The following is a 124,129-nucleotide window of genomic DNA, read 5'->3' as shown; positions in this document are numbered from 1 at the left end:
GAATATTGAGATGTTACCTTACATATAAGATAAATAATCCGGTTTTTTTTTAAATAACCCTCTTGAGGTTTGCTGTTGAGCAATTACGTATTTGTGTGTGTGTGTTCGGGTTTAACGTCTTTTTCAACAATTTTTCAGTTATATAAACGACGGTGTCTACTTGTAGCAGTGAGCACAATGCCCAAATTTATAGTGCTGCTTCACTGGAATATCACGCCGTAGACACGTGACATGATACCCCACCCAGTCACATTATACTGACACCGGGCTGACCAGTCCTAGCACTATCCTCTTAATGCTGAGCGCCAAGCGAGGAAGCTACTAGTACCATTTTTTATGTCTTTGGTATGACGCGGCCAGGGATCGAACCCACGACCTCCCGCTCTCGAAGCAGACGCTCTACCACTAGGCTACCGAGGCGGTATTACGTATTTGTAGACATAAATTACGTATTTGTAGACATATTCTCAATGAATAAAACTAAAGTCTGAAAGTTCAAAATGAAAGTGACCTAGATCTTTTCTCAATATAATAAGCTATATAACACTAACGTTGAAGTCTTCCGTCCAGTCGCTCCCCGGACTCTCTGCTTAGGTGAAGAATAGACCGTACAGTGTATATCTGTCTGTATCTGTCTGTATCTGTATCTGTATGGTTACGTCGTAGAGACAATAACTGGCTTTAACACGATGGGGGAGTGCGCAGATTATTTAGTCACACAAATGTACAGAGTTCTTGAATGATTCGATTGAGTCTGAGTTCACTTGAGAGTCGTTTAGTTTGTTCCAGCCATACACAGTTCTCACGAAGAAAGATTTTTTTTATAGTTTTCTGTTTTGGCAAATATTGGTTAAAAGCACTTTTGATTGTTACACACTGATTTGTCCACAATGTTCACACTAATGTGGTCCTGAAAAGTTTTTGTTCTTATGGAACGCCTATAGCCCTGGGGTGTGAGATAATCCGGTATGTTGATTGCCGGCACTTGCCCTTCCACCACCTTATACATGCTGGAGCATAGATGTAATGCAGCCTGGATTTCTGGAGGTGTAGTTGTTGGTGATGAATCTGGCAGTTTTTCTCTGAATGCGTTCAAGTTTTTCATTATATATACGTTTGGCATAAGTCATTTTAACAACACACACGTTGAAGATGCGTTTCTCACTCTGCCATGTGCAGTTTTTAACCCTCTCCGGTCGATGTCCACAAAGGCATTGGACAGCCCGTCGTTGAAGTTGAAGCTGAAGTCAAAATATAAAGGAGCGCCATGTCTTTATACGAATTGGTATACCATAATTCACCAGCAACACAGGCTACTTCACATTTACAACAGTGAGTAGTTACTTCCCTAAACAGTCATACATTCGACTTTAAGTAATGAAAAACAGTTATTTTGACATTTTCTAGTTGTTGTGAAATTAGCTGAAATGGTGTGGAAAGCTCACTCAGTATTAGTCCAGCTCGTGACGTAATTATCACTCATTCCATTTCAGTCTGTGGACGGACCGTCAAGGGAGGTAATTAGAGTCAAGAATTGAGACTAACTCGGCAAATTTGAGACCATACAGCTTAACTCTGGTGACAGTGACTGTCTTGTCGCATATCCTAGACAGGGTTTGAAGGATTTCAATAAAACATCATAATAATGTGAATAGTAGTTGGGAAATGTTGCCCTGCAAGATCCAGTGAAATTGCTGCAGGAACACACGAGTTATAGCCCTATGTAGGCCTATTTATATAATGCTGACTATATAGGGCATATCTTTGCAAATCTAATGTCTTTTAAATGTCCATGTTTGCTATAGGATATTATGACCAAGCTTAATACATGTATAGCTTTCTTGGAAACTTATGTGTTGTATGTATTATGGTCACTGGGGTCAAGGACAAGCTAGCTGTTACAAAAAATAGAAACTTGTTTCTCATCATTAGTTTCAGAAAGGAGTAGGGTATTGCGTCCAGACTTTGAATTTAGGAAGCTTGCCTGGAGGCCATGGTTTTAGACGTTTTTTGGGTTTCTTGGGTCAAGGTCAAGATCATCGTTACTAAAAAAGGAAAGTGTTTTTCTCACGTTAACTTTAATTAGGAATGAGGTAAGCAAATCAAACTTGGTAAATAGGTAGCTTTTATAACGACAACATTTTTGTTGCTCATTTTTGGGAGCTAAAACCAAAGTCATTGTTACCATTTAAGTGCTTTTTGTAGGCAGAGAATGCTTCTTCAAGGGTAGAACCTTTATCCCGTTGGGCGGGGGATACCAAATCACCTAGTTTGCTTGTTAACCGAGTTATTGCCCTTTCATTATTCAACATTACTATACTGTAGTACAATTCTTGTTCACAGTATTCCTTAGCAACTAATAATTGGAATTCAGCCAAACTTCATAGGAAGCTTTACTATCAAATGGAGATGCGCATATTGTCTTCCTGTTCCGATCGGATGCTTTGATTATTCAACATAAGTATACTACAGTGCAATTATTGTCTGGAGTATTTCTAAGCAACCTATGGTTGGAAATTTGTATGGAAGCATAACTATTAAGAGGAGATGTGCTTATTGTCTTCGTGTTATTGTCGGATGAGTTTTTAATGAGCTATTGCTGTTTGATTATTCAACGTTATTATACTTTAGTACAATTTATTGTCCGGAGTATTTCTCAGCAACTAATTGTTGGAATTCATCGAAACTGATAGGAGGCTTCGCTCCCAGGAGGAGAAGCACATATTGTCTTCATAATCTAGCTGGTCGGATGATATTTTGAGTTATTGCCCTTTTAGTATTCAGCATAGTATACTACAATGCCATTCAATAGCTAGAATTCATTTAATTTAGCTTCAATTTCAATAGACCAAAATAAATTATATTTATAAAAGGGCATTTTCTTATTTCTGTCTTAACTGAGTCTTATTTCTACAACAAACGAATTTTCTGTTTATATCATTTCATTTCAATGATTCTTAACCACGTTATGACAGTTTTATGCGCGCTCGCACGCATGGGACAACATCACAAACAAAATCATGACAGAAGTCATAATGTTTTATGAAAAAAAGAAATGTAGTTCCTTGTGATTTTTAGCATTTCTTTTACATCTTAAAACGGTATTGTCATATGGTCTGGGTATTCGCATACCGGTGAATTAGAGAGCGGATAAAACGAACAATCCTTCGAAAGGTACTAGTAGACGCTAAAGCTAACATAAGAGTCGAATTTTATAGAAACATTTACCCATTCTTCACATCTCTTATATGATGAAATAAGCTTTTCCAGAAGCACCCATAGTCTTTAAGAAGGACTGTAATCTGTAAGACACACTTGTACACAAAAACACACACTGCAGACTTTTTTAGGAAGCAAATATGTGGTCAGTATGGTGTAAAACGCTGTGCTGTATGCCCATACATCATGGAAGAGGATTCATTCATGGACGTAAACGGAACGACATAATAACGTGCGCAACCAAATCAAGGCAGTGGAACTTTAATGTAGGGAAAACGCATGTTTGTTTTTTTTTCGTGTTATAACATCTGCCAAACTTCACTCGGGATACGTTGGTACCCTCACCCTACTGGGCTCGGGCACCAGCCAATCCCCTGGGATTCTGAAGATGTTATAACACGAAATGAACATGCGCTAACGCTATTCTAGCATGAAACGCGTAAAAACGAATAAATGAATACACTATCCCACAACGTCATTAAATTTTCATGAAATGCGCGGGAATGTCCGAGTTGTTTCTTTTCTTTTTTCACGTTGACGTCACTTACTTTTGAGTTATCCGTTTTTAGGGTTGTTTTACGACGGTTTAACAGCACGTGATCGTGAAAATCTCTCCCTTAACACACGTTTTCTTTCCCGGAAAGTGACAAGAACATCAGTTTTATGATAGAGAATGACCTTCGGCAGTTTCCGTGTGTTGTTTAATTCGATAGTCTTCGGACCTAACTGTAGTTCAACGAGTACATAAATTTCCGGAAAAAAACGAAGAATGCCGAATACGTAAATTGTTGATTGTCAGTATTTGTCCACTTCCTTAACTGTAGAGTTCGAACATAGGGAACGCGGTGTAATGCTTAAGTTTCTATAAACATCGCTAAAGGTCAAAACCTCCAGCTACAATTTTATTGATTACAATTTTGTAAAATATTGTCTTATTGAAATCAGTTGCTTAATCGATATGAAATATTTGTGAATATTGTACAGTAGAACCTCTTTAATGCGAACATGATTAGACCAGAAAAAAATGTTCGAATAAGAGAGGTTTTTGGATTAGAAAGGTAGGTTTCTAACTTTACTAGAAAAAAAATGCTGTTTGTGTATATCTGCATGTGAGCAGATTAATTAAACACGATTAAACTATAAGAAACATGTAGATTGCTCTAATGGGATGCCAATTTTCGTGTAAATTTTTCAATTTTAATTATAAACATTTATTTCAATATTACTACATCCACAGAAAATAGCTAAAAAGAGAATATTTTGTTTATCTGGTTACTCTACAAACCGATTTAGTACAACTTCCAGAGAATCAACAAGCTTCTATCACAACAATACGTGACAAATGTACATGACAAACAAATGGAGATCGTTTTTCACGAAAAACGTTTGTCTCCCGCCACTTGATGATAATATGCACAACTATGCTTCGCACTAAACACTAGTGAGGCTTGGTGAAATTCAGCCTGATTGTATATAGCAAGCAGTGCATGACAAATCAATGGCCATAACTTCCCTGAAAATCCCTTAACTGGATCATGCCAATAATATGCATAATATTTAAGACTTGGTACTGGATCACTGTAGACTGGTCCCCTGCGAACTTCGAAAAATAATTGGAAGCCATTTTGAATGGGAACCATTATGGGACTGGGAACCAGATTATGGATCACTGCTGTAGGCTGATCACTACCAAATAGAATGTAAGCCTCCGCAGGTCTAGTCACAAGTAGTCCAAATATAAATAGTACTAATCTTTTTTCCTTTCCTAGTGCATTTTCTCGGCAGCAACGTGCTTACTTTTACCCTACCGCGTTTCAGTATGTATCACTTTGCATTCTAATGAAATCGGCATGTTCCTGTCGCATGGTAGATAAAAATGGCGGCGTAAGAATTTAATGTGACGAAAAGAGAAATTGAAAGAAGCGAAAAGTAGTAAATTCAGCGGGTTGTATTTAACGAACTGTAGTTTTCTTATATAAAAGTTAACACCCCCTTTTCTTTTTGTTTTTCTAAAGTGGCGATCTAGTTCTTTATGGGAATATAAGTATCTGAAAATCTGATATGCTAGAAAATGTCGAGAAACCGTTATGAAGTGAGTGGATTTTATATGAAATAAAGAACAGCTGGATTTAGTGGTGTTCAGCCTGTAAGGTTTGGTGGAAATCCGCCCTATTATATAAGAGGAGTGGCTAAAACATCGTTAAGTTTGACGAATCAAGGGCCATTACTTTGCTGAAAAAAAAACTTCCCAGAACATGCCCATAACATGAACAATAATATTGGCTCGACAGTTTGGTGTATTTCATTCTGGCAGTATCCAAGTAGATGCCAAGTCAAAGTAAATTTATACGACAAATCAAGTGCCATAACCCCACTGAAAATCACTAAATCCAAACATGTCGATAATATGTATAACTAGGCTTAGCACTGGTTATTCCTGTTAGGTTTGATGGAAATCTGCCCAATAATAAATGAGAATTTAAGTGGCCAAAACTCATAATATTTGATGAATCAAGAGCCAAAACTACGCTGAAAATCACTGAGCCAGAAATGCCGACCATATCACAACTATTGGCTTAGCAACGATCACTAAATTGTAAAGTTTTGTGTAATTCCCTTTAGTGGTGTTGGAGGAGTTGCGTGGACAAACTTTGTGACATACAGGCTGACAGACGGACGGCACTAAATCAATTGGTCTTCTCAGCGACATGTGGGGGACATAATGATAAGCATCTATTACAAAAAAAAAATGGCAGTACTTACTGCAAATATATATATTCTCATAAATAAACTATATGCGTCATTCACATCTGTGTTACAAAGCAATCATCTGACATGACTTGTGATTACCAGGTGTTGAGAGCCTATTCTTTGTTTGTTGACGCATTTTTTCAAGAGCAATAATTTGACTTCTAATTGTCTAAAATGGACAAGGTTATTATCAGAATCATTGATAATCATGACTCGTGTTCGGATTAGAGGGGTAAATTTTGAAGTAATTTGATATTAAAAATCTCAAAAGTTTGTTCAGTTTCCGGAGTAGAGAGGTTTTGGATTGCAAGGGTATTTTAACAATAGAGAATGAATATGAATGTTTATTCGGTTTAGAAATATTTTCGGATGAGAGAGGTTCGGACTAGGGAGATTCCACTGTAATAAAATATGAATAATTTAAAGATCAACCCGCATTATTCCCTGCCAGCTTTCCGTAAAGCATTTAAATTTTAACTGAGGTAACCAGAAACTGAATCACGTGATCTTGCTTAAAAGCAGAAATAATCAATCAGCTTTCGTCACAGGATCGATTTGTTGCATGGACAAGCAGATGAGGAGTATATCTCACAACTCGCACTGTTGAGCAGAAAGGCAACGATGGTGTTCGGACGGATATCGTTACTTTGCATAGTAATTGTCGGTGCCTCGAAATTTGATGGACTCGGTGTTCATGTAGAAACTTTAGATAATTTGGTGTTCGGCGATAAAACTTTAATCAACGAGAAGTATCCTGTGAGAAGCGTGACGTCATGTGCTTTATTGTGTAGGAAATATGCCGAATGCATGTCCTTCACGGTGAACACGAATGTGGAAAAATGTCGAATTTATAGCTCTGCTGTGCATGTTACTCAGGACGGAACGGCGGGACACGGCTGGAAATATTATGTGTTTGGCGATGCAAGGTGTCGTTTGAAAGACGGGTTTATTTACAGTCGTATATATAAAATGTGTATACATTTGTCGACACAGGCATTTCTCTACGAATCTGGAAACATCTACTGCACGGAGAAAGGATCCCGTCTCGTATCAATAAATACTACCGAAAAGGTCAACGCCATTGCGAATATGTTGAACACGCTGACAAGCAGCGATTCCTTCTTAATAGGTCTTAGATACTCTGACGGGCACTGGAGATGGCAAGATGGAGCAGTGTTGGGACCGGAGGCAAACTGGGGAGACGGTCGGCCAAGAACAGGAAACGGTTATGAGTGTGCCCATGTGATAAAAAGTTGGGGATACAAATACGAAGATCATGCATGTTATGCGTACTTGAAGAGGGTAATTTGTGAATATATTTTACAATAGTATCTGTTACAAATACAGATTACTCTCTGGAAGGGAAGCCTGTTGTTGTGAACTGAACCGTTCAGTTCACAACAACAGGCTTCCCTTCCAGAGAGTGCATACTAATCAACAGTCACTCCAGAGATTTTGCGGACTGTTTATATTTTTTAGATGATGAAATTATAAGCTTTGTAATAATTATTTTGTTAGTGTTGATGTTAATTTTAATCTTACTGTATGTATACAGTCTCATTGAAAAACGCCGGTTAGATTTTGATGGAATAACAAAAAAAGATGAGCGGTAGTGAACAACTTAATTATACCCTGAATTATTATACATACACGTTCAATTTACACATTAGGACAATCTTGCTTCAGAAATGATTAAATTCTTTAATCGAAATAAACAAATATTAGAGTGACGCTGTGATCCCAAAGGACGAGAAAACGTAACACTGTCCAAGTACATGCAGGGAGACTTTACGAAGAGCCGCACGGCATGCGCAACTTGTGTGACGGAATTAAACCTATCAAACAAACACACATTCCATCTACAATGCTGTAGGATAAACACTCGCGGGAAAACTTACAATCTCTCAAAATTTTCCATTTCTTTATAATCCAATAATAAAGCGGAAAATAATGAAACTGTCTTAAGTCATTTTATACATGATTGTCTTTTCAAGTTAGATAAGTACTGAGACTAGAAGCAACGTTTGAAAAAGATTTTGTTAGTGTTCATGATATAGTACTCGTGCTCAAGACTTTGAAAAAACATCTACGGAAGCCTGTCAAAGTAGCTTGTGGAAATAGTACAAATGTAGCTAGTATCTCGTGTGTACGAAATAGGTAAGCCGTGCGCACAAGATATTAGTACATGTAGTATGCAATGCGAAAAACATAGAAGTATATATTGTATATTCCACATGTTATATTCAGGTATCCGTAGATAAGCAGTTGTTACTCAGCAAAAAGATATCAGTCTACTGTACTTCAACGTTAATTTAAATGCATTTGTCGAATAATCGGGTCTCCGAGACCGACTAGTTAAGGTCGGTGACTTCAAATCACTTGCCCCTCATCTTTGTGGGTTCGAGTCGTGCTCAGATCGACCACAGGTGTTTGAAGCTCTATCGAAGAATTATATGTGCAGGTTAGATCTTTTGAAGAGATCGTAGATCTGTACTATTTCATAGTATATTAGGTGGGTGGGATATGGTAATGCATATATTCATTGACAGATCTTCAAGCGCCTGTGGATCGGCAAATGAGGTAGCCATCTGGCTGTCTTTTGCAAATGGTCGATTGCTCTGTTCAAGTGTACGTCCGTGTCTTTAATAATGCCATGAGGGTCACCCGCGGTCTTCCACTAGCAATAAAGTTGGAAAGTAGGCGTGACTTAACCACCTCCCCAGAATGATATCACCGTGCCCTGTATTAATATTAATATTAATAATAACAGCGTGCAGTGTGAATATTTTACTTTGTTTTCTGAAAAAAAGTTTCATTTACCTTAGTTTGTTGACATACGTCTTCACTGGGCATTCACATGTTTGTAGTTTTAGTAACCCCACCCGTCCTTGCACATAGCATCCAAAAACGACTTCGGACGAACAGGATGGAAAATATTGAAATTACAATCGTCGTGATCTTATTCTAAATTTATGAAAATCTAAGTTATTAGTCTCACAAAGGATTATTCCATTATTTAAAGATTGCGCCCTCCACCCCGTCTAAATTTGGGTAAGAGCAAATAGTTGAAACAAAATAAAATAAAATAAATTGATAAAATGAATCATTTATTTAAAAATTCTTCTCTCTGACTTTGACACTTTGTTGGAATTATTATTCATTTTTTGTTTAGCAGGTGCTTTTGGAACCAAAATTTCGTTTTTCTCAATTCTTAATTTCAGTTTTTGTTGTTCGTCGACGGACAACTGTCTATACTTCTTTCGTCTTCTGACGAAAGATGGTTTAGGACCAGAAGGTGCATGTGGTGTAAATCCAGTTTGGTTCTCGGACATATTCATTCCAGAGTCAAACTGTTTTTGATCATGTGTGATTTCTGTGAAACCCGACAATTCGTGAGAGCCGTGACAACGTTGGATTCCATTCTCAATGTAGATGTCCTTGTCGTTCATTGCTTTTCCTTTAGATTCTTTCTGCATACCTAACATCAAAGCGGCTCTCATATTTATTTCTTCCATTTTGGATTTGAATATCCTTAGTTTCTCCTGTCTATGTATGTCTGTTTTGTGGGTTGTATCCGAGACAATATCAGCATATTCCGACTGTTTCATATGCTGTTTCTCACCTATGACATTGTGAAAATAAAAGACAGAAATAAAGAAAGAAGAAAGAAAAGAGGAGAGACGAGACGGTAAAGAGCTTGAGTGAAGGGGTTGTATAGAATGGCAGAAGAGTAAAGAAGTGTAAAAAAGTGAAAAAGCGGGTTGCGAAGAAGACTCGCGATTCAAGGAATGAGGTGATTGCTTGTGATCAAAGATATAAGAGGTTCGGATCATGATTAAAGAGACAAACGTGGTAGCTCGGATTAAAGAAAAGAGGACAGTGGCTTAGCAACAGAGAGAAAAGAGCGATGACTAGGGATTAAAGAGAAGAGGGCAGCTTAGCAAAAGAGGGGAAAGAGTGATGGCTCGGGAGAAGAGGGCAGTAGAGCTCTCGATATTAAGGGGGGCGGTGGCTCGGGATTTAGAGTGAACAGAGGGCTGTTTGATATACGAGGGTAAGGGCTTAGGATGAACGCAAAGAGGGTTGTGGCTCGCGATTAAAGAATGGTGGCTCGGGATTAAAATGAAGTGGGTGGTGACTCGGAATCTAAATGAAGAGTGGTGACTCGAAATGAAAGAGAACAGGGTGGTGACAAGGGATTAAGGTGATGCGAGATGTGCCGCGGAATTTAAGATAGCAGGGTAAAGGGCGTATGGTTGGGACTTAAGATAGGACAATGGTGACTCGGGTTTTATGAGCGAAGAGTGATTTGTCTGGATCAGATAGATCAAGGTCGTTGCTCGGGACTTAAAGAGATCAGGGTAGTAGCGCGGGATTAAAGTGGAGACAGGAAAACAATAGTAGCAAATAAAGTGCGTTTTGAAACAGAAGTAGAAAAGCGATATGTAGTGTGACAAATTAAAACGGTTAGGTCCAATTCTTATGTGTGTAAACTAAACTGAAGTGAGTGAAACTATGCAAAGACACACAACAATATTAAAAACATGATGGTAGGTTTAGTATAGAGATCACATTTTGTCTACAAGATTACAGAAGCAGTGAGAAGTGCAGAAAAGAAGACAAAACAAAGAAGATGTTTAGAAAATAGAAAGTAGAAACATTTCAGCGCACCTATTTCCGGGAGAAGTATACAGGTCCGATTCAGCTGCGTACGAAATTTAGCAACTGTCAGGCTTGTAGTTTGGAGGCATCCGGTAACAGGTGTTGTATTTTCATCCACTAGATGCTGTCCTAAGCGATCACTGTTATCCCTAAATTTAGTAATGACATTCTGTGAAATATTTTCCTCTGTTTCATATTTTTTAGCCATTGACGTCTTCCCTACTTGTACAGATGTATCAATAACGCCATGGTCAATGTTGTCCCTAGAACTGTAATTAGACATGTGAATCAAATGTTTTATAACGACAATAAATGATGCATCTTAACTTTTACATTAGTCTTTAGCCAGCTAAATTTCTAAAATGGACTGGTCCATCATTCATTTTGGGCAGTAGTATTTATTATTGGAAGGGATGTTCATTGTAAATTTACTGACTGAATAGCGAAATGTGCAGACCATGACCAGCCACACGGACGTTTTTTTTTTCTTCAGAAAATAACATGATCTAGTGGACTTAATCGAAGTTGACAAATTTGCAAATAAATGTACAAATGGCATTTATACATTTTTTCAGTTTCATGATATTGACATCTGCCATTCCTTTCTCAGTTTACCTATATTCGTTCTCGAAACATTTCGTCCGTATGACTAAACCCAACAAAGACAAAGTACCTGTTCGTTTGTCTGTCGGCAATAGATAGACTGTTTTGGTAGCTCTTCGGTCGTGGGATTCCACTGTCTATATAGACTTCCTTGCCTTTCGTATCCATTTCTAGATGTTCTCCTTGTGGACCTAATAGCAAAGTAGTTTTCCTATTTACTTTTTCCACTTTGACTTGGAATTCCCTGAGTTTCTCTTGTCTGTCTTTGTCTCTTTTGTAGATGGTGTCCGGGAGAAATTCGGAATATCCCGGCTGTTTCTTATCCTGCTTCTCACCTGTGACATTGCGAAAATATAACAGTGGGCTAAAGAAAGAAACAAGAGGGCCAAGATGCCCCTAGGTCGCTCACCTGAGAAACGCACCATAACAGTGTAAACATGTTTGACGTAGTGATTTCATGGAAACAAATATTCTGGCCAATTTTTATTAAAACTGGACCAAACTCTCTTGAGTTTAAACAAGTATTTTCTTAGATATGACCTTGTGACCTAGTTCTTGACCCCAGATGACCCATATTCAAACCTGACCTAGATTTTGTCAAGGCAATCATTCTGACAAAATTACATGAAGATCAATTGAAAAATACAGTCTATATCGCATACACAAGGTTTTTCTTTGATTTGACCTAGTGACCTACTTTTTGACCTCAGATGACCCATCTTCAATCTCGACATAGATTTCATCATGGCAATCATTCTGACCAAATTTCATGAAGATCAATTGAAAAATACAGCCTCTATCGCATACACAAGATTTTTCTATAATTTGACCGAGTGACCTAGTTTTTTACCTCAGATGACCCATATTCAAATTCAACTTAGATCTCATCAAGGCAATCATTCTGACTAAATTTCATGAAGATCAATTGAAAATACAGCCTCTAACACATACACAAGGTTTTTCTTTGATTTGACCTAGTGGCCTAGTTTTTGACCCTAGATGACCAATTTTTGAATCTGGCCTAGATTTTATCAAGATAATCTTTCTAACCAAAATTCATGAAGATCAATTGATAAATACAGCCTCTATCAAAATTCATGAAGATCAATTGATAAACACAGCCTCTATCGCATACACAATGTTTTTCTTTGATTTGACCTAGTGACCTAGTTTTTGATCTCAGATGACCCATTTTCGAATTTTACTTAGATTTCATCAAGTTAATCATTCTGACAAAATTTCATGAAAATCAGTTGAAAAATACAGCCTCTATCGCATACACAAGGTTTTTCTTTGATTTGACCTAGTGGCCTAGTTTTTGACCCTAGATGACCAATTTTTAAATCTGGCCTAGATTTTATCAAGATAATCATTCTAACCAAAATTCATGAAGATCAATTGATAAATACAGCCTCTATCAAAATTCATGAAGATCAATTGATAAACAGAGCCTCTATCAAAATTCATGAAGATCAATTGATAAACATGTCTTTGATTTGACCTAGTGTCCTAGTTTTTGAGTCCAGATGACCCATTTTCAAACTTGGCTTACATTTTATCAAGGTTATCATTCTGACCAAATTTCATGAAGATCAGTTGAAAAATATAGCCTCTATCGCATACACAAGCTAAATGTTGACAGACAGACGCCAGACAGACGGACGCCGGACATCGAGCGATCACAAAACCTCACCTGAGCATTGCTCAGGTGAACTAAAAAGGAGAAAGAAAGAAAAGAGGAGAGACGAGGAAAAGAAATGACCTCTCACGCACCTTTAGCAGCGGCTGAAGTGGTATTCTTTTGCAGTAACAAATGAATGTATTCAATGATCACAAATGACAAGCTGATATTCAGTATGAAAATTTAAAAGTTTTAGAAGTATAAATTGAAATTAAGTACGTGAAATAATACATAAATCACGGGAAAATGAAGAAAGAAACAAGATATAAGAGATAACACTTAGTCTAAAAAAAACTCATAGTATCGAGAAAGCTTGGGACAGTAAGCTTGGATAACAGGCAAACAAATATAAAATAACAGAAAAGTTGACCGCACCTATTTCTGGTAGAAGTATACAGGTCCGATTAAGTTGACTGCGAAATTTAGCAACTGTCAGACTTCTAGTTTGAAGATGTCCGGAAACAGGTGTTGTATCTCCCTCAACTAGATTCTGTCCTAAGTGGTCACAGTTATCCCCAAGTTTAGTAATGACATTCTGTAAAATCTTCCCCTCCATTTCATAAATTTTAGCCGCTGATGTCTTCCCTACTTGTACAGATGTAACAATAACGCCACGGTCAATGTTGTCCCTAGAACTGTAATTAGACATGTGAATCAAATGTATTTCATAGGAATTCAATGCAGCCTATTGTTATTACACACTTTGTACCATGTATGACAGTTCTGCAAACATCATTTTCAGTCTTTCAAACACATTTATAGAGTATTTACTGATGATCTAGATGTATGTCCACACAACACTGGTGCCCCCTTTTCCTGTCACTATACTATTACATGTTACTTTTTGAAATGTGAGACGGACTAAACTTTTACATATGTGAGTCATCGCGTGTGGCGGGGGTGGGGGAGAGGGGGGGGGGGGAATATGGACGAAACATAAAAAGAAACAACTTTTAGGTGAGTGAGGGGCGGAGAAGGGAAGAGGAGTGGGAAGGGTGTGTAAATCCCCTAAAATACTCAGATGTACAACATGAAATGCTGAAAAACTTTCTTACAAAGTGTTATGACTCCTGCTCACATATCTTTGAGATATGTGCGACACAAACTTTTAGGCTCTTAAGACATATTTTGGCAAAGAGAAGGGCCATAACTTTGGTTTTGCAGAGTAAAAGCCAAAACAAAAGCCCCGATTCCCAGCTTTACTTGCTGAAAAATATTAATCTTAAACGACTTCAACATACTGTCGTGACTCTAGCTCAAATACTTTTTTTTAAAGATAAATGCGACTCAAACGTTTTTGACCTTTATGTATATTTTACTATGTAAAGGGCCATATGTTTGATCAGGCCGAGTGAAGTTCCGAACAAAACTATAGTTGCACTGGTTCACATGCTCAATAGCAATTTTTAATGTTTTTTTTTTTATTTCTAGATCGGACACTTCTTGAGAAATATGCGACAGAAACTTTTAGGCCCGTTATATACATACTTTTGATTAAGTCAAGGGCCATAACACTGGTCCGACTAAGTGAAATCCCAATCAAAACCCTACAGGTGCCCAGCTTCACATGCTAAATGATAATCATAAATAGTTTCAGCATATTTTATGACTCTAGGTCAAATAATTTTTTAGATAAGTGCGACACAAAGTTGTATTTTTAGTAAGTCAAGGGTCATTGCTCTGGTCAGGCTGAGTGACATCCCAAACAAAAAGAGCACAACTTCTAATCACACGCTGAACATCAGTCCTATGTTTCATGACTTTAGGTCAAGTACTTTGAGATTGTGCGACATAATCTTTTAGGCACTTTATTCATATTTTAGGTTGTAAAGGACCATAACTCCGGTCTCAGTGAAATAGCAAACAAAACGATGTTTGAGGATTTAGTTTAAATACGTTTTGAGATATGTACGACAAAAATATCAGATGGACGGACGGTCGGACGGATGTACAAACATTGATAAATCTAATCTAAGTGCACCTCGACGAAACCTCACCCACATAAAAATGCGAGTGTTGCGGACACAAAAATTAACAGGGACCTATATCAAGGTGTAGTAATATAAACTTTTTAAATTAAATAATAAAGTATCATGGCGACTTTGTGGACTGAATAATGAAGTCGGCCAGTATTCGCAACAATTTGATATACAGTGTACATGCATTCAGCAGAACAATGCCTTTCTACTAGAATCATTAATAAAATATATATTCAGTATCGATTCATTTATATGGAACGCCTCAGCTGCCTCTTCATAGTTGTTAATGTTTTACCTGTTTGTTTGTGCGTCAGTCACCAATCTGTTGTTTTGACCGCTCTTGATTGGACCCAGAAGAGATGCCGTGAACATCGATGTTGGAGACAGCCTATTCACTGACCCCAACTCATCTTTCACTCTTTTTGACTTTTTTGTGTTCTTCTTCTTCTTGCTTTGTTGACTATAATTGCAATTATAGTTTCTCGGTTATGTTTGATATAGCTGAATGTAAATACGTTTTAGTTTTCTAAAGGTGACCTTGAAATCTTTCTTAATATTCTTAATATTTTTTCTTTCACCGAAAGAAAATAGCACTGACATATCTATCTATCTATCTATCTATCTATCTATCTATCTATCTATCCAAACAAAAACAAAACAAAAATATTATCAAAGACAATTTCGTAAAACTTTCTCCCCATGGTACTCCCATACTCAGTCTCCACTAAAGTTCGACCCCCGCCATTCCCTGATTTCGGACGACGGTCCATGGCGCCAAAATACGTCTTTAAATAAGGCCAAAATAGCGTCGTAATACATGTACATGTATACACGATAATTAATAAATATTTTGTTTTCAGTATCAGGATAATTTATCAACTTCACTTATATGGAACGCCTCAGTTGCCTGTAATGGGTGTTTATATTTTACCTGTTCGCTTGTGCGTCAGCCATTAATTGGTCGTTTTGGTCGCTCTTGACTGGACCTAGAACAGATGCCTTGAACATCGATGTTGGAGACAGTCTACTCACAGCCACCAGTTCTTCTTTTACTCTTTTTGAACCCTTTCCCTTCTTTTTCTTTTTTGCTGGTCGACTAAAATTTCAAGAGTTTAAAACATTATTTTGTCCAGTTGAAAAATATTAATTTTTTTATATTGTGGTTGAAAAATACTTTTCAGTTTGCACGGGGATGATCAAATTCCTTATCTTTCTTGAATAGGCATTTAACCCAAATCTGTTAGACATTTGATGATCGAGCTACACCGATGTATTTTAAGTATTTCCGGAAAAAAACTTTACTAGTTAATAGCTTAATATTTACAAACTAGATTAGTGTCATTCATAAAACATGAGTACAATCATGTTACTTTTGTTGGCCCAGTTAAACATGTACAAACTTAGTAAATAATTTTCGTAAAGGGGAATAGAACACTTTTTTATTATTGTAAGATGTTTTCATTGTTGCAAACAATGTCAAAGAATATCTTTAGAAATCAGCACCAAATTACACATTACATCTCATATTTATTTGTTTATTACATTTTTTTTTTCTCCACGGATTGCCTGGCCTGCGCTAATAGCAAACGATATTTTAGGTATAATCTCAACCCGGTTGTGCCACCATATCGTCCAACAATTAACAACTACACAAAACAAAATATTAAGCGTGTAATTTTGGGCAGAACTTTTACTTAACTTTTTATACCATCATATTTTAACATTAAGCAAATAAAATACGAATTATTCTAAGTATTATTTTTGCGTGGAATGGTTTTATACTTATCTAAAAAAACAAATGTTTATTGATTAATTTCGGGCAGAGATATTAAAAAAATTGCTTGCGCAGAAAACTCCGAAAATGCACTGATTGCCTGTAGCCTTGACGAGTTAGATCTGACAGTTGCACTGACTACTCTTGTATAGTTACTAATTTTGGTGGTGGTGGCGGCCCATATTAAGTACCTTTTGTTGGATTGAAGATCAGGCAGTGACGGGTCTGAAAGTTCAACTCTAAGATTCGTTGACAATTTAGATATTGAAGTTTCTGTCGTACATTCCTTCTGTGATCTAATCGCGGATCCCTCTGTAGAGGTTATGCAGAAACGACCTGTCACCTCATCTGCTATAACAGGCGTGTATGTTGCAGAGGGTTTACCGGCTTTTGGAATAAGGTGGACTCGTCTGGAAGATTTATCGGCATGCGGAACTTCCCGCCCACGTGAAGGTTTACCAGCATATGGAACAATGGGTATCTGTGTTCCATTCAAAACAGTTTTATAGAACTCTGTTTCGCTGTTCGGACGTGTTGGTGCCCCTGCACTGTATTCAACAGTCTCTGCAGATTTCCTGGAAAGTAGTGTGTTGTAAGGCTTATTTTTTCAACATCAAATAATTATGAACTTCAAGGGGCACTTCTCAGGATTTACGTCCAATATTTCGAAGTAGAAAGAAATTTCGTTTGCTTTTAACAATAACAAACATTATAAGCAATAAAAATCACCGAGTTCAGGACATCATTGATAAATCAATTAATTAAGAGCACAGTCAATAGAATATATAGAAACTCTGTCTATTGTATAAGTCATGTAATTCTACCTTCATGACTTTTGATCTCACTTTAATCATCATGGCTGACATTAATCTATACAAAGCGTGCGGTTGAAATCATTTGTACAAAGTAATTTTGATATACAACATGGACATGGCTTTGTACCGTATAGAGGAACAAATGAACGGACCAAAACAATATTTCGCCGGAAATTCGGGGATAAACAACTCGATAATTTTGTACAGTCCTGTTACCTTCTTGGAGATTGGGAAGTTTTAACGTCTTTTAGTCTAGTTGTATCATCAAAGTCAAGGACAAATCCATCCGAAGAACTTTCAAAAACGGGTGACGTATGCCTGTAAAAGATGAAAAGTTCCATTCACTGTCAAAGAGTTCCAATAATCATTAAAGAAGAAAATATCAATATTCATTAGTCAATGATTACTGAAAAGTTTTAATACTCGATAAAGAGTTTTAATAATCGTTAAAAACTTTCAGTAATTATTGAAAAGCCCTAATGATTACAATTATTAAAGAGTTCTTATAATCATTAAAGAAAAATCATTAGTCATAGTGTTTCAGTAATCATTAAAGAAAAGGCACGATGCTATGGCAACAACTCTGTCATAAAACGTCAAACTGGAACATTAAATATGCGTTTGTGCACTTGCGCTCAAATTTCAACCAGCGGTTTGGAGAAGAAATTTGAAAGTGGCCAATGACAAGTATAGAAGTATTAAATCGCGCAAAATAAAAAATATATGCAAATAGACCAATGAACCCTCATTCAAATCCCTCCAATAATATATTAGAATTATTCCGTGACAAGTTTTATTCAAGAACGACCACTCCGAAATAAATAATTCGGTAAAAACTGTCGTGCACTTAATATGCATGGCAGAGCTTTATTATAGTTTATACCAATCATTCCTGTGTTGTTTCATTGAAATGTTGACAGCGGTTGTTATCTGAATATGAACGTCTACAGACAAATAGATATAGTAAATTCAAAAGGTCGAACTAAGGGCAATACCTCGGTGAAAAAACTGCAACCGTCAAACTCGTGAAGGTGTTCACTATATAATAAATTGTTACCGATCATTCATATGAAGTTTCAGTCAAATCCAATCAACAGAATAGGCGATATAAGTCCGGCCGACTGCTATTCAAAAATGACTATAAGGGGCTATAACTCCACTCCTAATAATTCAGATAGGACTTATAGACGATATGCACAATAATACTTTTAAAATACTAAGCACTCTGCGAAGTTCCATTGAAATCCGGTACGGGGTTATGGAGATGAAGGGCAAACCAAGTAGATGCATACAGATGGACAGACTGATAGCCAAATCGCAAATGGTTTGAACAATATAATTAAATAACAATTTGTTATTAGAATATTTTTAAGCTATTCTCGGCTGCTGCAAATATCAAACGCATATTAAGCTTACTGCATTCAAATGACGGAGAAGCTCTTTAAGATCTTTCAAATTATACAAATCAAATTCAACTTATGGAAATGTAATTATAAATGTACATTATTAAATCTGGAATATCGCAGCTACAGGGGAATATATGATAAATAATAAATGAATACATGCAAATGAAACGGAACAGCATGGAAAACAATTTTATGATAAAACAAAATCTTGGGACAAATGTTGACGGCGGCCATGGTGACATGGGTAACAGATACCTGGAAGCATTGTGTTCTCGGCAGGGACGAAATAAATAATGGACGAGTCTTTGGGACATTTTAATACAAAATGAATGAACTGGAATTAGACTATTCATGTTAGATGTATTGTGTATATTGATATTGCGAGCTGATTTACTTGCGATGATGGATTAACACTAGTCAGCGCCATTATTTTTCAAACGCATGCAGAGATATTATATTTCATATTTTCATGAGTTTGCAAGTTTACCAAATACAACTGCAAAAAAAAAAAATACGTTGTATCGAAGTGCAACATGTGCAGTACTTATTTGTGCAATATTACCCTTGATTCCTGAGTAAGTCGAGAAGAGCGCATGGTGTTCTCACACGGGAACTGGCTCTTTCATTTATCTCCTGTATTTTTCCGGTCAGCGATATTTCGGTGGGGCTGGTAGGGTAAAAAGCTTGCAGAGCGTTATCGTCATCGTCTTCTACTAACGCCGTGACGGCTAACTCATCTTTGGTATCACTGCGGTTGAACATTGCAAAATAAAATTTATGTAATATTCTATATCGCTTTGTTTGTAATAAGAATATCAATTAATTTCTCTTGAAATGAGATCCATTCTGCAGAATTTTTCATCTGCTTAGAAAAGTAAAATACTTTTGCATTAATCTAAGACGAGTCAAATTATAGAGACATTTCTTTTCTTAAGAAAATAATTATGACCATTCGAAAGTTAAATTTTTTTTTTATTATTTCAAGCTGAGAACTTTTGTAAATACCTGTTGTCTTTATTGCGAGCTGACGATATCAGTTCTTTTTCAATGTCAGCTGTAGTATTAATGTGTGTAGAAGTCCCGTGATCACATCTTGCACCATTTTCGCAGTCGTCTTCGTCGCTCTCCATAAACAAATTATCGTTATGGGCGAACAGAAAAGGCGTGTTAGCCCTAGAATAGAGCAGATTATTTCAGTTGAAACGCAACAGTTATCCATGTCGCGTGGAAAACATGTACAAACAGCCAAATAACCAGACACATAAGTTTATTAAATAATTTATAATAATTGGCTTGAACCCTAGATATGTGCGGTTCTGGACTATAAGTGCTCTCTACCTGCACCAGTGTGCCTTTAAAAATCGTGCTAGATTTAACATAAAACTTGACGTAATTTACCTGCAATGTTTCAAAGCATTCATGGCTTCCGCAGAGATCGATAGTGTATCTGAACTTCGGTCAATAACACGTTGAAAGAAATTTTTAAATCTATTGTCATCCGCATTTGCGGTCTTGCTTTTAACTGGTCGCTCATCGTTTTCGGCTCCATCGATCACCCTTTCGACCATTTCGAACCTCGCCGACGTTTTCGGTGAAGCGCTGTGAAAGAAATTCTCTGACAAGTTTAAAAGAGTATCAATGGCATATTTACTCAAAATTGTGAAGATATTTAAAGCTACTCGCCCAAAGTTTGGGTGAAATGTTCCAACATGTTCATTTCCACCAAGTTTGGCAAAGAATGTTTATATGACACTGGAAAATGATAACGTGGGTGTAAATAAATGTTAGATATTGGTAAATATGCAAGAAGAATGTAAATTTTCTGCACGATTTCAAAAGCGTTGCAACGGTTTACTGCCTTCTGCACAATATTTTTGGTTATTTATGAGACTATTTTGCAAAAGTCTAAGGTCAATAGGTTTGTACCACTAGTCACTTTCAGAATACTCACTTTTTATGGATTTTTGAGAGAAATTATTTTTCGCCTAAAATGTGTGGCTTAGTCCCTTTAAGTAATGTTTGTTTTTGTCAGATACTTGTTCGGGTTATAATTTCCATAAACATCGCCCTGTGTTAAATTTGTACTCACTCGTACCTTTTGGCAGTGTTGCTGTTGTCCATGGGAATGTTATCACAGATTTCTGCTAACTGTTTGCCTAAACTAGATGAGTTATCAGTATTGACACCAGTCGTGTCAGAATTGACACCAATCGTGTCAGAATGTACAGGGCATCTTAAACTGGATGGATCCAAAGCTTCGTAAGTCTTGCTGCCTGGGTCAACTGGGCCCTGGTTTCCGTGTATGTACGGAGTCGCCGCTCCGGCTATGCTTCTCGTACGGGTTTCGTCAAGTTCCGTCTCAGTTTCAAACTTTGCGAAAGTTACCATCTTAGTCTTTTTGGTACCGCTAACAAAACAAAAGATAAGACTAGTTCTTATAAAAATGTTTAACCATTTCCCTGCTAAATTTCTTTAATGAACTTGTCCATCTTTCAATTTGGACAGTACCATTCACTGTTAAAAGGGTGCTGACCAAAACGATACTGACTGAGTGGCAAACAGGGCAGATCTTGATCAGACTACAAGGATATCATTTGAAGAATTCAATTCTGAAGTTTTTCAGCCTTTGTGGCCGTGATTTTAATAAAAAAGAAATCAGAATATTATTAACACTTTTCACAGATGGTCACCAAGGAAATCTTCTGTAATGTTATTTCAAAATCGCACCAGTAGTTTTCAACAATAACATTTTTTCTCAAAATCCCAGTTAAATTTATGCCGGGACACCGACAACCATGATTTTGACGAATCAAAGTACCTAGAGGGTCGTCTTAATGAAGGGTCATCAGAGGATCATTCAAGTAAACTTATTTTAAAATCGAGCAAACACTTCCTTAAAAGAAGATGTTAAAAGTCTCTATAAGACCCTATAAGGAAACGTTACCACACCCTGTTGTGTTTATGGTTTTGAAGAATCAGCATAATTAAAATTTTAACCTTTAGCCTGCTGGAGGCAAGTGATTCTGGACGTGTTACAAAATTAGACAGCACTAGATCCGTCCTACCTTCTTGGATACCTTATGTTAGTAACACATTGAAAAGACTAGATTATTTATGATGACCCCAGAAGTCAACACTTACGTCATATCATTTTGGTCGTCTTCATCAAAAGACGTGCTATCATTGCAGCAGAAGTCGTCATCCATATTAGCGGCTGTTCTCGACGCTGCACGTGCCTGTGCATAGATGTAGTTGATATCCATAGAATCGCCGGATGCAGAATGTATGATGGAGTGACCGTCTATAGCCTCGGAATCAGTGTCGTCTGCTTGACTTGGCACGCGCGGTGAGTGCGTGCTTTTTTGATAATCGGGATTTTGTGCTGTACTTAACCCGTGCAGTATTGGACTTCTTTGAGAACACTGACCTCTTTCCACGAGAAGCATACCTGCCATGTTGTTAGACGCCTCCGTTCTGTAAAATATTATCTCTTTTGTTATACAGTACTGACAAAGCAGAAATTATTTGATTAATCAGACATCGTTTCAGCTCATGCCGACAAGTCTGGCGTATAAATAATTTATCGTCCCGCTGCTGTTGAAATAAAGTTTTGCAGCGATGAAACGCATGGAATGAAAGCAATAGCTTATTTAAACTTTAACAAGTTCATTGTATGTAACCATTAGCAACCCCCGGATTCACTTAATCGGCAATGTGTAACCTTGCATGATATGCAAATACTAGTAAATGAGACAAATATTTGAAAATATCTGGTTGCTGGCTGGATGTTTAGACTACTTAAACTATATGTACAATAGACTGTTGAGATACGTTTAGGGCATATATACGGCAGATAAGTATGTGCATTTGCAACAAGTGTTAGAATATAATTTAAGAATTCTTAGCGTAGCCTAACTTAGTCTGTACCGGTTCTTCCCAGGAAAGACGGCTGCGCGTGTATCGGTGCTATACACCGGGCACGTCAAAGAACTAGACTGTCTATTCGCAAAGAGCTATAGGCTAAGTTAGCCGGACAAGTCTGTATCTAAAACGGATTTCATTCTATCTGTTCTGGGGGCTTTGTCTCACTCTGTCCCTCTGGTCAGATCGCTCTGTGTCTGTACTAGTAGAGGATGAATTTCGCGCCATGTGTGACTGCATTTGCTATATGTAAAGCGCCTTTGAACGTGTTTGTTTAAAATGATTTAAGACATATTTTGGTACCAGTGATCAATACTTACGCTCCGTCATAAGGATCTTCTTCGTCAGACGTCGAGCTATCATTGCAGCAGAAGTCATCATCCATATTGGCGGCTGTTCGAGACGCTGCACGAGCTTGGGCATAGATGTAGTTGATATCCATAGAATCGCCGGATACGGAAGGGAAGACACACTCATCATTTTCAGCTTCAGAATCAGTGTCGTCTGCTTTGCTTGACGCGTACTGTATGGGCGGTTTTTGAAGAACAGCAGCATCTTCTGCCGTACCTGACATGTGCGGTGTGGGGCTTCTTTGAGGAATTCGACTGCTTGTTTCCACAGAATGTTTTTCTGGCGTGTTGTTTTCCACATTCCTCCTGTAAAAATACATCGCATTTTAATACAGGAACGAAAAAGCAGGATCTATTTAATAAATGAAAAGGATCTCCAATACAACATCTCCTATACATACCAGTAAGAATGCTACTAGAAAATATGTAGCCGTCTATGGAAAAATCATCCCGTTCTTTATTTCTGTACAATTTCCCAAGACCTTATCTTAAGACTAGAATATTTATGCTGATCACAGTGATCATTACTCACCTTGTAACATCATCAGCTTCTTCATCAGAAGATGAGCTATCATTGCAGCAGAAGTCATCATCCATATTGGCGGCTGTTCGAGACGCAGCACGTGCATGGGCATAGATGTAGTTGATATCCATTGAATCACCGGATGCGGAAGGTAACACACTGTTATCGTCTTCTGCTACGAATTCAATGCCGTCTGCTTGGCTGCGCGACGAAGGCGCCCTTTGAGAATATTCAGTTTGCTCTGCTGAGTTTGACCGTTGCAGACTGGGCGTTCCTTGGAGGCGATCAAAACTGTCTTTTGCGCTGGCCAATTCAAGGGTATTACTTTTGTCCCTGCTTTCTGCAAATTGCTTTTCTGTCGTACTTTCTGCTGCGCCAACTCTGTAAAGAGCGCAGTGCTTGCTTTAAGATGTAAGTAAAAGGACGGTTCTACATGTAATCTGTTATAAGTCAATATGAGTGTGCAACCACCATTTATTGTATGATAAATGTTTGTAATTAAGTCACAATTAACATAGCATGAATGAAAGGGTAGTTCTTTTTTTTCTTTTTATTAAACTTTATTTCCTATTCGTACAAATCGAGAAGCCTAAATGTTTGTGGAAGTTCCGAACATTTAAACGAAAGGAATATCCATTTTGTTGAACACTTGCATTAGATATTGTGAAATGGTGTCCCCGTTAGCATTTGACCTCAAAGTGTGACCTTAACATTTCAGCTAGATGTCTAGGTAGTATATAAACTCATTATGTTGAACATTTGTGCCAGGTAACATTTAAAAACTCTTGATGAATGGCGGAATTATTGAGCATAAAGAAAACAGATCCTGTTAACCTTTATCCCCCAAGACGGACATGGGCCTTTGAACTATTGGTGTGGGAGCTGCACATGACACATTATCTCCTTACTGTAAACATTTTTGTCAAGTAAAATTAAAATTCCTTGACAGACGAAAAAGATGCGAACCAGGCACAAAACAGACACATTTAACCTTTGACCTGCAACAGCGACTTTGAACTAGGGTATGGGTTTTGCGCAGGACACACCGCCTTGTTCGAAAACATTTGTAGACTAGGTAACACAAGGTAAAACGCAGTCATACAGTCCGCGAAACCTGTGACAAATAGCGTACTGGTAATAACATACCTTGCCAAATCGTTACCCTCTTCAACAGAATACATGCTCTCAGTGCAGCAGAAGTCATCATCCATATTGGCGGCAGATCTCGAAATTGCACGTGCCTGGGCATAGATGTAGTTGACATCGACAGAACCACCCGATGCACAGTCATCATCTTCAGCTTCAGGTTTTGTGTCTGACACAGGCGTGGTGGGCATTCTATTGGAACTTTCACTTTTATCCCTAGTTTCTGCAGACAGCTTTTCTGTTGTCTTGCCAGTCACATACCTTCTGTAATAAAATCATCACTGATGTTACACCATAATGGATTTTAATTCAGAAAATTTCTTCGACACAATGTCTGTAAAACATAAGCCAAAGTGTTCCCATAGAACATTTTTAAACATTCTATACTAAAAATTGTATGAACACCTGACAATAAAAGTAACAAAGTTCACTCTTTCTTGTCGGGTACGATCTCATTTGATCCGTATTGCCCTTTTGTCCTAATACCAGTAACACAATTTGGCGGCAAACGTATTTTCAATATCGTATCCCAGTGATCGTTACATACCTCGTATTGTCGGGATCTTCTTCATCAGAAGACGTGCTATCATTGCAGCAGAAGTCATCATCCATATTGGCGGCAGATCTCGACGCTGCACGTGCCTGTGCATAGATGTAGTTGATATCCATAGAATCACCGGATGCAGAAGGAAACACACAGTCGTCATCTTTAGCTGCAGATCTTGTGTCTGACATGCGCGTCGTGGGCATTCTTTTGGAACTTTCATTTTTTTCCCTAGTTTCTGCAGATACATTTTCTGTTGCCTTGCCTGTCACGTGTCTTCTGTAAAAATAATCATCGCTGATGACTGATGTTATATAATAATGAATTTTAAATAAAAAAATCCCTTTGACACAAAATCTGTAATACCTCATAAGTATCTCTTTGGAACACTTTTAAACAGTCTTTTTCTAACAACTAAGTGTATACTCAGTTCCAAAAGAAAGTGTGCACTTTTTAAGTTTAAATATTTCAAAAAATTCCGACGTTTGTTTATTTTTTATACACTAACTCTCTAGGTATACTCAAATCTAAAATGCCACCAATTTGTTTACGAACTGATTTAAATTTTGGTACCAAACATTAAAAGTTTTCATGAAAATAACCGAGAAAAAATAACAGAAAACTAAGTGCACACTTTCTTTTGGAACTAAGTGTATGCGCTGACAATAAAAATTACTGATTTTAAAGGTCACACACTTTGTGGAAAAAGTTCATTCTTTCTTATCGGGTACTAACTACCAAACTAGTAATCATCATTCAGTTCTTATTTCCCTTTTGTACACATTTCTGAAAGACAAGTGGGTGGCAAGCATATTTTCATTCAAAACCGTATCTTGGTGATCATTACTTACCTTGCATCGTCGGGATCCTCTTCGTCAGAAGATGAGCTATCATTGCAGCAGAAGTCATCATCCATATTGGCGGCTGTTCGAGACGCTGCACGTGCTTGGGCATTGATGTGGCTGATATCTATAGAGTTACCGGATTTGGAAGGTAACACACAGTCATCATCTTTTGTGTCTGGCATAGGTGTTGTAGGCATTCTTTTGGAACTTTCACTTTTACCCCTAGTCTCTGCAGATACCTTTTCTGTTGTCTTGCCTGGCACGTATCTTCTGTAAAAAATCAATGCTGCTTTTATACAATGATAACAAAGCAGAATGCATTTCAAATCAGAAAATCCCTTCGATACATAAAAGTGACTTACTTAAAGAAAGATTTTAAACAATCTATGCTAATAATTGTATACACAAAATTATGATGCTTTTTGAGAAAGTACAGTCTTTTTACCGGGCACGACCAACTATACTGCTTTTCCTAATTCGACTCGTATTTTCATTTTGTACACATTGCAATAAGATAAGTGGGAGGCAAGCATCTTTTAAAAATCCGTTTCTTGGTGATCATTACTTACCTTGCATCGGCGGGATCCTCTTCATCAGAAGATGAGCTATCATTGCAGCAGAAGTCATCATCCATATTGGCGGCTGTTCGAGACGCTGCACGTGCCTGGGCATAGATGTAGTTGATATCCATAGAATCGCTCGATGCAGAAGGCAACACACAGTCATCATCCTCATTGTCTGAGGTGGCCATCTCTTCTTTCGTGGATTTAACACACTTGTCTTCAGCATCTCCAGGATTCGTCAGTGTTCTTTTGAACTGCACTGCTTTACTGTTGTACAGATTTATTTGAATGTGAACTTCTTTCATTTATCAAAAAGAAACATTTTGTAAGAAAGCAAGGTAACATTACGACATAGTTTCACATTAAAGAGTTATGTACATGACTTGTACTATTTTCTATAGATCTATTTTACTTTAAAGAACGATTATATATTAGTGCCATTCGCTAACCACGAACCTGTTCTAACAAACCAAAGCTCCAGATTATTATTTTGACGTGTGTTTATTTTTGCATGAGGTATACGTGCTACTATTGTAAGATACACAGTCACTGCAATTTCAGGTTGGATAATTCCGAGTTATGACAATGTTAATGTTGTTTTTTTTTTAGAAAAAAAGTCCGGTGTTATGGCCTTTGGTATGAGTTCAGTCTTGTTTCAAAAGCAAAAAGTATGCCAACTAGAATAAGTTCATTTAACTAGACTTGAAACAATACCTTGTTTCATCTTGTTCGTCCACTGCAGATGAGTGTTCGCTGTTGGTGTAGAAATCGTCTTCCATACTGGACGCTGTGCGAGATTCTAGACGTGCCTGTGCGATAAAATCGTTGATGTCCAGCGAATTTGCAGATAAAGATGGTAAGACAAAATTAACGACGACATCAGCGTCAGTGGCGTCATCAACGTCATCGTCCGGCTCGACACGTTGCCCAGGAGAAACAAATGGCGTGTCCATGCTAAAAAAACAATGCATTTTATTTTCTACTAGATGATGGCAATAGATCCCTTAAATACATTGTTGGAAAACTTTTTTAACAAAGATTTATTATGCGATAGAGATATTTAAACTTGTAAGAGCGAATTCTTGCAAAGTAGCATGTATATGTATCTTTATAAGCAATATTTTAAGGGGGTAATGTTCGAACCGGAAATGATGAATACAATCTACATTTTAAATATGCATGATCTTATGGGGGGGGGGGGGGTTCTGTTTTTTTTTTTTTTCATAGGTTTTGTTTCTTTGATTGGTTTTAATCAATTTCAGGTATACACTTATTTCAAAATTTCATCATAATCGTAACCTTGAAGCTAGAATGTTGACATGATTATGTGTGTTCATAGCAAACAAACATTAAATATGTAAACAGGTTAGAATACCTAGTAACATCGCTGCGAGAGACTCGAGGAGACCGAATGCTGTTCGACCTTGTGTTCGTCTCGTCGGCATTTGCTACATTAGAACAGGCAGTTCTTGTCTCATCTGTAAACGAAAACTGACAGTTTCACAGAAATATCTCTGATCTTCATACCTTTCACACATCTATATTACAAGTATCTCAAGAGATATAACTCATGAGCGATTAAGACTATCCTGCTACTCATAAACATTTTTTGACGAAGTTTGATCAACCCTGGATAAAGACTATTCAAGGGATGTGATTAATTCAGGGTAAGTAACTCCAGAGCCAAAGGGAAAACACGCCTGGTTATTCGACTTGTTCAGATATTATGCCCATAAATACTGTGACCAAGTTTGGTGAACATTGGATCAGCTTTAAAAAACCTATGTCAATTAATGACAGATACTGCAACTTACTTTTTTCCGCAAAGTACAAATTGGAATGAACGGCATATCGTTTTTCAGTCGACGATTTCGGCATGAAGTATTTAGTTTAGTTTATACTAATTTGTTTAAGCTCGATTGTGATGAAAACTTCAAGCTTATTGGAACCACTCTCGAGTCCGCTTCCTGGAAAACCAGTACTGGGTCATATGTGAGTCATGGTCATGACCCCGTGGCTCGAACCACGACCTTGGATGAGCGGCGACACCTTATCACTTATCTTAATGTGCATGGTAAAAAAAAATTGCAATGGCATAACGTACTGGCCTTACATACTTCTAACAGTATAATCAGTAATTATGATTACTGTTATCTAGATGTCATATTTGGACAAGGCGTGTTTTTTTCCGACCAAATCATAATTAATTAACATGGTTTAAATGCCCGTTATCTAATTTTTGATACGTTCGTCTCCATGTACTCATTAACATCTATCTACCGTACTTTTTCTACAGAAATCTTATTGTGATGTTACCCACCGATGAATATGGCCCATGTTCCATAATGTGTTTATTCTTTTGTTTATCTTGGATAAGGCGTTTTAATTAAGTGACCAAAAAGTCGCCATTATGACCTTAAATGTGTCGGTGCGACGTTAAAACCAACCAAAATAAAAATAAAAATTAAGTGACCAAATCATAGCTAGTTGCATATAATTTGCACGAATTTCACGATCAGAATAGCACTAATTTAAATATTGCACACAAACTTACGGCCAGGGCCATAAAGGGAGGTAATAAAAACATTGATTCAACAATACTTTCTTTCGTGTTAATCAGATATGCAAATCTCTGACAAATAAATGAGATTAAAAAATACTGAAAATAGCAATTAACAAGCATATAATATATTTTATATTCATAGCGATAAATGTAGTAGCCACGTTGTAACGTTATAACAAAGTCAGTATGGTCTTTAAATATATGGACTACAAAAAGGACATTTGATCAAAGGTTCTTTGAACAGTTCGTTTTGTATCACTATGTATTTTTATGAATTACAAGGGTGATTTTCAACAAAAATGCATCCTTATCATAAATGTATTAATGGTTACGATGTACATGTGCAATATGGAACAAAAGATGAAAGTAGGAAAATATTACACATGTATTGAAACCCTCAAAACCTACATATACTACACATCTTCAAACACTGCACTTACTTTGAAATGGGCCGTCTGATGGTTTTGGTTCAGGTGGGGGCGTGTTCATTCCATCTCCAGGGCTAAAAACAAAATTAGCTGGTAAAGAAAGTAGGCTGACATATATTGTATTTTAAGGTTTTTATATACTAACTTGCCCTTTTATGGAATTCAAATACAAAAAAAAAATGGATGTCTTCCTTGCACGTTACATTCCCTCCTAAGGCCAATGACAAAAAAAAAATGAACGTTATTGGCCATTGTGCTTTTCGTTCTCGGGTCATAACTTTTATACCCATATTTCGACTTTGACATAGCCAGATGAACAGATTTTTCTTCCTATCTCCAAGTTTAATTCAGGAAGGGATCAAATTTGTCATCTGATAAAATTTAACAGCCTTTCGAACAACTGGCCCCTGGGCGTCTTCTTATTTGCAAAGTCTTTGAAAGAGTAAATCGGCATAAAATAGACACGGACTCTATGATCCGATCGTACGAGCTTGACAATGAGCGGATCGCAACGACAGGTTATCATTCATTGCCCCACCTCACTATGGAAACAATTTATGCCACGTCTAAGAGCACACACAACGCGTGAAAATACGGTACAGATTGCATGCATTGTTTCATCGTAGGAAGCAATTTTTGCAAGATAGTACCTAACTGAAAATTTTTATTTCTTTTTTTTCGGCGACGCCGTCTAAATTCGTTTTCGTTACCTATGCCACATGACTTCAGTTTACAAATCAAACTACTTGTAACGCATTATATATAATTTATCAAGGGAAGATTTATGCTACACTTGCTGATTGGACGAGAGTGTCAATTTCTTTCACTCTGTTGATGTGCTACGTGAGTGAATGTAGACAAAGCGTTTATCCTAAACGACGCTGTTCACGTTTTAAAGCTAACTTGGCTCCAGTAATTTAGCAAGAATATGATATATCCAAAATGATAAGTAAGTTATAAATATGATAAAAACCTGTTCAAATACAATAAATAAAATCAAGAAAGAGCTGAATACGGTCTGCGTTATCACTGAATAAGGGTGTGTTATAAGAGTCTATAATGTAGAGAAGTGCTTATTAAAGATTTTCCTTGTTTACAATTGTCATCTGTATATGAAAGGTTTCTTGCTTTTGTGACTTATCAGATTGCATTTAAAATGAGTACTTGTTTGCTTTGATATATTATTATTATTATTTAACTGATTTATATATATGAAATAGTTTCTTTAGTATGGTATGCAAATATTGAACTCAGTGAAATCTGTTTTATTATATATATGCTATATAATGACTGAATCTCATACTCTGAAATGAAGGTACGCTGCATACACTTTATCTATATGATATGTACGGTCAAACTTTGCTTATGAAACAGAATATTGAAATAATTACAATTGTATGTTTGCTGACCTTCACTGTTTTATAGGTGGAAGTCATTGTCCAAGGTTCATGAATAGCGAATATGCATTGTTAAAGCGGGATCAGTTGACCTATTTTAGAAATAAATAAATTAATAAATAAAAAATCCTTTAATTGATTTTTTTTTCTCCTGTATTCTAATCAAACTTGATTTGTAGCATCTTTATTAGGCCCGCAGCCAACTTGTTCGCTGGGACATTTAACCCCTTTTAGGGTTGCTAGAGCTAAAACTAGAAATGCCTTTATACAGGTTCATGAACAGCTTGGTGGTCTTTGTCATACTTGGCTGGAGTATCATTATAAGGTCCTCTTCCAAATTTATTTATATGGACTTGGGCCCTTTAGGGACCACTATAGCTAAAAGTAGATATACCTTTCTCGCATTAACCACTAAAATGTAATGGATTTTTATCAAACTCGATGTGTGTAACAATTCGTAAGGTCTCTGCTATTTTGTTACAAATGGGGAAAGGGACCAATTTTAGCTAAAATATAAACACGTTTAATGACCTCTTCTCAGAACCGCTTCATGAATCTTCATCAAACTACTGCTCCTAATTATTTGTCTAAGGATAAACGAAACAAAAATTTCAACCGTTACGAACCTTTGCGAAAAATTAAAGAGAACATTTAAATTGTTAAAGTGTGGTATTTAGTTTTGCAATTTGAAAAATGTTAGATGAAAGATGAATGTTAGATGAAAAATTCATAAACTTCTTTCCTTATTACAATTCGCCGACCATCATTTTTAAAGATATTTCTTGTTTCACATAGTATTTAGTAAATAAAAGACAATTAGAAGTTGTTCGTTTGTGAATTGTTTATAAAAGAATAAAAAATATCTTTCTTTTTTTAATTTAACTTACCTTCTTCTCGTCGCCTCTGCGTCATGCGAGACTTGAGCGAGACATCTTTTGAATGAGATGAGGCTTGGTGATTCCGCTCTGTCGGGTCCGCCAAGAATTCGCTCAAACGTCTTGGTAAGCCTCTCTTCTAATTCATTTTCCTTTAATTGAAATAATATTTGAACAATGATGGTCATGTTACGCGTGATTAAAATAGTACCAACACCATTTATATAGTACTACGTTCGCAGAGCATATAATATGTTTTGCGAGTATGAACACAAGTTTTAGCAACAGAGATAGCCTCACAGGACAATAGGGTCCTTCCGGCTTACATTCATTAGTTTAAAAGTGTTTATGAAAAGTCTGAATGTCTGACCTAATATTTTCAAACTCCGTTCTAGTATTTAACAACAGTGAAATTTTACAATGCCATCTACTTGACGAATCGGACAAACGTCGGGAGGTTACAAAACGCATATTTCTGTCACTGACCAAATACTCAAGGGGGTGGGGCGGAGTGGAGATCATGTTTTCTTTTTTAACTCTGGTGCCCTTTTTTGAAAAATAGGAATAATTTGGTTAATATTACTACGGAATATTTGTGTACAATGGCAAGCAGTACTTAAAGATTCAACCACACAGAAGGAATGTGGCGAATCGGAATAAATTTAACGATCTTAGAACATGGTCAAAAGGTTCATTTGTGTGACACTGTTCAAAACCTGAGCCAGAATTTTCTGACAATTAGCTTTTTAATAAAGTTTCCATTATTTACACATAGAAAACAGTAACCATGACCCATGTGACGGTTATCGGGACCGAGCCAGGATTTCCTGACAAGATTTTAGTCTTTTCCATTGCTACCAGAACCAAGAGTTCTTCAAGGAATATTTTTAAACAAAATTGATGCAGGCCCACCGAAGGAATATTCCTATAACATTTTGTAGAAGGGGAGCGGTGGTCTAATGGTTAAGGTGTCGGCGGCTCTACCCGGGGGTCGTGGGTTCGAGCTCCGCTGAGGTCACGACCATGGCTTCTCATATGACACCATTACTGGTTTTTCCAGGAAGCGGACTCGAGAGTGGTTTAAATGAGCTTTAAGACCTAAAAAATCAGAATAAACTAAACTATAATACCTCATCTAAATTGATAATATGTAATTGAATATTTCAGGGAAATTCACATACCATGTGGGTATAGATGAGGAACAGCTGTGCTGTTTGAATGAAATCAATTTCGTAAAAAAAAAGAAACAGTGAGAAAAAGCATGGTAAATCTAATTGTATATATTTTGGTTGGTGTCCGCTTTAATAATAATAATAATAATATGTTATCAGTATAACAATAGTGATGATATAATACTAATGATAATAATTCTAAAAGTAGGGGCTTATTAAAAGCGATAGATTCTAAGACTAATAAAAACCCTATGAATTATCTTCATAAAATTAATGATAACTAATATACTATTAATGCTATCATCATTATTATCATTTACATCTACTATAATTTCTAAAAGTACTAGATATATAATACTCACCGAGATCGGCCCAGGATTTGGATGAACGCCTTCCCTCAGCAATAATAAGCCAAACATGTTGGCAATACTCAGTGAAATGCGCGGTTCTTTTCCTCCGTGGAATAGAACATTTCCTAATATTCTGTTATAACCAGAACAGTAGGTGAATGTTTCAAGAAACCAACTTAAAAATTGAATTGAAAACGCCAATTCAATTATGGCGATGTCAAGCGCCATCTTTGGTTGTCAAGAATGTTGTTGCTAGCATCAACCGAAACGAGGCTGGATAATCACAAATGCGACGTTATGACGTCCTTTTACGCAGTGACCTCCCTTTAAAGTAGGGGAAGTAATCACTGCGGGCAGGTTGGACGTCCTACGATAAATGGCAGTCATGTTTTAAAAAAAACGGAGATTTATCTTAAGGCGAAAATATTCTGAAAAAGAGCAAGACAGAAAAGCTATTGACAAACAGAATACAATAATTACCTCTTGCTCCATCTTTTCCGTAGCTACGTTTTTCCCCGAATTCTCTTTAATCAAGATTTAAATCATTAAGGAAGCCCGATGGTGGTTGAAAGCACTCGTTTTATATTCAAAAGCAAATTATATTGCAAATTAAAAAAGTTTCTATTTTGACTTTATTTGTTAGTGGGTTTAGCTTTCAGGATACCTTATATAGCATCAAAATTAACATTTTCATGCTCCAAAATTTTACACCGGGAAATTGAATTTATGATCATAAAATATATTCTTATTAAATATATCTTCAAAAATGCCATCCTTGAATAACATTAGAATGTTGGATACTTTGTATTTGGTTCTTGTGCCATAAAAGAAGACAATGGATCAAACAGCGCCAATTGCCCGACCGTGTTTATGCTAATGTTGACAGAGACTGACCGATGGACTATATCTTATATTGTGAAAATCATTTTGGAACTGTTAACTGATAGAATAATGTTGATTTATACTAACGTTGACAGTCGAAACATTTTAGAAAATTAGTTAAACGGTCAGCGTGTCATTTCATTTTTTGAACATTATTTACGGTCAACGTTACAAGATCTTGATTAACGTTAACGTCGTCGGTCAGATCATTTTTGTATTTATTTCATGCCAATTTACTTTTGATTGAGAAACGTGTTCTGCAATTTACTTTATTCGCTCTCGACACCATCTTTCCCAGCGGTCATCTACTGACGTGAGGATATCATTCTATGGAGTTTGATAGCCTGTGTCATTCACAGGAACCATTTTCAGCCTATAGGCCAACTGTGACATGGGCCCTACAGTAGGGGTCATCTACAGACCAACTGCAATTACTGTTTGGAAGTTGACAGCCTTCAACCCAGATGTTCTTCTGTCAAAGTATCTCTGAACTTTGTCATTTTGGCCCAAGGCTATACAGGTTGTCATACTGGCCCTACATTTCGGCCCCCAAGTAATAATGGTTATCAAATAATGGAGGCGACACTGGCTCCAGACAATGATGACTGATATTGACACCTGGATGTGATGGCAGTCAAATTGACTCCAATAACGGATAGCACAGTGGTTTGTGGTTTGCACACTGGCCTTCCAATCCCGAGGTCGGGGGTTCGATCCCCGGCAGCTACTCGGGAATTTTCAGAGGTGTACTGGTCAGGAACCCAGACAATCCTTGCGTGTATCAGTGCTATACACTGGGCACGTTAAAGAACCAGCTGTCTATTCGCAACGAGCTAGGCTAAGTTAGCCGGACAAGCCTGTATCGGATTTCTGATCTCTCTGTCGTGGGGGCTTTGTCTCACTCTGTCCCTCTGGTCAGATCGCTCTGTGTCTGTACTAGCAGAGGATGAATTATGCGCCCTGTGTGGCTGCATTTGAACTATGTAAAGCGCCTTTAAGCGTGAAATTGATCATGAAAAGGGCGCTATATAAATCTGGTATAATAATAACTGCCGTCGTATTGGTCCCAGGCAATGATGGCTGTAATATCGACCTCAGGCAATGATGGCTTAATATTGACCAAAGGCAATGATAGCATCATATTGGTACCAGACAGGAATGACAGTCATTTTTTGCCTGAAGAAATTGTCATCAAATTGGCCCAGGCAATTATGACCGTCATATTGGCACTAGGCAATAATTACTATCATGTTTGCTTCAGGCAATAATGTCAGTCATATTATCCCAAGGCAGTCATGTGACTCCTGAAAATAATGGCTGTAATATATGCACTAGGCAATAATGACCATCATGATGTCCACATACTGATTATAGGAAATAATGGCTCTTACATTGGCCCTTGGTAATGAAGGCTGTCATATTGATCCAGACAAAATATGGCTGTCATATTGACCTAAGGCAATAATGGTTGTTATATTTGCGCTATGCATCCTCAACTTTCTCAGCGACCCATTCTCTCAGTGGACCCCTTTTATATAAGTTAGTTTTATACATATGGGGAGCTCATTCTTTATATTTTGCCATGTGGGATGTAATGGATAGAATTTCAGGCCCCTATGGGGCTAATGACCGATTCCCTGGCACCTGTTTTTCAAAGGATACTACAAAAATACTAGAACTAAAACAACACACACCATAGTTTTCATTTTTTATTACAAAGCTGATACAAAAGTACCCTCAGAAAGACTGTATCTTAACAGTTGACTAAATCAAACAAAGTGCATGTTTCAATGTTTTCCTTTTAAGGACAAACATATAATAACTGTAAAACCTAATTCAGACCCAGCTGCAGAGAGACATTGCATTTATAAATGGTACTCAATTTTTAAGAAACGTCTGAGTGTTTCCTTTCTTCTACTACTGCTTAACTCATCAAAACCATAACATGTTTTAATGTAGTTCTTACTACAAAAGAACAACTTATCTAAAGTTAACTTAAAGTTATTCATTATTCTGCATGTATTTATAGCATAGCAGACTTTCTGAACTTTGAATACATCTAAAATTATGCAAATTAAAGGTGCAAAAGAAAGGTAATTCTTATTGGAAGTATTTGGCTCATGAAAAATAAGGATTTTTTCCCCAAAATTGTACACATATGATATTTCAAACATGTATTTTGCTCTCATTCAAATTAAGATTTCTGAACGTTTCATTTGTCCATGACAAATTAAGTAAAAAATTTCCCACAATTTTGTGACAAGTATCAAAAGAGATAAAAGGAACAAAAATCTTGTTACATAACAGGTGAATCAAACAGCAGCCTAAAATCAGCCAGTATTGAATATGTCATATCTATCACCCTTTCTTCACTGTTCTTCAAAAATCATGTATGATTAATTTTAGTCTGAGATTCCTACATGTCCTACATGTTATGGTGTCTCATCACCTGCAAAATTACCACAGTCCATAACCAATCCAAGTCCATAACCAGTCAGAGTCCAAAACTAGTTTGAAAGTTGCTAAAAGTCCATAACCAATCAGAGGGTTGCCAATCAGAATGCATAACCAATTAGGAAGTTGATAACGTCCATTTTAATCACTCAGAGAATTGCTTTAAGTTCATAACCAACAGGAATCCATAGCCAGTTAAGAGTCAACAACCGATCACAAGTTGTTGATTGTCCAAAACAAACCAGAAAGTTGTTAAAAGTCCATAACAAATCAGAAAGTTGTTAAAAGTCCATAACAAATCAGGAAAAAAATTGCTAAAAGATCATAACCAGTCATGGTCCATAACCAGTCCATATCCATTCAGAAAGTTGCTACGAAAAGATCAGGTGAAAACATCCTCAATTTTCATTTTTTTATCATCTTTTCTGGCTTTAAAAGCCAAATAAAAGTGACCAAGAATAACTTACACGACTTTTAAAGAACAAACAGTGTTTGAACATAAATATAGGAGGCAACTAGAAAATGCTTTTGTAAAAAAGCTCATGTCTCCCAAAATGCAAAGTCCTATAGGCAAGAAGTCAATAGGGGTCAGGAGCGAAAATCAAAGAGACACTGATGGTTGGCTGCAATAGGGATCATCTACTTGGCATGTCCAGTCATCTTGCTAAATTTCAACACTCTTGGCCTAGTGGTTCTCAAGTCACTGTTCAGGCTCCTGTGACCTTGACCTTTGATCAAGTGACCTCAAAATAAATATGGGTCATCTACTCTGCATGTCCAATCATCCTATTAAGTTTCAACATTGTAGGTCAAGTGGTTCTCAAGTTATTTCGAAAAAATGATTTTACATGAACAGGCCACTGTGACCTTGAACTTTAATTGACTGACCCCAAAATCAATAGGGGTCATCTACTATGCATGTTCAATCATCCTATGAAGTTTCAACATTCTGGGTCAAGTGGTTCTCAAGTTATTGATCGGAACTGGTTATCAATGTTCTGGCCCCTGTGACCTTGACCTCTAACGGAGTGACCCCAAAAACAATAGGGATCATTTACTCTGCATGAACAATCATCCTATGAAGTTTCAACATTCTGGGTCGAGAGGTTCTCAAGTTACTGATTAGAAATGGTTTTCCATGTTCAGGCCCCTGTGGCCTTGACCTTTAACAGAGTGATCCCAAAATCGTTAGGGGTCATCTACTCTGCATGACCAATGATCCTATGAAGTATCATCATTCTGGGTCAAGTGGTTCTCAAGTTACTGACCGGAAATGGTTTTCAATGTTCAGGCCCCTGTGACCTTGACCTTTCAAAGAGTGACCCCAAAATCGTTAGGGGTCATCTACTCTGCATGACCAATCATCCTATTAAGTTTCAACATTCTGGGTGAAGTGGTTCTCAAGTTACTGACCGGAAATGGTTTTCAATGTTCAGGCCCCTGTGACCTTGACCTTTAATGGAGTGACCCCAAAATCGATAAGGGTCATCTACTTTGCATGTACAACCATCCTATGAAGTTTCAACATTCTGGGTCAAGTGGTTCACTAGTTACTGACCAGAAATGGTTTTCAATGTTCAGGCCCCTGTGACCTTGACCTTTCAAAGAGTGACCCCAAAATCGTTAGGGGTCATCTACTCTGCATAACCAATCATCCTATTAAGTTTCAACATTCTGGGTGAAGTGGTTCTCAAGTTACTGACCGGAAATGATTTTCAATGTTCAGGCCCCTGTGACCTTGACCTTTAATGGAGTGACCCCTAAATCGATAGGGGACATCTACTTTGCATGTACAATCATCATATGAAGTTTCAACATTCTGTGTCAAGTGGTTCTCTAGTTATTGACCAGAAATGGTTTTCCATGTTCAGGCCCCTGTGACCTTGACCTTTGATGGAGTGACCCCAAAATCAAAAGGGGTCATCTACTCTTTATGACCAATCATCCTATGAAGTTTCAACATTCAGGGTCAAGTGGTTCTCTAGTTATTGATCGGAAATGGTTTTCAATGTTCAGGCCCCTGTGACCTTGACCTTTAATGGAGTGACCCCAAAATCGATAAGGGTCATCTACTTTGCATGTACAATCATCCTATGAAGTTTCAACATTCTGGGTCAAGTGGTTCTCTAGTTACTGACCGGAAATGGTTTTCAATGTTCAGGCCCCTGTGACCTTGACCTTTCAAAGAGTGACCCCAAAATCGTTAGGGGTCATCTACTCTGCATGACCAATCATCCTATTAAGTTTCAACATTCTGGGTGAAGTGGTTCTCAAGTTACTGACCGGAAATGGTTTTCAATGTTCAGGCCCCTGTGACCTCGACCTTTAATGGAGTGACCCCAAAATTGATAGGGGTCGTCTACTTTGCATGTACAATCATCATATGAAGTTTCAACATTCTGCGTCAAGTGGTTCTCTAGTTATTGACCAGAAATGGTTTTCCATGTTCAGGCCTCTGTGACCTTGACCTTTGATGGAGTGACCCCAAAATCAATAGGGGTCATCTACGCTTTATGACCAATCATCCTATGAAGTTTCAACATTCTGGGTCAAGTGGTTCTCTAGTTATTGATCGGAAATGGTTTTCAATGTTCAGGCCCCTGTGACCTTGACCTTTGACGGAGTGACCCCAAAATCGATAGGGGTCATCTACTCTTCATGACTAATCATCCTATGAAGTTTCAACATTCTGGGTCAAGTGGTTCTCTAGTTATTGATCGGAAATGGTTTACAATGTTCAGGCCCCTGTGACCTTGACCTTTGACAGAGTGACCCCAAAAACAATAGGGGTCATCTACTCCAGCAGCCCTACAACCCTATGAAGTTTGAAGGTTCTAGGTCAAATGGTTCTCCAGTTATTGCTCGGAAATGAAGTGTGACGTATGGACGGACGGACAGGGCAAAAACATTACCATTAACCAATCAGATAGGTGATAACTGATTATGAAAAGGAATCCAGAATTTTTATGTTTCTTATTTCTTGTTTTGAAAACAACATAAAGGAGAAATCAAGATTCCACAAAAAGCCCGCAGCTGACATAACAGACTTCTGAAGAACAGTGGTAATTTATTATTCTGATGTTTCCCATGTAATAACAGTCTGACTTCAGTAACTTTAAGCAGGTACTATGTATAAAAGTACACATTTTCTACAATTCTAAATGTTTTTTATACAAAATATGCTGCAAGCTGTGCCATTTTGTCTTTTGGTTTGCCACGCCCCCTTCCTCTGCCACGACCTCCCCGCCCTCGTCCACGACCACCACGACCTCGACTTGCAGCAGATCGTACCCGCATTTTGGCATGATGTTTCTCAACAAGGTTCTTTAGGATTGGGTCACAGAAAACACATCCTGTATGCTCTGTTTTACCATCTTCCAGGGGAGTTTTACCCTGAAACAAAAATTTACTTAATTTTTATTTTCAAAACATTTTCCGTCATCCTAATACAAATATGTAACATTTGGACAATGAGTAATTTTTTTTTAAATACACTGCACTTCAATATTTGTGTAATATCTGAACACTATTTATGTTTCAAAGTTATTCAGTCATTAACAAAATGGACAGAGTTTATCAAAACTTGACCTGGTGATTAAGCTGTTGACTTAATAACTTGATTCCTAATCTGTTTGTTACTATATTGATGAAAAATTCAAAGTTGCAATATTCAACTGATTGTAAAAAAACAAACTTTGTATTATCTAACAGATCCAATGAAAAAAAGTTTTTGTAAATAGCATTTCAACATTTAGCCAATCAACAGGTTAGCTCCTGGATAAAGTTTTCAGAAACTCTGCTCTTTTCTTCCTTTTTCTGTCTATTTTTATTTGTTTGCTAGTTTGACATTAACGCTTAACCTGCAACTTTTCTAAATCTAAAATGGACTGGTCCATTATTCAATTTGTACAATATCATTTATTATTCAAAGGGGTGTTCACTGAAAATTTACTGGCTGAATAGCAAAGAGTGAAGACCAAGATCAGCGTGCACGGATGTGCATGCTGATCTTGGTCTGCACTGGTTGCAAAGCCAAAACTACTTGCCGCCAGCAGGCAGGCTCGAGATTAAACACCTGCAGAAATCAAAAAGAGGTGGTGAACTCGTTGACGGGACGGCAAATGATTTCAAGTCAGCAACCATAACCACTCGCCACAGGAGGTCCCCCGACAGAATATTAATGCAATAAGGACTATTACCTTGCTGAAGTCCACTTCCATGAGATTAGAACCACAGTCTTCACATGAATCTTCTGATAAACTCACCTTGTGAGCATTCTCAAAAAAGTTTATTACAACATTGCACCTGAAAAATATACACAGACACCATGTGTTTAAAGACATAAATCAAAACTGAAAATGAAATTGTTCAAAGGTGTTTATATCTACTGTTTCATCCATCTTTCCTGATACAAACATTTTCTTTGATTCTCTTTATATAAAAGCTAATAACACTTCTCATTTTAAGTATATCAAATGGTGATAACAGCAAACTTTTCAAATTCTCAAAAATTTTAAACAAGAGGACCATGATGGTCCTGAATCGCTCACCTCTTCCCACATGATCCAGTTTTGAGTATGACGTAGTTTTTTCTATTATTTGACATAGTGACCTAGTTTTTGAGCTCATGTGACCCAGTTTTGAACTTGACCTAGATATTATCAAGATAAAAATTCTGACCAATTTTCATGAAGATCCATTGAAAAATATGGTCTCTAGAGAGGTCACAAGGTTTTTCTATTATTTGACCTATTGACCTAGTTTTTTAAGGCATGTGACCCAGTTTCAAACTTGACCTAGATATCATCAAGGTGAACATTCTGACCAATTTTCATGAAGATCCATTCAAGGGTATGGCCTCTAGAGAGGTCACAAGGTTTTTCTATTTCAAGACCTACTGACCTAGTTTTTGATCGCAATTGACCCAGTTTCAAACTTGACCTAGATATCATCAAGATAAACATTCAGACCAACTTTCATACAGATCCCATGAAAAATATGGCCTCTAGAGAGGTCACAACGTTTTTTCATTATTTGACCTACTGACCTACTTTTTGATGGCACGTGACCCACTTACGAAATTGACCTAGATATCATCAAGATGAACATCTGACCAATTTTTATGGAGATCCATTCACAAGTATGGCCTCTAGAGAGGTCACAAGGTTTTTCTATTTTTAGACCTACTGACCTAGTTTTTGACCGCACATGACCCTGTTTCGAACTTGACCTAGATATCATCAAGATGAACATTCAGACCAACTTTGATGAAGATCCATTGAAAAATATGGCCTTTAGAGAGGTCACAAGGTTTTTCTATTATTTGACCTTCTGACCTAGTTTTTGACGGCACGTGACCCACTTTTGAACTTGACCTAGATATCATCAAGATGAACATTCAGACCAATTTTCATACAGATCCCATGGAAAATATGGCCTCTAGAGAGGTCACAAGGTTTTTCTATTATTTGACCTACTGACCTAGTTTTTGAAGGCACGTGACCCACTTTCGAACTTGACTTAGATATCATCAAGGTGAACATTCTGACCAATTTTCATGAAGATTTCATGAAATATATGGCCTCTAGAGAGGTCACAAGGTTTTTCTATTTTTAGACCTACTGACCTAGTTTTTCACCGCACGTGACCCAGTTTCGAACCTGACCTAGATATCATCAAGGTGAACGTTCTGACCAATTTTCATGAAGATCTTGTGAAATATATGGCCTCTAGAAAGGTCACAAGGTTTTTCTATTTTTAGACCTACTGACCTAGTTTTTGACCGCACGTGACCCAGTTTCGAACTTGACCTAGATATCATCAAGGTGAACATTCTGACCAATTTTCATGAAGATCTTGTGAAACATATGGTCTCTAGAGAGGTCACAAGGTTTTTCTATTTTTAGACCTCCTGACCTAGTTTTTGATGGCACATGACTCAGTTTCGAACTTGACCTAGATATCATCAAGATGAACATTCTGACCAATTTTCATGAAGATTTTGTGAAATATATGGCCTCTAGAGAGGTCACAAGGTTTTTCTATTTTTAGACCTACTGACCTAGTTTTTGATGCCACGTGACCCAGTTTCGAACTTGACCTAGATATCATCAAGGTGAACATTCTGACCAATTTTCATGAAGATCCATTGAAAATTATGGCCTCTAGAGAGGTCACAAGGTTTTTCTATTTTTAGACCTACTGACCTAGTTTTTGACGGCACGTGACCCAGTTTCGAACTTGACCTAGAATTTACCAAGATGAACATTCTGACCCATTTTCATAAAGATCCCATGAAAAATGTGACCTCTAGAGATGTCACAAGGAAAAGTTTACGCACGCACGGACGGACGCACGCACGGACGACGGACACCGCACGATCACAAAAGCTCACCTTGTCACTTTGTGACAGGTGAGCTAAAAACAAATTTCAAAATATTTCATGTGCTAGATGTGCTAATTCATGACAAATGGGACAGGAATTGGATGGTAACTGTATGAGGAGGTAGGTATGATGTTATATTTCAAACATAACAAGAGCTGTCCATAAGACAGCACACTCCACTATTCTGCAATTTGACTGTAAAATGAATTTATGTCTTTATTATGCTGTACTCAAGTTGTATCAAGAAACTGATGATTGCAAAAAAAATCATAAGTATGAAAGGGGAATAATTCTGTCAAAAATACAATAAGAGTTATGGGTCAAGCCCCTGCTCATACTGTTTGTATGCTGGACAATGTTTACGTGAACTTGCAGCAAGATATAAGCAATAGTAACAAAGACATGACAGAAAAACAAAGGATGCCGAAAAACTTTAACCTAGAAAATAACTAAAGTATAATACCTTGGTGACCTGGATCTTATGTTTAATCGGCCCAACCCCTAACGCATACCTAGTTTGTATGCTGGTCAATGTTTATGTGAAGTTACAGAGGTAATGCATTTTGAGGCGTCCATAACAGAGTGATAATACATACTTCGGAGGTGTCCTTAAGAGACGCAATACTGTACTTTACAGGTGTCTGTATCAGAAATAATACCATACTTTGGTGGCATTCTTAACAGAAGTAATACTTACTTTGGAGTTATCTATCAGAGAGATTTATTAGATCATACTTTACTTACTTATTACAAGCCATTCTCCACTTTGGCCCTGACGTAACATCGAGAACAAGTACTCCATTCTCACATTCGACACATTCAGACACACCTGTATGAGCTACAGAGTGCTGGCATGTTGGATGTGTACACTCACTACAGCCCTGACCTTTCCTCATATCCTTGAAAGGGGGATTGTTGAAACAGTACGGGCACAGTGGGTATGTCTGGAAATATATTCATGTCATTTAATACAGTAACAGAAACTGTACAGAAACCAATAAAACTAAAAAGAATTTCAGAAACTAATCAAGATTCACTGTTTTTTTTCATGTTAAACATAAACTGCAGTACCATGCTAAAAAGTAGTATTATAATCTATAAGATAATCAGACAAAACTGATTTTATCTGACAAAATTGAAAATTATCTGACAAAATTGAAGATAATATCAATTGTTTTTAATTCAGAGTTACCTTTGACGTTTACCTACCATATCATTAATCAATTCTGCGATATATTTCTTACTTATGTTATATCATTCTATAGATATCTATGATAATTTTACCTTAATTACCACACATATATTCTCATATTTATAAGTTACCTTGCCCTTGGCTCCTGTAGTCCATAGCACCAATTCAAAATCATCAAGTGGACATTTCAGTTCTTTATACAATTTGATATTGCCATTTTGTGGGACATTATATGTCTCATCACATGAAGAACAATGTAGCCGACTTGGTTTGGCTTGTATAAATTTCATAAACCTCCGACATTTACCACACCTGTGAAAGATAAAATACTTGTACAAACTTCATAAACCTTTGACATTTACAACACCTGTGAAAGATAAAATACTTGTATAAACTTTATAAACCTCTGATATTTACAACACCTGTGAAAGATAAAATACTTGTATAAACTTTATAAACCTTTGACATTTACAACACCTGTGAAAGATAAAATACTTGTATAAACTTTATAAACCTCTGACATTTACCTCACTTGTGAAAGACAAAATTTTTGTATAAACTTAAAAACCTCCAACATTTACCTCACTTGTGAAAGACGAAATTTTTGTATAAACTTAAAAACCTCCAACATTTACCACACTTGTGAAAGACAAATTTTTTGTATAAACTTAAAAACCTCCAACATTTACCACACTTGTGAAAGACAAAATTTAAAATCCAGGCTTTGTAAAGGAATTTAATATTTGATGATGCAAATGTCTATGTCATTCCACTATCAGGATGCTCCTAACTCTCAAATACTAGACTGTAAAATCATTACTTTCATGGGCATGGAAGTTAGAGGTTTGGTCTAAAACTGTTATTTTGTGGGTATACAAGTTTGAGGATTTAAATTGTTATCACAAAAAAATGAATATGAGTTTAACTTCTTACAAGTGTATAATGAGCCCCATGATTTGAGTTTAAAATCTCGCGGAAAGAACTTTTGGAAAGAAAATGCACCTAAAAATGTAATGACATAAACATCTTTATGGTAACTCCTCAACAGATATATTCATATTTCACCAGTACCTTGACAAAGGCTTTCCAGAAGCTGCCAATGGTGAGAATGAGACTTCAAACAATTCATCCATTCCAGCAATGTTTTGTACGAAATATTTAAACTTCAGGTGAAATATACTGATCCCATGTTTGTAAAACACTGCCTGGTAGTTCGCTTTCCCCATGGGCAATCCAGTTTAACTGTTGTTCCCACGGCAAGAAACGCAATGTTCAAGACTAATCCGCATCATCTGAAATGGCAAAACGTAATAAACCAAGTTCCTTCCATTAAAGATACACCTAATCAAGCGGATTAGCAGATAATTAATATAAAATCCTCTCACTTTTTGTAGAAACGATACTTCTCACATTTTACTGACATGTTTAGTTGAAAAAGTTGATTTTTCTCTACTTTGACAACAATATCCAAACGTAAGCCTTCTAGCTAAAACTGATTGTTGTCACCTCTGGAATGTTATGCCTTTATGTGACAGCATAGCCATGCAAGTTCATCAGAAATTGTAAACAAGTGGGTCATGTAGTTTTATCATTAAGGTAAATGTTTAGAAATGTATTATTTCACCTTCTGATATCCATGAACCAGCACTACACCCAGTGTTGTAGGTTTTAACTTCCTCCCAGATTGGATGGTTACATAATTTCTCTCACAGATGTTGTTAATATGGACAGGTATACTGGCATCAGTTCCAATTCCATGCTTCTCCATGAGTGTGATCAACTCTGCTTCAGTCAGGTAATCTGGTGGACTGGTTTGTCGTTCTACCAATTTTACCTAGAAAATATAAATAGTAATAGAACCAGTTCCATGCTTCTCCATGAGTGTGATCAATTCTGCTTCAGTCAGGTAATCTGGTGAAATGGTTTGTCGTTCTACCAATTTTACATAAAAAGATATACTGAGTATTATATTCAATTCCATGCTTCTCCATGAGTGTGATCAATTCTGCTTCAGTCAGGTAATCTGGTGGACTGGTTTGTCGTTCTACCAATTTTACCTAGAAAATATACATAGTTATAGAACCAGTTCCATGCTTCTCCATGAGTGTGATCAATTCTGCTTCAGTCAGGTATCGGTGACTGGGGGGGGCGGTTTCGAAGGGGATGAGAGATGCAAAGAGTGGTAGTGTTACAAATTTTTACCTAAAAATATACATAGTAATAGACCTCATTTCCATGCTTCTTCTCCAAGAGTGTGATCAATTTCTGCTTCAGTCAGGTAATCTGGTGGACTGGTTTGTCGTTCTACCAATTTTACATAAAAGATATGCTGAGTATTATATTCAATTCCATGCTTCTCCATGAGTGTGATCAACTCTGCTTCAGTCAGGTAATCTGGTGGACTGGTTTGTCGTTCTACCAATTTTACCTAGAAAATATACATAGTAATAGAACCAGTTCCATGCTTCTCCATGAGTGTGATCAATTCTGCTTCAGTCAGGTAATCTGGTGGACTGGTTTGTCGTTCTACCAATTTTACATAAAAGATATGCTGAGTATTATATTCAATTCCATGCTTCTCCATGAGTGTGATCAATTCTGCTTCAGTCAGGTAATCTGGTGGACTGGTTTGTCGTTCTACCAATTTTACCTAGAAAATATACATAGTAATAGAACCAGTTCCATGCTTCTCCATGAGTGAGATCAATTCTGCTTCAGTCAGGTAATCTGTGGACTGTTTGTCGTTCTAAATAAAAAACCAATTTACAGAAAAGACTGCTGATTAGTATATGCAATTCCATAGCTTCTCCATGAGTGTGATCAACTCTGCTTGAATTCCAGTCAATCTGTGGACTGGTTTGTCGTTCTTCCTATTTTACATAAAAGATATGCTGATATTATATTCAATTCCATGCGTCTCCATGAGTGTGATCAATTCTGCTTCAGTCAGGTAATCTGGTGGACTGGTTTGTCGTTCTACCAATTTTACCTAGAAAATATACATAGTAATATAACCAGTTCCATGCTTCTCCATGAGTGTGATCAATTCTGCTTCAGTCAGGTAATCTGGTGGACTGGTTTGTCGTTCTACCAATTTTATCTAAAAGACATACTGGGTATTATATTCAATTCCATGCTTCTCCACGAGTGTGATCAATTCTGCCTCAGTCAGGTAATCTGGTGAAATGGTTTGTCGTTCTACCAATTTTACCAAAAAGATATACTGAGTATTATATTCAATTCCATGCTTCTCCATGAGTGTGATCAACTCTGCTTCAGTCAGGTAATCTGGTGGACGGGTTTGTCGTTCTACCAATTTTACCTAGAAAATATAAATAGTAATAGAACCAGTTCCATGCTTCTCCATGAGTGTGATCAATTCTGCCTCAGTCAGGTAATCTGGTGGACTGGTTTGTCGTTTACCAAATTTACGTAAAAGATATACTGAGTATTATATTCAATTCCATGCTTCTCCATGACTGTGATATCAAGCCTGCGCAAAGTAATTGGTGGATTGGTGTGTCTCTTTTTTATTGTTACCTAAAAAATATACAGTTTAAGAAATCAATTCTATGTTTCTCCTTGAGAGAGGTCACTCCTGCGTCTGGTCGAGGTAATCTGCTGGACTGGTTTGTCGGTCGGGCAAGGTGGTTACCCGAGAAACTACAGTTTTAGAATCAATTCCATGCTTCTCCACGAGTGTGATCAACTCTGCTTCTGTCAGGTAATCTGATGGACTGGTTTGTCTTTCTTTCAATTTTACCTAGAAAATATAGTTTTAGAATCAATTCTATGCTTCTCCATGAGTGTGATCAACTCTGCTTCTGTCAGGTAATCTGGTGGACTGGTTTGTCTTTCTACCAATTTCCCTAGAAAATATACATAGTAATTATCAATTTTCAAGAATACCCATAATTAGCAAATGTAGCTAAATAAAATCCCTCCTGAAAATTTCTGATTTTACAGTAAATTAAAGCTATAAGAATACCGTTTGTAACATAAAACAACATGCAACGAAGCAAACTAAATAGGACTCTGTTTAACTGAGCCTGTTCTCTGGGAGATAACAAATGAAGTAAACCTGCTATTTTTATGAAAGGAGAAAAGTTAAAAGTGACATATTCAACTTACATCATTGACAGGACACTGCTGTTCCCTCTTTAAGTCTGGCACTTTTTCATCACTGGAGAGAGCTTGCCACGTCATCAAACTTGTGTAGCCAGGATCTATCAACTGCTTGCCCGTGAAGGAGAAATGTTCCCCACCCACCTCAAAATACACTACTGTTTGTAGATACCTACAGTCAGGACTGACCTATTCAAATAAATATTTCTGTATTACCACTTTCCCCTATTTATGCCATTACATTTTGCAAGATAAGGGTGCTTATTATGGAGCAAAAAAAAATTGTACATGTATCACAAATAGATGCATGTGTGTATTTATAAAAAATTATTTCACATGTGGGTGTCACTTAGATAAGTACCGGTATTTCAATAATTTCTAATGCTGAAACACAGGAAAATAAATGTATACATTACATGCATGTTGGTCAATGATGTTATTAGAAACAAGAGATCCACCAAGAGGGCAAACTTACTATGCACAACTTACTATGTGAAAACTCAGTTTAACTCACACTTCACTGATCAATCATGTAGAATTCTTTCATCTGAGGAAGGTCAGTGGTTTTAACCATGCCTGAAATAATGCACGGAGTGCATCTGGGGTCTTCCTCCACCAATGAAAGCTTGAAAGTCACCTGTCAGTGTGACAGTCAACCCAACGAAATCAAAATAAACTAGAGCTGCTTTTGAGAAAAGCGCATGTACTCCACAACTGCCTAATCATCTGAATAGTAGTAAATGAGGCAACCATGCACCAAGCCCTCACTTCCTATCAGACTTTCAGTGCTTTGATTATCACTCAATTGCCTTATCAGACTTTCAGTGCTTTGATTATCAAGTTTCAAGGGCCATAATTCCGAAGTGCCTGAGCCGATTTGGCTAGTTATCGAACTAGCCTGAGGATTTATTGGCAAACACATTTTGTTCAAGTTTGGTGAAGATCTGATGAGAAATGTTCGACTTAGAGTGTGGACAAGATTTGTGACAGAATGACACACAGACAGGAGTAAATCAATATGTCTCCCACACCACTGTGTGGTGGGATACATAACTAATCAATCATTTTTTCTTGTAAGACATTCTTCTGTCAGAGATATTGAGGCTCAGAGGGAATATATTTATAATACACAGCCAACAATTTTCCATCAAGATTACAGACATTATTTTAAATTTAATGAACTGGATGAGAAATTAAATTTCGTATCAGTACAGTACTTGTATTATATGATTCTATTTATCTAACTACCCTGTGAAAGGTGATGATGTATATTGTAGGCATTTATTATATCTTTTTGATTCTGAAACCAAATCTGAAACAGATTTTTGAGTGTGAAGTTTTTCTTTTTTTTTGCAAGACCTAGATAAAACTACCGGTAGAGATCATTTTTAAGATCTTCAGACATGGAAGTAGAAATATTATGAATTTTTAACATATTTGGAATGACTTTACATATATTCATTGCAAAAACAACTAAATTCCTGTATAAAATTACAGCCCATGACAGCCATAAAATAAATACTCAAGTCGATTCAATATCAAACAAATTCTACTTTTTTATTTCTTTTCCTACATAAGCTATGAAGCAATACTTTTGTAGATACTGGGGAAAGTTAATCTTACTGTAGCAATAAAATGCCGAGTGATGTAGTCATACAGTCTGAATGCATCGTGTCCCAGCTCACTCTCTGTTGCTGATTTCATAGGTGTAATAGGTGGATGGTCCCCGGCATCACTGCCTTTCCTATCCAACAGAATTGTAATAAAATCTCACTAAATGTCTTTCACAATTAACAATACATTTGAAATGTTATCAGAAAATAAATTCACTTAATGGTATTCTGTTTAGTTATATATAAAAGACAAAAGTATTCAGCAGCTAGAGGAAACAAATTTAACCCTTACCATGCTAAATTTCTATAATGACCTTGTCATCTTCAAGTCTAAGAGACTATAAAATAAATAGATTGGCAACTTGAAAGGCATATAGAGCAAATCCCGTGACAAAAAAAACGAGATCCTCGTTACCGAAGTGGCGATTTCTCCACGCGCCATTTTTATGCGAAAGGCAATTATTCATCTGTAAAATAATTATAACCGATGACCACGCTTCTTTCGATGGCAAAAAAAACCCTTACTTCGAGTCTTAAGACCATTTCTCCATTAAACTAATTTTGTTTAGAAGCTAACATGTATTTTAGAATGTAGTTTTTTTTAAAGTACAAATTGTAACTGCATGCTCGCCGATGTTTGTTTTCAGTAAGATAACGCCTGATCACGCTCCTGACACGAGCTCAACTCGAGATTACAGCCATTTGCCATTCTTTCTGTGTATTTTATACTTCTTTGTCCAAGTTGGACAGCACCAGTACTGTTAAAAGGGTTGAATTACCAACAAGAGGGTCATGATGACCCTGGATCACTCACCTGAGTAATATGAGCTACATTTTTCAAATGTCAAACTGATGCTAAAATTTTAAGAAAGTAGGTCACATTCATGGTCACTGAAAGTCAGTTTTAAGATCGGTGTGCAAAACTGTATATGTCATTCAAATTCAGGCTGACTTAAAAAAAACAAGAAAGTAGGTCAGTAGGTCAAGGTCACCAAGTCCAAGTGACCCTATTTACTTTGGGGTCATCATTACTTTAACTAAATATCAGGGAATATATCAGACAATTTTTTAAGTACTTTGTTCCTACATAACTCAATAAACACTAAGTGACCCTCGGGGCAGGGCCTCTTTTCACCCAGGGAATAATTGAAACAATGTTTGTTAGAGAGCCACTAGGCAATGCTACATACAAATATCAAAGCCTAAGCCTTGAACTTCAGTCCAAGAAAAATTTTTAAAAAGTTTTTTCCGATATAAGTCTATGTAAAATTTGGGACCCCCAGGGCAGGGCCTCTTTTTACCCCAGAAGCATAATTTGAACAATTCTGGTAGAGGAACATTAGGCTATGCAACAAACCAAATATCAAAAGCCTAGGCCTTGCAGTTTCGGACAAGATTTTTTTTTTCATATATAAGTCTATGTTAAACTTGGGACCCCCGGGGCAGGGCCTCTTTTCACCCCAGAGTTATAACTTGAACAATCTTGGTAGAGGACCTCAAGGCAATGCTACATACTAAATATCAAAGGCCTAGGTCTTGTGGTTTCAGATAAGAAGATTTTTAAATTTATTGCCTATATGTCTATGTAAAACTTGGGACCCCCTGGGCATGGCCTCTTTTTACCCATGGGGCATAATTTGAATAATTTTGGTAGAGGACCACAAGGCAATGCTACATACCAAAGTTCAAAGGCCTAGGTCTTGGGTTTTCAGACAAGAAGATTTTTAAAGTTTTTTCCTTAATAGTCTATGTAAAACTTGGGACCACCCCAGGCAGGAAACCTCTTTCACCCCAGGGCATACTTTGAACAATCTTTATAGAGGACCATTAAATATGTCACATGCCAAATATCGAGGCTCTACGCCTTGTGGTTTTGGACAAGAAGATTTTCAAATTTTCCCTATATAAGTCTACGTAAACCATGTGACCCCAAGGGCGAGGCCATATTTGACCTTAGGGGGATAATTTGAACAATCTTGGTAGAGGACCACTAGATGCTGTTACATACTAAATATAAAAGCCCTAAGACTTGTGGTTTTGGAAAAGAAGATTTTTAAAGTTTTTCCTTTCGGTTGCCATGGCAACCAGAGTTCTGTATGGAATTCAATTCTTTGAACAATTTTTAAAGAAGACCATCCAAGGAACATCCCTTTGAAGTTTCATCAAAATTGGCCTGGTGGTTTAGGAGGTGATGTTTAAAGTGTGGACGGACTGACGACGGACGGCCAGACGCCGGACGGTGAGCGATCACAATAGCTCACCCCGAGCATTTTGTGCTCAGGTGAGCTAAAAATATACTGACTGAATAGTGAACAGTGCAGATCATGATCTGACTGCACGGATGTGCAGGCTGATCATGATCTACACTGGCCGTAAAGGCAGAATCAATTGTGTTTAGCATGGTAAGGGTTAAAAGTATGATGTAAACAGCAAAGTAACTGTTACACAAGTAGCGTATGAAAGCTTACATGAGTTACATTCCTTGTGTTGAACTTTTTAGATTTCATAAGTAACTTTTGGGACATAAGTAACTATACAGAATATTCAAGTTCTTACCTATCTATCAGGGAAGGACGAAGTTATCCAAGTAGTGCACATACTGACATTATAATCTGATGTCATTTCATGATGTCATAGTGTGTGTAATTCTAAATTTACAATATCTTTGAAAACGTTGCAATAATATTAATGGTAGCCCTTCCATTCCATTTATTATATCATAGTGACTTTTAACCCGACAAAAATAAATAGTTTAACTAGAAATCTGGCTTACTTTGGTTTCTGTATTCCATCATTGAGTAGATCTCTAACAGCACTACCCCAGTCTGGATGGTTCTGCTGCTGCTTCAATGTTCCACTGTAATACATATTTACAAATAGTCCTCACAACTAATAGATAGAAAAGACCCTTAAACATAACATAGAACAAAGTCTCATTTATTCTTATGACAGTGGGCAAGACTCCAATTCATTTTAATTCATAAAAGGTAGATTCCACAAATTTATGTCCCAATTAATTTGCTATTTCAGATAAAACCCAAAAATTTTATATGCTCACAAAATCAAATTATTTCATAGCACTTGTATTTTTTTTTGAATCTAGTCAATGTCATCTTTGCAACCGTTCATTGAAAAATTAATATCATCAAGGTTATATATTACATACACAAGGTCAAAGTTCTCTGGGTACTGTGTGGTTTCTGTTCTTGGATAACTGATGTAACCTTGTGTGTACAGTCTCTCAGCAATCTGCATTGTCTGTTGTGGTCCAATACCTTAAATATGAAACCAATACTGTAAAATTCGAAAAACGGGATAATCAATACCCTTTGGATGTTTGTAAAACTTACAAAATAAATGAACAACCTTCAAACATAGCTGAAATAGATTTTCAATGTAATTTCCATGGCTATTAATTGGGTAATTTATAATTGGGATTTGATACAACAGGGGCCTCTGTGGGTGAGTGGTTAAGGTCATTGACTATGGAAACTAAACCTTGCATGGGGTGGAGAGTTTTTCATATAAGGAAGCCGTCCAGTTGGCTTACAGAAGGTTGGTGGTACCTGCTCTGAAACAATGCAAGAGAGGCACCTTGGGTCCACTATCAAAAGCTAAAAAGTCGCTATATGACATAATTGATAAATTAAACTTGGTGTGATGTTTTATCATTCACATTTCAGAATTTGCACAAGGTAGTTGGTTATTGCTGTTTTATAATCACAAGTGTCCTGAATTCGTAAGTCACTCTGATTGTGAAAACTTTGAATGAAAAAATCCATAGTGAACATTACCAAATCTATGTTTTTTGTTTGGTGCCAAAAAGCGGCAAATAAAATAATGATGACATTTAAGACAAGAGCTGTCCGTAAGACAGCCAAGCTCGACTATTCGAAATATTGTCACAGAGCAGAAATGATTACGATAAAAATTTAAATACAAAAGATGTTTAAGTTCATAGGGGACATAATCGACCAATATGCATTATTAGAGTTATGGAACTTGATGCTATCAACTATTTTATTACCCCGAGAACATGTTTAAGTTTCAATTCAATATCGCATTAGTTCTGGGGATAGTACTTGCATGTAAAACTTTAAACCAGATCAAGAAGGGGCATAATTGCTCAAAATACTTGTTTAAGAGGTATGAACTTGACCCAGTGAGGTTGTAATTGACCTAGAAAAAGATAAATAAGTTTCAAAGCTAATATGCCTTTTGGTAATAGCTGTATGTACTTGCACGCAAAACTTTAACCAGATTTGCTAAGTCCAAAAAGGGGCATAATTTGCCCAAAATACAGTCAAGGTTATGGACTTTGATTCTATCAACTAGTTATATAACCCCGAAGACACATGTGAAGTGGCATTTTAATATCTGTAGTATTTTGGAGATAGAAACTCGCATGAAAACTTTAACCAAATTTTCAAAGTCTAAAGGGGGCAATAATTTGCCCAAAATACATCCAGAGAGTAGGGAATTGACCCGGTGTGGGGAGTGAGGTTGGTAATTGATCTAGAAAAGAAAAAAAAAGTTTCAAATACTATATGCCTTTTTAGTACATTGCTATATGGACTTGCAACAGCAAACTTTAACCAGGATTTTCTAATGTCCCAAAAAGGGGAATAATTCTTTCAAATCCATGTAAGAGTTATGGGACTTGATCCAGATGAGGTTAGTAATTTCGATCTATAATAAAAAAAATAAGTTTCAAATCCCTTCCCTATATGCCTTTAAGTAATAGCTTATATGTACGTGCAACGCAAAACTTTAACCAGAATTTGCTAAGTCCAAAAGGGGCATAATTTGGCCAAAATGATGGTCAGAGTTTATGGGGACTTTCTGTTATCAATATTTTATAACCACAAAAACACAAGTGAAGTTTCACAAATCAATATCGCATTAGTTTTGGAGATAGTAACTGCATTAAAACTTTAACCAAAATTTTCTAAGTCCTAAAGGGGCATAATTTTCCCGCAAAATACATTCAGAGTTTATGGGACTTGACCCAGTGAGGTGGTAATTGATCAAGAAAAAGAAAAATAAGTTTAAAATCGATATGCTTTTAGAAATAGCTGTATGTACTTGCACGCAAAACTTTAACCAGAATTTTCTAGGGGATCCAAAAGGGGGCATAATTTGGCAACAATGAAGGCTAGTTATGGGACTTTGCTGCTATAACTAGTTTTATAACCCCAAAAGACACATGTGGAAGTTTCAAATCAATAGTCTGCATTAGTTTTGGAATAGTAACTTGCATGTAAAACTAAACATAAATTTTTCTAATCCCAAAAGGGCATTAGGGCGCAAAATACATGTCCAGAGTTATGGGACTTGACCCAGAGAGGTTGGTAATTGACCTAGAAAAAGAATAAAATAAGTTTTCAAAGCTATATGCCTTAATTGATTGGACTGTATGTACATGCATGCAAAAACTTAACCAAGGTGTGACGGCCGACGCCGACGCAGGGTGAGTAGAATAGCTAGACTATTCTTCGAATAGTCGAGCTAAAAATAACAATCCAAATAATTACCTAACCCAGAACTGGCCACTCTTAACATCTCCACTGTATTCAGAGCCTGTGGTCTGGCCTTTGTTTTTTCCTTCTTTGTTATGTCTGTAACTCTGAAAGTTTTCCATCATACAGTTACTACCAATACAGAATTTATTCTATGAATAGTAGCAACAATTTTTCATTTACACAGGTTAGATATGCAGTAGCATAATAATTCTGTTCTTAAATAAAAGGTGTTTGCAAAACATACATGTTCCTGAAATAGCACATCTGACATAGAGTTGTGGTTGACCTTGCAGGTACAGACCTGACTCTAGTGTACAACACACTTTCCCATTATGGTTAACAATTGTGTGAAAATTCTTGGAATGTAAAAGCAAAACTTGGGACACAATGTGTTTTGAAATTCTATATGTATAGAAGTATTGTTCAAGAGTCCCAGCCATCAAGGTTTAAATAATCCAAGGTAGAACAATATACGTTATACAGGGAGCTTGCCATTATAGGTTCAAGCAAAGGAAGGTGATTGAGCGATCTGGGATAGAACCGTATGTATTATATAGGGATTTTGCTGGGACTAGTCTGTTAGGTCCAGCAAAGGGAGGTTTTTAAGTGATCCAAGTTCAAGTGAACAATGTTGGTGTGCATTAAAAAGATAAAACAAATAAACAGCCCGTTAGGTAATTCAATGCAAACATCATTTACAGCATTTTTGTGTTTCTAAAAACTAAGTACATTTATTTTCAAAAACATGTTAACGAAAAATAGCTATTTCACCAAAAGTTAGAAACATTTTTATATTTCCAAAAATAAAATGACACACCTTGCCGTATCTGAAGCTTTAATAAGACCCATGAACATCTGAGCAACTTCTTTGTCAAATATCCTCACACGATCCCAGTCAAGATTTAATGTTCTTTCTGCACCTTCACATGACACCTATGCATGTAACACACATGTACATTAACATTATGATTTAATATACTTTATATCTAACGTCATCCTCTGCAACTCCAATTAGACAAGTAATGTATTATTAACTAGATTATTGCCAAGAAATACAAGTCTCCGGTAAGAAGGGGCTTTTGTCTACTTGCTGCCATATGAAACACATTTTCATACTGAAATTTTATCGAAGAACCTGTAACAATGAATTAGTATCACCATAATTATGACCTTTTACTGTTTTTTCTTCTTCAAAATAAAATTAATGTTTAAAAAAATTAAATTAACTTTGTAACAAAAACAACACTTATTTATTACAGAATGTGAGAGCAATCTTAGTTTTTAGCTTAGAATGTTTAACTGAGAGCAGTTTCCCCTATACAGAAATGGAAAAACAATCACCAAAGTTGGAAAATCAGCTAAATCTGTTCATAATATGAACCCACGATGCGGGTGTAGTCCCTGGGGTAAAAAACTGCCTATTTTACACAGGAATCTAAAGTAGTTACCTGAACTTGAATCACCCAGTATGTTTCTGGTTTGAATGACTGTATTTTATCATGTCTGTCCACACAGAACCCTAGTGTGGGTGTCTGGCAGGGACCATACGAAATCAGTGTGCTGTCTAGGTCACCATATTTCCCCTATAATGTAAGAATATTTGAAAAATGTCTTTTGCAAAAAAAAAAATTGAAAGTTTTCATGACTTACAAAAATATATAAATGCACTGACGTTGTTATTTTATAATGCAATATAAAAACTTTCTGTTGGAAGTCTAATACAGAGGTCAAAAATATGAACCAGCAGAGCATAATCTGATACCACCACACATTCAGGGAGGATGAGGGGGGGGGGGGGGGGGGGGGGCGAGGGATGGTAAAAAAAACAAAAGCTGTTCGAGCAAAACCACATATGACCCACAGATAGGCCTTCAGCTAATAAATGACCTCTGACCTTTGACCCAGTCATATTGATAGGGTTATCTACAAAGGAGACCAACCATCCTACCAAATTTTGAAGTAGTAGTCAAACAGACCTAAGATATTGAATTAAAATGGAATTCACCTAAGTGACCCTTGATGACCTTTTGACCTTGAGACCTGAAATTATTAGGGTCATCTTTCTCAAGGAACTGGTAAATCAGTTTTGCTGATTTTGATCTATAAGGATTTGATGCTAAGTGACCTTGACCTTTGACCCAGTGACCCGAAATTGATAAAGGTCATCTTCTAAAGGAGAGACCAATCAAACCTATAAATTTGAAGTATGTAGCCAAACAGATCCTTAAAATATTGGCTTTAAAATGATTTGACCCTAACTGACCTTGACCTTTGACCTCATGACCCGGAAATTAAAGGGGACTAAACATCCAATAAATATGAAGGCTCAAGGTTCAAATAGTTCTCAAAATAATCATCAGAATGGATTTAACCAATTAGGACCGTGTGACCTTGAACCTTTGACCAGTGACCCAAAAATCAAATAGGGGTCATCTGCTGGTCATGACCACCTCCCTATCAACTTTCGTGATACGAGGCCCAAGCGTTATCGTCTGGAACCTTTACACTGTTCCGGGTCACTGTGACCTTGACCTTTGACCTACTGACCCGCAAAATCAGTAGGGGTCATCTGCTGGTCATGACCTTCATGATCCTAGGCCCAAGTGTTCTCAAGTTATTGTCTGAAACCCGTTTTAAACTGTTTCGGGTCACTGTGGACCTTGACCTTTGATTTACGAACTCAAAACAGTATGGGGTCATCTGCTGGTCAGACCTACTCCCTATCAACTTTTATGTTCCCTAGGCCGATGGGGGGGGGGGGGGGGAGGAAACAAGCGTTCTTGAGTTATCATCCGGAAACCGATTGGTCTACGGACAGACAGACGACCGACCGACATACCTCTGCAAAACAATATACCTCTCCTTCTTCGAAGGAGGGATATATATAAGTGTAGTTTTTATTCTGCCTTGCTACATTAGTAAAGTTGTTCTTGTTGTAAATAATCCCTCAATCTGCATTAAAATGTTAATGAACTGTAATGCAATTTAATGTCTGATAGAAATGAATTCCAAAACTAGAGCTGCTTTTGAGAAAAGCGCATGTCTCCCACAACTGCCTAATCATCTAGATTGGCATTTCTTCTCCATTATGTATCTGAGTCAACCATGCACCAAGACCCTAAATCCACTGGCAGCTGTTTTTTTGTAATTCAAAGGCCATAATTCCGAAGTGCCAGGGCCGATTGGCCTAGTTTATCGAACTTGCCAAGGACTTATGGGCAACACATTTTGTTCAAGTTTGGTGAAAGATCGGATGAGACTAATCCGACTTAAGCGCGGACAAGATTTGTGACAGACAGACACACACACAGACAGGAGTAAATCAATATGTCTCCCACCACAGTGGTGTGGGAGACATAAATAGATGACTTTTTAAATGACTGTTTCTTCAAAATAAGGTTGAAAAACAGAATCTTGTAAAAGGGATCTTAGTGTTTTACCCCAATATACCTATTTGCATCTTAATGCGCTCTGTGTGGATCTCTCTTGTCTCAGCAGAACTCTAAGCTGCAGAAATTTCCAGTACCCAAAACTTCAATTTGAACTCTGAACCTCTGAACTGACAGTCTAGTTACCTCTAGTATTATCCACCAGGCCACTCAATACGCGTAAAAGAATAAAATAGACAAGGACAACTTACAGATGACTGACTCCAGTTTAAATATAATAATAGCTATATATTCACTTTTATCAAAACCATGTCCTCTCCTTAGAACTATGAAACAAGTTTAAACTGTAATGATCACAGAAGTCAATCTATATCTATAGATCAGTACAATGATCACAAACCTGAAAGTATTTTGTTTGGTATCGAGTGAAGGCACATCCTATCCTAAGATCCAGTTCCTGCCTGGCATCCACGGACAGAGACTCATTCTCATTTGGCACACCCAGGTTGTTCATTGCTCGTCTAATATCTGTGTCAGTAATTGCACTGAAATGTGATCTCCAGATTGTCTGTAACAAATGTTATAATGATCATAAAGTTGTTTAAACTAGAGCTATCACTGCAGCTGATTAATAACCCTGAAAAACTTCTTTCTTAAAGGAAATAAGATTAAATCCAACAGCACATAATTGCAATCCTTAAACTAACACTTCCTAAAGAAGAATATGTCATGCTAGAATGTGACTCCTATATACTTTGTTGCTGAGGCATGTTAAAATGTAAATGCTCTTGTTTCACAATTTGTCTTTTCTGCTAATTAAACCTATCTATTCAATGTCTAAACTCTCTATAAGCGGTTTTAGATCTTAACTCTAATGCCTAAAAAATTACTGAAGTATTTAAATACTTCATATTTTCTTAAACACTTATATCTTTAAACACACATTATTCTAAACACCAAATGTTCATTTAATGCTCAAGTCTAGTTATGCTATTCATTCTGTTGCTTTCTATACTTAATAATATACGTCTCATATAACATCTTTAAAAATGTGCTTCAATGGCAGTGTGGTTTAAACCACTGACTTGGAATCACTCACCACTAACCATGCTCACCAATATGAACTTAAAATGACACTTGACATGTAGAGTATTTTATGTTATAAAGCTATTCAGCAGGTTTACAGTCGGTCATGTGAATTCATCAAAAGTAACTTTTCGGTTAACAAACCTTAAAACCATCCTGTGCTGATTGTTCTACTTTTATAGTAGTTAAAAATAATGTCAGACCTTGAGAGACATCTAGGATCTTTCTCTGCCACTGAAGCTAGAAAATCAGTCTATGACTTCAGCTGCATCTGTATGACTTACAGACAAATGTATAAACAAAAGACTAACCTGTCCCCCTACATTTCTGTTCATCACACCTTTAACACAGTCTATCACTTCAAAACAAATGTTTTCCCCTTCTTTGTCGCAGTCTAACCACAGCACAAGATAATCTACACCGCGTGCCTGAAAGGAATAGCATCATACACATGATAATATTTGGCTTTACATCTTACATTTTACTGGTATACTTGTACAACAAAAACCTATCATCTGTTGAGGCCTTAATTCATAATGGTATATATGAAAATAAAGCTTTTTTGGAACCTCAAAATTTTCTGAGAACAATTTTCTTTCTTTTTAAAGGTTCTGTTTTCTGGATATTGCAGCTGAAAGGTTTTGACAAGAACACGTTTGTTTCTCTGCACCAGCAGGATATTTTTACATGTGTTTGGAAATGGATTAGGTTCCAGACAAGTCTGAAAATCTGTAAGTATTAAAAACAAGCTAATTAAGACATATATTTTTAAAACTATTTTTTCAAATTGTTAACTCAGTTATATGTACATTGACAGAAAGAAGGAGTAACTCTAGGTCTGTGAATGTTTAAAATGAAACATATATAAACCGTCTAATTTATTTTTTATTAGTTTTCTTTCTTCTTCCTTTGATTGAGAGCTGTCCCTGTTCACGGATACATCCAAAAACAAATAAACAGGAGTTTCTCCCTTAAAAACTTACCTCTTTCTGAAGAAAAGGATGGCATATGTAATTTTTCTGTGGCCTCTTTCTTCTGAGTGGTGGCATTAAACAGTTCAACCTACAAGAAAACAAGTTTTACTTATATTTATATATATTTTATAAATAACGAAATGGCTACAGGTCTGGTAACCGGACCTCTAGACTCAGAGGCTGACTCTCTAAGTTCAGGTAATCGATACTATTTCTCTAATCACTGTACTGGTAAAATGCGTGTTATGTGATGCATAGCCATAGTTTGTACAAGATAGACAAAAGATATAGGACATATAAAGAAAGTTAAAGAAGTGGGATAACAGTGTCAGTAGTCAATATAATTTAATATTCACATTAAAAATTGTTTTATATTTGTGACAGGCAATGTAAACATCAAAATTGCGAAGGACCAAAGTAATGGAGGATAAGTCACAGTACACAGTCATGTGAAGTTATTGGTTTTATTGCTTTCACATATTGCATGAATACACAGTAAACTTTTATTGTGTACAGTACATATATTGATTTAAATCACTAGAAAATTGTAACCTTAGAAATTATTTGACAATTTTTATATAGATCAAAGAGGAATTGAATTTTCTTTTGATACATCATTACATGTTGGTATATGTAGTTTTATTTGAATTTATGGCCAATTAGTGACATAATCGGCATTTAAACCTATATAGATGGCATGTAAAGCATTGGCAGTGATGAAAATTTCATCAGAAATTCTCTCCACTACTTTTGTCTTTTAAGTGTTTGACCCGAGTGGGGATATTGCCTATATCAAAAAATTATCTCACTATTTCCTTGGATCGCTTCAAATTTATTGGACTAGGATAAATAGGTGGGCTCGATTAATACAAAACTTGGCTATCGTAATAGCCTGTGCACGGACATGTGCTGTGATGTTTGTTTGTTTGTTTTGGGTTTAACGCAGTTTTTCAACAGTATTTCAGTCATGTAACGGCGGGCAGTTAACCTAACCAGTGTTCCTGGATTCTGTACCAGTACAAACCTGTTCTCCGCAAGTAACTGCCAACTTCCCCACATGAATCTGTCTGCAATCAGAGGTGGAGGACTAATGATATCAGACACAATGTCGTGTATCAAATAGTCACGGAGAACATACGCCCCGCCCGAGGATCGAAAACGCGACCCCGAGATCTGTAGACCAATGCTCTTACCTGCACATAACTTGTCTGACTCAACAAGTACAGATCGGTAAACTCAGTGTACCAGGTGAAAACAGGGTAATAAAAACTATACAATGAAGCCAACCTACTGATTTCTTTTAGGCAGTGGCTGGGGTTACGGTACCGTAGTCCTAGCCTCCGATTCTAGGAATACGGAAGTTCCGTATTTCTAGACAACCTTATGGGGATAGGCTAGAATTACGAAATTATTTAAGAGGCATAAAATATATGTTAGGACATGATGATGCATAAATGATGCTGTAACCTGACTTATTTCAATTTAAATAGCTGCTTTTCATCATCATGCCTGTCTTATTATTTTGTGTTATCGATCCACCATTTTGAGTGAATAGTCAGGGGAGGAAAAGACTTGGGAGTGAAAAGACCTGGGAGTGAAAGACTTGGGAGTGAAAGAGCCGACACCCTAATTACAGTACAGTAACCCTAGCCACTGCCTTTCTTTTAAATTTAAACTTACTGGATCTACTTTATCCCAGTTGTTGTATTTTCCAATAAAATCTAAACCAAACACATGGCCACAGACCGATGTCATTTTAAAAGAAGCCGTCTCATTTATTGGATAGAACTTGGCTCTGTATTCGTGGACGGAGCATGCTCCGTTAGATCCTTTTCTAGAGGTCATATTTCCATTTGACAGGATTTTAGCAATTGACTGTGCTAAAGATGGCTTTTCAGCCACCATTAAAACTGTTCGCATGATGAATATTTACGTTGATATCTGTCAAAATCCAAAATTTAGGGATAATTCTTTTTTGACACATAAATTCTAATCATCGTCAACAGACGCATCACACCGCGAAAATAAAGCGTTTCCAGGTTAAAGTAATTTAAGCGAAAGAAACCATATATACGAAAAGATAAACCTTGAAATATTAAATCTTGATACGCAAGAGATAAATTAAAAACGACAATGTAATGTAAGAGGATAGGAGAGCTTTGTAGAAGTAGCCAATGTGTAGTGTGAATATGGTTATAAAATTTCTCATGTGGAGTAACATTTTTTTTGTCAGACATAAACTGTTAGAAACTCACTTACAAGTGACAAAATATATGCCAGAACAAGTGTACAATGTCTTCAATGTAAAACTCTGTTTAAGTGATGATGATGATGGTGGTGATGATAATGATGATGATGATAATAATAATAGTAATAATCATAATAATAATAATAGTGATGATGATGGTTATGATGATGATGATGATGATGATGATGATGATAATAATAATAATAATAATAATGACAAGCCAAATGCAGGCTGTACGTGTAGGATAGTGTGTAGTATTTCTTTTTTAAATAGTATGTGGTAGCACTATTAGCCCGGGGGAGGGGGGGGGTGAACCTGTACATGTAGCCTGTCTGCACACATAACATGTGATGTTTTAAGCACTGGTATTTGCAATAGGGGTAAAATGACTTTAAGGGAAGGGTAGCGGTCATGACTGTTAAAATAAGGTGGTTATTGTTATACTTTTTGCCATTATTAGTATTGTTATTATTATTGCTATTATTATTATTATTATAGTGGTAGAGCGTCCACTTCAAGTGAGGAGTTTGTGGGTTCGATCTCCGGCCACGTCATACCAAAGAGGTAAAAAAATGGTACTAGTAGCCGTCTTCGCTTGCGCTCCAGCATTAAGGGATATGGCAGACTGGTTAGCCAGTGTCAGTATAATGTGACTGGTTGGGGTAATCATGCCACGTGTCAATGGCATGCTATTCCAGTGAGGCAGCACTATAAAGTTGGCATGTGTTCACTGCTACAAGTAGAACCCGTCATTTATATGACTGAAAAATTGTTGAAAAAGACGTTAAACCCGAACACAAATACAATTATTATTATTATTATTATTATTATTATTATATATAGTGAAATTATTATGATATGAAATAAAAGGGAAGAGCAATGTTGTTTCGATGTTAATTCCATCTGCTGTTAATTTTTAATCGTTTTAAGAAACCAAAGAATTTTCAGAATCAACTTGAAAATGAAAAAGTTATAAGCATTTGAATATTTGAAAAAAAAAATGCGACCATTTTGTTTACATGGCAACAAAATACAAAATGGCGAATTTATCAAATTTCCAGACACATGTTTGAATCGTATTTTTTTATTTTTGTAAACTCATTTCTCTTATTTTTTCAATAATAAATTATTATGAAAGAAATTACCATATGTTGCATTATAATATTTTATAGTTGTCTGTATTTATGATAGGGGTTTAACAAGTAGGCTAGTTGTAAGCATTTTGTGCACTCTGGTTGTATGAAAGTAATGGATTGCACTCTGGCACGCACGTTAAATTCTGATCTTGATCTTATTGGACAGCATGATGTGCGGCTAAAGACTTTTATGTGTACAGTCTACCAGCATTCCAGTATCTTGTATTAGTGAGACCTTGTCTGGATGTACTTCTTGTAGAATTTGCTGTAGCTGAGCAATTCCTCTAGTTCTAGCAATATTAACGCTAGTCAAGAAGAGTTCAATTTTCTCATCGTCTTGGTTACACAAAAGGCATGTACCAGATGATTCTGTCTTATTGAACTTTGCTGAGTTAATCTTGATTTCAATTCTGCCTGTCGTACTTCATGGTCAGCAAATTTTGATGGATTTCCATGTTATTAGCTAGAGGTTTCTGGGTTGGTCTATTTTGTATTTGGAAATACTTTAGAGTTGTTTTAGAGTTGTGGGTGAGATGCTGGTCCCATATACTATACCAGTACTTTTCAACTGCGGTATTCATCAATGAATTCCGATGTTTATTATGTGGTGGGTTATCAAAAAGATTGTCTTGACACGATGCTATACTCTACAGACCCTTTCAGCCTAGCAATATTTAGGAATGTTGAGAATCTTCTTTGTCTTCGCTTATCAATTACAGTTTCTATTGGTTCTATTCCAAGAAGGACGTGGACTCCTGCTGTTGCTGTTCTTTCGAGTAGTCCTTTGAAATGTTTCAGCATGAACCGTTGCTGCCTTTCAAGTTTTTCTATGTCAGTTCTTGTAACTTTTAACATTTCTATGCCATATAAGTCTCCGGGCAAGGCATAAATTTTCCGAAGTTTGCGTGGAAACTCGTGCTACTAAGGGGGACAAAAGATAATAGGTAAGGGTAGACTTCTTTGAAGCACAGAGCACAAAAACACAGCCTCGGAGACACTAATTTGCAAAGTAGGCCCACAACAAAAAGAAGCTGTAAAGGAAGAATATAACAGACGGGTAAGAGACGGGTTGCTTAAAAAATCCAGCAAGTACATGGGGAGGAAGGGGTAAGGGGTAGAATGTGGAGTGGAGAAGGAGGTTGAAGTGGAAAGTAGAACAAGGATGAATATACAAAGGGAATGCTGCTTGCTACAATCACACCCAAGTAACTAACATAGATAAACAGAAAAGTAAGATACAACAACCCTATGGGGCAGTAGACACACAAGCACACACACGCATAAACACAAGCAGGAAAAAACAATTGTGTATCACCTTAGGATACACTAACTCATAGTTAAAGGGGAGAGGATGCCGAAACAAGGGGTGTAATTGCAAGGGGAAAGGATGGAGGCGATAGGGGGAGTGAGGAGAAGGAGGGGAAAAACGCTAACAACAAACAGGACAACATACGCAACACAAAATACAAGACAGACAGAAAACCAGTTGAAAACAGGGGCACCGCCTTGGAATGGTCAGTAACCTAAAGAAAAGAAATTGGGGGTTTAAACGTGTTCAGGGCATGCCAACTTCGCACTTACCCTGTATTCAACAAGTTAGACAACACAATAATAAAATCCCCGCTGAGAAAGTTTCTAATATTAGCGAAAAATACCAGATCATATTAAGTAAAACATAAAAGCAAGGTAAGTCTACGATATAATTACACCAATGTACTCAACAACTTGTCTGCAGTCAGAGCACCAAGAGCCTAATTTTTCAAGGCACGACTAAGCTAGCTGCAAGACCAAATTCCACTCCCTCCGCCCGTTTTATGTAGGATTTAGGAGAAAAGCATCATGATGTCTTACACTTTATCAGTCATCACACCATCAAATAGGAAAGTGTAGCGATTAACAGTAGAGGGGTCAATGACTAACGTGCACTGTGCTTCACGATTTTCACATTGTATCCTCTTTTGATAAACTTTTTAACACATTTTACAAATATCTGTTTAGAATAAGGACTCTGTTTAATTTTCCGAATTTTATAAACTACATCTCCATAGTATTCCGTATGTGTAAATATAAGTTTTTAACATGTTTTAGGGTAGTATTATATTTTTTAACAGTTCGGGCGATCTTTAGTTTTTACTAAAAGGTTTCCTTAGCTTATGATAATGGTAACCATGTTGTAACAATTACTTGGTAATATGAATATTTCTATCATTAAAATCCCCAATCTTTGAGCACACTTTTGCAAAATGAAAAAGATGTGAAATATGGACACCGTATGATGTTGCTCGAGGGACATCTCCTTCAAGGTGGGGAAAGTTGACATTTCAAAATTAAAATCGTACCTTTTATCATATATTTTCGTTTATAAATTATTATACACAATTGTTAAATTTTATTCGAAAAGTGTCACTTCTAAATCTGAAGCATTAGCCTTGTTAAGCTATAACTCTTTTGGGTAAATGTGTTTTACCATTTCTGAAAAATATAGGTTGTATATATCTAAAATATTATCAAAATACCAAAGTTGAGGTTCCATTAAAAGCTTCAATAATTTCAAATTATGTCTCAGTGGATAAACTAAGCATATAATCTCGTTCATAACAATAGATCTCTATAAGAATAAATCAGCAATGAGTGGAGCTCAGTTGGTTTCCATCGAGCCTCTTCTCTTTTTGTTTATTTTTGGAAATTGGGTTAAATTAAGATTTATCTCTCTTTGCTTTCTTCACAATGAAAATCAAATATGGTTGGAAAGCGCTGATTACAAATCTAAACAAATAACGAAATCAGATATAGAAAAGTTAAACATGATTCTTTGAAAATGTCAACAAGTCAGATGGATCATTCAAGCTGTAACACCCAACCGGATGTTTCGGTTCGAACGATCCAACCACCGGAGAATGGCACAAAGGTGCGTTTTAACAAATGATTCGTCCCACAAACTTTCGTAATCTCAATAACAGAGCTCCCATGAAAAATCAACAATGCCGCATAAAGTTTTAGAGAAGTGATGTTATTGCAGTGACACTATGTACAATTGTGGTGAGACTAACTAGACCAAGTAGGACTCGAACCTTCAACTCCCTGCTTGTAAGTCAGGAGCTGTAGGCCTACTAACAGAGTGAGCTGACCAGGCTTCTGGTTAACCGGAAGTCTTGAATCACTACACTGCTCCTAACTATTTGATGGTTTAAACCTGATTTTGGAAACAAAGAGCTAGGCGTCAGCTTATTAGCTTACAACAGAACATAGCCTCTGCAACATGCTAAATATATAAATTGGCCACACCCTTTCAGAAGTATTATAGTTTGCCGCCAGTACTTGTTCCGATCATGCCGTGAATATCAGGCAAACACGTTTGATACAATGTTCGTGGAAAGTTTGTTTGGTGTTCACTTTCACGTGCAAATTAGAACAAGTAGCTGTGAGCTTCCCGCGAACAAGTTGCTGCGATCATCGGACATCCCACCACTAACGAGTTGCTGCAAACTTGCCATGAACTAGCTGAAAATCATGACTACCAAGCAAAACCTGGCCAGATATAGCCCACAAATTAGCATGCACAGAAAAAAGGTTAAAAACAAATAAGTCATTTAATTAATAGGAATCAGGGATATGTAACGCTTCCGAATAAACTTCAACACTGAGGCTGTAACGAATTCAAATTGTCAATGTTTGAACTTTTTCATACCATGATATTTGTTATATTTTGAATTCAATGATAAAATATGTATGAATTTTAACTGTAAATTGTGATTTAAATAACATGTATTGATTCATCCCAATGTTTTTTCTTCACACTGCTTATAAGTTGTAGTATGACTACAGATTGTTCGATCTACGGATATTGGGTTCGTGAGTTCGATCTTTAGGCTGGTCATATGTTCTCTGTGACAATTTGATAAAAGACATTGTGTCTGAATTCATTTGTCCTCCATTTCTCAGTTTAATTTCTGATTCATGTGGGGAAATATGCTCTACGTAACCCGGCCATTGTAGCCGCTTTTACCAGTTCATCTGATCGCCAGATTACAGTGTTGTATATTTGGTGAGAGAAAAACATATACTTAGTGTATGACTTGAACCTAAGACACCATGCTTGCAAGTCTGGTCCTCTACCAACAGAGTTAACTAGGTTTAAGCCTCAGATCACTACTCTGAGAAAGCAGTATTTACCTGTATACAAATTATAGTCTGAGCTCAAATCTAAAACTTGATAGATTTTCTAATAACTGTGTCTCAACACGTGAAATTGGAAGTGTGACAAATTTAGTAATGGCGAAAAGTTTAAATGTAGAAATGAATTTTCTGACCTGTTCATTTAGTTGAGAAATAGACTTTTAGTTTTGCTTGCTTCGTTACGATTTTGGGTTCAAATGCGTATAATATTTCCGTAAGGTACTTTACAATAAGAAAAGGCACATACACCCAGCTATGTTGTTATTTTACCATGACGGAACAGTTTGTTTTAAAATCAATTAACCAATACAAGTAGAAAGAATTGTTTGTGAAATCTTCCCTTCAACCTGGCAATGGTCACTGAATGTGCTGAAAACATAAATACCCTGATTTTTCAGTCTAAAGTAATGCTCTAAATATCAATACAGTAATTAGTTTGATAAACTGTGCTTCCTGCGTATAGGTATGTTTGCAGCATGTTCGCGGCATGTTCACAACTTTTTGACCATTTTGTAAGGGATACTGGTTGTGTTTGTTTTATTTTTCAGTGAATTTTAAATATAATTCATGAAATTAAAGGGTTTGATACGCTTGTTTATGTTTTATAAATGGTTCATTTTACAATAAATTAATTTGCACAGAACCATAATTATATTAATTTGGTGGTTCTCGGTTATTTATGTTTCATAAGAAAATGTAAACAATGGATGCAAATTGGCTTTTCTTAACAAAGTGATAATTTGAGCTTTCTTTCTGTTTACAGGTTCCAACTATTGATGACTTTGTTTTCGTCAAGCCTATAAGCAGAGGAGCTTTTGGGTAATTAAACATCAGTGTTTGCATCTAAGGTTAACATTTAGCATGCTGCCGGCCAGTGATTTTGCCTGTGCGAACAGTGCAGACCAAGACCAGCTTGCACATTAGTCTGCACTGTTCGCTAATTCAGTCAGTAAATTTTCAGTGAACATGCCTTTGAATAATAAATGCTATTGCCAAATTGAATGATGGACAAGTCCATTTTAGAAATTTAGCAGGGTAAGGGTTAATATAATTATTATACTTATAGTCACCATATGTGTGACTCCTATAGAATGTTACTATATAAGTCATTTTATATAATATTGGATGATAGTGAAAGATACTAAACGTACTCCATTTCCAAAAGTTTTCCTTGGTTCTTTTACTTGCAGCATAAATTGTTCTAGTGAGTGTTAGTGCGTGAGCCATTAGTACTTGAGCGAGCGATGTTTTCCTTTATTAACCCTGCTAAATTTCTACAATGAACTTGTCCATCTTCCAGTTTGAACACTACCATTTACTGTTAAAAGGTGTGCGTGCTTACCAAAATGATACTGGCTGAATAGCGAACACTGCAGATCTTGATCAGACTGCACAGATGTGCAGGCTGATCATGATCTGCACTGGTCGCAAAAGCATAATCAATCGTGTCCATTGTGGCAATGGTTAACTTGGAAATTTCGTTAACACTTTACTGTCTAAATGTATATATTCCAATGTTTCAAAGCTTTTTTCATCTGCATTGTTAGAAATGTCATTTTGCTATAGAACTTCAAATTATTTCTAAGCTTAATAAGAATTGTTCAGATAGCATTGATGGTAATATATGTGTATGTGTTATCTACATTATAGAAAAGTGTTTTTGGGACATAAGAAGGGCAAGCCAGATCAACTTTATGCTATAAAAGCCATGAAGAAGTCAGACATGATCAACAAAAACCTCACAACCCAAGGTAAATGTTTGTTGTCACATCAACAAGATCTTCAAACTTGGTCAGATAAAGATGCTATGCTGTTTCTGTAGTATTCCATTTAAGGCTAGCAGGATGCTTTTTTAAATGTATTTGAACAGAATCCAACTGTAAGCTCTTACATGTGAGCTCAAAGGACAGGCAGGCAGTAATTCATGTTTGCTCTACATGTTTTTAATCCCTAAAAAAGATCTTCAGATAAGTGGATGAAATTATTTTCATAATCAGACGATTACAATTTCATTCAACTTTCCATTGAATTTAGCTTTTCAGACTGACATTCAGTAAATTAACCATGTCATTAGAAAATCAACATAGTGCGTTTATGGCAAGCCGGTTGTCCAATAATTACGTGAACCCTGGTTCACGTTTGAAAAACTAGGATTAACGATCGATAAACTAGGTTTTTCGAACGTAAAACTAGGTTTTTCAAATACTAACCTATATTTTCGAGCGAAAACATAAGATACCGGGCGTAAACCATAGTTTACGCTCGTGAACCCAGGTTTGCGTTCGATAAAGTAGGTTTCTCGATTGAACTATGAATTTCGGTCGTTATCCTATGTTTACGACTGTAAACTTGGGTTTACGAACGTGAACCTACGTTTACGAGCGTGAACTATGGTTTACGATGTTATCCTATGTTTTCGTTCGAAAAAATAGGTTAGTATTTGAAAAACCTGGTTTTACGTTTGAAAAACCTGGTTTATCGAACGTAAACCTAAGTTCACGCTCGTAAACCCAAGTTCACGTTCGTAAACATAGGTTCACGCTCGAAATTATAGGTTCAGGTCCGTAAACTATGGTTCACAGTCGTAAACATAGGTTCATGGCCGTAAACCCATGTTCACGCCCGAAATTCATTGTTGATACTATAATCCTAATAAATTGACCATAAACTATGGTTTACGTTTGATAAACTAGGTTTCTCGACTGAACTATGAGTTTCGGTCGTTATCCTATGTTTACGATCGTTATCCTATGTTTACGCTCGTGAACCTATGTTTACGACGTGAACTGGGGTTTACTATCGTGAACCTACATTTACGAGCGTGAACTATGGTTCACGGTGTTATCCTATGTTTTCGCTCGAAAATATAGGCTAGTATTCGAAAAACCTAGTTTATCGATCGTTAATCCTAGTTTTTCGACCGTGAACTAGGGTTCACGTAATTATTGGACAATTGGCTTGCCATATAATTACAAATCGATAAACACGGTTTTACGAAGTTAAACTGTAGTTCACGGCCGTAAACCTAGGTTCACGCTCGTAAATATAGGTTCACGACCGTAAACATAGGTTTACGGCCGAAATTGGTAGTTGATTTCATAATCCTAGTATATCAATCGTAAACCATGGTTTACGTTCGATAAACTAGGTTTCTCAATTGAACTGTGAATTTCGGTCGTTATCCTATGTTTACGACCGTAAACTTGGGTTTACGAACGTGGACCTACGTTTACGAGCGTGAACTATGGTTTACGATATTATCCTATGTTTTCGCTCGAAAAAATAGGTTAGTATTTGAAAAACCTGGTTTTAAGTTTGAAAAACCTGGTTTATCGAACGTAAACCTAAGTTCACGCTCGTAAACCCAAGTTCACGTTCGTAAACATAGGTTTACGCTCGAAAATATAGGTTCAGGTCCGTAAACTATGGTTCACGGTCGTAAACATAGGTTCACGTCCGTAAACATAGGTTCATGGCCGTAAACTCATGTTCACGCCTGAAATTCATTGTTGATCCTATAATCCTAATATATCGACCGTAAACCATGGTTTATGTTTGATAAACTAGGTTTCTCGATTGAACTATGAGTTTCGGTCGTTATCCTATGTTTACGCTCGTAAACCCCGGTTCACGCTCGTAAACCATAGTTTACGAAAGTGAACCTATGTTTATGACCGTGAACTGGGGTTTACAATCGTGAACCTACGTTTACGAGCGTGAACTATGGTTCACGGCGTTATCCTATGTTTTCGCTCGAAAATATAAGTTAGTATTCGAAAAACCTAGTTTTACGTTCGAAAAACCTAGTTTATAGATCGTTAATTCTAGTTTTTCGACCGTGAACTAGGGTTCACGTAATTATTGGACAGTTGGCTTGCCATATGCGTTTGCGACCAGAATGGATCCAGACCAGTCTGCGCATCCACTGTTTGCATTTAAAGCCTATTGCAGTTAGAAAAACTGTAAGCGAACAGCATGGATCCTGACCAGACTGCGCAGATGAGCAGGCTGGTTTGATCCATGCTGGTTGCAAACGCACTATGTTGGTTTTTCTTATGGCGTGGCTCAGATTAATTTTCCATCATCACAAGTCACAAGTATGATTCAGGTCTGATAATTGTGATCCATTTGTTGATGTTTTATTTCAGTTGTGACAGAGAGAGATGCCATGGCCAAGGTGTTAAGTCCATATGTGGTGCAGCTGTTCTACTCCATTCAGTCTCAGCAGAACATTTTCCTGGTAAGGCCTGTAATAGTTCATAGTAGTTTTTTATTGTTAATATTTTGTAGGAGCAGAGCTTTTTTTTCTTTTATGAAAATGGCCGTTTAAAGGCCTCGTCACCTAAACAAATTACTTTCAGATCATGCAGTATTCCCCTCAAACTTTACATTACGATTTTTAGCTTGACTTTTTGAAGAAAAAGTAGAGCTATTGCGCTCGCGTTGGTGTGGCTGTTGGTTAAAGTTTTTGATAAAGTCAAATATTTCTGTTATTATCAAAGCTTTTGACTTGGAACAGTCCCCATAACTATGATTTGAATTTTGAGTTATGCCCCTTCTACTGGCAAAGCTCTAATTCGGAGTCAAGTACTGAGAAAAGTTGAGCATGCTGTCTTACGGACAGCTCTTGTTATTATCCTTTATACAAATACTGAGTCATTTATTTCCTGTTAGTAAAACTAGCCACTGTGGAGATAAATAAGTAAGAGACCTTATACTCCTAAAAACTCACAGAAAAAAGGAATTTTTTAGGTACTTTTGGAAGGAGTTTTTTTTTTGCCAAGTGATTAAAGTCTCTATGAATCACCCGCTCCTCACTTTAGTTGGTTGAAGTCCTACCTGTGAGGAAGCCAGTTAGCAGTGGTTCTAGAAGGATGGCAGGCTGTGCCTGAAATAATGTCCATAATGGTAAGGGGGTCTTCATGTACTATAAAAGCCAGGAAAGATGTCATATGACTTTAACTGAACAGTAGTATCTAACAGTCTTAACATAAAGTGTTTTGAACATTTTTACAGGGACTTGCACATGCTTTGCTCCATAAGAAAGGCACAGTTCTATGGATCGCGGGGCCGTGAGTTTAATCCATGGGCGAGGCACATGTTCTTCTTGACGATAATCAAAAGACCTTGTGTCTGAAATTCTTCATCCTTCACCTCTGGTTCATGTGTGAAGGTTGGCACTTACTTGTGGAGAACAGTTTAGTACTGTTTAGGCTAACTGCCCACCAGTACTTAACTGAAATACTGTTGAAATAAGAAACTAAACCAAAAGCTGGATAGTCTTATTTATATTGCATATTTGTAGTGTGACCAAACTTGATAACTTTTTACTTTCCCTCTTAGACATCTTAACTCTTTAGGGCCTAATTTGTTAATGTACACATTATTTATCTTACAGATTATGGAATATCTGATTGGAGGGGATTTGAAGAGTTTGCTGTCTGTAGCAGGATACTTTGATGAGCACATGGCAGTTATGTATGTAGCTGAGGTAACCTTGGCTCTGGAATATCTCCACAAGAAGAGAATTATACACAGGTTTATTTCAAGAAATACTTATTTTTGTAGTATTTTCTGTATTTTCAGAATATTAAAAAGGTTTTGTTGATTCGTCACAGAGAGTTTGATGACATGATAATCTGGTTTTGAATTTAGCCAGATTTTCTATTTACAGTCTTTTGCAAGTAATAATTTTTGCTCTGATTAAAAAAAAAGAAATAACATGCATTTTCTATCTGCAATATGACTTGAGTATACTAAGGGAACCAGAAACTGCAGGTGATCACTTTTAAATAGTTTAATATAGATTACCAGAATAGAAAACCCAGGACAAGCAGGAAGGATCATCAATGTTGCTGTGAATGTTTCAAATGTAAGCTTCTGTAAAAATTTTGCTGGCATTGCAAAAGTGACAAAAATCACACTGCACTGACCAAATTAAAACAACTAAAATATAAAAAAAAAAGACTGCTGATGAAACATGTAGATCATTAAGCCCATAATTTCACTCACAAAAATACAAGCTGATCGAATGCCTTCTTACAGTTTGAAATTCTCACCTGCATCTCGTGAGTTTGCAAGCTTAATTTCAAACCCTGACAGTGTGTCTTGAAACATTTGTTGACCTCTGATTCATGTTAAGATGTTTTCAGTTGTTTTAAAAAGAAAAAGACAGAACTGGTTTAAACTCACTGAACAATGGTCAGTTTAAATGCTTGCTGTTCACATTGTGGAAAAACTTAAATTTATGTTTAACCCTACCAAACACAAAATTAAGTATTGAAACCCCTACCAAACAAGAAATTAAGTGTCGAAACAACAACAAAAGAAATTTTGCTCGAGTTATTGCATTGCTCACTTTGTCAAGTTTTCTACGTGGAAACTTCCTTTATTTTAGAATGCTAAACTTTAGCCTGCTAGCAGCAATTGATAAAACCATTGCGACCAGTGCAGATCAAGATCAGCCTGCTCAACTGTGGACACCACTTCCAATAATAAATCATGATTTTGCCCAGATTGAATGATAGGCCAGTCCATTTTAGAAATTTAGCTGTGTAAGGATAAAATTGTGTGTTTGTTTTATAGGGATTTGAAACCTGATAACATGCTGATAAGCAACAGTGGACATATAAAACTGACAGACTTTGGATTGTCCAAGATTAACATGAGTTTTAGTAAGTATACTTGTGTTAGTGTTGCTGTATGTATTACTCAGACACCTTTATCTACCAGAGAAAGGTTAATATGTTACAACAATGACTTGTTATAATCAACCGCTATTGACTTAAAATAGTTATTCAATATCAAAGTCTACGCTAGGAGAAACAATCCCCATAACTGATTAAAATTTTCACAGAGTTATGCCCCTTCTTAACTTAGAATTATTTGGTCAAAGTTATTGAAAAAGTCAAATATCTCTAATGTTATCAAAGCTTTTGACTTGAAAACTTAAAAACTTATTTACTGTCAAAGTCTATACGAGGAGAAATGTCCCCATAACTCTGATTTGAATTTTGACTGAGTTAACTTATTTTTAAATTAGAATTTTTTGGTTCAAGTTTTATAAAGTTTTTACTAGCAAAGCTCTTATTCAGAGCCAAGCACTGAGAAATTCGAGCACACTTTCTTACAGACAGCTCCTTTTATTAATAGTATTTCTATTTCAGATCACCATGATGTTCCAATGACCCCTAAAACTCCCATGACACATTATCAGCCTAACTTTGAGTACTTCCGTACTCCAGGTCAGATTCTCTCACTGAGAAGTTCACTAGCATTTGTAAGTATTTGGCAACAATTTGTTCATATTTGTATTAGGCCATCTTTGAAAAGGATGTGTTTGATGTGCTCCAGCAGACCCACGGAAACTTGCCCCAACCCAGTTTTTTTACCTCAAAGTAACTTTTTAAATGAGATAATGTAAGATATAAGAAGTACATTATTACCTTTTATGTAGCTTCCGTTGATCTGTATGTATTCTTACCAGTTCTACAAAAATTCCTTCCTACCCACCGAAAAAATCTCAGATAAAGCACACAGCAAATTTTTAGGGATGGCCTACTGTATAATCATATTCATCAAGCGTTGGACATAGTCCCGTGGATGATTCTGTGGTTTCTTTCTTTCATTTACATTGTTGGAAATTACAGAACTAACAGTTTCTGGAACAAGTTTAAGTCAGTAAATTAATGCCTAGCAAGGAAGCAAATTGGCCAGCCATGTCAAAGATATTTCTTATTATTGTAAGTAGGGATCTAAGTGATACAGGGGCTGAAGGGTTGCCATATTTGATTGAAATATGGTCTACCCAGTAAGCCCAATAGGTAGATCACAAGATTTCCATCTGTAGGTTGGTAAGATCAAGTCCAGGGCTAGTCATATCTTTGCTATAATCATTAACTAGAAACATTATGTGTAATTACCATGGGAATGTTGTTTCTATGTTTTTTGTGTAAAACAGGTTAATTCTGGTTAGGAACCAAATGAACAAACCAAATGGACATCGATTAGGTAATGACAGATTATTGTACAAAAAGAGAAATAATGTTGAACAATCACATAAATCAAAACATACAAATTCATCAGAGATACTGTAACAACAACAAAACAAGAGGGCCAAGATGGCCTTAGGTTGCTCACCTTAGAAACACACCATAACAGTGTAAACATGTTTGGCCTAGTGATTTCATGGAAAAGATAATCTGGCCAATTTTCATTAAGAATGGACCAAAAATGTGGTCTCTTGAGTTTTAAACAAGTATTTTCTTAGATATGACCTAATGACTTAGTTTTTGACCCCAGGTGACCCATATTCAAACTTGACCTAGATTTTATCAAGGCAATCATTCTGACCAGATTTTATGAAGATCAGTTGAAAAATACAGCCTCTATCGCATACAGAAGGATTTTCTTTGATTTGACCTAGTGACCTAGTTTTTGATCCCAGATGACCCATATTCAAACTCATTCTAGATTTCATCAAGACAATCATTCTGACCAAATTTCGTGAAGATCAAATGAAAAATACAGCCTCTATCGCATACAGAAGGGTTTTTCTTTGATTTTCCAATTTTCCAGTCAGTGGTAAATAAAAATAAATAAATAACGAAAAACGGACTTCCTGGCTGCAGCAAAAAAAAATATACAACACTTAAATGGTATGGTAAAAAACACTTTACTGTCAAGGAATATCAAGTAAATACGCGACACGAAAATGTTAAAAAAAATAGTCTTTGGTTCTTATAAATATTTGACATTTTGATCGATACAACATCACACACTGTATAAAAACGGTATTTGAGTTACATCTTGAATCAGTACACAGCCATAGTCCCAACACTTAAGGACGAAAAATACGCTGAGAAAATACATGTCCCAAAAATTAGGGACAAGAAAAATAATTATTTTTCCAGATTTTAGGGGTGTCCCAAGATTTAGGGTGTCCCAAGACTTAGGGAAAATACGGTACCTAGTTTTTGACCACAGATAACTCATATTTGAAGTTGACCTAGATTTCAACAAGGCAATCATTCTGACCAAATTTCATGAAGATCATTTGTTCCATACACAAGCTAAGATTAATGTTGACAGACAGACAGACATACGACGGACGCCGGGCATCAAGATTACAAAAAATAGACATCATTTTGCCTGAATATAAAAGCAAGTTGCAAATTATGACAAAATACAGATGACATCACTTCCTGTCTTGTGTCACTTCCTATTGGTTTGTTTTTGTCGTTACAGAGTGCAGAGAAGCAGCATTCAAGTATATCAAGAACATCTGACAAGAAAGGCTTTATCCCACAGAGTCCCCTGACAGAGATTTCAACAAATATGTCTCCATCAAATATGGCAATTTCTGATTCAGTTTCTGGAACTCCCAGGTTGCCGCAGAATAAACTCTTGAAACAGAAATCCATGCGAGATATTCTGTTGTCACACTCTATATCTAAAAGCATGCAGGTACCTATGTCTACCCCTGGAAAAGAAGTGAACAAAAGGAAGGCGCCAGTTTCAAGTCTCAGGTCCACTCTAGAGGTAAGAATGTTAAGGTTTTATGAGGGATGTGCCAGGTTGTATCCCTTTGACAGTTGAAATGTTAACCTTTGGCCTGCTGGCGGCAAGAGATTCTGCCTTTGTGACCAGTGCAATCCTGATCATAATCTGCACTGTTAGCCATTCAGTATGTATCTTTTTGGTATTTAACCCTTTTTACAGTTATTGGTGCCATCCAATTTGAAAAATGGACAAGTTCACTAAAAATATTTAGCATTGTAAGGGTTAAAAAAAAACAAAATTTGATGAGAGCTGTTTTTGAGACCTCAGAAAATGAGAAAGGTTTGAGTGTTTGTAGAATTTTACATGTCCTTTCATACTGGCAGTGTATCCCTGAATACTTGTATGTCAGATACCTCGTTCAGACTTTTACTGATGCTCACATATTTAGTGCAGATACATGTGTATGTAAAGAAATAAATCAAGGGGAAATAATTTCCAGAGTTATGGCCCTTGCCTGGTGGACACATTCTAGTTGGTAGTCTTAACAGCTTCACATCTCATCGCTTCTTTCATATCATTGTCTTTATCCCGATTATACTGAATGTCACATTTTTTCATTGATAGTGTTTGTCTATTCTACTGCTTGTAAAGAAAGTGAAATATTTATCTTTGTGACAGGCTTCATTAAACTGGACAAAGTCAACAGATAGCGAAAGTGATGGAACCTGTCATAGCACAGTAAACATCAGTGATTTAAGCTCCATAGCTCACGTGTCTAGACCTGTCGGGCTGTCAGTAGCCGAAAGAGATAGTATTGATCAATTTAGGACAGATTCTATTGTGACGGCAGACAGTAGCTTTGTCCATTCGAATCATTGTAACAGTTTTGATGAATCGGACAGTGTTTTCCTAAACGTTTCTGAGACTGATTCAGAATTAAAGAGAAGTATAAACTTCACGGAAAGTGACATGGCGAATTTGAAGCATTTTGAGAAAGGCAAATCTATAAACAAACAAACGTGTTACTGTCACGGATCGATTGGTAAACAGGCCGAATGCTCTGAGTGCCGGAGTCATGCGAAAGTACCTTCTCGGCAGGAAAAATTTACAGATGACACGCCACAGATGCATCGTACAGATGAGTCAGTTTGGAATTCATATGCTGCGAAAAATTTACAAGCGCTGAGAATGGGTTCATATAATTCTGAAGATAGCGATAGTGATGCAAACAGTAAAGAAAATGAGAATCCTAATCATGTTAACACATCATTGAAAACTAATTCTGTACATCATAATTTAAAAGCCAAATGTGATAGTGAACCTATTGTCAAGCACTGTTCTCGTAAGCTGGTTAAAGCTAAAAGTTTTTCCTACCCGTCGGATGAGGAATCTGATGAGGGTACAAGATATCACAGTCACATTAAGTTCGCACGCAAAAGAAGTTTTTGTGATGTTGAACTGAGTCCTGTTAGACGAGCCTCTAGTGCAGATACAGGACTTACGCAAGAGTTCAGATTGCTCAGATTTAATGGATGTGAACCATTTTCGAAGAGAAGTCATTCTTTGCCAAGAACGAGAATACGATTCAACAGCGGTTCGGATACTTGGAAGAGAGAGCCAGTTACCTCAAAGCTAAGTGTTGAACAAGATTTTGACACACAGGCCTGTCTGAAGAATATTGCTGAAAGTAGTAAAGTATTGCTAGAGACAGATAACTTAACAGCTCTCTCTGCAGACGAACACCGACTTATGGAGGGTTTGAGTGATACGTCCTTCTCCGAATCAGATAAAAATGGAAAACAGATGGAAACGTCAATCTCACAGGTTGCAGATAACGTAGACAATATACAGCCTGATGAGCCAGTCTTACATGGTGATAGAGGAATGTTTCCATTGGTCAACAAACACTTGACAAGCCTCAAGAAGCCGGTAGTGTCGAGTCTGAGGTCATTGAGCGAAATAGGCGTAGCAAGTCCTGACATATCTAGTATTCATGAGAATGATGAGTCAAATGATTCTAAAGCTTCTGTTGATACGGATAGGTCAGTTTTTACCTCCAAGAATGAGAGTTCCCAAGAATATCTGAGACACAGGTGACTATCCAAAATTTCTTTTTGACGACTTGATGGGTCCTTTTTGATAATAAAGCATTACATTCAACCCGGAAGTTATAACAAATGTATTGTCATATTACTTTGTCATAAAGAATAAAATTATATTTTATAACATGTTTAGGCAGGCATTTAAAATGAAGAAATGGTAACTGTTTTTTGACCGTTTGGTTATAAGAAAATCACTTTGTAGAATTTAGTGCTCTAGTGATTTCTTAATCTGACATATATAGATATTTGTTACACAGAGATGCATTTCCACATATTTTCAGGTCGCCATCACCCCCTGTACGACAGAGAGATCGTAGCATATCTGTCCCATCCGAAGATATGCCATTACTGCCACCACCACCTACTAAAACTAGAGTAAGCCATTTTATTTGATGCTTCCATATGTTCAGTCAACCCGCTTAGTTCAGTAGAGAGTGCACAGATCTACAGATAGCGGGGTTGTTAGTTTGATCCTCTGGCAAGGCGTATGTTCCCAGTGACAAATTGATATAAGATGTAGTCGCTGTAAACATTCATCATCCGCCTCTGATTTATGTGGAGTAAATGACAGTTACTTGAGGGGAACAGGTTAGTACAGTACTTCTGGTAGAGAATCCAGGAAAACTGATTGAGTTATTGCCTGCTGTTACATAACTGGAAGTACCATTGAAAAACGGCACTTAACCCAAAGCACAGTAGCTCATACTTGGTCAATTTATGTCATACCCCATTGTATGTATTCTTTTATTTAAAGTCCAATGTATGAAGTAATTCTTTGTTTATGGTTTGTTTATAGTTTAGATTGAATTTTTCAAAAGTATTTGTATTATTTTACTCATTATTTTACTGTTTTTTTTGCCTATATGGGAAGTAGTGTAAACGTGAGACAAATCATCCAGGTATAAATCTCTAATTTGAAACTAAGGGTGGAATAAGACATTAAAAAATAATTTTTAGGTGTTATCCTAACTGCACATACATGTTAGCAAATTCATGAAAATTGTGCAAAGAAATGATTATCCTTTAGCGTGCTGACAGCAAGTGATTCTGCCTTTGCGACCAGTGCAGACCAAGATAAGCCTGCACATCTGTGTAGGCTGATCATGGTCTACACTGTTAGCTTTTCAGTGAGTAAATTTACAGTGAACATCCCTTTGAACAGTAAGCGGTATGGCCCAAATTGAATTCATGGACCAGTCCATTTTAGTATTTTAGCAGGCTAAGGGTTATTTTAACTAAGCGTGTCAGTAACCAAAATAATTCAGAGGCTTAATATTTTGTCCTCAAATCTTAACTGTATGTCCTATTCAATGATGCTTGAATGTCTTGTATGGGTTATTGCTAGAGACGTGGATGGGGACATTTTGATTCTATGTCATCTTATTTGATTTTCAGAGACCATCTGGAAAGAAGACTCCAGCAAAAATCCAGTTTGCGTCTGTAGCCACATGTATACCACCTTATGTATACAATGATTCTCGCAGCAGAAATAGTTCCGGCAAATCTGAAATACCTATGACTCCTGAACCTACAAGAAATAAGGTACTGGCGTATTTTATAAATTCTGGCAAGCACTAAAGTTGAAGTAAGATATTGAGATTAAAGACTCATCTGACAGTTTCTTATACAGTCAACATTGTATTAAGAGACCACCCAAGGGACTTCTAAGAAGTGCTCTCTTAATGGAATGGTCTCTTAATAAATTTCAGTCAGATGAAAAGGAAAGTTATTTTTAACTGTTAATGTAACTGTATTTATTATGAACATACATATATGTTTTCAAATTCTGTTTTAACATCGTGAACACTTTTCCAAGTCCACACACCGTGAAATTTATGGCTAGATTATTTGTCAGTTTGACTGATAAAAAAGTTAATTGCATTCAGTCACGTGCAAAACGTACTCACTAATAACACAGATGAAGAAATGCCCGGAAGAATTTTGATACCCGGTCGCTTAATAGATACTTTTGTCGAATATTTTACCTGTTGGGACTACATTGATGTGGTCGCTAGTCGTTTAATAAAAAAGTCGTTTAATGGAATGAATATATATACTGAAAACGTTCGGGAGGGATTTTGACTGGTCATTTAATACAAAAATCGCTTAATAGAGGTGGTCGCAAGTACGATGTCGACTGTATAGGCAAAAATTTTCCTTCGGACAGAATTTTTTAAAACTTTGTGTACTGACTGAGAATCAAGTTTAAAACAGAAATACCGGTATGTATTAAAAATCATAGGTACCGGTGCTAGATCTTTAATTATCTGCCCTTGAAAATAGATTTTTCAGTATTTTCCAACTTTCAAGGGCAGACAATTCATGATCAAGGCTGGGTACCTATGATTTGCTTTATTTTGTATTTCTGTTTTTGATTTGATTCTCTGTCAGTTTAAAGAAGAAAATTTTGCCTCTTGTCAATATAGACACTGTGGCAGTCGTCCTCGACTATGATCATGACAAAATGATAATCACAGCCTCTGGAATATGATTTGACAACAACATGTGTATTATCTTTAGAAGTTTGTCAGTTGTTGTACATGTGGATCGTTAGAAGAGACAATTCAGATTGAATGTAATTTATATTACAACAGGTGAATTTTTGTACTCCAAATATGAAATGCCCACAGACACCTAGAACCCCACAGCAAAAGCCTTTTCTAAGATCTCAGTCATTTGCATGTCCAATGAAGACACCATACCGGACCCCAAAGTCTGTAAGAAGGGCTCCACCGCCTGAGGAGGAAGAGAGAATTTTAGGTACCCCAGACTACCTAGCTCCTGAAATTTTACATCAGCGACCACATGGTGAGTTTATTTGTTCTTCAACAGCACCTGAATGACCATAGATCTAGTAGAAACTGGTAAATTAAATTCTTGTATTTTTTCTTTTGTTTCCAGTCTCTAAGTTATACATAGAGTTTATGAAATAAATTCTTTATGAAAAAGAAACCAGTAGGGAGTGACCGACCGAGGTTTCTTTTTCTCTTCATGGACTCTATCTGACATAGTGTGAATACTACCTTTGACCAATCAAAATTGTAGTCAGTCGTGTTCATTTAATTGACATTAAGAAATGGTATTGGATTCTCCGCCAACCTCGAAGTATCAAAACTGTGTCGGCTTCCTTGCAGTCTAATCATGGTCTGCATTCAGTCAGTATCTTCTTTTTAACTGTTAATGGTACTGTCCAAATTGAAAGATGGACAAGTTCATTATAGAAATTTAGCATGGTAAGTGTTAAGCACCACATCAGAAGGATCCCAAATGTTGTTAAGGTCATTAGATTAAGGTCACAGTGACCTATTGATGGTAAATGGTTTCTGAACCTCAAGTAAAAAAATATAGCTATGGCTTTCTAACTAAAACAACTTCCATAAAACCCTATTGTTCTGAGTGTCACATGTTTAAAGGTCAGGGTCACTGGGACAAAATTTTTTAATTTGATGTATGTTGATCTGTAGTACTACAGCTATGTTTATACCTTGTGTTCTCAATTTCTAGTTTCCAGTCAATTCAAATGAAAGTTTGTATACATTGCTACTGTAAAGTGGACATGTGAATATCTTTTGAACTGCAGTGCCCACCATTTTTATGCCCCCGGCATCTACTGATGCGGGAGGCATATAGTGAGCATCCTGTCCGTCCATCCGTTCATCCGTCCGTATGAGGTTAACCAAATGGAACCGTTTCGTCTAGCATCAATACCGCTTAAAAGAATGAATTGATACTAATACAGATGTAACCTGTGACCATTCCTCATCTTCAAACATCACCTGACCTCAGTTTGACCTTGACCTCATTTTGGACTTAGGTTGCTTTGTATCTACAAGGATGCCAACGGGGGCATCAAGCGTTTATTGAACACAGCTCCTTGTTTTTATCTAATCTCCTTTTAAGGACATATTATTAACAATATTACAGCTTCATCTGTTCCTTGTACCTGTCTTCTACAACATTTTTCATACAATTCAAATGAAACTTTATATAAGAAATAGAATTGAGGTGCACATTTACACATTGTAAGTATATCAATGTGTGATTAATTTTTTCCTGACATATCCTTGTTTTGATAATATTATTGTTACAGCTACATCTGAACCTTGTGTGTTTTTCTACTACAGTTTCTGTCCGATTTAAATAAAAGTTGGTATACATCATCAACATGAGGTGGACCTTACTCTCAGTTTCTCTGGTTCCTCAATATGTTTTTGTAGCTACCCCAACCCTCCTTACCATTCCTATCCCGATATTACCACCTGTACTTTGTGTACCTGTCTTCTGCAACAGTTTTCATACAATTCAAATGAAACTTTATATCTTTGAGCTGCAGTGTCCAACTTTTTTTATCTATGCTCCTTTTTGTCCCAGTGACCTGATCTTTGAACATGTGACACCCAAAACAATAGGGTTTTATGAAAGTTGTTTTAGTTAGAAAGCTGGTGGTCTCAAAAGATAGCTGACAAGTCTTGTTTATATGATCTGTCTCATTTAGATTCCAGACTGGCATAATACACCTTCAGTCTTGCTATTCAGAGTTCTTTTTATATATAGCCAAGTAGAAAAAATGGTGATGATCGTCTTCATTTAGAATTAAAAGTGAAAGATGCGCAAACAAGTGATCATCTTTTAATTTGTAAGTGTACATGTATATGTTATAGGGCCAGCTGTGGACTGGTGGTCGCTGGGGATCTGTATGTTTGAGTTCCTGACAGGAGTTCCTCCCTTTAATGATCAGACCCCTGATCTAGTGTTTGAAAACATCTTAAAAAGAGGTAAGCTAAACTTATTATTTAATATGTTTTAATTAGCTGGGCTTTTAATCAGATACTAAAGCATTACAAAGGTTATGAGTATTTAATAAATTATATATACTGTGAAATCATTTAATTTCGTGGAGGACTTATTTTCATGTATTTCGTGGTTGAGTCCATCCACAAAACTTTATCCCAACAAACAAGTAAAATTCCCATTCACTTTATGTTCAAAAGCTGAAATCCATGAACCCATGTCTCGACGAAATTGCCGTATTGACCAAATTTCATGCCCACGGAATTAAATTATTTTACAGTATATTATTATGCCTTCCATTTAACTTCTAAGAAGGGATGCAATGTTTGCTCTTGTCAGTTGGTTCATCTGTTAGTTGATTTCGCAGACACCTCTTTTTCTGAACAATTTAATATCAGATTTTCACCCGAATATGCTTTGACCTATAATCTTCAAACTTCATAGGAAGATTGCCTGTGGCCAGCAGATGACCCCTGTTGTTTTAGGAGTTTAAGGTCTAGAGCACAATGACCTTGAGACTGAAAATAGTGTCCTGTCAGTGAACAGATAAGTATAGAAATTAACCTAGCAAACAATCACAGCATCATAACAAATAATCCGCACCATGAGAAAACCAACATAGTGGCCTTTCAACAAGCATGGATCCAGACCAGCCTGTGCATGGTCAGAATCCTGGCATGCTGTTCGCTAACGGTTTCTCTAATTGCAATAGACTATGAAAGCGAACAGCATGGATCCTGACCAGACTGCACGGATGCGCAGGCTGGTCTGGATCCATGCTGGTTGCAAAGCCACAATGGTTTTCTCATGACGTGGCTCAAATGTCTTTAGTATTGCCAGTCATGAAGTTGAGTGTTTTTGTGTTTTTTTATACAGATATACCCTGGCCTGAAGGTGAAGAAGCACTCAGTGAGAACTGTAAACAAGCTATAGATGCTCTCCTTACAATGGAGCCGGGACACAGACCAGGTGCTAAAGGTACTTGGTCTAAAATATTTTATCTCTAGAAAGTTCCTTTTGATAGTATTGACACATGCTGGGAACGGATCATGAAGAGGCAGGCAACATTGATCAGTATGCACCCAGAACACTGGTCATATGATGACCCATCCAACTAACTTGTGGAAGCCAGTGGTTCTGACTTGTGGAAGCCAGTGGCTCTTACTTGCGGAAGCCAGTGGCTTTGATTTGCAGAAGTTAGTGGCTTTGACTTGTGGAAGCCAGTGGCTCTTGACTTGTGGAAGCCAGTGGCTCTGATCTGTGGAAGCTTATGGCTCTGACTTGTGGAAGCCAGTGCTCTATCAAGATGCCTGTGTCTGATACAATACTAGGATTGGCATCTAGGGTCTTCGTTCACATTTCAAGTTGGGAAGTTGTCATATGACCTGAATACATCCAAAAAGTACTGGTAGAGATGATAATTGGCTTAGGTTTTTTAAGACCTCAGAAAAGAAATATTACAGACACTTTCCCATCTCTTTTACATCCTTTATCAGCAGTCCTGGTGGCTGATCTGTCTGTTGAAATTCCAGTTATGTACCTATCAGTAACTGGGAGATGCTTGTACATATGAGTATTGGATTTTATAGGGCGAGTGCCTTATACTTATTTTTGGGTCAGACAGAAACACTTCAGCCAATAATTTGAGAACTCTTGGATCTTCAGCTGTCAAACCATCATGGATGGTTGCTTGTGGTAAGTCAATCTCAAAGTTTTTTTTACCTACCTCCAAAGGTCAAGGTGAAAATGAAAAAAAAAAAGTTTCTGGTCTGTTTATTAAGAATGCATTAACCCAAGGTTCTTAAAGGTTATTTGGTCAATAGTATAGAATGCAGCCTATTGGAGAATAAATATTACATAACCATTTATCTCTGAGAAGCCATCAAGGTGACTAATTTGTGTTAATGTATGTGAAATTGCAATAATTTTACAAATTTTTGTTTTCATTTTCAGCTGTTAAGAAGATGGCAGCTTTCAGAAGTATAGACTGGGACAATTTGATAGATACGGAAGCACCATGGATACCTCAGCCAGATGATAACATGGATACCACTTACTTTGAAGGTAAATTTCTCATACTTGTGCATAGTGTATAACGCTCACACATGACTCCAGGGTCCTCCACGTCTGAGTGTCTTTCACTTGCCTGTCAGCTCTATTTGTGCGAAACCTTGCTTTGGGTGTAAAAACATTTCATATGAAGAAGTCATCCATATGGCATAGGTAAAGGTCTTTGGTTCTACTTTGGGACCCAGCCTTGCCAGAAATAACGCCCTTAGTGACACTTGGGGCCACCTGAACTAAACCAGATGACTCTGCAACAGTTGTGGCTGATTTATATAGATTTTACTTGCCAGATAACAAGAACTCGAGAATCGTTACCATGGTTGCTTCATGAGGCTGATGTTGCGGAAAGACTAAAAGACTAAATCTTACTTCCCATTTGTCTGTATGCATTTCCTCCATTTTCATGACTTGAGAAATGGTCTGGTTATAAATCAAGGTTTTCTCAGTATAACTTACGCAGTGAACAGTATTACTGTAAAATGAAACCAAATAAAAGCATTTCAGTATACAAGTGAACCTTAAATTTAATGTTCCTTTCTTTTTCTTTTATAGCAAGGAATATGATGCAGGATCTGTTTGTCTCAGATGTGGATTTCTAATGAAGAGAGGGAGATTCAGCATGCAGTATAACATCTGTTAAAAACGCCTCGAAGGAGCGAAAATGTCTCTTGACAAATGAGAAAGAAATTTTTCCCAACAAGGACATCTTTTTTCCCCAGTTAAAATTAAATCCCTTCAGAGCAGCCTCTGTCTTCCTAATGGGGTTCACTCTAGTGATACTGCAATGTTCAACATTCTTGAAGCTTGTCTTCTTTACAGACATTCTTTATCATATATCTTTTAAATACAGATTAATTTTGATTGACAGATCGTTTTTTATAATACTGTTACATTTTTTCAGTTGATTGAATAATTATGCTAATATCCAAAAAGTTGTATGTAACTTTATCATAGCTTAGTTTATAAAAAATATTTCTAAAATGGGTTATATTGGGCTTTCCATTAGATTAGAATTATATAAATTATATTTGTATATGCAGAGGGCATTAAACAGCTGTTTAGAAAATATTGTTAATTGATAATTGCTTGTCTATAAATGCTTGATTCGGAGACTTGGATATAGGAATGCTATACAAATGTGTACACTGCTTAATAATTTATTTTACCTTGTATGCATTTTAATTATACCAGAAACCTACTAAATTTCTATAATAAACTTATCCATATTTCAATTTGGACAGTACCATTAACTGTTAATAGGGGTGCTTACCAAAAAGATACTGACTGAATGGCAAACAGTGCAGATAATGATCAGACTGCACAGATGTGCAGGCTGATCATGATCTACACAGGTTGCAACAGCAGAATCAGTCGAGTCAGCATGAGAGGGGTTAATAATATGTAATCTAATAAATGCTTTAACATTCACTGCAGCTGAGTTTCAGTGTGGAGGCCGCTTTTATGGTGATATTTGTATATCTTATTTATTGCTTTTCAGGCTTATAATGCTTCTAGTCATACATGGGGTAGAATATTTGTCTGTCAGCACAAAACTGTTACAATTCTATATAAATAAAGAAGTTGTACACTTTTGGGGCAAATATACTTGATTTATTTTAAAGACATGAATAGTAGAACATCAATGGGAATGATGATAAAATCTTCTTTATTAAATGTTGTTTCTTAGGATTTCATTAAGATTTTTTTTTAAATGCAAAAATTTAAATTTCAGATTCCAGAGTCTGAAATTTTATGTATTTTCGTTGATTATTTAACTACTATTATATGAACTGGTAAGAAAAAATATAGAATTATCCCAATCAAAAAGGAGGAAGGTTAAGAAATACTGTTGTTGAAGTAAGGTTTTGATTTATATAGACTAGTTTATCATGAATGGGGTTTTGTTGATAAATGATACTTGTTGTTTTTGTATATACATATTATATTTGCACTTAACAAAATTAGCATGAATGTTGTTTGCACAAACAAAGGGCAAGTGGAACAGATCAAAGGTATACAAATTTGTCTTTGCCGACAACACATGTTTATTGACAATTTTATGACACAAACTTTTTATTTTAATCACACATACGTCAGTTAAATATTCTTACTTGTCTGTGAAACAAAATTATTCAGAGTTAGCATTCCTGCTAACATTTTGTAATGATGCTGTTAAAAATAACAGGTTTTTAGAAATGAAGGAAAATACAAATCTGTTCTAATAATTGTTATATTTGCTATGTCTTCTTTAATGAGTTAAGGCTAGAAACTTTATATTTCGTTAAAATGGCAGCCATTTTGTTTCCTTGGAAACGTTAAACAAAATTGCAAATCCACCCAAACTGTAACAGTGATTTTGTAAATTGTGGTTATTATAATTAATTTAAAAGTTTTAATGTAAAAGCAACTCTTGGGTTCAGGTTCATGGATTTTCAGATATCTAGACATAAATGTGATCATCATTATGCAACGAGGTCAAAGACTCGAAGGTCAAATAGCTCTATTTTGTGCTCACTCCTGATCTTCTAAACCATTGAAAATGTTTTCATTAAACTGTGTACAGATGTGCACTTTATCAGTATGACATTCAGATTGCAGGTCACTAGGTCAAATCGCAAGGTCACACTTGGAGGTCAATGGTCATGGTCACAACATTTCACTTTCCCTACATAACAAAAGTTATTTCTTGTTTCAAATTTCCATACTGCAGTTCCCTATTGCCTGAGCCATTTCTGGTTTGATGTGATAATATAAATATTGCAAACAAATGTAAAAATATGCAGTGGTTGATATTCTTGATTTTTAGCTCTTTATCTCCGTAATTACTAGATGGATTTCCTCATCATCACCCACATCATATGACACAAGGTCCATAACTCTGACACCAATTTTTCATGAATTATGCCCCCCTTTTGCTTAGAATTCTGATGCATTTTCACTATATCTCAGTTATTACTAAATGGATTTGATTCAAACTTGAAGTAGTTGTTTCACATCATCACCTACATCTAAGATGAACTTGTCCATCTTTCAATTTGGATGGTACCAAGTGCTTACCAAAAAGATACCAACTGAATGGCGAACAGTGCAGACTATGATCAGACTGCATGGATCTGCAGGCTGATCGTGATCTGCACTGGTCGCAAAGGCAGAATCACTTGCCGCCAGAAGGCTGTGGGTTAATGGTGAGCAGTTTCCATATTTATGCAATACTTATGTATGTTATTTTATATTGTGTATATCCAAGACTATTTTGTTAAGTATAGTTGCTATTGTTTATTTTTACATATAAATGCCTTTCAGATTTGATGAATAATCTTTCATTGTGATTTTTCTGCATCACCTCTCCAGTGTAAAATCCAACTAAGTGACTAAATGATTATTGTTTCTATTGTTATGTACAAGTAAATGACACATTGTGCATTGTTTAGCATGACGTTTATTTCATAAAGATGTATCACTTGCTTTCACCTCTTAGGGTTCAAGCCCTGCTTGAGTAATCATGTGGGAAAGCTATCCAGCTTGCTTACAGAAGGTCTGTGGTCCTAACCAGAGTTCTTTCTTGAAAAATCACCATGTGGCATAAATTCATCAATGCAGCTTAACACCCAAAATATTTCTGTCAGATTTTTTTAGCTCACCTGAGCATTGAGTTTTTCTGATCGCTCGATGTCGGGCGTCTGTCGTCTGTCTGTCTGTCTGTCAACATTTAGCTTGTGTATGCGATAGAAGCTGTATTTTTCAACTGATCTTCATGAAAATTGGTCAGAATGATTACCTTGATGAAATCTAGGCCGAGTTCGAAAATGGGTTATCTGGGATCAAAAACTAGGTCACTAGGTCAAATCAAAGAAAAACCTTGTGTATGCGATAGAGACTGTTTTTTTCAACTGATCTTCATGAAATATGGTCAGAATGATTACTTTGATGAAATCTAGGCCGAGTTTGAAAGTGGGTCATCTGGAGTCAAAAACTAGGTCACTAGGTCAAATCAAAGAAAAACCTTGTGTGTGCGATAGAGGCTGTATTTTTCAATTAATCTTCATGAAAATTAGTCAGAATGATTACCTTGATGAAATCTAGGCCGAGTTCGAAAATGGGTTATCTGGGGTCAAAAACTAGGTCACTAGGTCAAATCAAAGAAAAACCTTGTGTATGCGATAGAGCCTGTATTTTTAAGTTAATCTTCATGAATTTTGGTCAGAATGATTGCCTTGATGAAATCTAGGCCGAGTTCGAAAATGGGTCATCTGGGGTCAAAAACTAGGTCACTAGGTCAAATCAAAGAAAAACCTTGTGTATGTGATAGAGGCTGTATTTTTCAGTTAATCTTCATGAATTTTGGTCAGAATGATTACCTTGATGAAATCTAGGCCGATTTCGAAAATGGGTCATCTGGGTTCAAAAACTAGGTCACTGGGTCAAATCAAAGAAAAACCTTGTGTATGCGATAGAGGCTGTATTTTTCAGTTAATCTTCATGAATTTTGGTCAGAATGATTATATAATATTGATGAAATCTAGGCTGAGTTTGAAAATGGGTCATCTGGGTCAAAAACTAGGTCACTAGGTCAAATCAAAGAAAAACCTTGTGTATGCGATAGAGGCTGTATTTTTCTATTAATCTTTATGAATTTTGGTCAGAATGATTACCTTGATGACATCTAGGCCGAATACGAAAACGGGTCATCTGGGGTCAAAAACTAGGTCACTAGGTCAAATCAAAGAAAAACCTTGTGTATGCGATAGAGGCTGTATTTTTCAATTAATCTTCATGAATTTTGATCAGAATGATTTCCTTGATGAAATCTAGGTCAATTTCGAATATGGGTCCTCTGGGATCAAAAAGTAGGTCACTAGGTCAAATCAAAGGAAAAGCTTGTATATGCAATAGAGGCTGTATTTTTGAATTGATCTTCCTGAAATTAAGTCCAAAATGATAACCTTAATGAAATCTAGGCCGAGTTTGAAAATGGGTCATCTTGGGTCAAAAAGTAGGTCACTAGGTCAAATCAAAGAAAAACCTTGTGTATGCGATAGAGGCTGTATTTTTCAATTGATCTTCATGAAATTTGGTCAGAATGATAGTTTTGATGAAATCTAGGTCAAGTTTGAATATGGGTCTCGTACTCTGGGGTCAAAAATTAGGTCACAGGTCGAATCAAAGAAAATACTTAAAAAAATAATATTTAAACTCAAGATTTTTGCTCCAATTTTAATGATAATTGGTCAGAATATTTTTTTCCATGAAATCACTAGGTCAAACATGTTTACACTGTTATGGTGTGTTTCTCAGGTGAGCGACCTAGGGCCATCTTGGCCCTCGTGTTTTCTTCTTTTTTCACAAAGAAAATTAAGAATAGAAGAATAGAATTAAAAGGTAACAATTGTTTTCAGTATAATGTTTGGTGTAGTTGTACTTGTTAGGTTAGTATCTCCATATTGTACAGAGTAATGTTAAATAACCTAGTACATTTTTAATATTACACAGGAATAAATATTTTTACAACACCTAGAGAATATTGTTTACAAAAGAGCATGAGATACATTATATGTACATGGAGTTTAAAGATGCGGGTCCTTTTGATTGTTTGACAAATCATAAATCACAATTTGCATGGATTTGATTTGGTGGCTGCAGTCAACTAGCCTGGCTCCCTGGCTGCATGGTTATTTTTCTTTAAATACTGCAAACCTTTCATAAGTAAATTTTAAGCCTCTGAAATAGCACGTTTTATCTGATGGCTGAACCATACCTATGTTTGGAGCCAGGGGCAACCTGCTGGAGTTACTTCCCCTGTTTATGAGGAAAATTTATATATGAGAATTATAACAGAACAAACATCGGGCGGGGAGCCAGTCTAGAAGCTGACAGTCACAACAGATTGAATTGTTTTGGTATAGATATTACAACTCAGTAGAAACAAGTAGAACTGATTATATGCTAAGTAATTTATTTGTTTATAATGTGGATATGTGCTGTTTTCTCATTTTAGCAATATGGAAATAAATCAGACAATAATTGATATCTGATGTTTTTATTTTTGTCAGAATGAAGAGATCTTAAAGTGATAATAATATTAAAAAATTAGAAAATTTATTATAAAAACAGGAGGGCATGTTTCCTATAGCTCCGAGTCTTATATAGTAGATAAAGGTTCTGAAAATAAGCTGTACATGTAGTATATGCCAATGAATTTGACAACAGTATTACCCTTTTTTAAAAAGTACCTTATTCTCAGAGAAAAAAGTTGTCACCCTGTATCCATCAGCATTCTTTGTCAACAGTGTTACTGTTAACCATATAGAGGTCACAATTTTGGCCAAATCTTACTGAAATTTGGTCACAATGTTTGTCTCAGTAAAATCTCAGCCAAATTCGATACCAGGGCATCTGCTGTCAGATAAAAGATAAACTTTGTTAACACTCGCAGCATTGTCCAAAATGTTAGAAAACCTTGCAAGCACTACATGGATCATATTTTTTCTTCTTGATCTTCATGAAAAGTCAGAATATTTGTCTTGTGGAAGTATGAAACTCGGGTAATCTAGAGTTAAAAACTTGGTTAAATCATAGAAAAAAGTCTTGTTAGCACTTTCATTAGTCCATCTATGTTTTCAAATTTCTTTATTAAAAGAAGTCATAAAAGAAGCTGTTAAGTACTCTTAAGGTCTCATTTTCTGCCTGATCTGCATACACCTGCTTTGATTGAGTGTCTTTATACAATCTCGATATGATTCTAAACTGGACCACATTCTACTAAAATTAGGGCACTACTTTCGTATGTCAAATCACAGAAAAACCTCTCCCACAAGCCACTTTTTGCATCTGATCTCTATGAAATCGGGTCAGAATGTTTGTGTAAGACATAAGTACAACTACTATTTTCTTACTTTTAGTGGATAACATGCAAAATCCCCACCTTTACAGCAAGGCAAGGTAATTTAACAGAGCCATGATGAAACTACAGTATTTTGAAAGCAAATAAAAAGTTACCTTCAGGTGTTTTGTTTCATTGTCATTTTTATACGCCCGAGGGGACGTATTATATGATGACGTCGGTGTCCGTTTGTCTGTCCGTTTGCCGGTTAGCAATTTGATGTCCACTATCTTAACTCTTGAATCCTTGAAGGATTTCGTAGAAACTTGACACAAATGTTCAACACATCGAGACGACGTGCAGTGCGCATGTTTTGAATGGCTCTCTTGTATGTCAAGGTAACGCTTAGGGATCAAATGTCATATGACTTTGTTTCGTGTCCACTATGTAACTCTTGAACTGATTGAAGGATTTTAAAGAAATATGGCACAAACGTTCATCATATCAAGATGATGTGCAAAACGCATGTTTCGGATGCCTCGCTTCAAGGTCAAGGTCACACTTAGGGGTCAAAGCTCATACCTTCGGACGTATGCTATTCCGCATTTGCTCTTATTACAAAATAAATTGTTTGCCTCAAATCTTGCAATTAAAAAATGAAAATAATGCATTTTACCGCTGTTCCTCAGAAATTGTTCTTAGTAAGATTTCGAAAGATGTACCCATACCTGGGTCACTAGGACAAATTGTCCTAATAAAATCTAAGTGAAAGTGGGCCATTTGGAAAAAAATCTACAGCAGGTGGACACATGGTCTTCTAGCTAATTCAGAAATAGTCCAACTCGTGACGTAATTATTACTTTCATTTCAATTCAGTCTGATATTGCGGATAAACCGTCAGGGGAAGTAACTACAGCCACGGATTGGAGGATGACTTTATGTAAGGAGATGGTCCCGCATCCAGCATCCACTATTATTGTCCGAAATCTGAATGAAACTTGATAAGAACGCTAGTTCCTGGGTCATTAGGGTCAAATGATAGAAAAAAAATGACTAGATCTACCTAATTTTTGTGAAACAATTTCAGTGTTTGTCTAGGTCACTTTGTCAAATCATAGATGAATAATTTACGCTCGAGAAGCCTTGTTTTCTACATGTAACTCATTTTATGTATCAAAGGTCAAGTTCAAAATTGTCAACTTGGGTCATAAACTAGGTCACTAGGTCATTTTTAGCTCGACTATTCGAAGAATAAGTAGAGCTATCCTACTCACCACGGCGTCGGCGTCGGCGTCACACCTTGGTTAAGTTTTTCGTACCAGTCCACATTTTGACAAAGTCTTTGGAGATAAACTTTGAAACTTTCAACACTTGTTTGCCATCACCATGACCAGTTATAGGCAAGAGCACATAACTCCATCAAGGATTTTGGCTGAATTATGGCCCCTTTTGACTTAGAAATCATGGTTAAGTTTTTCGTACCAGTTCATATTTTGACAAAGTCTTTTGAGATAAAGCTTTGAAACTTTCAACGTCTGTTTACCATCACCATGTCCAGTTATAGGCAAGAGTACATAACTCCATCAAGGATTTTGGCTGAATTATGGCCCCTTTTGACTTAGAAATCTGGGTTAAGTTTTTCGTACCAGTTAATATTTTGTGTAAAGTGTTTGACTTATGGCTTTGAAACTTTTATTACTTGTTCAGTATAATAGTCTCTATCTGTAGGAAAGAGTACATGAATCTGTCATCTATTTTGGCTGAATTATGGCCCTTTTTGGACTTGGAAATTTGTTCTGTTTTAATACAAGTCCACGTTTTGTCAAAACTATTTGACCTATTGCTTTTAAACTTTGAACACTTGTTTATCATCATGATTTCAATCTGTAGGCAAGAGTACATAACTCTGACAGCTATTTTGGCTGAATTATGGCCCTTTTTGGACTTTGAAATTGGTTCACACATTGCCATTTAGTGCAAGACTTATCGAAATCCACAAATACAGGAACATTGTTTGTCTAATCTTGTTTTGTCTTTCGTCTGAATATCTGTGGTAATATTTTGACCCCATTCATCAATCAATTCTTCGAATAGTCGAGCGCAATGTCATCCGACAGCTCTTGTTTTAAAGATCTTGTGAGTACTAACAGGCCGGATTTTCTTCATGATAGACATGAAATATGTTCATAAGGTTTGTCCGTACAAAACACAGTTAGAATTCGAACCTAGGTCAGCGTCATTGAAAATTTAGGCCATCAGCTTGCCTTATAAATAAACCCCATTAAAACTAAAGAGGCTCAAATTTCTTCCTGATCTGTATAAAACTTTGCCAGAATGTTTTTTTTTCTCAATATCTTAGCTGGTCAAGTGACAAGTTAATAATTTTTCCTTATCAAGCCAGCTAAATGGTTCAAACTTTATGCTCCTGAATCTATAAAAAGCTGTTTTATACTAGTACCAGACTTCCCACTTACCTCAAATTCCTATTGAAATGGTCAATTCGAGAATTGAAATAATGTCTTGTTTCCATTTTGGGAAATAAATTTTCGTCTTTCGTGCTTTGTTGGCAAATAAAACAGGGTGTTTCGTTCAGATGCGTCGTGATTAATTACGAAGGCCGAAATTACGAGACACATCTGAACAAAAATAACGTATTTGATTTGCCAACAAAGCACACAGAACTTAAATCTATATCCATTCTAACACGTTCGATTTACATTAACAAGGGCTTCTAATCTGGAATTCTTTTTAGGCGTAAAAGGAGGATGCAGTAAACCGGGATGGCCAGGTCTTAGGAGAAACGCTTTTTATCGAAAAGACAATATACGGTTAAATTCTTATTTGCTTATATAAAAAAGTGTTAGAATTGACTATTTGCACCATCTATGAAAATCAACGGGTGTTAGGCTTCGTCGCTGGCTACGTCCCTGTCAAGTGTGAATTACCGGATACACTGTGCACGAAATTCACGCTTTTCTGTAGTTTTACTTTTACATTACTAATTAGCTGCAAAGACACATACAGTAGAGGAGAACACAGAACTTCAGAAGCGAAAATGTGGCTAATGGTAGTATCTGCGACTATTTTGGCAGGTAATATTTATTGTACAACTATTGAATGACTTACCGGTGAATAACAGAAACTATATATCCGAAGTCCGAAGATAAATTAACCAACTAGCCATAGAAGAAAATAACTGTTTTATTACATTTACCAGGCTGGTAACATTGCCCGATCGGGCTTATGACACAAAAAGTAGTATTTCTTGAAAAATAATGAAGCTATTTCTTTCAAACTTGTGTCCTGCTGTAAACTTTAAGTTGCTAGGTTCTGTAATATTTGTAGATAATTAAGCTGATTATTTGTTATGCAATGCAAGAGTGCGAAGTGTAGATAATTTCTAACAAGGTCTTTGTTCCATTGTTTGCCACTTCCTTCGATCACTATCATAAATGTGATAAGATCTAAAGAAGACTGTATAAGAATAATTTGCATAATTCGAATATACTGATTGTCAAGATATTAATCTGTGATTTCATTGGTTGAAGATCTTAAATTGAAAAGATAAGAAATAATGCAGCATCCAGGAGAAAAGACAGTTATTTAGTGGACATCCACAGAACAAGCGTGTTATACTTTAATGTTTAATTTCTTGTTAGTTCGGTTAACCGACGTTGAAAGTGATATAAAATTTCTTATCTAATTAATATTAACTGGATAACCAGTGTTCAAAAGCTGACTACTTATTTTGTTATAAATGTATACCTTTTGTTAATTTGAACTATTGTGGATAAAATAAAAATAGTAAAATTGCACAGAAACGTTCGTTCTACATACACCCGACATCCCAGAATTGACGGCGTCACACTTGGTCCATTTATTAGCTCGACTATTCGAAGAATAAGTAGAGCTATCCTACTCACCACGGCGTCGGCGTCGGTGTCGGCGTCGGCGTCACACCCTGGTTAAGTTTTTCGTACCAGTCCACATTTTGACAAAGTCTTTTGAGATAAAGCTTTGAAACTTTCAACACTTGTTTACCATCACCATGTCCAGTTATAGGCAAGAGTACATAACTCCATCAAGCAGTTTGACTGAATTATGGCCCCTTTTGACTTAGAAATCTTGGTTAAGTTTTTCGTACCAGTTCATATTTTGACAAAGTCTTTTGAGATAAAGCTTTGAAACTTTCAACACTTGTTTACCATCACCATGTCCAGTTATAGGCAAGAGTACATAACTCCATCAAGCATTTTGGTTGAATTATGGCCCCTTTTTGACTTAGAAATCTTGGTTAAGTTTTTCGTACCAGTCCGCATTTTGACAAAGTCTTTTGAGATAAAGCTTTGAAACTTTCAACACTTGTTTACCATCACAATGTCCTGTTGTAGGCAAGAGTACATAACTCCATCAGGCATTTTGACTGAATTATGGCCCCTTTTGACTTAGAAATCTTGGTTAAGTTTTTCGTACCAGTTTATATTTTGTGTAAAGTGTTTGACATATGGCTTTGAAACTTTTATATCTTGTTCATTATAATAGTCTCTATCAATAGGCAAGAGTACGTAACTCTCTCATCTTTTTTGGCTGAATTATGGCCCTTTTTGAACTTGGAAATTGGTTCTGTTTTGTATATGTCCATGTTTTGTCAAGACTATTTGACATATGGCTTTTAAACTTTAAACACTTGTTTATCATTATGATTTCCATCTGTAGGCAAGAGTACATAACTCTGACAACTATTTTGACTGAATTATGGCCCTTTTTGGACTTCGAAATTTGTTCCGTTTTTTTTAACAAGTCGGCGTTTTGTCAAAACTATTTGAACTGTGGCTTTGAAACTTTTAACACTAGTTTATCAACATGATTTCCATCTGTAGGCAAGAGTACATAACTCTGTCAACTATTTTGACTGAATTATGGCCCTTTTTGGACTTGGAAATTAGTTAAATTTTTCATATAAGTCCATGTTTTGCCTAACATATAACTTAACATATTTGCCATCATGGTCACACATTGCCATTTAGTGCAAGACTAATCGAAATCCACAAATACAGGAACATCTTTTGTTTAATCCATTTTTTTGTTTAGTCTCAAAATCTGTGGAAATATTTTGACCCCATTCTTCAATAAATTCTTCGAATAGTCGAGCGCGCTGTCATCCGACAGCTCTTGTTAAGCATACCATATAATGCTTAACAAGATAGAAATAACTTTGTTGCCTTCAGTTTTGTTAGAATTACTTCCCTTTTTCAGTATTTAATGATGCATAATTTTTGAAGTCCAAACAATATATGTTTTAATGCAATGTTTAAAACAGAAAAGGTTCAGTGGCTTTCTATTGCTCCAAACTTGTGCGCCAATACCTTTATTCTATGTATTTAGAGTAAATACTTTGTTTCTAGTGCAGATGTATGAGCAATGTTTTTAGAACTAACATTTCTCAATAATGTTGTAAGTGAAAGCAGAGTAAAATGTATACATTCATTTACTAGCGCAATAATTTAGAGCATTAGAAAGCCATTGAACCCTTTTTTGTTTTAAAGTTAGGATTAGAACATATTTTTTTTTGGACTTCAAAGATTATGCGTCATAAAATTCTGAAAAGGGGAAATAATTCTACCAAACCTGACAGCAACCAAGTTATTTTTATTCTAATTTGTATTATTTGTTATGCTTAATAAATGGACAAAGTTTGAAAGAAATATCTTCATTATTTTTCAAGAAATACTACTTTTTGTGTCGTAAGCCCGATCGGGCAATGTTACCAGCCTGTTTACATGCTCCTTCAGATTTTATTTCGAGTTTAGCCAAGCAAAAATGTTTTGAATATCAGACGGTTAATAAATCCTATACTATTACAGTTTCATATTTTTTAAATCTCATTTGTATTTGCTGTAGCTGACAACTATGGCACTGTATATGGTTTATTTATATTTATGGTTTTCCAGTAAGGTAAGTCACTGTACATGGTTTATATTTGTTACGGTTTTCTACAGTGCCATAGTTGTCAGCTACAGCAATTCTAGTTCATCTACGAGTACTTCTATAGGGGCCCGAGTGGTTAACAGGTTAAGGTCGCTGACTTCGAATCACTTGCCCCTCACCGATGTGGGTTTGAGCCTCACTCTCAATGCGTTGAATTCTTCTTGTGAGGAAGCTATCCAGCTGACTTACGGTAGGCCGGTAGTTCTATCCAGGTGCTCGCCCGTGAAGGGATAATGCAAGGAGGGGCACTTTGGGTCCTCTTACACACTCAAGTCTGGAAAGTCACCATATTACCTATAATTGTGTCGGTGCGATGTTAACCCCAACAAATTGAATAAATAAATGAGTATTCTCTGGGATACGTTATTTCATTAGGTCAGCCTAGATACAATTTGTACAAATCATGAAGCCCGCCCGCTTAGCTCAGTAGGAAGTGTGTTGGTATACGGATCGCGGGGTCGTGAGTTCGATCCTCAGGCGGGGCGTATGTTCTCCGTGACTATTTGATATACGACACTGTATCTGAAATCATTAGTCCTCCACTTCTGATTCATGTGGGGAAGTTGGCAGTTACTTGGGGAGAACAGGTTTGTACTGGTAAAGAATCCAGGAACACTGGTTAGGTTAACTGCCCGCCGTTACATGACTGAAATACTGTTAAAACGGCGTTAAACCCAAAACCAACAAACAAACAAACAAATCATGAACCGGCAGCCTATGTAAGGAATTATATACGATATAATGCCAGTCTATAGCAAAAACTATTGCCCGGGGTCCAAGGGACCACGAACCAATAGTTTTGACTACTGTCGTAGATCGGTAAGTCATTCTATACAAGTTTTATTACCTGACATCAGGAATAAATACTCGTATTCCTACACCTAAATCCACCCAAATCCGAATTTGGAAATGCTTCCCACACTTGCTCATTATGAGACGACATCCGATGCACAGGTTCCATAACTCTTATTTTCCTTTTGACAAAGCATTTTTGGGCTAAGCAGTTGTTGGTTAAATTTTACTTCGTATCTGTTTCGTGTGGTACATACATTGTTTTTATGTCCTCGATGCCGAAGATCTGGGAAGTCTATATAGTATTTGGACTGGCAGTCCGTCACATTTGCTTGTGTTCTCAACCCCTAAAAACGTACTAAATTCCGACAATTTCCACCTAATGGAAATGATAATGTAGATTGACAAACCAACACAGTCTTGTCAATTGAACTGAATTTTATACTCCTTACATGTATAAAGGGGGCCTCCGTGGCCGAGTGGTTAAGGTCTTTGACTTCTTATCACTTGCCCCTCACCGATGTGGGTTCGAACCTCACTCGGGGCTTACGGAAGGTCGGTGGCTCTACCCAGGGACCCGCTAGTGATGAAATAATGCATGCACGGAGGGGCACCTGATGTCTTCCTCCACCTCCAAAACTGGAAAATCGCCATATGAAGTATAATTTTGTCGGTGCGACGTTAAACTCAACAAAACAAATAAATTACATGTATATATATCAACTATACACTCGACTCGTCCTACGGTTTATAATTACCAACATAATTTGTACAAGAATATTGACCGGACTTTTAACAGTTTAAATCACATTTATTAGTCTGAATTATGGCCCTTTTTGGACAAAAGAATATTAGACATTCTATCCTGGTAACCCAGGTAAGATTCATACGTCTGCATTCTCTATTGAAAGGCAAGAAGACGGTTTAGAAATAAGAACGATTGAAGTGACGAATATTACCAGAATGTAAACTGCATACTTATTCTGTTCGTTACGGAACCAAATTCAATTTAAGACTATGTCTTCAAAATGCCATTTCGATATCAAGGCACATATCCAACAATAAATCATTATTAAATTTACCCTGTGGTATATTGTATGTATCTGTAGTAACTTATCTTTTTGTTTTCGATATGAGCCGTGTCATGAGAAAACCAACATAGTGGGTTTGCGACCAGCATGGATCCAGACCAGCCTGCGCATCCGCGCAGTCTGGTCAGGATCCATGCTGTTCGCTTTCAAAGCCTATTGCAATTAGAGAAACCATTAGCGAACAGCATGGATCCTGACCAGACTGCGCGGATGCGCAGGCTGGTCTGGATCATTGCTGGTCGCAAACCCACTATGTTGGTTTTCCCATGGCTCGGCTCATATGTTCTTCTTTGTCAAACTTAACGTATTAAACTCGGTTGTGTACATTTTCATTGTCCGGCGTTTCATACGCGATCTTTGATTTTTAGTTATGCTCTTTTTCGGAATATATAAAATCATTCCAGTACAATAAAATAACTTTAAAAAATGAACATAAATTATGTTTCCATGTTTTATTTATTGCAGCGTGTATACACGCTGAAATCGTTGATGTGTTGAAAGCGTCCCCTGGTGTTAGACGTGATTTACTATCATCCCAACGATATGATGTCAAGAGAACCCAACCGAATATACCGATTAGAAGAAGTACTAGTAGTGAAGACAGAACGAAAAGATTACTTGGTAAAATACATCCCTGCATTTCATGTTTATTTAAAATGTCCATTTGCAGTAACTATGAAAGCTTTCCAAATTGTTTTCATACATTTGCAAGAGTATTCCATGATTTAACCCTTAGCCTGCTGGTGGCAAGTGATTCTGCCTTTGCGACCAGTGTAGACCAACATTAGCCTGCACATCCACATCCATGCAGTCTGATCATGATCCGTTCTCCGTTCAGTAACTCTTTGGTAAGCACTCCGTTTAACTGGTAATGGTACTGTTCAAACTGAGAGATGAACAAGTTCATTATAGAAATTTAACAGGATAAGGGTTAACCATACCTACATACCTCTTCAGAGCTTTCTATTTTTCAGATCTTAATTTTAATCATTGTCTTATTCATTGCCTATTGGCACTGATTTTCCGTTGGACATGTGTTAGTGTTATTTTGCCATCCGTTAGAAACATGAACCTGTTCCCCATAGTTACATGAGTACTTATGTTAGAATGTCTGTAATGCAGCCTAAATGACTATGTGATTACCGTTGTTGTGTCTCTGCATTTTTGGCCCGACGTAATTTTTTCCCCTCAAAGTAAGTTACCAAGTTAGCTTGAGGAGAACGAGGTCTTCATCGACTGTTACACTCTTGGAAAGTGAACATGCAACATAAAGCCTTACTTGTCGACATGTAGCCTCAGTTATCGACATATAGCCTCAGCTGTCGACGTATAGCCTCGGTTAACTCGATGTAACGAAATAATGTTGTAACACTTTTTCCATCAGAAAATGTTTAAACTTGTCTATATGTGCTGCTAACCTGTTTGTAACAGCCAACCTATACTTTATCCTGGTCAGAATTCCAGTTTACCTTTAAACTTTTAACTTACCTGCAAAAACATGCTGAGGCCAAGTCATCGTAATCATTTGGTTAGAATTTAGTCAACAAATCGGGCATATATATCATTAACACCAGATTAACAGAAGTACCATTGTTTAAACCTTTCTCTAGTTGTTTGAGGCTTGAAATCTGCAATTTAATTAATGTTCAACTGAAACCAATTAATGCTCTTCTTTCTTTTACGTGAAATAAGTAATTTTCATCTCTGTCGGTAATATTGGTCAACAACGATGACAATGCCCGCAAAAATTAAATGAAAAACTAGCATCAAGGTGCTCATCGTTTATATTATGTTTATTCTAGCCAATCGAGCGCAGAAGACAGCTAATAGGCAGCATCTGAAACAGTTTCAAGCAACAGATTTCCCTCTACCAACGGTAAATTTGCCTACCGACATGCCTTCTCAAAGGACGGAAATGACAACAGAGTCATCGGAAATGACAACGCAATCATCCACAATGACGTCATCCTGGTCTTCTCCAACTGAAATGTCGTCAACGTGGTCGTCTGGATCTTCAACATACTTAACTGGATCGACTGAAACGTATTCTACATACTCTACAGAAAATCCTGAAAAATGTGCAGACGATTACGCAGAATGTGGAAGTTGGCTTCGAGATTATTATGACAATAATCTCGTTAAATTTTGCGGAAAATATGGATACGACTGGTGGTGTTGTGGAACATGTCTTAGCTGGGAAACAAAGTCAGAAGAGTGTAAAGATGAATACAGTGCCTGTCGTGAGGTGCTGGAGGCTATTTATTACAATGACTTCGATTCATTTTGCTTAGGGTGGGAGGATACGTGCTGCGCCACGTGCTCTGACGGTGACAATGGCAATAAACCGGATGAATGCGTGGACAAAGGCTATGGCGGATCGACTTGTGAATCTCTGCTCAAGTGGGGGGTAGACGGCGATATGAAAGAAATGTGTGGCCTTTTTGGTAAGGAATGCTGTAAAATGTGTTCCGATACTAGCGAGGAAAAGCAACCCGACGAATGCGAAGATACAGGGTACAACAATTCTAGTTGTGAAGATCTGTTGAAATGGGGTGTAGATGGTGATATGGAAAAAATGTGCGACCTTTTTGAAGAGGAGTGTTGTAGCATGTGCTCTAGTAAGTACAAATTCTAGATAGATCCTATACTTGGTAAACTAACAAAGTTTTGTTTCATTCTCCGTATATTTGAAAAGTTTTCTTAACACTATTCGGAGAGCTATTGAACTCACCCATACATCGACGTCTCGATTTTGTTAAGTGTTTAGCTCGACTTTCCACATTTTGGTTAAGTTTTTCGTACCAGTCCATATTTTAACAAAACTTTTTGAGATAAAACTTTGAAACGTTCAACACTTGTGTACCATCACTATGTACAATTTTAGGCAAGAGTAAATAACTCCAAGGATTTTGGCTGAATTATGGCACCTTTTAACATACAAATCCTGTTTAAGTTTTTCGTACCAGTTCATATTTTGTGTAAACTGTTTGGCAAAGGGTTTGAAACATTTATCATTTGTTTATCATTATAGTCTCTATCTGTAGACTAGAGTACATAACTCTGTCAACAGTTTTTTGGCTGAATTATGGCCCTCTTTGTTCAGTTTTCGTACAAGTCAACGTTTTGTCAAAACTATCTGACATGTGACTTTCAAACTTTGAAACTTGTTTATCGGTATGATCTCCGTCTGTAGGTAAGAGTACATAACTCGTTAACTATTTTTGCTGAAATATGTCCTTTTTTGGACCTGGAAATCGGTTAAATTTTTTATACTAGCCCATATTTTGCCTAACCTGTTTGTAATATGGCTTTGAAACTTTAACCACTTGTTTACCATCATAGTATACATATGTAGGCAAGACTACATAACTAATGGATTGAAACTTCACACACACATTCATTGTGAAGAACTGACTTTCAATGCACGAGTTCAATAACTCTGTTTTGCTTTTTTTCAAAATTATGCCCCCTTTTTACATATATTCATTCAATTGACAAGGCAGTGGAATAGTCGAGCATTGCTGTCCTCCGACAGCTGTTCTTGTCTGAGTTGGTTTGAATTTACATCTAATAAAGACACATTTTTGCTAGATTTGAACAACAAAGTTTTAAGTGGCTTGGAAATTTAAGTGCAGTACTGTTAGTTTATAGCTCATTAGAACACAAGGCGCTCAAGATGAGCTGTTATTATCACTCAACATCTGTCTGTCTGTCTGCCCGTCTGGCCGTTCGTCAAGATTTGTTTCAACCGACATGTCTGAAACCAAAAGTAACAAATTGATGAAACTTAGCATGCATGTTCCATTGGTGGTTGCACGGTTCGTTTCGTTACACACACAGCAAATTGTGTAATGTGATATTTCTACATAGTCTAAGTATGAATATTTGACATGGTGTCATCTTTTAATTTTCTCATAAATCAGTTAGACAAAGATGACAACTTTTTAGTGACGGAAGTCATCGATGCTTTTGCTATATTCCAAATGCATGCATGGCAAAGGCTCCATAATGCTTGCCTACATTTAATGAAATTATGCCCAGCCTTTTTTTTCAACAAATTATGTTCGCGATTGTTACTAAGTAAATATATCAATGACTACATACCACAGCTAAAATAAAACTTCACATACTTCGTCATTATAATACCAACTAATTGACATAGGTTTCATAACTCGTGCTTTCATTTTGATGAAAAGAATTACTCCGTTTTAGCCACTGCTCTGGTTGTGGCACTGTATACTTCCTTATGTGTCTTGATATTATCTCGAGGTATCGCGTGGCCACCTCCCTCTTTTGTCTCATGGTATCGCGTGGCCACCACCCGCTTTCGTCTCTTGGTATCGTGTGGCCACCGCCCACTTTTCTTTTTTTCCACCTTGATGCATATACATACTCGTGGTATATATTGAAAGAACTGATATTTGAATTTAGGGCGCTCCCTTGATCCGTCCTTGTGCTAATAAACTAATGAAAATAGGGTTTAACCTGAAGTTCAGAAATACATGTGTTAAATATGTAGAGGATATTTGTTTGTTTTTAGTGAATATGAAATATATCTCACTGAGAAGTGAGAAAATTTCAAATATTTTCACGAGCGCATAGCGCGAGTGAAAATGTAAACATTTTCTCACTTCGAGGTGAGATATATTCAATATTCACGAAAAACAAACAAATTTTCTTTTTATTTTATGCTCAATTACGGTGAGATGTGCATTTTGCAACAATTTTTAATCTCAGCGCGAGAAACGGACACGTGTAAATATACATGACGTCAGACGTGCTGTGACATTAGAAAGACGCACACGACATAAAGTTCCATTTTACCTTATTTTTTTGCTGCATAACGTTATGAAATTCTCTTTAAGTAAACTTACTTGAATCGAGAAATATACTATATAGAACAAAGTGCGACTACAATTTTCATCCTGATTTAAGTAAATAATCTAAAATTCACACACAATTTATAAGGGGGCGGAGCTATATCTCTCGCAATGTGAAAATATAGATTTCATATTTTACAGTGTGAGTGATGAGATATAAAAAGTATTTAACTGATAGAATACAGTATTTCATTAGTTAGCATAAAATAAATATTCCATATTCACTCAAAACAAACAAATTTTTCTTTTTATTTTATGATTAATTACCTTGAGATGTGCATTTTTCAATAAAATTTAATCTTAGCGCGGGAAACAGACCCGCGTAAACTGACATGACGTCAGACAACATAAAGTTCCATTTTATTTTATTTTTGCTGCATAACGTTATGAAATTCTTATTAAGTAAAATAATTTGAATCGAGAAATTTACTATAAAGAACAAAGTGCGACTATAAGTTTCATCATGTTTTAAGCAAATAACTTAAAATTCACACACAATGAACAAGTAGATCGGCATTCACAGTGAGTGATATCCGTGAGTGACATGGATTATAAAACACTGTAATTCATCAGTTAGCATAAAATAAATGCTTTATATTTTACAGGAAAACGCGACAAAGGGAATGATAGAGATGCAATGCGCAAATAATTTAGAATATGGTCATATCTTAAGTAGCTGGGGATCGACTTGTAGCTGGAGATCGGCTTATAGCTGGGGATCGCCATAGAAAAGATTTAGAAACTGTCTGAACTCATATCGTACAAAGTTGATTTGAAATTAGTAATAATGACAACGTTCTCATGCACTTCAGTGCACGTAATTGCTTCTTCTACGTTAATTATGGATTATGAAACACTCACTTGTTTATTTCTTCATTAAAATGAATATACTTCTTGGAATATTGTTTTCTTTGCGATTAAGATATTCAGTTGTTTAAAATGTTCTTGTACACTTGTTGTTTTGTTAACTGAATTCGTTTATGAAATAGTTCTGTTGTTTAATAAAAATAACAAACGCAATGTATTGTTGAGAGTATGTGTCCATTTACATTTCAGATAAACATGATGACTTCGCCATCGTAATTTTAAGATATCCAAATGAATACTCATCGAATGATGGGAGGGGCTGTAGGAATCCGTCCTTCCGTCCGTCCGTTCCATAAAACTTAAACCTCTTGGAAGGATTTTCATGAAACCTGGGTCAAATGATCATTCCATTTAGACGATGTGCAGAACTTATGAGTCAGCAATGTAGGCTCAAGGTCAATGTCACAACGCAAGGTCAAATGTTTGAACCTTCCATTTTGTGTCTGCTCTGTATCTCCTATTTACCCTGAAGGATTTTAATGACTTGGCTGTAATATCCCCCTTACCAAGACGATTTAAATGTTTGAGCCTTCAATTTTTTAAAGATCATCTCCCTCATCAATAAGATGTGCGGAACTTGTGACACTATAAAAATACTTAACTGTACCATCCACGCTTTCATTATTCATAACAGAAGCGGGGAATATAGCCGTCTATTCTAGCCGTCACATGACTTTACGTTATCGTCCGCACGAAAAAATTACTCACTTCAAGTAGCGCTTTTTATTTATAATTGAGCCGCGCCATGAGAAAACCAACATAGTGTGTTTGCGACCAGCATGGATCCAGACCAGCCTGCGCATCCGCGCAGTCTGGTCAGGATCCATGCTGTTCGCTAACAGTTTCTCCAATTCCAATAGGCTTTAAAAGCGAACAGCATGGATCCTGACCAGACTGCGAGGATGCGCAGGCTGGTCTGGATCCATGCTGGTCGCAAACCCACTATGTTGGTTTTCTCATGGCACGGCTCATTTTTATTAATAGACGGAAGATGGAGGAAAACAAGTGCTTTCTTCAGCACAAAGCGTCTACCACATATTGTCACATTTCTGCAAACATTTCGCCCAAATCCCAGTGTGCACGTTTCCAACGCATTTGGTCCATAAAAAAAACATTTGTCCGAAGTTTTGACAGTATCATGCAGACGCTTTGTGTCGAAGGAAGCATTATTAAAAAGCCAAGTAAGAATATTATAAGCAAACCTGGTTACTGAATTAGGAGATTTCCCTGTGTGTTAGATACCGAAACATCACGTGGATCCCGCCGCGACTGATTCGAAAACGAAAGACGTCTGTCCAAGCAAAAATGTTCCAAGTCTTCCGAGTCAGCGCTTTAGAAACCCATATAAAAAAGAAATAAATTCGGATAAACCATTGACTTTGCTGACACAGTGACAGTGAGGGAGAATGGGCTGATTATTCTGACGCAGTGGATTCAGGTTCGAACAAGAGTTTCGGACAAGCCTTGCCACCCTAAGCGCAGTTCAGAATAGATCTTGCTTGATTTGGCTCTAATAAGCACCCGTACACAAAAAACATTTTAAACAGGCCTTAAAGTAGGATCGAACATCAAAATTCAGATTTTAAATTCATAATTCTGTCGCTATCTGTCCGGTCCTGTCTCGAAATATTAAAACATGTATACACAAACAAATCAAGTGTTCGTAGGTTTAAACTTAGCACCCCGTCTACCATATTTAGCTATGTATTGTCCTAATTAAAATGATGGTTTTCCTTTAAAAAAAAACAAACTTGGAATTTAAAATTCTGAGGTCAAGTTACCGTTTTCATTTTATGATAGGATAACAGCCCATTAGACTGTCACAAATATAGTCTCTGTAGGCTATGGAACGCCAACTAACAGGTGCGCAATCATTTTATCCTCTCGGATTATTGAACCTCTCTGTACACGTTTTAAATAACTTCATACTCTCTGCATTAGTTCCCATTAATTTTGTTCAGTTTCCTTGTAAGCACACAGTCAAAACGCAATATTTGTAATACTACTTTTCCCAGATGTTTTTATATATCTTGCAGTGCTACTAGTTAATTATCTACGGAATCCTGTTGGGGCCATTTATAATGTCGCCGTCGCGTTTGTGGGGCCGACACACGACAACGCGAAGTGACATAGCGACATTACGAAGTGACACCCGACAATCGCAAACGACGGCGACAATCCCAAACGGCAATGTCGCGATATCCACTTTGAAATGTTGCCTTTCAAAAGCACGATATATCGCGATGTCACTTCGCGTTGTCGAGCGTCGTATCGCATTGTCGCTATGTCACTTCGTAATGTGGCGATGTCACTTCGCGTTGTCGTGTTTCGACCCTGCAAACGCGACGGCGACATTATCAAACGACATGCGATAATCTCAAACGACGTTCGACAACGCGGAGCGACATTTTCCAAATGTCGTATCGTATGTCGCGTGTCGCGGGTTTGGATGAGGGTCGACACGCGACAATTCCAAACGATACACGACACGCGAAGTTATAGTCGACAATACGAAGCGACATTTCCATAATTTTCGTTAAAATATGCGTACTTTGTAGGCCTGCATAGGCCTATATTAAATAGTGGGGTGGTCCTTGTCTGAGAAGCATATATCTTCATAACCTGATGTCCGATTTTAATAAATGATACCTTGTTGCAAAGGACAAGTCAGTACCTAGAGAAAAGAGGCCACGTCAGATTCAAACCCGATCGGCTAGGGGTCAAGGTCATAGGTCAAATTCCAGTAATACTCTCAAAATATGAACTTGTCAGAGCAGTCAAGACGGTCCTGAAAACCCAAGCACTACCTTCACTGAGTCCAATGACACCATACGTTTGTATCTTTGTTTCTTAGATGGTGGTCAGTAACTTGAGTTTGAAGAAATTCTGTTACTTAAAAAAAATAAAAAGTTCCCAAACGTGGTTTATCGTAGATTCTAACACGACCAGCAAATAACCTACATATATGTAGAGCAAAATCTATCTCGGGTTATTCTGCAATAAACCACTCGCGTGCAATGACGTCATCCGATCCAGGTGCGTAGCACAGCCGTAAAAAGTAGTTACCATTTTTTCTAACACTGTTGTACTAGTATTTCGTGTTAGAATCGCAATAACAACTTCCCAAGTGTGATTTATCGTAGAAAAACCCGAGTATTTTGTTCTTATGCGAAATAATATACGGCCTGAGTGATATATTCTTACGCATAAGAACTCAAAACAATTTTTGGAACTTATTATTTCTGAAATAACGCGTTTTTTATTTCTTACGTGTAAGAATATATCACGAAGGCCGTAGGCCTGACTGATATTGTTTCGCATAAGAACGAAGATGTCAGGTTATTCTACGATAAATCACTCTTGGGAACTTAATATTTCGATTCTAACACGACATACTAGTATCGACAGTGCTAGAAAAAATGGTATTAACAACTTTTTTACGGCCGTGCTACGCACCTGGATCGGATTACGTCATTGCACGCGAGTGGTTTATTGAAGAATAACCCGAGATAGATTTTGCTCTAAACATGTATACAGTATATGTAGGTTATTTGCTGGTCGTGTTAGAATGAAGAAATAATAAGTTCCCAAACGTGGTTTATCGTAGAATAACCCAAGTTTTGAGTTCTTATGCGTAAGAATATATAACGAAGGCCGTAGGCCTGAGTGATATATTGTTTCGCATAAGAACGAAAAACTCTGGTTATTCTACGATAAGTCACACTTGGGAAGTTGTTTCACGATTCTAACACGAAATACTAGTATCACTTTGTTAGAAAATATAGAAACTTTTTACGACCGTGCTACGCACCTGGATCGGATGACGTCATTGCACGTGAGTGAGTGGTTTATTGCAGAATAACCCGTGATAGATTTTGCTCTACATGTATGTTATTTGTTGGTCATGTTAGAATGATAAATATTTTGTCCATCCCTTATACAGAAACTGTAGCGAACGCCTTTAAATACAAGCTTAATTAGAAAATAATAAGATAATTTTGTAGGTGCAGTCACCTATGGTGACACTTCACTAAACCATAAACTCCTTTAAAGTAAATCAACCTGTTTCATTGAAAAGCATTAAAAAGCATGGCCACCAGGGGCCTGGTTAATTTGTCCTAGATATCTCTGTTACTATCAAAGCTATTGACTTGAAACTTGAAATAGTTACTAACTATCAAAGTCTACACCAGGAGAAACAATCCCCATAACTCTGATTTGAATTTTGACAGAAATATGCCCCTTTTTAATTTAAAATGTTTTGTTAAATTTTTTGATAAAGTCAAATATCTCTGTTACTTTCAAAGCTATTGACTTGAAACTTAAACTACAATTAGAAGTTTTTGTTAAAGTTTTTGATAAAGTCAGATATCTCTAACGTTACTAACAAAGCTTTTGACTTGAAACTTAAAATACTTATTTACAATCAAAGCCTGCACAAGGAGAAACAATCCCCATAACTCTGAATTTTAAATTTTGACAGAATTATGCCCCTTTTTAACTTGGAATTTTTTGTTAAAATTTTTGATAAAGTCAAATATCTCTGTTAATATTAAAGCTTTTGACTTGAAACTCAAAATAGTTATTTACTATCAAAGTCTACACCAGATGAAACAATCCTCCTAACTGTGATAGAATTTTGACAGAGTTATGTCTCTTTTTAACTTGGAATTTTTTTACTGGCAAGTCTCTTATTCAGAGTCAAGCACTGAGAAAAGTCGAGCGCGCTGTCTTACGGACAGCTCTTGTTTTCTTTTTAGAGGTTATGGTATCAGCCAAAATTGATTTGAGCTTTACTGGGATTGATTACTTTCATATGACTAGGTTTGTAGCTGACTTGGGATAAAATACTAGTCCACCAATGTTACAGCTGGTGCTCAACATAATGAGGATTTATGAGCACCTGTTCTTTTCCCATCAGTGAAACTGACAGTAGCCTTTTGCATTTATAACCTATACTGTACCTATATAAATGTAGATGAATAGAAAAGAATGTAAAGCAACACATTTAATGAGATAAAAAGATATTTATTTCTGATAAATACTGATATATCATATTCATGGGATATATGAACAATGAAAGTTTACATTAAAATTATGCAGTACAGATGTAGAAAAAAACTTATTCTGTATTCTATATTCTATATTATATTGTGCTCCTGCAGTCAAATGATTGGCAATTGTTCCACATGACCATACAATATATTTCTATACAGGACATATTATGGTCCATATTTCTTTGAAACTGGGGTTTTGTTTAGCTTATTCTCACAGAAACTTTAAAAAATAAAAGTCAACAATACAGTGCAGTGTACTATTAAATGAATATTTTGCATATACACATATAGTTTGTTTACTAAAGTAGATCTTGTTAAATGGTCTTTTGCAAACTTATTAACGAAATACAGTGTTAATGATGTGATAAAAACAGAATGCAGATTCTGAATATCACATTTCAAATGAGAAAACATTTCTTTTTCATTGTTTATAGGACTGTTTCAGTACAATATTAAATTATTTAAAAGTATTTATTAATAATTTAAACAGCTGTTGTTATTTATGACAAAGGTAGACACTTTATCTCAGTTTTGTTGTTTTAACAAAGCAAGTAAAGATTATTTACAGATTAAAGTATTAGAGAAAGTTGATTTTCATACTAGGGAACTGCAGTAGGTATTTACATTTTATTTCAAACTGTAACTCTTCAGATTATTATCATAGCAGCCAATATAGACTTTATCATGATGATGACTGTAGCATATAGACCATGGGGATGATAGACCATCTATTATTTGACCTTGCTTCAAGTTTCCTGATACATGATGAATGGTGGCAGTTTGGTAGAAACACACCAGCAATGATCCATCATCTAACGTCACCATTCCTATTGGTCCTCTAAGTTCCTCGTGTTTGTATACAGCTGATACATCACCTTGTAATGTTATACTGACTATACAGTGGCTACCGTAGTTGCTGATATAGATATGTCTAGAATCCTCACTTACCACAATACAATGTGGAGCATCAAATATGTCATTATTCAGTGAGATCATGTACCAGACAATGCCTTGTGTATCCAGTACCAGAACTCTGTAAGGGCTGTGGCAAACAACATAGAGATGATCTTGATGATAAGTTATAGTATAGCATTTAGATTTTAGAACTGAAATGTTGTGGACATTTGACAGGTTACTGGCTGCCTTTATTATGATAACCTCCCTGTTGTCTGGCAGTGTAACAGCAATCTGGTCCCCAGGCATTGCAGCAATATCCCATGGTCTGGAGTCAAGTGCTTTCTCTTCTCTCACAGTTTTTCTTTGTATGTCTACAACTTTAAGCTTGCTATTATTGTTATCAACCAGCACCAGTTTGTTAGAAGACAAGACAGCACATCCTGTAATAAGGCTTTTATAAGTATCTGACTTTGTTCCTACATTTATATCTTCTTTTCCGATAAGCTTGTCAACTTCCTTTCGTGGTAGGACTAGGTTGTTGGATAGGTTGAGGCTACCAAGAATATTTGGTTTGAACAGTATATCTTCTAAGTTTTTGTTACGTTCAAATGTGTATTGCATGTTGGTCTTTTCTAAAGTTCCTTCGGCCTTCTCTGTTTCATCTGACTTTAGTTTGGATTTAGTTTGTTTAATGTTTATGTAAAAATGCCCATTCTGTTTTGATTGATTGTTAGAACTTAGATTTGACTGAAGTTTTTTCATATCGGCAGAAACATTTGTACATGTTTGAAGCGCTTTCTTGATGACTTATTTATCATCAGATTTCTTTCTGTCAGCCTCTTTCTCAATTTGTTTTTGCAGTTGGTCTAAGCGATCATTTATTTCTTTTCGGAATTTGACAATTTCCTGGTTGAGGTTGTCATAACAAACATCAATCTCCTTATCCCTGACTGTTGCCTTTTTCATTACGGAATCTATTTCTTTCAACTTTTGATTCAACAGCCACATTGTCCCCTTGTATTCTTCACTATCCCCTATTCCTGCACAGTTATCTGGTATGTAGTCAATCTTACATGTCCTATGATCCATGGTCATGCAGTCATGACAACCAAGTGCCTTGTGTTCTGGACAAAAGAACTTGATTACCTCGTTAGCATGTCTTGTACATTTTTCAGTGCTTACTTGAGATGGTGTTGAAGCAGTTTCATAGAAACCCATGTCATCTTTGTCCAGCAGTTGATGTTGATTAAAAACCTTAGTTCTTTGGTGAAATTTAAAGCAGTTTTTGCAGAGATATTCCTTGCAGTCTACACAGTAACCATGGGCATCTTCATGTAGACCATCACTCAAACAGGGATCACACTCGTGGTTAAAATCCTCTGCTGAACCTTTTGATACTGAAGATTGGAAATCTGGAAGTTTACGTCCTGACACTGCCATTTTTGTTAACAGTTTAGATAAATTTTATTTATCCTTTGTGTCTGTATATTTTAAGGTCAGTATGTTTTAGTTTTTATTTTATGTAAGAAATATTTTCACACAAAATCCAGTGTCAGAGAACCAGTATCAATGCAATCACGGGTCTGATTTATCACTGTTATCAGGTTTATTTACTTTGTTTTTATGTGTGTCAAAACACAGGACACAATTGTGTGTCATTGTGATAAGACAAATCGGTTAAAATTTTAACTCACTTAAAGTCCTATAAGGCTTTCGATTTTATAGAATAACAAAAAAGCAATAGTCTAAATAGAAGGTTTGCATATTTTCATGGTTAGAAAAGCACTACTTTCAATATCGCACATGAATTTAAATGATCCAGAACCATAAAGGGAGCTAATTATGAACAGGATTCAATAATAATTTCTACTATGAATTAAATATTCAAACCCTTGTCATTGAGAAATGAATAAATGAACATAAAAATTGAAAAAAAGATTGATATGTTTTATATCTGTAAGAATAGATGTGTAGTAGTCACATAATAAACAAAGTCATTATGGCTCTTTAAACACTTTTCCTGCAGTAAGCTGATGTAATTGTCATTTTTCTGTTATTCATTATCATCTCCCATTGTTATGCCCCCCTTAGAAGTATGAGGGGTATATTGTTTTGCAGAATACTGATGTCTGTCGCTCAGTCTGTCACTATGTAGACCAATTCGTTTCCGGATGATAAATCAAGAACACTTATGTCTAGGATCATGAAAATTGACAAAAAGGTTGGTCATGACCACCAGATGATTCCTCTTGATTTTGAGATCAATAGGTCAAAGGTGACGGTCATAGTGACACGGAACATTTTTTGATAACTCAAGAGTGCTCTGGCCTAGGATCATGAAAGTTGACAGGGAGATTGATTTTGACCAGTAGATGACCCATATCGATGACCCCTAGGGAGATTGGTCATAACCAGCAAATGACTTCTATCAATTTTGAGATCAGTAGGTCAAATATCAAGGTAACAGTGACCCTGAACAGTAAAACAGTTTCTGAATGGTAACTCAAGAACACTTAGGCCTAGCATCATATAGGAAGGTTGGTCATGACTAACAGATGACTCCTATTGATTTTGAGGTCAGTAGGTCGAAGGTCAAGGTTACAGTGACCCAGAACAGTTAAACAGTTTACGGACGATAACTTGAGAACGCTTGGACGTATGATAACGAAACTTGATAGGAAGGCTGATTATGATCAGCAGATGACCCCTATTAATGTTGAGGTCAGTATCTCAAAGGTCAAGGTCACAGTGACCCAGAATAGTTAAATGGTTTTAGGATGATAACTCAGGAACGCTTTGGCTTAGGATAATGAACCTTATTAGAGAGATTGATCATGACAAGCAGATGACTTCTATATATTTTAAGGTCTATAGATCAAAGGTCAAGGTCACATTTGTCCAGAACAGTAGATACAATGACCAAATAATTTCTGTTCTTTGTTAACATTTTAAATAAAACCTCTTCTCCTGTGAATCTGATGTTTAGAATTACTTCAGACTGCTTTGTAGCATCTTGGCATGACTAATCTAAACAAAAATCCATCCCCTGATAAATTGTACCTTTGCTGAGACTCTTGATTTTCACCATTCATTGATAAAATGGCGTAAAATTACACTGACTTTGGCTACTCACATTTAAAAAAAAAAATTAATAGTGTGACTTCTTTTCATGAATCACTTGATGGATCTTCATCAAACTTTGTCTGTAGCAGCATTGTAATGTTTCTGCTTTTAGTGATCTTCTTGTTTAAACTATACACATATATTCTATTTATTATTCAGCATGTCTATACAGTTACTAAAGGTGAAATAGTCAAGGCCAGGTGAGCAACTTAGGGACTCTGTGGCCCTCTTGTTTCAAGATATCATTACTGTATTTTATATTAAATTATTACTTTAACAATATTACTTTAATGTTTCTAGGTACAAAATAGAGTTTGTTATTAAAGGTATTTTCCATAACCTTGCATTCAGACATCAAGACGTCAGATGTACTAGGACAACCTTCGGCTGTTCTCCATGTTGTCAGTCCTAGTTACCTTGGTAAGTGAATAATAAAGGGTTCCCATGTGCCAAGAAAAAGGCAGTAAAAGAAAGAAACAATCTAGGTCATGGAATTGTCAGGGAAATTTTGAAATTTGGGTAATGTTTAATATAGATATGTCTGGGAACTTCGTTATACCCTCAGATACAAGGTATATAGAGGCTATATTGGAATCAAGCATGTCTGTCTTTGTGTTACTTTTTAGCTTGATTGTTATGTATCTGATTGGAGACAAAAATAGTGATTTGACTTTAATGAAATAAATGCAAAATGAGGCTTTTCTTTTAGAAGCTAAATCATTCTTTCAGCCTGTAGCTGTAAATACTTCAATACCATTTATATCTCAGAATTTATCATTTGTTTCAACAAGACAGACAGCAACAGACATTGCAGGTATCACTTTGACTGTTTTAGGGGTCCCTATTTGAACTGAATAATCTAGCATTGATATGTCCTGCTTAAGTGAAGAGTTCAGCTCTCGTGTACATGTTTTGCATATGACACTGTTTATAGTACAACAACTATCAGTTTGTAACTGTTCGTAACCAGAAAGTTATCTTGTTGACGTTATATCTTATAGATATTATCAGTGATAACTGATAACTTAATTTTGCATCAAGTAATGTACTTTGAACAAAGTCATGTGTATGGATTAAAAATGAAATCAGACAGAGACCTTGCTATTTAAAATGACTTGTGTATAAAATGATCTTGAAATACAATTCCCCCACCATGACATTCATCCATCTATGTGTGCCTCTGTTTGTATGTGTTTATTTGTTGAATAAATTAAATGGTTGTAGGTTGTGGCACCAAAATGGTCATTTTAGCTCATCTGATTTTTTGAAAAAAGTTATTGTCATCACTTGATCAGTGTCGGCGTCGGCGTTGCCTGGTTAAGTTTTATGTTTAGGTCAGCTTTTCTCCTAAACTATCAAAGCTATTGCTTTGAAACTTGCAACACTTGTTCACCATCAATAACTGACCCTGTAAAACAAGAAACATAACTCCATCCTGCTTTTTTCAAGAATTATGACCCCTTTTGGACTTAGAAAATATCAGATTTCCTGGTTAAGTTTTATGTTTAGGTCAACTTTTCTCTTAAACTATCAAAGTTTTTGCTTTGAGACTTGCAACACTTGTTTACCATCATAAGCTGAACCAGTACAGCAAGAAACCTAACTCCATCCTCCTTTTTGCAAGAATTATGGCCCCTTTTGGACTTAGAAAATCAGATTTCTTGGTTAAAACTTGTGTTTAGGTCAGCTTTTCTCCTTAACTATCAAAGCTATTGCTTTAAAACTTGCAACATTTTTTCATTTTTCATCATCACAAGCTGATCCCATACAGCAAGAAACATTACTCCATTCTGCTTTTTGTAAGGATTATGGCCCTTTTTGGACTTAGAAAATCATGGGTAGGACAATATTTCTATTATACAGAGACAAGAAAATCAGATGAGCGTCTGCACCCGCAAGGCAGTGCTCTTGTTATTATAATTGTGTTTGAATTGCAAAACCCAGACCTCTAGTTTATAGATCACAATTGCAGGTCAAAGTTTTTTTTAGCTTACCACAAGGTGAGCTATTGTGACTTGTCATTGTCCGGCATGGAGCATCAACATTTGCCATATTAACACTCTAGAGGCCACATTTATGACCTAATATTTATGCAGTTTGGTCAGAATGTTTGTCTTGACCTCTATAGTTTGAAACTGGATCATTTTGGGTCTAAAACTAGGTCAGTAAACCAGAGCAAAGGAAAATAAGGAAAAGATTGTTAACACTTTAGAGTCTACAGTTTAAGTTTGAAACTCTTGAGAATCGGTCAGAATATTTATCTTGATGACCTCTAGGTCAAGTTTGATCAGGGTTATGTGGGGTTAAAAACTAAGTCACATGGTCAAATCGGAGGAAAAGCTTGTTGACACTCCAGAGGTCACAGTTGTAACCCAGTTTTTATGACACTTAGTCAGAATGTGTGTATAAATAATATCTAGGTCAAATTTGAAATGTGGGGTCTAAAACTAGGTGAGCAGACTAGATCAAAGAAAAAATTTGTTAATAATCGAGTCCTTGATTTAAGTTTGAAACTCATGACTATTGGTCAGAATGTTTATCTTGATGACCTCTAGGTCAAGTTTAAATCTGGGTCTTTTCAGGTCAAAAACTAGATAACCTGGTCAAAAATCAAAAGAACAATAGAGGTCACAGTTGTGACCCAATCTTTGTGAAACTTGGTCAGAATGTTTTTCTTGATGATCTCTAGTTCAAGTTTGAAATTGGGTCATGTGGGTTCAAAAACTATGTCAGATCAAGGAAAATCTTGTTAACACTCAAGAGTCCACATCACTTGCAGGTGAGTAATGGCAACCACAGACGGTGCTCTTGTTTTATTTGGAAAATCATGGCTTGCTAGGAACTTTACCTCTGCAGAAATGACAGCAGTAACATGTGGGAAGCAACGATGTTGCCATTTCAAGGTCCTAATCATGCTTTACTACTTTAATATTTAAACCATATATATGATAATTTTATGTAATTTCTCTATGCAGGGTTTGTAGTCCTACCAGACAGAAAATGGGTACTTGAAACATAGCGTGTGTATACTGTATTGATAGAAGTGTATGATAAACACAGTCACAAAATGTACCCTTCTGATGTAAGAAGATTTACCTCATACATTTTTAGCTCACCTGAGCAATGCTCATGGTGAGCTATTGTGATCACGCTGTGTCCGTCGTCCATCCATTGTCAAAAATTGTTTAAAAGACATCTTCTCCAAAACCCTCTACCAAGATTGTTCAAATTATTTTTATTTGTCAAAAAACATGGTCGCCAGAGGGCGTGTCACTTTTCCCTATATGTATATAGTGGAAACTTTAAAAATATTCTTGTGTGAAACTGCTGGCCAAATTTTAGAATAATTTTACACAAATGGTCTTTGTGTGACCCTCTACCAAGATTTTCAAATTATGCCAATTCATCAAAAAACATGGTTGCCAGAGGGTGTGGTCACTTTTCCCATTTAATGGAAACTTCATCTGTGAAATTGCTTGTCCTATTTTAAAAAATAATTTTACACAAATGGTTCTTGTGTGACCTTCTACAAATAGTGTTTAAATTTTTCTGATTCATTAAAAACGTGGCCGCCAGAGGGCATGGTCATTTTTCATCAACAATTATTTTAACAGTATCGCCTCCATAACCACTGAATGGATTTTGATGAAACTTTACACAAATGATCTCTGGGTAGCTCTCTTTCAAATGTGTTCAAATGGTTCAGGTTAATTGAACATAAGGGATTTTTTGGTTAAAAAATCTCTTTCTCTAGAGCTTTGATATTTGGCATGTGATATAAGGATTTGACTCTCTACCATACTTGTACATACTGTGTTGAATTACAGAAAATCGCTCTGTACACTGATTGATGCCAGTGTCCACACTCTAAGTCATTGGTGCATGCTTGATGCCAGTATCCGCACACTAAGTCATTGGTGCATGCTTGATGCCAGTATCCGCACACTCAGTCATTGGTGCATCCTTGATGCCAATTTCCGCACACTAAGTCATTGGTGCATGCTTGATGCCAGTATCTGCACACTTAAGTCATTGGTGCATGCTTGATGCCAGTATCTGCACACTTAAGTCATTGGTGCAATGCTTGATGCCAGTATCCGCACACTAAGTCATTGGTGCATGCTTGATGTCAGTATCCGCACTATAAGTCATTGGTGCATACTTGATGCCAGTAATCGCACTCTAAGTCATAGGTGCATGTTTGATGCCAGTATCCGCACTCTAAGTCATTGGTGAATGCTTGATGCCAGTATCTGCACTCGAAGTCATTGGTACATGTTGACTCAGATACATAACTATTCAGATAATTAGGCCGTTGTGTGAGGCATGCGCTTTTCTCAAAAGCAGCTCTAGTTTATATAGATTTAGGTATATATTGAAAGAGACATCAAAACAGTAGTCTGATCTGATATGTATTTGACTCTGGTACATCTTACATGAGAGGATCAAACTTGGCTCAACAGCTTCTCATGTGATCCAGGGTTAGAAGTGTTTGGTTAAAGTTTTTGATAAAGTCAAATATCTCTGTTACTATCAAAGCTATTGACTTGAAACTGAAAATAGTTATTTACTATCAAAGTCTACACCAACAGAAACAATCCCCATAACTCTGATTTGAATTTTGACAGAATTATGCCCCTTTTTAACTTAGAGTTTTTTGTTAAAGTTTTTGATAAAGTCAAATATCTCTGTTACTATCAAAGCTATTGACTTGAAACTTAGAATGCTTATTTACCAGCAAAGTCTACACCAGGAGAAACAATCCACATAACTCTGATTCGATTTTTGACAGAATTATGCCCCTTTTTAACTTAGAATTTTTGTTAAATTTTTTTATTAAGTCAAATATCTCTGTTACTATTAAAGCTTTTGACTTGAAACTCAAAATAGTTATTTACTATCAAAATTTACACCAGGAGACACAATCCACATAACTCTGATTTGAATTTTGACAGAATTATGCCTTTTTTTAACGTGGATTTTTTTTACTGGCAAAACTCTTATTCAGAGTCAAGCACTGAGAAAAGTCGAGCGCGCTGTCTTACGGAGAGTCTTTTTTTATTAGTTCTTGAGAATAAAGTCATACCAAAAGTATAAAACGAGAATAAAAGTTAGACTAGCTTTGCACAGTTGCCATTTAAAAAAAAATTACATGAAATAAGTAGAGGAAATATGTCTCCCTAGCTTTGTTAACTATCAGGAATAAAGAAGTGTTGTTAGTGATACATGATTATTACACGTTCAGTGTCATTGGACTGAAGTTAAGCTTTGCCATATTTTTGATACTACATTAATGTAATAACATTTTGATGTTGGCATCACCGGTGTGACTTTGTCTGTAAAAGGCAAGGCTAAAAAATGCTGATGTTTAAGTAGCAAAAGCCAACATGTTTTAAGAGATATTACACATTTTGTGACTTTGATCAAATTTGTTGAACTGATTTCTTTCATATGACTAGGTTTTGTGGCTGACTTGTGATAAAATACTAGTGCACCAATGTTATAGCTCATGGTGCTCAGAATAATGAGGATTTATGAGCACATGTTCTTTTCCCATCAGTGAAACTAGGTATATATTGAAAGAGACATCAAAACAGTAGTCTGATCTGATATGTATTTGACTCTGGTACATCTTACATGAGAGGATCAAACTTGGCTCAACAGCTTCTCATGTGATCCAGGGTTAGAAGTGTTTGGTTAAAGTTTTTGATAAAGTCAAATATCTCTATTACTATCAAAGCTATTGACTTGAAACTGAAAATAGATATTTACTATCAAAGTCTACACCAACAGAAACAATCCCCATAACTCTGATTTGAATTTTGACAGAATTATGCCCCTTTCTAACTTAGAGTTTTTTGTTAAAGTTTTTGATAAAGTCAAATATCTCTGTTACTATCAAAGCTATTGACTTTGAAACTTAGAATGCTTATTTACCAGCAAAGTCTACACCAGGAGAAACAATCCACATAACTCTGATTCGATTTTTGACAGAATTATGCCCCTTTTTAACTTAGAATTTTTGTTAAATTTTTTTATTAAGTCAAATATCTCTGTTACTATTAAAGCTTTTGACTTGAAACTCAAAATAGTTATTTACTATCAAAATTTACACCAGGAGACACAATTCACATAACTCTGATTTGAATTTTGACAGAATTATGCCTTTTTTTAACGTGGATTTATCATGGTGCTCAGAATAATGAGGATTTATGAGCACATGTTCTTTTCCCATCAGTGAAACTGGCAGTTACTTAGGCTTTTGCATGTATAACCTATACTGTACCTACACAAATGTAGATGAATAGAAAAGAATGTAAAGCAACACATTTAATGAGATAAAAAGATATTTATTTCTGATAAATACTGATATATCATATTCATGGGATATATGAAAAATGAAAGTTTACATTAAAATTATGCAGTACAGATGTAGAAAAAGTAATTGTTTTGACAGTATCATATAAAAACTTCATTCTGTATTCTATATTATATATTCTATTGTGCTCCTCTAGTCAAATGATGGGCAATTGTTCCACATGAACATACAATATATTTCTTCTAGACAGGACATATGAGTCGCACCATGAGAAAACCAACATAGTGGCTTTGCGACCAGCATGGATTCAGACCAGCCTGCGCATCCGCGCAGTCTGGTCAGGATCCATCCTATTCGCTAACGGTTTCTCAAAATGCAATAGGCTTTGAAAGCGAACAACATGGATCCTGACCAGACTGCGCGAATGCAAAGCCACTATGTTGGTTTTCTCATGGCGCGGCTCATATTATAGTCCATATTTCTTTGAAACTGGGGTTTTGTTTAGCTTATTCTCACAGAAACTTTAAAAAATAAAAGAACAATACAATGCAATGTACTATTAAATGAATATTTTGCATATAGTTTGTTTACTGAAGTAGATTTTGTTAAATGGTCTTTTGCAAACTTATGAACGAAATACAGTGTCAGTGATGTGATAAAAACAGAATTTGAAATATAGTTTACCTGTATGAAATTCAGATTTGAAATGAGAAAACATTTCTTTTTGATTGTTTATAGGACTGTTTCAGTACAATATTAAATTATTTAAAAGTATTTATTAATAATTTAAACACCTGCACCCAATTGTATAAAGCTTGGTTACATTTAACCAGTGGGTTAACTGCTGGTTAAATTATCATTTTGGTTAAATTCCGGTTTTCCTATTGTACAAAAGTTTGGCTAGATTAAACCAGAGCAAGTTTCTGGTTAAATTTAACCAACCTCTGTGATGTTGGTTAAAAGTTAACCAAGATACAAAATGGCTGCCTTCATTCCAAACACCAGACGACCTAGACAGTTTAAACAAATAGACAGACAAACTGACGACTTAGAGAACAAGGAACTTCAACTACGCTACAGATTTG

At 36.4% G+C, this 124,129-nt stretch overlaps 7 protein-coding genes across 7 annotated transcripts; 3 read left to right on the top strand and 4 right to left on the bottom strand.

The window, feature by feature from the left end:
* The first annotated feature begins 6,489 nt into the window (after nucleotides 1-6,489).
* Nucleotides 6,490-8,004, top strand: LOC123536694 (uncharacterized). Its single transcript, XM_045320055.2, has one exon. It carries the CDS (start codon nucleotides 6,592-6,594, stop codon nucleotides 7,297-7,299), a length of 708 nt encoding a protein of 235 aa, XP_045175990.1. The 5' UTR covers nucleotides 6,490-6,591; the 3' UTR covers nucleotides 7,300-8,004.
* Nucleotides 8,005-9,064: 1,060 nt separating this feature from the next.
* Nucleotides 9,065-28,261, bottom strand: LOC123536490 (uncharacterized). Its single transcript, XM_053528696.1, has 21 exons — nucleotides 28,158-28,261; nucleotides 27,497-27,736; nucleotides 26,789-27,049; nucleotides 26,226-26,489; nucleotides 25,378-25,653; nucleotides 24,831-25,094; nucleotides 23,694-24,065; nucleotides 23,132-23,467; nucleotides 22,032-22,364; nucleotides 20,986-21,297; nucleotides 20,289-20,489; nucleotides 19,896-20,063; nucleotides 19,453-19,638; nucleotides 17,701-17,802; nucleotides 16,861-17,244; nucleotides 15,827-15,991; nucleotides 15,191-15,355; nucleotides 13,292-13,551; nucleotides 11,306-11,570; nucleotides 10,642-10,901; nucleotides 9,065-9,592 (listed from the first exon to the last, which is right to left on the bottom strand). Exons 2-21 carry the CDS (start codon nucleotides 27,733-27,735, stop codon nucleotides 9,078-9,080), a joined length of 5,328 nt encoding a protein of 1,775 aa, XP_053384671.1. The 5' UTR covers nucleotide 27,736; nucleotides 28,158-28,261; the 3' UTR covers nucleotides 9,065-9,077.
* A 1,507-nt stretch (nucleotides 28,262-29,768) lies between these two features.
* On the bottom strand, nucleotides 29,769-33,806 carry LOC123536013 (uncharacterized). The gene is made up of 3 exons (XM_053528650.1): nucleotides 33,580-33,806; nucleotides 32,058-32,197; nucleotides 29,769-29,847 (listed from the first exon to the last, which is right to left on the bottom strand). The coding sequence occupies exons 1-3, from the start codon at nucleotides 33,793-33,795 to the stop codon at nucleotides 29,769-29,771; spliced, it is 435 nt and encodes a 144-aa protein (XP_053384625.1). The 5' UTR covers nucleotides 33,796-33,806.
* Nucleotides 33,807-36,145: 2,339 nt separating this feature from the next.
* LOC123536025 (DNA topoisomerase 3-beta-1-like) lies at nucleotides 36,146-63,218 on the bottom strand. Its single transcript, XM_053528649.1, is given in 18 exon segments — nucleotides 36,146-40,296; nucleotides 41,103-41,208; nucleotides 44,033-44,232; nucleotides 44,612-44,792; nucleotides 45,552-45,718; nucleotides 46,105-46,314; nucleotides 48,612-48,794; nucleotides 50,229-50,349; nucleotides 52,992-53,075; nucleotides 53,385-53,493; nucleotides 55,753-55,844; nucleotides 56,558-56,673; nucleotides 57,189-57,323; nucleotides 59,530-59,697; nucleotides 60,527-60,643; nucleotides 61,199-61,213; nucleotides 61,215-61,277; nucleotides 62,870-63,218. Coding segments are annotated over 18 exon segments (2,532 nt in total). The 5' UTR covers nucleotides 63,110-63,218; the 3' UTR covers nucleotides 36,146-40,071.
* A 4,078-nt stretch (nucleotides 63,219-67,296) lies between these two features.
* LOC123536014 (serine/threonine-protein kinase greatwall-like) lies at nucleotides 67,297-93,237 on the top strand. The gene is made up of 16 exons (XM_053528709.1): nucleotides 67,297-67,481; nucleotides 69,513-69,568; nucleotides 70,400-70,500; nucleotides 72,898-72,989; nucleotides 74,148-74,287; nucleotides 75,335-75,423; nucleotides 75,916-76,028; nucleotides 77,996-78,289; nucleotides 78,929-80,343; nucleotides 80,634-80,727; nucleotides 81,748-81,894; nucleotides 82,947-83,160; nucleotides 85,014-85,127; nucleotides 86,020-86,121; nucleotides 87,097-87,207; nucleotides 87,763-93,237. Exons 1-16 carry the CDS (start codon nucleotides 67,392-67,394, stop codon nucleotides 87,807-87,809), a joined length of 3,219 nt encoding a protein of 1,072 aa, XP_053384684.1. The 5' UTR covers nucleotides 67,297-67,391; the 3' UTR covers nucleotides 87,810-93,237.
* A 3,848-nt stretch (nucleotides 93,238-97,085) lies between these two features.
* On the top strand, nucleotides 97,086-107,801 carry LOC123536788 (uncharacterized). Its single transcript, XM_053528647.1, has 4 exons — nucleotides 97,086-97,122; nucleotides 102,367-102,522; nucleotides 103,704-104,519; nucleotides 107,387-107,801. The coding sequence occupies exons 1-4, from the start codon at nucleotides 97,086-97,088 to the stop codon at nucleotides 107,428-107,430; spliced, it is 1,053 nt and encodes a 350-aa protein (XP_053384622.1). The 3' UTR covers nucleotides 107,431-107,801.
* Nucleotides 107,802-114,409: 6,608 nt separating this feature from the next.
* LOC128550181 (E3 ubiquitin-protein ligase TRIM33-like) lies at nucleotides 114,410-115,042 on the bottom strand. Its single transcript, XM_053528646.1, has one exon. It carries the CDS (start codon nucleotides 115,040-115,042, stop codon nucleotides 114,410-114,412), a length of 633 nt encoding a protein of 210 aa, XP_053384621.1.
* Between the last annotated feature and the right edge of the window lie 9,087 nt (nucleotides 115,043-124,129).

The sequence above is a fragment of the Mercenaria mercenaria genome, chromosome 17 (genome assembly GCF_021730395.1).
Source record: "Mercenaria mercenaria strain notata chromosome 17, MADL_Memer_1, whole genome shotgun sequence".
NCBI classification, from domain to species: Eukaryota; Metazoa; Mollusca; class Bivalvia; order Venerida; family Veneridae; genus Mercenaria; species Mercenaria mercenaria.
Note: the sequence above shows the minus strand (reverse complement) of the source record. Positions and strands in the feature narration are given on the sequence as shown.

Excerpts from the sequence above, each read along its gene's own strand:
- LOC123536490 (XM_053528696.1), bottom strand. The coding sequence starts at position 27,735 with ATGGACACGCCATTTGTTTCTCCTGGGCAACGTGTCGAGCCGGACGAT. Across the intron at positions 19,639-19,895 it reads GCTCGCAATAAAGACAACAG|TGATACCAAAGATGAGTTAG; the intron begins GTATTTACAAAA and ends GTTCAACCGCAG. Across the intron at positions 15,992-16,860 it reads GATCTTCAATCCAACAAAAG|TCGACCAGCAAAAAAGAAAA; the intron begins GTACTTAATATG and ends TTGAAATTTTAG.
- LOC123536014 (XM_053528709.1), top strand. The coding sequence starts at position 67,392 with ATGTCAACAAGTCAGATGGATCATTCAAGCTGTAACACCCAACCGGAT. Across the intron at positions 69,569-70,399 it reads ATAAGCAGAGGAGCTTTTGG|AAAAGTGTTTTTGGGACATA; the intron begins GTAATTAAACAT and ends TCTACATTATAG. Across the intron at positions 74,288-75,334 it reads AAGAAGAGAATTATACACAG|GGATTTGAAACCTGATAACA; the intron begins GTTTATTTCAAG and ends TTTGTTTTATAG.
- LOC123536694 (XM_045320055.2), top strand. The coding sequence starts at position 6,592 with ATGGTGTTCGGACGGATATCGTTACTTTGCATAGTAATTGTCGGTGCC.
- LOC128550181 (XM_053528646.1), bottom strand. The coding sequence starts at position 115,042 with ATGGCAGTGTCAGGACGTAAACTTCCAGATTTCCAATCTTCAGTATCA.
- LOC123536013 (XM_053528650.1), bottom strand. The coding sequence starts at position 33,795 with ATGGCGCTTGACATCGCCATAATTGAATTGGCGTTTTCAATTCAATTT. Across the intron at positions 32,198-33,579 it reads CAAATCCTGGGCCGATCTCG|GAAAATGAATTAGAAGAGAG; the intron begins GTGAGTATTATA and ends TTTCAATTAAAG. Across the intron at positions 29,848-32,057 it reads GCAGAGGCGACGAGAAGAAG|CCCTGGAGATGGAATGAACA; the intron begins GTAAGTTAAATT and ends TTTTGTTTTTAG.
- LOC123536788 (XM_053528647.1), top strand. The coding sequence starts at position 97,086 with ATGTGGCTAATGGTAGTATCTGCGACTATTTTGGCAG. Across the intron at positions 97,123-102,366 it reads ATCTGCGACTATTTTGGCAG|CGTGTATACACGCTGAAATC; the intron begins GTAATATTTATT and ends TATTTATTGCAG. Across the intron at positions 102,523-103,703 it reads CAGAACGAAAAGATTACTTG|CCAATCGAGCGCAGAAGACA; the intron begins GTAAAATACATC and ends TGTTTATTCTAG.